We start from the raw sequence: 144,179 nt of genomic DNA on the forward strand, positions 1-144,179 counted from the left end.
CCGTAAAATCGCAAGTTGCAGAGAGTGTCAGAGGGGGAAACCCTCCTGAATGCCCCAAAATGGCTGATCTGCCCCCGCAAGGCGCGTCTCTTCAAACCCCATTTGGGCCCCTGTGTAGACTGTTTTGGGCCCTTTTTCATTCACCCTGGCCGAAAACAGAGGGAACCCATGGGGAAATTTCTTTAAATGCTTAACCACTCGTTGCTTACATTTGGATTTGCTTGGGAAACTGGATTCGATCCTTTCCTAGCACTCCGTGTTTTTATCTCCCCTCGTGGCAAGCCCTTTGAGTCTGGGGGACAGGGGGAAAAAAACTTCCCTGCGGGGGACAGGGGGTTTTAATCAATGTTTCCAGGCCCTGGGAACCCCCGTTCAGGGAAACTTGGCCAATCAGCGATTTTCCTTTAATTCAAAACCCCCATGTTTTCCCCACTTTGGAGGGGTTGGGGAGCGCGAAATCAATCGTCAAAAAACGCCCACGAGTGACCTCGGGGGAAACAGCCATTTGAAGGTCCCTTCACACTTCCTGGTTGGGTAGAAGGGGATTATGAATTTTAAAGCCTTTAGGGTATCTTTTCTTCTCCAGTGATCCTGATGGGATCCCAACTTTCGTGATGGGGCGGCGGGAGCCCCCCTGCCCCCAAGCCATCTTTGCCAACAGCAAGTCCTTGGGAAGGAAGTGGCGCATACCAGATGTTGGCGGACCATTTTGGACCGTTATTCGTGATACTTGCCCAACCTACAACCCCGAGGAAGTGGCTAGGGGGTCCAGAACGGAATGGGGGATGTTTACCCGACCCCCAACTGCCGCGGGCCTTTGGCCCAAAGGGCGAGTAACAGCTGTCATGGCCTGAGACGGACGGGTTTGGGCCCTTGACTCCAGGGGCCGTCAAACCTCACCAGACCCGTGTGTCGTCTATGGTGCTTCCCAAATTTGGAAGAAGAGTGGTCTTTCTTTCAGGAGGATTGATCCCAAATTTGGGGGGGGCTTTAAAAAAACTCCCGGATTTTGTCCTTTTTTTTCAGTTATCTTTTAAAAGGTGAATCGCCAAATGAATCCCCCTCCCCTGCCAGCTAAGGGGGGGGACTATAAATAGCCCGTCACCCCTTTTTTCATCCCTTTTCAACCCCCGCCAGCCACCAATTTAACCCTGTGTCCTAGTTTTCCCCCCCAAAATCCTTAAGTGTGCGCTTCAAGTTAAGGGTGGTCAATTCTTGTTTATTGTTTCTTTGTATGCCTTTGTGGTGTTTTTGCTGATCCCTTGTTTTCAGAAGCTAGGGCCATGTGGGAATTTTTGTTTTTTTTGTTACTTTTTGTTTAGTTGTGGTTGCGTATTAACTAAAAGTTGCTTGTTTGTTGCCCTTTTTGTTTAGTTTTGAAATTTTTTTGCACATGATTTTTGGGGTTTTTCTGTTTATTGCCACTTCGTTTTTTAATTTTTGGTAGTTGTATTTTTTCTTTGTTTTTCATGCAACAACAAATAATCAAGACCAAAGGGGGAAAAAAATCGGTTCTTGTTAAACCCCGCCTTTTCTTGCCTCATTGCATCCTTGCCCTTTGGGTCTTCTGCCCCGGACCCCTCTGCTCGCCACACCATCTCCCCAACCAAATCACCCCTACATTTCCTTTAAGAGTCAGACTTTAATGAGATAAGGCCATGAATCTCAACTTTTCTCATTGTGCACCTGCAACATGGAATAACAAGCAATACAATGTAAAGCTTTTATCCTGACGACCACTTACATCTTTAATTTATTTTGTAGTTATATTGATATTTGAAATTGGCTTTTGTATTGTATATACTACCTCAGTGTATTTCTGAACCAAAATAAAGGTTGATGAATGATCACTTCTCAGCACATGAATATTAAACCAGTTAATCTCCAGAGGACACCATTCCTTATTATCAGTAAGATAATCATTTACAAAACCTCATTCCACTACTTGGACTACGTCCAGCAATACTTGCTCAATGCACCAGCTCCATAACTGCAGTCTATGCGATATTGTCCTGCCTTAAAGAAACAAACACACTGAAGCCCATTATTAACTCTTATTTTACCCCTGCATGGATCCCTGCTTGGTGTTCTCCAGGACTAAATTGTTCATCCAGCAATGGAGTTCACTCATTTTAGTATTATCTTCACCTCCCCACTTCAAAACTTGTTGAAGTGGCCACTCCCCGAGTGAAGGAAAAGCATGAATAATACATGTTTTACCCAAAGGGGAAAAGGGGAAAAGAAGTCAGAGGGGGATGGGCTGAAGGAGGAGAAGTATGAAGGACCTGACATATTTAATCCCAATACTTGCAGTTTAAAACCTTAACATTACCACAAACTACCACCGTGTGTGTGATGTTATACAATGGATCAAATGGGTTACACTCAAATTAAGGATGTTCATCAGAGGGTTGGATGTAATTCAGATATAATAGAGTCATCCTGGAGCCCACCTTTAAAATGCTTGGATTGGATATTCAATAGTCTATTCATCACATTTTATGTAGGCACTTAAGCACTTATACATAATATATTTATTATTCATATTCAGCTGGTCGTAGTAGAATGTGTGAAGCTGTTAAGTGCTGCAAGATGCCATCTCTCTCCTCTCAAATTTTTCACACCATTTATTTCAAGTTTGTTAAAAAAGAAACTTGGGCATTTGCCTTTGAATTCTGGCACTAAAACATTATACTGATGGACTGTCATACAAGAAAAAACATATTATCTCACTTTCTAAGTTTCTTACAATGCGATGTACTTAGCTTAGACTTTAAAAAAGTTGTATCTGACAAAAGAAGTGGGGCTCTGTGAGGCTCCACTCAACACATTGCTAACCTTATTACCACTATCACTGTCAGGTATAACAATTTTAGTTCGGCATGTTAGATTGATAACATCTATTAACCACATAGTACGGCTTAGTCTGTAGGAAATGTCCTAGTTTTGTAAAGATATTGGACAAACCAAAATGTTGACCTTATGTGTGGTGGCACTAAGTTAGTTGATTGACACATTTGTTTCAATCCTACATCCTAATGGGAACATCTTTGTCTGCACCACATTTAATAGAAATTAATCCAATGGTTGTTGATGTGCATTAACAACAGACGGACAATGCCGTCAATAGAGTCATGCTATGGCCAAAATAATCAGTCATTTGCAAACTGTATGCATCATTGTTCCTTAATAAAAAATCTGCAGGCATATTTGCAGTTAGCAGTACCCAGTAATCATTGTGCTGAGCAGACAGGATGATACCTGACTTGTTCCAAGAGTTTCACAAGGCCTACTGAAGGTGACACCGAGGCCAATGCAGCGCATAATCTGAAGTCAGCAATAAGGCAGGTGGCAGAAGGGAAGTGTCTTCTGTTTATCCTCCCTGTCCAATTCTTCTCTCCCTGCCTCCCTGTTCCTTCTGTGCTTTCACAACTTGCTTTTCTCCAGGTCTCCTTGTCGCTTGATGACTTTTTCTCCCTTCCTCTGCATGAGTCTCTCTCTCTCTCTCTCTCTCTCTCTCTCTCTCTGTCTCTCTCTCTCTCTCTTTCTCTCTCTCTCAGAGTTCTTTGAAGTTGCCAACCCTAGCACAGAGGTAGACAGTGATGCTGTATAGCTTTTCTCTGCCTATTAATGTCTTAACTCTTGCTCTGCCTTCTGCAGGAGGTCTACTGAGACATCATTTCCCACACCGCATGCTCTAATGACAGGCCTGGACATCCTAATCAAGTCTACAGTGTATGTATGTGTTCATGTGTGTATGTGTCCTTGTGTGGTACGGTACAGGTACATTCAAATGAGGTGAGGAGCAGGTTTCAAATTCATATAAGCTGAAATGTGGTGACAGGCAGCAGCACTCTCATGTCCTTCTGAAAGAGAAACACTCTTGCCTGATGCAATCTGATGCAAATATATTTTTGGGGGCATAAGATAGATAAATATTACATAAAATATATTGATTTTGAAAAGACAAACATTGGCATTGGACATCTAACAACATTGCACAGTAAAAATGAATAGGTTTAACATTTTACATGAAGGTATCACAAAATATCAGTCGAACGTCTGCCTTAATATTTCACGTCAAACTTAATATCATCAAGGCATCTTTCTGTCCTGAACTCTGAAACAATACTGCTCCAGGAAGAAGGGGAGAACCTAATTTCTCTGTGGCAATAGGTAAACTGGTAAATTAAGATAAATATCCATCGTGATGGGTGCCAAAATTGCTTTTCCAGTGTCATACAAAAATAATGATATCAAGAGAGCACAATCTTCACAGTTAGAGAGTTGAGGATTTACTGAAACAGCTTTCAAAATGATGCTTTGCCACACTGCCACATTTACCTGTGCGGTGACTTCTCAAATAGGACTCATTATTCAGCTCTTGTTTGAGTTAAGCAAAGAAGCAATGAACCAGAAGAGAGAACATTGGATACAGATCATATAGTAGTCATGGGCAGAGACAGAATGTATTCATGATCATTTTCCTAAATGCACAGTAACTGAAACCTCCAACCATCTAACATTAAGCATAATGTACAACATCTGAAAACATCTCAACGATTTATGTACACAAACCATTTTTAATCAACAAACCCCAACCTCACTACTAGCATTTTTGTTATTTTACCAAGAACACAATCTTACATAAGGTTGAGTAAGTGACGTTTGCCTGACCTCAGCTTTATTCCACAATAATACAAAGAACAAATTGTTAATTTTGATCGTTATGTTTGTTTAAACCCTTTGATACACAACATGGGTCAAAAGTGACCAGAGCGAGTTTTAATTGTAATATCTTTGCATTGAATTACTTGAATAATTCAGAATTCCAGGTGTTCTTCAATTAACTTGTTTGATCATCACAAAGCCTTATTTTCATTTTTCCTTTCTCACTTTTTAAAAAAAAGTCACTTTTGTATCACTACCCAACTAAGCGACTACAATGGGTCAAAAATGACCCATGTGTGCCAAGTGCGATACAAATGAAAAAATATACATACTATAATAATAATTGTGTTAAAAATAATTGATTGAGCAGTGATTTTGACAAAGAACCTTGATTTGCAAATGTTTGCAGTTATGGACCTTTTTACTGTGGACTACTTTTCACATGCCACACTTCATATCACAACTCAACAGGCTGCTTTTGCACATCTGATTCACACAAGTCTCATTTTATACTTATTTTACCTAAGAAACTATGTAATATCTTGTGAAATTTAACTGTACATAATATTTGAAGATTACTTGATCTTTCTTGACCCTCCAAATTGAGGGAGAAATATAGCTCAGAATGTGGGTTCAGTGGCACCATGACCTACTGTATGTGTCGAAGAAGGGGAAGGCTGTTGTCCTCCTGAGCACCATGCATGATGACAGAGCAGTGGATGAAAACAGTGTGAAGACGAAACCAGAAGTGATACAGTACTTAAACAATTCATCGATGAAGAAAATCAGGTGTAGACACAATGGATCAGATGGTTCGCACCTACACATGTAAACCGAGAGCATGGAGGTGGCCCAATGTGCTACCACACTCAATGCTTCATGGGTGCAATGCATGGCGGGTATTCATCAAGGAGCTGGGCTAAGAGCTTGTCAGGCCACATATGAAGACGCACATGGAGGGCAAGCCCCACCTCTAAAAGCACATAACAAGGGCAATGGAAAGATGTGGGCAAAAAAAACAAATGCAGCCATCACCCAGCTGCAGAAGGACAACAGACAGGAGGGCCAAGTGAATAGGGAGGGGTGCCAGACCTGCATCAGCTCTGTGTGCAAGGATCACATTCAAGTGATTGTCATTCATGAGGCATGTGTGCACTGAGATGGTCATTTTGTGATAGTACTGTATCACTTCTGGTTTGTTCTTCACACTGTTGTCATCCACTGCTCTGTCATCATGCATGGTGCTCAGGAGGACAACAGCCTTCCTCTTCCCACACAGCTCACCATTGTCATGTTGAATCCCCATTCTGAGTTATACTTGTGAAAAGTAGTCAACAGTAAACATTTACAAATCAAAGGTTCTTGGTCCAAATCACTGCTCAATCAATTATTTTTAACAAAATGATTATTATAGTATGTATTTTCTTCATTTTTATCGCACTTGGTACACATGGCTCATTTTTGACCCATGTGTGTAAACCTGATGTGGTGATATAAAAACTGTTATAGTTCATAAATTAAAAAAGGGACAATGAAAATAATGATTTATGTTAATCAGAAATAAGATATTTAATGAATGATTGGAATATGAAATGATTAAATACATTGATTTTCAAAAATATAGCAACGAAACCCTCAGCCATGCATGAAATAACATTGTAGGTCAATACGGGTCATTTTTGACCCCTTAGAAGGGGTATGCATAGCTTTTGTATCAAAGGGTTAAAAGGTTTTTGTCTCATACAAATAGTTACTGTATACTGTCTCATGTCCCTCATTCTTCTCTCCATTTCTCTGTTGACGAATGTGTTAAAAGACCAACTTTTAATTTCTCATTACTCGCCTTTTCTGTCTGTCAGACTTCACTATGCTCATTAGTAAAATGTGACACCTGTAATTTAAGAGGTTTCTGGCTTTGGAACGATTCAGTGAACTTAGTACTTAACAACAGAGGAGGGAAAAACTACTGAATAAATGTATGAGGGAATCAATAACTCATAAACTTTGCTTCATATAAAAAGTTGATATCTGCAATGCAATATCATGCAATCTAGGTTTTGTATTAAAATGTATTTTCAGCTGGTTTGAGCAGTACTAAATAATGGAAAGTTAATTAAGCCCAACTTTTCTATGCATATTTTCCAGCTGCATGTTCTTCCTCTGCTCCACTCTCTATTTCTGAAGTCCTTCTTTTGCTTCCCCTTAATCCTCTCTTCCCCTAAGTGCTAGCTCCCAGCCTGGAGCCTCGGGGATCCACACAACTTGATTGTGTTTTGATGTTCTTGTGAAACCTACAAGTGCACTCAGCACTCAAGACCCATAACATACATCTTCAAGACCGTTCACCCAGAGGAAAAGAGACAGCGGGGAAGGGAAGAGTATTTACCATTATCCCTGTCAGTGCAGTGTACACACTCCCAGCTTCATATACTGTATATATATATATATATTATATATATACTCAATATCCTGTATTGCCACACATGTTAGGGAAACACAAAACATGTTGTTAGATGTTGTATGAACCTGTAATTCCTCAAACCTTCACTTCATATTATGACCACTGACCTGGAATGACTAAACTATATGCCCATTGTTAGTCCTGTAATCCACATTATTTCAGTGTGTTGTCTGTCTTGAATTGAACCGTCAAAAACTTGTCAAGTGTTTTAAATTACTGAGGCTGATTATCCTTTTAGTCAGATTAATGTTGGGAGATGTCACCAAACTGAATGTGATTGTAAGAATTACACAGGTTGTGTAGGTGCGAAACAAGGGGAGGGAGGTGTCAATCAAGCACAGTTGGCACAAGCCCACAATCCTGAGAGGAGCTCCAATCAGGCAACTTAAGTGTAAACACCTGTGTGGGTGGGTGAGTCTATTTAGTGCCTTTTACATAATTATTACCTATGAAAAACAGCCAAACCAAATGTTAACTATATGCAAAAACCCAATTTAGCGATTAGCAAATATGAACAATTAATCATTATTAAATGTCAATGATGAGCAAATGTAATGTTGATTCAAATATTAACACTGTAAAGATTATATTCTACTGTTGTTTTTGTCAATTTATAAAATGTTTAATATTTATTTGAATTTATGTTTGCCAAATAAAAACTTTAACAATGGCTCCCAGTAAGCGATGTCAGTGTGACAGTGAGCTAGTGAAGTAATAACATATAAATACATTTAAAAACCAACACGCATTAAAGAATAGATTGACTTCTTTTTTTAGGCCCATCTCAGGTTTAATTACTCTCATGCCGGGACATATGTGCAGTATGCTGAACGTTTATTTGTCGCTGTGATTGCTCCTTGTCCATGGTCATTGTTCTGTGTAAAAATATACTAAACTATACTAAAGCTGGATATAATATGAGGCTTCAGCAGAAGGAATTAAATTAATATAGTATCTTCCATAGCCATCCACTATAGTGCAAAGAGTCTATGCTGAGAAGACAGAAAGGAGGTGTTTGTGTTTTCAGAATTCTCTTTCCTGGAGGTGGATCACATCGATGTGACAGGCGGCCAGAATATCAAAGCTGGACTGAATGAGGTATTTTTTCCCTGAAATCAATGAGTACTATATTTGAGGTATAAGGCTTCAGAAATTCAATATCCTGCAGTGATATCTAATAAATCTTGTAATGGAGTAACTTTTAAGGATTTTTGGGGAATTAAATATTGCTATTTAAATGATGTATTTTGCTATGTAAATCAAACTGTAGATAATGAGGGATTGAAAACACAATATGGCGGATAGAGGCATGTTAGGTTTACTTGTTTCCTTGTTAACAAGCAGCAGGAGACTCTAACGACCGTGGACCAGAAATGAATGTTACATTTTCTCAGAGGGTCTTTTTCTGTTGTGTGGTGTGCAGCACGAAAGTAGACATATCACGCACACGTATGCACCTTTGCTTATCTTTCTAAACTGAAAAAACTGAAACGTTGACTTTAATTATATGTTTCATGTCAACAGATTTCACATGACTGTATAAAGTTAGTTGAAAGGCATTATATTGAGTTTAAATCAAAAATATTAGGTTCAACTTAATATTATTGCTTTGAACCAACCTGATACTGTTATGTGAAATGTGATGACTGCATTCATTAAATTCAATGTTTCAGTTTGTTTAGTGTATAGTAATTTAGTGACATTCCTTTTAAATAACTTCCCATGAAAAAATAATATTATCAGTTAAATTATTCCGACTGCAAATAAACATGAATGTCAAAGCCTTGGAGGCAACAACATAGGTCAAAGTGTGAAAACATAAACAGTCTTTTGTGTTATTGCTGCTTTGCCACATTCATTATGCACAGCTGGTTTAAATGAATAATGCAGGTGACTAAATGGTTCTACAGAAGTAGTTCAATTATCATCATGAATTATAAATGTATTATTAAAAGTTGCTCAGAGATTTTAGTCACACAGTGAGGCGGTGCATAATCACTTTGCCAGATTTGAGTGTCAAATAAACTCCTCTTCAACACGACCTCATCGGAAACAACGACACAATATCTGTTCTCAGGCAGAGAGAACCACTTCACAATACAGATATCAAGTGTTTCATTCAAACTGAAAATAAAATCACACTTGCTCTGAAGAGCCTCAGCATGACAAACAAAACTCACATCTTTGTGAAGCTTTATTTTCTTTCCCCTACTTCACTGCTTGTCCCTGTCCACGTTTCATCAACTTGGCTAACCGTCATTCATCAGCTATACCAAGGAAGTTACAGGGGAATTAAATTAATAATGTGCTTTAAGATCCAAATGAAGCCTTAAAAGATGCATTTCCAATTTCCATCCATCCACCCGTCTTACATATTGTATCTGCTTAGTACATTCAGTGTCAGGGCTGCAATTGTGCCTTTCTCTCCGCATTTGGTTAAAGAAAAGTGAAAATAAAAAACGTTTCTTGCCATATTCAAGTAAAATTTCCCAACATATTTTTATGTTTCAGATGAATCAACATCACTACAGCTACAAGCTGGACTTCTTTAAGATGGTAACAGAGTCTATAGGGTTGGGTATTACGAATAAACCAGAAAGATGTATAGTAAATGCAACAGTAAAACGTTTTAAAATAAAAGGAAAAACTAAAATAGAAGATCAATAAATGTTTTGTTTTTTTAATGTAAGTTCCACTGTGTAACATACTAAATAAACAATTTAATACAATTGGCTGTTTTTGCAAAAAATGCTTGTTTTGGTTGAGATTCTTAGATAGACACGGCACTATAGATAAGTAGAACAGTTCTTGAAGAAATGTGTAAGACAAGTGAGGTTAAGCATACTAACTGAAAGGTAATGAGGTGAAGATCCAGTGGATATTAAATAACTGGCAGGAAGTACAAAGACACAGCAGGTAAAATGAGGCTCTAACTCTTAATAGGATCAATGAGTCATAAGTGGAAAGTGATAAAAAGGCATACATTGGAATTAAGTTGGATCACACATTGACAGAAATGAAGAAAGCATGATGAAAATGGAGAAAAAAGGTTTGAACATGATACAAGGTTAAGAAGCTTCAGAAGCTTCAGGAAAACTACACACAATGGCAAATGCTAACAGGCCAATTTCACCAGGTTTATAAGGCTCATCCTCCTAAATGTAGCTATCAACAAACTACAAAAAAATAAGAGGAAGACAGAAAGACAATAATGCAAAAATGATTGTGATAGAAAATGCACTGTGAGTCCAAAATGTAATATCAAATATTAACACAAGTTTATGCAAACTTAATTTCATACGGTCTCAGGCTTTTTGCTTTGTTCTAATTATTTAAAGATAATAAAAACAAGGCTCTTTAACTGCCACATACACACATTTTACCAACCTGGCATTATAAGACATTCATTACACGCCCTGAGAAAAGTGTTCTTGGATGTATCAAGCTGTAAGGTAGCTTGCTTGAGCTAAGGGTGAGAGGATCTAGTTTGCTGAGGGTTTGCTGTGCTGGCTGTCTTTGTGGTCAGCCAGAGGGCAGCAGCCCAGTGTCGTCTCTTTTAAAATCTCCCCTGGAGGAGTGATACAGGCTCTCATTGATTCATCGTATCAAACCGGGCCTGAGCTTAATTCTTACCAGGACACTCCTCTTCAGAGAGAGGTGGTGAAAAGAGATTTTTTTAAAAAGCTACAGGACCTTTTCATATTGCTCAAGTTTGATGCTGATTATACTATTGAAGTTTTAGGCTTGAATAAAAAGACTTACATTGTTATACAAGATAATGCAGGTTGCTGATGCTATACTATACTACTAATACAATACTAATACTGCCTTAATACAAAAGTTTACTACACACATCTATTTGAAATGCAATTTTCTCATTACAGTATTATGTCATGGATTAATTTATTATTGTGGATCTTTCTTTCAAATAATAGATTTTCGAAAAAAAAACACTTTTGAAGGGCATAAAGCCTTTGACATCCCTTAATCACAGAGAGGATTCAACTCCCACTGGGCCTCTTTGACAAAGCTCCAATCCAAATCCTGAACCATACATCTGGGCTTCCCCTCCTGCCACTAGGATCGATCCTTTAACAACAGGCATTCACAAGTGTTCAAATGTGCTCACGCAACGACTGAATGTCTTTCTCAGCTTTAGAACAAAGGAAATCAGATCAGTGGGCAGGGGGGGGGGGGGGGGTGTCGCAGTTTATGTGATGCCCTCTAGATGTTTGATATGTCACCTTCCCTTTGTACTGTAGATGTAAAGTTGAATACCTAAAACGTCCTCTGACTTGAATCATCACAAGGTGGATTTACTGTTAATAGATAGTTGTTAGTCTTTACAATGACCATTAACTGTCCCTGATTAACAATTTGATATCCTCTTTCAGGGTAGCAAGGCCGATGTGCCATACAAATGGGGGGTAAACCAGCTCTATTTTAACATGTACATGCAGTGTCAAGGTTTTTTGAATGTCAACATAACATGGCCATCTGATTAAAGGAGTTCTTAACTCTTTGCTAGAACGGTGCCTTGGCCGCCTTCCGCCCTCTTCTTCTTGTTCCTCTTCCTCTTCTTCTTCTTCTTCTTCTTCTTCTTCTTCTTCTTCTTCTTCCTTTTATGTTCCATACTAAAGAGCACTTTCAATTAAACTTGTTTAATTTTGCATGCAAACCTTTTCTTTTCAAACAATTTTATGCGATTTGGTCACACTCAGGGCAGATTTGTTAACACACTTCTGCTCTAACTTTGAGATATTTCTTTAATGTGATAATGATGGTGACTCATGAAGGGTGCCCTGTTGTTAATGTCTTAGAGATTTTTATGTATCTTATTTTTATCTAGTGTTTATGTTTACTAAACATTAACAAAATGTTAATTGTGACCTTTTTGCTTTTGACTCAAATGAAACTTCTCCCTGAGGGTAAATACAGTTTATCAATCAAACACTACACGCTTGCAAAAGGGCAGAACAAGCTTGCCATGGTTATTAAACTTAACATACACATAATTTAATATTCATATGGACCATTTTCCTGTTCAATGCACACTGTTCCTTTAATGGCAATGAACTTGTGGTTAATAGTCACAGTAGATGTGGGCTTAGTCCACTGGACTGTAATGTTAATGTCAGGAACTTTTACTGCTGACTTCACAACTTTAAAGCTGTTGTGTCTTAAGGTAAGTTACGTCTACGTCCACTTTATACAGTTCAGATACTTGAAAATCCAAATCCTTATTTATCATGCATGTCAATAATAATGCTTCTTTGAAGGAGTAGATGCTAATTGTGAATTTTAACACTGAAATGCAACCTCAAGATGAAAAGACATGGGAGGCTTTGCATAAAAATTAAAGCCAGCTTGAGTTGTTCAACTAAGACTGAGAGCCCTTATTGGGGACGTTGGTAGGCATGATTTTTCTGCTTTGAAGGTTGGCCAAGATAGTTTTTTAACGATGCTAACTGTGTACTGTATATGCTAAGCTAATCTACAACTTATTGCATCCTAGCTTCTGCTTTAAATTCTGAGCTAAATACTCACCATGTTCTACATTTTAGTTACTTGCATGGATAGCATGTTTACATTTGCTAATAAGCACTAAATATAAAGTACAGCTGGCCATGTCATATGACCAAAGCGAATGGACACAGGGACTTTAATCTGGTTTGTAAAGAAACCACCTAATTTATTTAGTTGCACCTCCCTACAATTTGTCATGAATTGATGGTAGTGTCTGCAAACTTCTAACAAGTCCATGCATAGTACATTTCAGAATCACTTAGTTAAATGTAACTAGCCAATCTAAATGCATTATGATTCTTATAAGAAAGTGTTATTAGAGCCAGTCAGTAACAAGTTAACCTATTCCCTCCCATTCACACACACCCTTTCTAAATGAACGTACTGTCTATTTCCTCCTCTATCAATACTCTACCCACTTTTCCGCTCATCATAGCCAATAAAACACAATTAGGTGTCTCTGTTTTTCTCTGTCAGCTTCCCCAATATCTCACTTTTGTGTCCTTCTCTCTGTACAGAGCTGTCCTCCTTCCCCTAGCCGCACTTCCTCTTTCTCCCCTGTCCTCGCTCTTCTGCATGACCAGTTCCATGTCAGCCCTTAATTGTGTTTTGATGTTCCTCCAGACCTGCAATTGAGCTCCATTCTCGCCAGCCAAAATAGAACACACATTTGTCAATGCACAGGCAGCGTGAGATTCCCCACTCTCCACACATTTTCTGCTGTTGCCCTCCATTTTATCTCCTTATCCTTCATTTCTTCTGTCATACTTTTATCCATTCTCCCCTTGTTTATCCTGCCTGTCTGTATGTCTGTCTCTCTTTCTGTCTGTCTGTCTGTCCTGGATGACTTCAGAGAGTGTGCAATGGAGCAGTTACATCAATGTAGGAAGAGACCAAAGACCTCCATTCCCCTCTGGGGCCCATGCCACATGTAATCACTGTGACTTCTCTCTCTCTCTCTCACACACACACACACACACACACACACACACACACACACACACACACACACACACACACACACACACACACACACACACACACACACACACACACACACACACACACACACACACACACACACACACACACACACACACACACACACACACACACACACACACACACACACACACACACAGTCTGTCCTAACACTGAACTAAGCTGAGCTCAGAGTAAATATTTGTGAAATATTTGCACTGTGCAAGCTCTACACAGGCAGGAAGGCTCTTCACCTCAGCACTGTGCCATCAAATCATGAAATATTAACAGAGAGAGTGGAGGGGAGAGAGAAGAAGTGAGTAAGAGGTCCAGAGAGAGAAAGAGCGAGAGAGGAGGGGAGAGAGAAGAAGTGAGTGAGAGAGAGAAAGAGAGAGATCACACAGCAGCACAAGATGGACGGAGGGAAAAAAGAGCGTGGGTAGGTGGCTTGATGCTAGAATCAGAAGGAGAGGAATGGGTTGTTTGGGGAGAGGTAGAGGAGGAAAAGCAGAGGAGGTGTTGAGGGAAGGTTAAAGGCTAAGGAGAGAAAGAGGATAACCCAAGAGAGAGTGTGACAGGACAGAGAGGAGCAGAGAGGGAGAGGAAGGATGGCTGCTGTAAATGTAGAGGGCAAATAAAGATGTGGACTGACAGCTAAACCAAATCAGGAATTATCAGGCGGCACAAAAAAAATGATGCTCTAAAGCTCTGTGTGGTCTCAGTCAGTCAGCAGGTGAGGAGTGATTATCCCTATCCGGCACTTAATGAGGAGTTCTCTTTTCACAGGTCATTCTGTCCCGTCATTATCAAAGACTTCTCGCTGGTGAAGCTGCTTCTTTCACTTCTACTACTACCTCAGCTTTAAAGAATCATTACTCGTTTGTAATTCTTTTTAATGTCATTTACAGTTTCATCTATCTTCGGTTTTATCTCTACTCGTATTCACTGTCAGTGTTGAAGCCATGCTAAAATGTATAAGGATGTTGGTCCAGAGTGAAATATGCTTAAAACTTTTGGACGAAAAGCCATACAAATTTCACATTCACTTAATATATACATTTTTGTTGATATTTTGATATACTGATTTTTCAGTTTGTGTCTTCCTCAAACAATTTCTGATACTGCCAGAATGAATTGTGCAGCAAAAGTAAATGCGCACTGTTGTGTATATTTGAATTATTATTGTGTCTTGCACCCCTCTATGACCTCTATTCACCCCCAGTTTGAGTGAAGCCATTTGGAAAAGCCATAAACACTTTTGCCATCAGACAGGGTTGGATGTCACGCTGTTTAATGTTTGTTTGTTTTAAGCATATCTCTTTCCTTTGGTTTTTTCTTTTTCTGATGGTCTGTGCCACACATCACACACAAATGCTCCATAACACTCATAGAAAATGTTGTATATATATTTCCATGTAAAGTGAAGTGTAAGAGCTAGATGGTTTTTGGGGACCCAAGGTAAGGGTTCTATATTTCAGTGTCTGGAGCAACAAGGTACAGTGTGTCATTTTCCAATTCGAACATGCACAAGAATAAAAGTTATTCTTGGGGGTGGATTTGAAGTAATTGTTGACACGAAAGAGGAAAAATTGATCTGGCTGAGATATTGCTGGTTGTGAACAGAGCGTTTGCACAATTTATTTTTGTGTCTTTGTGAGTTTTCTGTGACAGAGCCACTCACATGTAAGAATCAAATTGTGTTTTTGCTTTCATGTTAATGCAAATAATAAAGTCCTGTGCATGCAGCTATCCTTAAGGTTTTCTGTTGATTTGCTGCAAAGTCTGAAGGTTTTTGTATGTGACAAAATTTTACTTGTAATATATTTATATAACTATAAAACAGGAATATCCGAACACTCTTTAATCCACAAAATCATTGTCATGCTCCTTGTTCACATTCATGCTATTTTTTTATACCACTCTTTGACACAGCAAATATAATTATAGATGTTGATTGAAAGACAGTGGGGGCTGAAGCCCTTCACTCAGCATCATTCATTAGAATAATTGATTGTTAGTCCACGCATGATACAGCTGCTGTGCATCATCCGTGTTAGCCTTGTCTTTTCATGGCCCCTCAGCAGGAATCCTTTTACATTATAGATATCATATATACATTGGAGAATAGAAACATCTCTACCAAGATGATTTGCACTTCCAACAACTTATTATCCAGTACTAGCCATTACTGTGCGCGTTCAAAAGTACAGCTATGAGCTACAGGTCACGTTTTACACTTGTAGTCTTTAGTGTTCAAAATGGTAATGATTAATTCTCTGTGGATGGCAAAGGCACTCAGTATAGTTTGTGGAAATATGTAGATGTGATTGTGATATCTCTAAAGGTTGTGTCTTATTTATACAATGAAACCAGAGATATCACTGTTTTTTATTCAAGATATTTTTTCAAAACCTTCCCATTACCCACATTATAATATCTGACCACCAACAGATGAATCAGAGTTGCTGCTTTTTCTAGTGACGTCACTTGAGGTTATATCTCAATAAAATACTATAAACAACTTTAACAAAAATAAAATGGGTGTAATCACCAAAACATATAACAACCAGCAGTAAGCGAATAAATTCAGAGTTGTCTCTTAAGTTCCAGTGAAAAGTTTGGCCGGAAAGTGGAGCTATGCCATTGGTCAGATAGTCCTCTAAAAAACAGAGTCATGATCTTCTGTTGAAAATGAATATCCACAACACTGTTTGTTGAAATTCAGCCACTTTTGAAACTGCACACATTGCAAATTAATAGCACTTCCAGGCAATGCTATTAATATACACACCAAAGTCTTTGGAATATGCCAACTTTTTTAAGATATCATGCTTTGAACAAATGTGTTGCTTGGATAGATGGACAAACTATTGAAATAGACAGCCTGTGGATTGTAGGGCAACAGTCAAATCACCAAACTATGGAAAGCTCCTTTTACTTTGCAGAGAAGTAAATGGTTTAAAAGGTTACCTTATAATCAATAGCCACAAAGGGTCTCTCAAACAGCAAGCATAATTTTAGGATACAGCAGAGAGGAAGACAAGACTAACAACAAACGTTCATAAACAAAAAGGGCTTGTGGTCAGCTTTCATTCCAAATGTTGACAGACACAAGTAATTGGAAGAATATGTTTATTATAAGTTATCGTACGGTACAAGTATTGTACGTAACAACATAGTTATTTCAAAAGTCCTATAGATTTTAGCAGAGCGCGAAAACACTGATGGGGGGGGGGGAACAGAAATTTCATAACACTTTGATTTATTTAGCGTACTAAATATTTGGAAATATGGAAAAATGTTTAAAATAAAACTTCGCAGCTGGCACACAAACACTTGCCAGAACCCACTATGACTTTATTTCAAAAACACAAGGCAAAAAAATAAATAAATCCAAAAGGCCAACTCTTCTGCAATCTGGTGTCACTGTCCATGGTGCTGGAATGCAGGATTACCCTAGGTTCACACTGAGGTGCATGAACAGAAGAGATGAGCCCTTTTTCCTTCATTGGAAGGAACCTACTTTATTGCGCCAAAGTGGAATTGAACAATGAGAATTTTCCAATAAATTAAGTGGCATTTAGGATATATTCTATGCTTCCAAAGAAGCCCCTGGCTAAGGGAAGCATCAACAAGCAGTTTAAATAATGACTGTATTTTCAAAAAACATGGGTTAAAGGTGAACTCAGAAACACAACTCCAAACCCAATGAAAGAAACAACAATGCTCCAGTCTGTTGCCTATGCTTGCTTATGCCACAGGCTGACCCATAATAGCAACCCTGAACATGTTGGTTGGGCGTCTATACAATGATTCCTAATGAGCATAGCTTGAAAACTGTGCATCAGCAACACCATTTATTTTCTGTTCAAGCCCAAAAACAGTATGAGAGATGGTTTTTGTTGTCAGCATCAACCGAGAATCACCAGCTAACATTGATGAACTGCCTGCCCTAATTGCTGCAATCCCATTGTCAATGCAGCGAGTGATTACTTGAGCTATCACTCAAACAGACAATGAGTGACTAATGTAACCCATCACTCAAAGCAACACCTTTACCCTGTGACTCGGGAGACAAAGGGGTCATCATACTTTCTCCCTGGGGATTATTAACAGTCATCTGCACTCACAGGCCATTAGTCAGGACAGTTAGAAATGTTTGAAGGAAGTTTTAGATGTGTCTTGAGTGAGAAGGAAGCACTGCTGAAACTCATCAGCCATTCTCTTGCATACATATTGAATAAGTAAAGAATTTTCCGTAGATTCCCATTTTTGGGTGCTGAGAAAGACTGTAGCTAATGATTAACTGTTGTGTTGCATCATGTTATGATGGCAAGAGGAACCGTTAATTAAAGTACTTGAATAGGCTGCAGAGTATAGCTTTTAAATGTTCACTCACAGCAATGAAGTGATTCACAGGATCATGCAAACTAGTGTGTGTGTGTGTGTGTGTGTGTGTGTGTGTGTGTGTGTGTGTGTGTGTGTGTGTGTGTGTGTGTGTGTGTGTGTGTGTGTGTGTGTGTGTGTGTCGCTTCAACCCACCATGCCCCATATCAACTTATACTATTAGTCTACTCGCCTTCCTCTCCTGCCACCATAAATAGAAACTGGCCCAGACACATTACTATTCCAACAACATAATCCAATGCAGGTATAACCTACATCATGGCACAGATGGGATACACTAACTTTAATAATGGCTTCATATTTCCTTCCATTTCCCCGGTGTCTCCCCCTGAATCAATAACTGAGAAGCCCACGCATTCCTCTGATGGGAAGGACTGACCCGCACGTTTACATGATGCAAAGTGAGAGATTTCACACAGACCAAGTTAGATGTGCGCGCAGCGATTTGTGATTTAAAAATCGGCTCCTCAGATTGCGCCAGAGAGATGGAGAGAGAGGGAGGCAGAGAGGGGAGCTAGAGAGACAGACACGCACGGATGCAGAGACACTGTGAGGGATGCATTGGCTTAAAGTGAAGCGGGAAGTCAGGGATTTTCCCTTTTCGCTCTCGATAAAAGGGGTACAAACATTAAATGTCAAACTAAATGATTTGAACACTACTACTTTTGGACACTTTGGGATAATCTGCACCTTGCGACCTGTCCGTGTTTGAGGTGTTAGACTCTGACACTACTCCACTAATTTTTTTAGTTGTTAAACTCGCTACAGCTCAAGAGGTCGGGCTCTTTCTACGCAATGGCTGGCCGTTTATATCGTCTGGGATGGCTGAGAAATAAATAAAGATCCTATGGATCTGAGAGTGACCTTCTGAGTCTGGATACTGGGACGATTTCACTAGCCTCTTACATGAACCCCATATTTTCCTTTCGGGGATCTATTTAGGAGTCTGTGCAGCGTTTTAGTTCCGAGCGCACTTGCGATTGACTCAACGATGTTCTCCGGGGGGAAATACTGTGTGCTTTTGTTTCTGCTGAGAAGTGTCCTGTCGGACCCGGGAACCACAAACCAGGGTGAGTACAAAGAGCATATAAACCACGAACTTGAGAACAAGGGTGGGTGCAACACATTTGACGATGTTGAGTTTTTCACAGAAACACGGATCCTCTGCTCTTCCCATTACGCATACGCACGCTAACACGCAAACAAGATAACTAAACCTTGTGCTGTTCAATTTCGTTTACGTTCTGCAATCAAACAATATTGTTTAATGTCCTTCAAAAATATAAACTGTAAACAAAATAAGAATATTTTATCAATGTCATGCCGTCATCGTATTTACATGTGTAATTAATGTTTTCACAGGTGATACTAGGCTAAAGTATCAAGTATAAAGTATTGTATCCATACTAATAGAATGACTGGGGGACTTCTGTTTTACCTCAGGGGTTTAACCATTCCCTTCTAAATGTCCATGTATTAGTTGTTCAACAACCAATACTTTGACATTGGACCTCGAGTCTCTTAGTTTTTTAGTTGAGTGGAGGTTTGGTCTGAAATGTGCAAAAAACAAATCAAAGGAATAAAACAAACACACATATGGACCCTAAAAAAAATCAAGTGAATTATTTAAATATGTTGTGTGAACCAAGAGATATCGGTCTTTGTTGCAGTGTCTTACCTAACAAAAATGTGAAGCTTACACAACACCTTAACATGGCAGTATAATAATGTGTTGGCTCTGATCTGGCTCTGAATTTATATAGAATTTATATAGGTGACGCATGTATGCATGTGTCACCTAAAAACGCATGTGATATAGTCGATGTGAATCAAGAGTTCATTGATCTTAGCAGAGGCTCCCAGTACTCACAGTATTCCTCCCTAGCTATACTTTACGAAACACATCTTTGGCAGTAATACTCACGTGTTGGTTACTTTCAGTATCAATCTAACAGAATTTGTCAAAAATGTCTTGGTTCTTCTTGTAGATCTAATCTCATCCAATCATTGATACCATTTATCTTGCAAAACACATCTCTGAAACACTGGTTGTTGCAATATCTTAGTCACTTTTTCAAGGCACCTCAATCTGTTATTAACTTTGCAGAACTTTCCAAAAGAATAACACAGTGACAGCATGAAAAATAAATGCAGAAAGATCATGTGTAGGCTGTTTCCTGATAAAGTTCACCAATCCTAATAACTGATGCTGTACAATGAAGAGCACCCATCTTTAAAAGACTAAACATGTCAAAGGAAGTCATAATTAAGTACGTTTTTAACCCCTTAATCTCAAAATATTTTATTTCTGTTCTGAAAGTAACAGTATGCTACTGAAATACATTTACAGAACCAAAATGCACATATTTATACCTGGGTTCTGTGTGCTGTACAGATTGCGATTGATCATCCAAATTATGGAAGAGGCTCTGATACTTCACCATCCAAATCTGAGTGTATAGAAACTTTGGCAAAGCCAGAGATCACAGAGTGTTACAGTAAATGTCAGCCTCTGGCCTACGCTGTCAGCTGTAGTCATACTTTAGAGTTGCCTGTTTCTGTCCTCCATGCTGAGTTAGTATATTCATAGCTGATAATATTTTTTAATAATGGCAATACAGATTAATTTTACTTGTGCTATAATTATTTCAAAACAGTATATATGTATTGTGTTGGACCAGTGGTTTACACAGCATAATTTCCTGCTCTTCAAAATGACTTTTCTAGTCATAAATGTATGTTGCATATTTATGACAAACAAGGGACATAATAATTGAATATCCACTCAGTCCATAAGTCACATGGGAAATGGTTTTCATGATGTTATCTATTCTTGAGATCTTCCAATAAATTTGCAGGGGTCAGTTTAATATTCCTTCCTGAATGTTTATGTTTACGATACACATTGTCAAAGAATACAGGAGCCAAACGTCAAAGTCTTCTTCAATTCATTTTATTTCTGTGTGTGTGTGTGTGTGTGTGTGTGTGTGTGTGTGTGTGTGTGTGTGTGTGTGTGTGTGTGTGTGTGTGTGTGTATGATCGGTTTTCCCTTTAGGAAGCCATTCTGCCAGTGGTGAAGGGGTTGAAGGGGAGGGGATGCACAGGGGAAACTTTACAAAAAGGCAACGTGAGGAGTTTAGAATTGAGTGAGAGCAGGCTTTTCTATATGTTCACCAATGCAATTTATCTGAGGGAGTTTGCTAGTGAATGTGAATTGCATATGAATGTACTCAGACTGAGGGAGTGAGAGAGATGAAGTTGATGTAGTTTGAATATAAAAGGATATGTATTTGTCTTTTAGCTGTTGTGAATGCAGTCAATATAAAGAGCAGTTGGTATACATTGTGTCAAGTGAGGCCAGTTCTAGTTTTGAAAGTACATAAAAGGATTATGTACCATCAAATGTCTTAACATAAACTGTGCAAATTAGCTGTAAATAAATGAATAACTTTATTGACTAAATACTTAAACCTTTCTTTGTTATCTAGTGTGTTTTTAAAAGTAGTGGACGGAGAATTCAATAACAGATGACAAAACCATAGCCTTGAGGCAGATGATGCATTGTTTTTTCTATTTTAATACATCAACTCTGTCATGATCAGGTGGATTAGATGTCAAATATAATCATCATCTCATAAAGAAAATAATTACTTTTCCTCTCCCAATGTGTTCTGTAACCACATCGTAGTAACTGAAGAAAAAAACGAGGCCCCTTATATAATTTGTTGTCTCTCTGGCAGATCTCAGGCAAAGGCTTATCTTCTTGGATAGCCTCAGACAAATACTAACTTGGTTTAGTTGTGTGTGTTCATGAGGTTCATGTAGTCACCCACAGCTAGATAGAAGGATGTGTAATGTTGGCAAATATAATGTCAAAGAAATATATCACAATATGATCCAATAACATATAATTAGAAGAAGGTGGAAAAAAGCTAACCTTGTTCTCTCAAAAAAAAACCTGTTACTGTTGCACTCAATTCAGCTTCAGGATTCAAGATTTGTTCGCTGACAAAATGAACATGAGCACCCGCCAATGTCAATGCAAGTCTATCAGTAAGATACGCATCTTGAGAAAATGGGGCAATTTATTGCTATAGAGATTATTTGTGCCCACCTTCTGTTCTGAAATATGATATTTGGTCCTATAGAAAAGAGATTCGCAGTTTACTGTGCTTCCAGACACAATACCCAGACAGGAGTAATGTGATTTGTTGTCCTCCTGAGTGATAAAAATCTGTGTATCAAATTCAGCACCGTGGTCTTGGGTCATCTATTATTTCCTGGCTGCAGAGACAGTTGCAGGAATGTAATTATTTTATAACTACAATACTGTGTATGTATGTTAGTGCGAATGTAAGCGTGTGTGTGAGAGATGGACAGATACACAGTGAAGGGAGTTGTGGGAAAATTGTGCTGCTGTCAAACATGATATGAAACGGATCAGCCTTAATAATGAAAGCCTTAAATGTTGACTTTCTAATTAAGTCAACAATCTAAATCTCACAGTCTTTCTGTCTCTCTCCTTCTCTTTCTGTCCAACTTTTTAACAGAACCAAGTCCATCTTATTATAATTCAGCCCTTAATTACCAGCAGGGGATCAAGGCAAAATGAAGTGTCTACTGAAGCGGTTCATTTAGTCTCACCGAAGTGTATCTGCTCTGGTTATCTGACCTGCTCTCAAAACAGAAGTAACCCCATTAAATTAGTCCAGATTTTGCAAAAGTCTTCCGTAAACTGGAGTGACAGGTCATCTGAATATGTGACTCCTTTGTCTAGAGTGTCGACTGCATAAGTGGGACACACTTTATTGATAGAGATTGTAATTAACTGGCTGTGTAGAGACAAAGGAAATTGCACATTCATCCTATCAAATTGGCTGAGGGGGCTTAGATAATGCCTCTTCATGCCTGAGCCGTGACCAGAGAGCAGACAGCTTGAGAATGTTACACCTCTATGTACACACTGTGGTCACAGAGTAACAAGGTTGTTAATATGCTCATGCAAAAACACCAAACACCAATGGCAAGATTTTATTACACCATATTTACTTATTTTGAAATGCTCACTGTGTCAAATTACATATAATCCTTCTTGGCATGACAAGGCCAAGAGATGCTAAATGTTAGACCTGGACGAATTAGAGTTGTGCTGTTTCACAACTTGCATTGATTGCAAATCCACTCCAAAAGGGAAAAGGAATACGAATCGGTAGTCTTGTTGTTGAGGTTGCAATATGTCTCAAATGCTGAGTAGTTTTTTTCTCCACTTTAGTAACACTGAATTGGACATAAGGTAGACCTCATCATTAAAACATATAATAATCTGTTCATCTGTCTTTCATCTGTCTGTCCATCCACCGGTTTTTGTCACACTGGATCGTGTTCAGATGCGTTTCCTTGTTTGCTTAAGAGGATAATCACTCCAGTGCAAATTTACATTTTTAGAACAATGAGGCCAAGATCATCTTGTTCACTCGTCTGTTCACTAATCCATTTATTGTTGTACATAACAACAGTTTCCCAATTTGAAAAACATGTTCACACATCTCATTGACCAAACCACAGGAATGTAAATATTGGATGAATCTGTAAAACCCTAGATTACTTTTACTGAAAACCTTTATTTGTTTTAATTGTTCATGTCTCTCAATAACATCTATGTATATCAACTACAGAATGAGGATTTAATTATCACAAAACAATATGGTATGTTTAGAGTCAGGCAACTAATACACATGTCTAGGGAATGACTGGTTAATAAAAAGGCAAAACATCAGATCTGTGGCTTAACGCAAACTCCCCCTGCATGAAGGATGCACGTACACTTAACCAGCATTCAAAGCTCATTGGGACTGATAGTTGCAACTGGATCTAAATACTGAGAAATGTGTAGGCAAGGCTTTGCTATCAAGATACAAATTAGATCAATGGGGAACCTTTAATGAACTTCCAATAATGTATTGTTCCTACTGAAACGGTTGCCACCATTCATAAAAGATGAACTTATTTGTCCTCAAATGGCTGTTGTTATTCGTTCATTAGGTCATATTTTGTTTTGTTAAGTATAAAATAATAATGTACTTAAATAGTACATACGTATGTCTTTCTCCATTTTTGACTTAGCTTGATGTCATGCAACACAGAAAACTCCTGACCTCTGAGAAGGAGAGTACTAATCTTCCAGACTTCCAGGTGGTAGGCGGAACTGCGTTAGTGTTGGTGTTGTCCTGGACTTTCCTAAAAGCTGTTATTTCATAGCCGGTTGAAGCTGATAAGGGCTTCACAGCTCTGTCTGCTCCTCATTGACAGCTTGATAACTATTGTCTGCTCCCTTCTTATTTTGTCACCTCCATTTCTCTTTTTAAATTCACTGCCCAACATTTCTCACACTCCCTCGCCTCCCCTCTCTGCTTTCTCATGTCACACTTTGTGTCATATTGTCCTTTTTCCAACTTTCCTTCTCCATCTTACATGACTTTCTTTTCTCCAACCCATTCTCTCTCTAGTGGTTTTGTTGGACACCACGACAGTGCTAGGCGAACTGGACTGGAAGACCTATCCTGTCAATGGGGTAAGTAACATTAGGAAATAAGAATATTTACTTTTAAACAGTTTGTTGTGTCTGCTTTTCTGAGACTTGCCAATATTTGCCAGTCAAACAAAGGAGCAAAATTAATATTATACAACAAACTTGAATTATTACTTTTTGATTAACCAATATCCCTCTTATAGAAATGAATAGCTAATACCTGAACATCCAAACAGTGATTAACCTGACCTACAACCCCTTCCAAACCTGAGCTAAAGTAAAAGTTGTCAAGTTGACTGTTAAAGTCAGGGACAGACCGGAGACAGGACCCTTGGTCTCAGTTTAAACATACAGGTAGCAGGCTTCACATTTTACATGCCAACATTTTTGACAGTATTCAGACCTGTGTCATCCAGTGTCCACAAATCTGAAAATAAAATCTGCAAATACACAGTGTAACCTCTATATGCCAAGGTTAAAACCAGGATAAAAATAGTTGACAAGTGAAGTTTTTAATTTGTCCAGGTTACATTACATTATTTCAATGGTATTTTAATGCTTAACATGTGCTTCACATTGACTATACTTAAGTTAGCCAAGTCAGTCAGTATTATGTGAATTATAATATCTACATTATTAATGTCAATTGACCTCCAACACAAGGAAGCATCAAGCAAGGCAGAGCTGGGAGTGAAGAGTGATAATACCAACTAGGTGGATGCTGGGGTAGAGGTAGGGCTTTTGAAATGCTGAACAGTTTCAGCAGGAGCAGCAAGTGACAGCTTAGCTTTAGGGGGAGCAGCGTGGCAGCTGCCATGCAAAATGTGCAGAGCTTTGACGGCTTTAGGACACTACCAGGATTAGTGTGTGTTGGAAATACAGTATGTTGCAGTGAATGAAAAGATGTCCACACCATGGCTATATGCTACTTTTAGTTCACTTTTCAACTACATTTTGTCCAGTTTCAACATGTGATGTTTTTTGACCCGCAAACAATATAATAACTAACAATATCATGGTCTACAGGCCAAAGTGGAAATGCCTGGATAGACTGAAAAGACACAGATTATCATGTGTCACCATCATCCTTTATTCTTGAAATAAGGATCAAAATCCAGTAGACCGAGGTTGTTAAGATATTGGAATCAAGGTACTTGATTAATCCCAGGAGGAAATTAGGTGACAACAGTGGTTTTCAACCAATTGGTCACCATATTGCCAGCTGTAAATGTCATGGTTTCTTAAAAGAACTGTTTGAGGACCAAAAGAGGTATAATTAATAAATATTCCACAAAAAATATATACATTTGTGTTGTTGGAACTACCTTAATCATCATGAAATCTACAATTAAACTGCTCTGACTATATCTACTGCTTAGTAGCTACAAAAGTGAAATGCTACTTACACATGATTGCATTTTTTATAATGGACTTTTACTTAAGGATTTTGACTGCCTGACTTTCAGTTTTAAGGGAGTATGTTTGCATTGTTGCTTTAGTACTTTTAGTTAAGTAAAATATGTAAGATTAAGTTACAGCACACAGGGGAAAAGAACATATTTAATGTTCAGGGATTTTGATAACTGGGTTATATTATGTCTTATTTAAGCATCATACCCTGAATCTGATGAAGGACTGGATGAACTCATTACAATTGTCTACACAAAGTCCTGAAATGCCACATGTCCACTAGCTTTTTGTGATGTTTTTAGTGATAAGACCATCATGTGGACAAGAACACTTCTAAGAGCAGGTATCAGGCCCCTTAAAATTTCATGCAATAAAAAACTGTTTTGCATAATTTTTACAAAGCTTAGCATTGTGGAAAGTGGAAATGCCATACATTTCATTCTTACAAATATTTCAGCTGGGACTGAGCAACCAACGTAAACATGAATAATGTTTTGATAATGTGTAATTCAGAACAATATATGGTAGCGGGACTGTTTGTGCTTTCAGGCCATTATTGTGATAGTGATAAATCCTTTTGAGCAAAAACAATAAATAGAAACAAAATACTGAAATATTTGAAGGGCGAAATACCAATATTGCAACAGCTTCTCCCCCTCTCGTCATTAATTGGTTTAACAAAAACACGACACCACCATCAAGATTCACAGCAAATCAATAATTCATTACAACTACAGAGATTGTAATGATATTTTCATAGCGCCTCTCACGCTCTTCCCCTTAGTCTGACAATGACAAATTGTCCTGTTTTAATCAAAACCTCACAACTCTTTGTTATTAGAATAATATCTGTCTGTAAACCGTAGGTAAGTGCGTAAGAATGTGTGCAATGTATTTAAAAAAAACTAGCGACATGAAAGGTTGATAATCAAAATGTCACCTTGAAGGAACTCTACGATTTTTAGTTTTCCTCCTTATTCACAAGGAAACTTGTTGGCATGTTGTGCAAATACAGGTGACCACTGGCTTACCCACAGATAATAAAGTGTCAGTTGTCAGGGTAGCCAATACCAAAATACATTTTAAAGTGCGTAGAACTGCAGGTGGCCTTCAGTGACTCACTGATCTATCCTTCCCTATGCTAAAGAAACTCTAGCTTTGTCGTACTCTTTTTACCTGACATCTCCTGATCTTTGAACTCTGTGTATTCTGGGCCCATAAGGCTAATTTGGGCCTCAGGTCCAGGAGGCTTAAGCTCACATTAAGGTTTAAACAGGGGACACATGAATTTTAAACTTTAAATGTGCTAAGTGTATTTAGGGATGCCTTTCTGTGCTTGATTAAAGTACCTTATGTGATTTTTATAAATAGTTAACCTTATTACTTCCTGCAGTTAAATTAAAATATCATTTAGGAGCGAGATACATAAAAAGACACCAATGACAATGAAGCAAACACACATTAGAATAATGGTTAAATATTAAGTCAATCAATATGAACAATATTACAGTGTGCTCTTCCAAATGATAAAGTGTTCTGATATGAACACTTAAATAACATGATCTTAAGCTTGTTTGTGAAAAAGGTGGGAAGTTGTATCCATGATTGCTAGTAGCTTTGCCAGCATTTTGTCCTCTGCCAAACTCTTCAGTGAGACTAGCTTGGACACATTGACAGATGCAGCCATCTTTAGAAGTGCATCCGGTCTGTTGGCCTTCTTTTGGTACTACCAACATCACAGTGTGACAGGACTCTTTACATGATTCATCCCTATCAGATATTGAAGGACCTGAGGGAGTAGTCAGCTCAGATCTTTCTTATACAGGTTCTCTAGTTGTTGTTTAGTTGGATGCCTAGCACTGGTGATGTGATGCTCAATATGTCTGACCAGTCAGCCCAATAAAGTAACTGTTTGTTCTTTCTTATATGTGTTGACAATGGTTGACCAGATTTAAGTAAATTGCTTAGTTTACCTTTTTTGGCTGAAGCTGATAAGTACATGTGTTATTTTGTTTACTTGTATTTATGGATGTGCATGAATAAAGGAACCAAGACATTGCAATTTCAAGATTTCAGTTGGATACCACAGCGAAGAATAGTAGTAGTTTTATTTGTGCAGCTCTATTTAGTTCTAAAAGTCAGGGCAAGTAGAAATGTCCCTCGTGCAGACAGTAGGTGATAAACCTGTCCTTGTATTGGCTACAATTTAACACTTGTGTCTCACATATTCTGTTATATGAAAACAAGTAATTGTTAAGTGTCAGTATATCAGTAAGGTTTAATAAAATTATCACATACTGTAGTTTATACGTTGAAGCCAAATTCAAAAGCTCTCTTGAAGGGTGTAAGTATTGCTTGGCACTAACAGCAGTGAATTTGCATTAAATGATCGCATTAAAGAGCACCTCTTTGCTCCCTTTCTATTTCTCTCCCTTTTCACATAGTTTTTCTGCTGCCACATCCACTGTAGTTAGTTTAATAACATACATAAGCCATAAGTGGGCGAGGAAAAGGGAACTGGCTGAGAAGAGCAGTCATAACCCAAAAGTAGAACGCACTAGAGATGATGTGTTGAATCTAAAGTAGTAGTCAACTTTCACACCTAGCTCTATTTGAAGCAAAATTGTCAGAGAAAAAAATAGTCAAGATTGTGATGGTGGCGCTTAATTAAACACCTAACAATGTTATTGAATGTTTGCTTTAAAAACTGAAACACTAAAAAGAACTTGTCTGTTTGAAGCCATCTCACCTCCCCACTAGTGAAAGTGGAGGCTTCTGCTCAGGAGACTAAGCCTGGGCTCTATGAAGCCATCGCAGATTTGGACAATGATCTATTTTTCTAAGAAATCTTTCATAATAACTTTCCACTGACTAACTTTACTGGCTGTCTAAGATTTGTGTCATGAGCCGAGTGCAGACTCTAAAATGCAGGGAACAACAGTGCAAGAAAAACAAAAAACATCCCAACAATAACAGCTAGAAATGTTAGAAAACTGTAGAAGGTTTTCACTGTCTGGCTGTCTCTGCACGAATATAAGGCTTTGCAACAGCTTCTTTATGTCATGGGGAAGGCTAGTGTGTGTCTCTGTAAATTTAGAAAAGGGCTCAGTTGGCATCATCAGTTTTCAAATAAGGATGCAGAACAATACTTCACCTAAGAGGTAGGAGTCCTCCCTGAAGCCCAGTGCAGACAGGATGTGTAATAAACATATTGGGATTTACATGCACAGGTGGCAGCTGTTCCATCCAGCAGTGAGTAAGTAAACATGGGAGGAAACAGGCTGTACTGTGCGACAACAGCATCCAAGTCAAGCAAAGTGCATGGTTATTTTTGACTGGTTCTCATAATTTGTGTTTTCTGGTAACAGAAACACGGATACAATTTGGAAAATTCAATTACTACAATGAATGATTACGAGTAAAATTGGTTTGACAACGTAAGTGTAAAGTATGTTGTGTAAAGCCTCACAGAGCAGTCGAAGCACACACCTTTCAAATAAAAAAAAACGTTTTAAAACAAGCTGATGGTTCACATAGCTCCCCGTCACATGGCTAGTTCAAAACAGAAATAACCATGTGTTTTCATTAATAAAATAATACATCAAGTCAACTTTCAGCTACTAAGCAATAATGTTGAAGTTCTCCATGTCTCTTCACCTCGCCTTCTAATCACCTTTTTTATGCAGACACCGTAGTCCTTAATTGCCATATTTGTTGCAGACTTGAAATTCCTTTGGACAGGTAAAAGTCTGTCCGTTCAAGATAAAGTCATTAAGACGCTTAATATGGGCAGGTCTAACCGTGTCATTGTATTGATATGACATAACAAACTAAAGGGTCAGGAAACCAAACCAGTTAAGCCCCAAATTGTTTTTGCATAGTTTTCTTACATCGTTAGCACTTCGTCACAATCATACTCCTAACAAAGTCAACAAAAACCAGTTTTAAACCAGCCAGATTTTAAAAACCTTGTACTGCACTCTCAAATCACAATATTGTTGTAAGTGCAATACAATAATTAATTAACCTTGTTCTCAAAACCTGTTTTCTGCCTGCCATAGTGTGCTAGGCTTAGGGATAATAGGCAAAGCGATTAGTAGGTGCATATCTGATTACCTCGGAGCGCGTGGGCTGCAGCTCATCTTTCAAAATCGAGGTCTGCATTTGTTTTGTCTGGTCTGAACCATGCCACATCCCAAGGGGGCATTTTAGAACACAGAGGCACACAAAGTGACAAATTACCATTTTTGGTTGTTTGTATGCATAATGGAACTTCAATTACTTAATGCTGATCTTATGCAAACCAGACAGCCTGGTTTATTTAAAGATACAGAGTTTCTGTTTCTGGTCTCTAAGGAGGGTACTGAGATGACCGAATAGAGCGTATATGTTAAACAAACTCTTCTCAAGTGTTTGGGTCTTGCTTGAACTATCAATTCCTTTCTATAACTTCGACAGCGTTTCAACTTTGATACACTTGTAGAGAGTTCAGAAGTGACAGGCTGACTGGCATGATTATTGAATTTGAGATATTCAGTCATGCTAGTGTTACTGCGCTTAGGATGGCAATGTCTTTCTGTCAGTCGATACCACACCTTGGTCAAGACAGAAATAACTCAACTAAATCATGTATTGCCAAGGAAATTGCTACAGATATCCAAGTTCGAAAAGAAGCACCTCAATTTGCTGCATGTCATGCACTCTTTCTACCCCCTTTCCTATATACCTTAGTTATACTAACTGATAAAAGGAATTATTATAATGAATATGGTTTTTCCTTGACCTCAAGGGCCTGCAAAACTAATGGCATTCTCATCAGCCTCGGCTGTATGCTGTGTGTGATGCTATACAGCACTTGTTAGCATGCTTACATGCTAAACTAACAAAGTAAACACTAAACATCAACATGATCCTAATAGTAAGTATAGTAAAAGTAAGTAAATAGTAATAACAATAAGCATGCTAGCATGAGCATTTAGCCAATAGCTTAAAAAATGTAAGTCTGTATACAATTAAGAGACAAATGCCCACCTGAGCACAAATCAGTTCCTGTATCCTGTAACCAGTTCTCCTTCTCTTACTGGCCATAAAGACATCTCTCGAAAGATGTTTCTAATGTCAGTACTGGGGGACCAAATCCACAGGTCTCTTTCAGTGCAAAATGCATCCTACAAATCATCAAATCAACGGGGTCTTCGGTATCTACAGAAGTTACAGCCTTTCTAATACAAAATTCTATTTGTGTTTCCCCAGGTAGTGTTAGTCTGCTGCACTGCAGTGGAGAGATGGTAATGCAAAGGGAACATTTAGTACTTAAAGTAACTTTGGAAGACACCTGTTTGATTTGTCTCAAACTGCAAACTTGTGCTGCAACTTTAGCTAAAACCCAAAACTAAACCAAGATACAAGATGAGTGAAATGCTAAGAATACAACAAATAAAGTTAAAACATTTTGTTATTGGTTACATATACGAACATACACCTTACAATATTTTAATATGAACATAGAACTGAATTATGTAAAAAGGTGTTTCCTCCAGGTTTAGATTTAGCTCATTTGTTGCCATAGCAATGATATTTGATCATATTTTAGAGACTTCTGAACATCATAAAGCCACGACACAGCTTTATTGTCTGGCTGGAGTCTCAAATGAAAGAGGATGTGATTATGATTGATTCATTATTTAGCCTGTGGGCATCTCATAGAGCTAATTTAGATAGCTTGATTAATATTAGATTAATTACTCACACGCTCCAGTCAAGGTTAAAGTGTTTTTTTAATAATTAATATTAGAGAACACTCTACCTCAGTTTTAATTTCTCTACAACTTAGTTCTGTCATCTACCTTTATCATTAAGGACTTAGCAGCAACACTGTGTGTGTATTTTAAAAGGAAAATGTATGCAAGGCACATTCAACCCAGTGACTTTGCAAATGTTCTTCTATTGAACAGCCCATTTTGCAGATATCACTGGTACAAAATTACATAATGTACCAACAAGGTGGAGAGTGAAATCAATAAGCAGCTGCAGAGTGCTTTCCATTTAGCTATTTATGCTTTCTCACGTCCTCCTTCTAGCCCACTCCTGGAAATGATCATGGAATAGGCTTCAGTCTCTTGCCTCTTGTAAGACTGGAAGACATATTGGATATTTAGTATTTCTGTCCACATTTAGGGGATTGATCCTGGCGAAGACATAATTATTTCCAGACCAAAACTATTGCAATAGGCTGAAATTACTCTTCTATTTTGAAGGTTTGCCAAAAGTTTGTTATCGCCTACAAGCACAACCGCAGCTCCCCATAATCAATTGTGCAAGTTTGAATGATCCTTGTCATCAGGTAATGTAAAAGGAAGGTTACATTGCATTTGCCTGGAATTTGCTCTTTTTGTTTATTCCATGGAAACGAAAACATCAGGTGAAATAGACACCCCAATGGAGGAATAAATTATTCCGATGGTTCTTTTTGAGCCTGGATATATTGTTAATAACAATGTTGTCGAGTGCATATTCTCTTTGTAACTTTAATGATAAATACTGTATGGCCACGAAAGATGTGGAGTTGTTTATAAGTGGACAATTTTTGGTCTGCGGAACTCTGTCTCATCTGGGGTGGGCGGACTAACCTCCGTGGGCTATCAAAATATACACTTGCTGCTGACCTGTTCAGAGTGTTGAGCTGGTGTGAAAAAAGTATTTATTTTATAACAAATACAAGCTTTCCTAGCCATAGCCAAATGCCCACAGCTGCAGCATTTCCAAAAGAGTAACCAAAAGAAAAACTAATTTACTGGAAGGTTGTTTTGTCATTTTTTCCCAGTGATGCCAAAATATACCACCAATCCCAGCTTAAATTTCAATTAAATACGATTTAATCACAACCAAAATATGCATGGCATTGGTTAAACCTTTGCTTTGATCATATGATTAAGTCTAGTATTGTCCAAAAAATTCATTATCTGTTCGATAAAAAAAAAACAGATGTGAATGAAGCCAGATTAAACACTTAGAAACCATCCACAAGTACTCCACGTTCTCATGTTATTGCGATATCAATGTTTCTAGCTGCGTAACTTACACCTTCCCAGCCATCCATTTGTTGTGACAGTAGTTGTGAGAAAGAGGTTCAGTAAATATACATTTGAGCTTTGAAGCTGTGATCACCCAACCGTTAAAGTGAAGCAGACAAATGAAAGAGCTGGGTTGATGCAACACAAGGAAAACATTGGTGAGACTAACGTGGTGTCTGTCAAACATCACGTTTCTATAGAAATTAGGTCTCACTACATGAAATACAAATTACTGGCGTCTTAAAGGGTCAGTCCACCCGTATCATAAAAATGATAATGGCATTAAATAATACTGATAGGACATTCCTATTATTGTATACATGCCCGTCAGGAACTATTTAGCAAATATTCTAGTGAAACTAAACTATAGATTATGGTTTGTTGCATGGTTTGTGTTCTATATTTAGAAATCTGATTGTATGTCTATTTTTGGAAGCCATGTTGTGAGTGGTGGAGCCAAAAGATAGATTTATTAAGATTGCTTTATGGCTAATATACCCATACAGTCATTTCTTCCCTTATTTCTTCAGTGGGACGCTATCACAGAGATGGATGAGCAAAACAGACCTATTCACACCTTCCAGGTTTGCCACGTAATGGAGCCAAACCAGAACAACTGGTTACGGTCGGGATGGATCCAGAGGCAGGCTGCACAGAGGGTCAGAACAACATCACAGCTTTTTTTCAGAAATGTTAATTAAATGAAGTAATCTTGAAGCAGGGCTTGGTGGGACATTATCTTAAGGTCGGGAAAGTGTCAAGTGAACTGGTGCAAATCTTATATGTGAAATAAGACAAATCTTATATGTGAAATAAGATAAATAAATGTCAGGCACACGGACTGTAGAGTTAGAACAAATATGACTTTAAGGTGAAAAAGGGGTTTCCTCTAAATCATTGCAAAACTGTTCATAACTAATCAAAGATCAAGAGCAAGATTTCTTCCTACTCATTAGGTGGAGTACTGCTCATTAAGTCTGAAACAGAGCTGTATCAAAAGCCCCATAAGTATCCATAGTCTGATCCCACCAAGTCAGTTTTTCAAATGACTGTTCACAAATGTGATCTGATGAATAGTTTCATAAGCTGTCTTTTTTTTTAGTATTGCTTATTGGTATTATTTTGCTTAATTCATATTATTGAATTAATTGATGTTTGTATAATATGTAAACAAAAAGGCCGACCATTGGTCTGGCTATATGTGCAGCTGACTACAAAATGTTTGATACTGTAGCCCTGTATTTTTTACTTGTAGGGAGCTTGTGATTCATTTTTTTACATATTTTAACTCAGGTGTATGTGGAGCTACGATTCACCCTGAGAGACTGCAACTCCATCCCTTGGGTGTCTGGCACCTGTAAGGAAACATTCAACCTGTTCTACCTGCAGACAGAAGAACAGCTCTCTGCAGGGGCTCGCTTTAGGCCTACTGACTATGCCAAGGTTGGTTATGGAAGTCATATTGTGAAAAATAGTGTTCCGTTATGCTAATGGTATTAATCAGTACATACAATGTAATGTCCTTGTTTGTTGTTGGCTTTGAAAAGGTGGACACTATAGCAGCAGATGAGAGTTTTACACAGACAGATCTTGGCGATCGTGTTCTTCGCCTCAACACTGAGGTCAGGGAGGTGGGGCCGGTGACACAGAGGGGCTTCTACTTAGCCTTCCAGGATGTGGGAGCTTGTATTGCTCTTGTGTCTGTTAAGGTCAGTGAACTGATGTGGTGCAACTGATATTTGCATGAACTTCAAAATCTATATATTTTTATCAAGACAGGCTGTTCACTTTGACTTCCTTTTATCCCTTTGACATAAGGTGTTCTACAAACGCTGCCCATCGACTTTAAGGAACCTGGCAGCTTTTCCTGACACAGTGCCACATATGGACTCCTCCTCTCTAGTGGAGGTTAGGGGTGCATGTGTGGAGAATGCAGAGGAGCGAGACACACCCAAATTGTACTGCGGTGCTGATGGAGACTGGCTGGTACCCCTGGGCCGCTGTGTGTGTAGCATCGGCCACGAAGAGATAGATGGCTACTGCCACGGTAAGAAATGTGTTGTGTTAATTTTAGAACAGAACACCAACTGTGTCCTTAAACTACAGATACAGAGAAGGAATCAGATAGAGATAGAGAAAAGTGGAGAAGATAAGAGAGGAAAAGGCCCTGCATTACATTAGCGGATCTCTAGGGCCTCTCCAGTCAACTGCAGGCGTTTGAGTTTACAGAACTGCAACTCCCTCCTCTCTTTCTAAGATACTGCATCCTTGTCTGATCCTCTTCATCCACATCTCTTCACACAGCTCCACCTCCCCCCCATCATCTTCTCTCCTCTCTTGTCCACTTTGTTTACGCTTCACTTACACCCCGCCCTTCTTTCTCCTCCATGTCCCTTTATATGCTCTATTTTCCTATACTTCCCTTCTAAGTCCCACTTTTGCTGTCTCTCAACACCAACCTTTTCTGCTATGAGATCACAAACAATATGAAGAGATTATTGGAGTCACCAAGGATTTATTGACATTTTAAAATAATTACTTCTGGATAACAAACTTTCTGGACTCTATCAATGATGTGGCTCAAATGGGGGATCATTTCCAGTAATATGGAGCTGTTTTTGGTTTGCTGCTGTTTATATCTGTTGTTACCTTGATAAATGATATGATTTTGTAGACAAATGTAAACATCGACTTGCATAACATTAACATGAACTTTGGGTGGCTTGTTTTCTAATTACTCATAGCATTTCTTAAAAGTGTGCCTGATTGTTAGCGAAACCGATTAAGAAAAGTTTTGCCAGAAATAGTCTTTGGCCTGGTTTCTCAATTAGACTGTGCAGACAGACTGCAGGCTAGCTGGCTAATTGCCTTCATTTGTTAGTTTCACAGTTAATTTAGCTCACACCTAGTATTTAAAGCCCCCCCCCCCCCAACCCTGGCTTTCATTAATGAAGCTCAAACTGACCGTTTTAATTAAGGTAGGTGCTAATGGAGCCACACTGCATGATTACAATTGCAGGGCACCTTTAGTTCCTTGCAACATTTTGAAGATTTACAGAAGTCTCATCTGGCTAGGGTGGAATCCATGTAGTACCCCTGTGGTGATGTGGTTACTCAGGTTATTACAGCGAGATCTCCAACAGTCATTAGTACACCTGATATGTAGGCCAAGCTGTAATATCGCCAACATTTGCTCCGTGGGGGTCATTTTTCTTTGTATCTTCTCTTTGCATGTTTCTTATTTATCCATTCTCTCCCTCCTTCATCTCAGATATGTATTTAAACAACACAGAAGCCTGTCACCAAAGATTACTGACAGCAGCAGCACTCTCACTGTGTGCCATGTAAATGTCCTACATCTTTATTCTACCCGTTCCTCCCCTTTGGCTAACTGTAGCTTGTCTCGATTGTACTGTAGTTGCAACAGTGTCTAGGGGATCTTGACAGTCGCTAAAATGAATGGGTCAGTAACTCATGTGGTAGTAACCCACTTGGCACTAAGAAAGCAATGTGTGTTTAAGACGTGTCCTCCATGTTCATCCTAAATTACAAACCCAAGTTGTCAAAAGCTTCTAATTGAAATTTGACATTACAATATTGATATACATTGTGATATAATCATAAACACTCTATGGATATAATATGTCCTTAATTAAAACTAATAAATGTATTAAACCACATTAAAGATAAAATACAGAGTTCACATCATATCTTATGAACGGGCAGCTGCCAAACTGTGCTATGTTCAGATTCATTCATGAGAATGCTGAAGAGTGTTTTGAGTTGTACACAGTGACCTATTTGATTATTGCAGCCAGTTATTCAAAAGAATACAGTCTATGTAATTGTAACAAATGACTTACACACATTACTACATTTCCAATGTCAACAAAATGCATGTATAATAAATAAATAGTATAATAAAAATTAAGAAACCTATAAGTCCTACACTACATAATCACTTTTGACAGAGATAAGACAGGTTGTTCCCGTTGTGTTCTAAATATGTCTAAGCGTTATCTCTGCATTGGACATAGGACATATGATATTACTGTATCTAAAAGAAAATCAAATATATTTCCCAACATTTTTTTCTGGGGTCCCCCTCAATTACAGTTGTTGCATCCGGGGTCAATAAAACCAGGGTACTGCAATATGGTTATCTATACAGGAGTTTTAGTCAGGTTCAGAAATATCAGGTAACATTTACAGTATCGACTTTTATCTGCTTTGCAATTCTCAAATGGAATCTTTTAACGCATTAACATTAGAGTGTATCAACAACACGCTATGGTCTTCTAATGAATGATTGATGGCTTTAATAAATAACGGACAATTATTATTTTGATTAATAACTTCCATAAGTCTTGCAGGGTTTGTGCTCTGATGAAGATGTGCACTTTGCAAGTAGTTGCAGGAAGTTTAGGCATGAACTTTAGGTGACTTCTGCTTTCTCCTCGTTTTCATTTTGGAACACTGCTTCAAAGGGTGCTGTGATCAAAGCTGTCTGAGAGGCAGCATGGGGAAAGAGCAAAAGAGGGAGAGAGAGCGAGAGAGAGAGAGGGAGAAAGAGAGAATAGGGAAAACCCCAGCGCTACCAAGTATAAGCAGAGCTCTGCGCCAACACGTCGTTCTTTCCCTCCCAGCTGCCTAAACAAAGGCATCAGCGCTTATCAAACCCTGTTTTCCACCCCGATAGCATTCTGCCAGACTGTTTTGACATCTCAATCGAGTGCTTTATTATTCCATTCCTTTCATTCAGTGTCAGCCACAAGAGGATTACTCAGAGATAGGTTGGTTATATCATGACCTAGATAAGGCAGCATCATACAGCTAATGCTATTTGTTCCACATCCTTTCGTCACACCATATTTAAAAAGGAGGCAGTGAATTATTGCAGAAGCTAATAGAGACGTCCTTTTGAATTCCATTTGAATCAAAATACATTTGCAGACAAGAACAAAAACCCATCAGCTGTGTGAGTGGTTATTCAATAAACACAGCATATTTTTTAAAGGTTTTAGCAACACCTTTTGTCTCGTTTTTTTTGTTGCAGTGAACACCTCCTGTGTTTTTAAATTAGGTTGATACCAACACAACCAATGTTCTCTTATTACAGTAAAGACGAATGGTGAGGAAGCTGATTAACAGAGATCTTTTAGAATCACACAATAATGTCCATTACTATTTTCACTTTGCTCCTTTCCTTTCCCCATGATCTATCCATGCTAGTTTTCCAGAAGTCAACAAAACTTAGCCTGCTCACTGATGACCTCTGCTGTCTCAAGACACAGAACTGATCGGGCAGGAAAAGTAAAAATTGTGAATCTTGACTTGGGGTAAAGTTGAATAGGAAATAATGACATCATTGAATACATTCTCTTAGTTCAGTTGTATTGGGGAGACTCACCCTCTTCTGTCCATTTACAGACTGTGTTTACTGTGGCCTGTAACGCAGATCTGCCAGACTAGAGCATCACTCATTCTCTGTGAACTTCCAATCTGCATATCAAAGCTCAGAGTCCAGGGTAAACATAGTCTCTGGATCCATCTGTTTCTGACAATGTAAAGCCAAAGAAAAAAAAAAAGTCCAACTCTACACACCCAAACAACTCTAAATCTCTTAGTAGGCACGACATTACTTTACTGCAAATGTGAAGGTGATCAGCTTCCTTTGACTGAGCCCCTGAAGGTTATCTTTTGAAACTCAAATCTCAAGTAAGCTGCTGCACAACTTAGAGACTGTTTAATCACTGCAAGGTTTTTTTTTAATACTCTCAAAGATTAATGTTTCCATGGATCTTATTATGATGTTATTAGAAAGAGACCACTTGAAATGATGTATACCCAAAGAGAATTAGCACCTTACTCTGCAGCTTCCATTATCAGTTGTTTTTTCCTACTTAACGAGAAGCTATAGTGCCATACCATATAGAATTTAGACAATGTGCCAGAAATGTTGCAAGTCTCATCAATTAAAGACTGTGATGCTATTTAAGGCTGCAACAATTAGTCAATAACTTGATATGTTGAAAACTAATAGGCTAAATGTTAACTTATTCCTTACATGAATCACAATATTTTCCTGACAAAAAGCCAAAGAACTGACACTGATAGAGTACAAATAAGATATCAATTCCTGCCAGTGTGTGTGCATAGGGGTCATTTTCAAACATTTTGAAAGAAATTGTGGTATGAGAATTGTAATTGCTTTTTGGTGGTGATCTTGCCAGCGAATACCAGAGAGGGGGGAGCAGCTGGAAATTCAAATGAAAATGTGTGTTTGTTGCCTGTGGCAGGAGCTCAGCATTGGAAGAAAGTAATATCCAAGTGATTGAGGTGCCTAAAAAATTGGAAACTGGGAGAAAAATATACTCTTCCCATTACAAGCTAATCAGCAATGTGATTTTGGCAAGTATTTCTGTCTGCCTGTCAATCCCTCATCTCATCCATTATATAAATATCTGTATACTCAATTATGTGCACCTGTTGCAGACTGTTATTTTTTCAGATATTTGACAGTCATAAAATTGTACTATCATTTTAGATTGCTGGGAACAAGAGATGAGTTTCTTTCCACTCGCTAATATAAGATGTATTATTTCTAAAAGGACGTGGAGGTCGGAGCTCAGGTAGGTCAAATCTCAGTGGAAATGGATAAAGAAGAGACATTCAAAACAGTCCAATCCAGTCCAGGATGGTGTGACATAGTTCACTATATGTCTCAACATAGCATATTGTATTATCAGTTGAATCAAAACTGTAAATGTTGATGGTACACGACTGAAAGTAGCACTGTTACAAGTTTGTAGCCTCAGGTAGTCTCATGTAACAACAATCTAGCCTCATGTAGGAAATCTTATCCTCATTCAAACAGTCCACATGTAAATCATAGAGACCATGAATCAGTTGGTCTGCATTCAAATCAGGGGGGATTTAGTCGTGCAACAACTACTGAGTTTATTGAATCTGACCTGCGTGCAGTACACGAGCCATTCATAACAACAATTTGAAACTCTTCAGTGTTTGATAAAAAGGGCTAATTTCAACAAAAGAAAAATATTGAACAAAAAAAACGGGCCTGAAAAAAAAAAGGTAAAGGTCAAACAAGAGTGATATTTAGAAGTAATGAGATAGAAGAGTGAACTGGGTTAAGGACAGAAAACTGGAGAATACTCAACAAAGCAGAATGGACCCTTACAGTGGATGGAGGTTTTGGTTTGGAAGCAGGCTCTGCATTGCTATTTTGTAACCTTCCCTACAAACAATATACACTTCCCTCTGTCTGTTTTCAAGGATATCTGGGAGTGGGGACGTTCTTTAAACCTGCTCAGCAAGTTACCATAGACCTGCAAATGTTATTTTCTTAAAGACGTTGGCATTTTTGTTTTCATAATAAGACAATTATGAAGGCTCTTGTTCCAGCATTTCATTGGAGCAGTTTAAGTGATACTTAAATCTTGTAGGCCTACTTAAGTAAAAGTAGAAATACCAGAGAGTAAGAATACTATGTTACACAAGTAAAAGTCCTGCATTCAAAATCTAGCAAACAAGCTAACTTCAAAAACGCCAAGAGGTGATCTATAAAGGTTACTATCCAGCACTTGCTAATAGTGTAAAGTTAAAGCAAACAGTCCATTGGTTAACAAAGTATAACGTTCATCTGTAGTTTCACAACACAGTTATCGCAGTGTTAACATGTTCGAGGGAGTCATGTTTAGCTCTCACCGGGAATTGAGTTGGCCCATCGGAAGACTGGTCCAGAACCAGGAGGGCTCAGCATGCATCGAGGGCTCCAAAACCAGAGAAGAAAGAATATCACTGACGATTTATTTACTAATCAACACATATTGCAACTCTTTTGCCTTTATCGTTTATTCGTTTTGGATCCAGGTAGTTCGAACTCCTCAATATATTTCCAAATTAAACTCACCAAAGCATGCAGTTTTGTTGTGGTTAAGCTGCTTTCAAATGATACGCAATTTGCTCTATCAAAATAGCTAGTTACTTGCAACGCTACACACTGCTTTAATTTGATTGGTTAGAAATGAAAGGTCAGCAGTAAAAAAGGTCAAAGTTGAAACAATTTGAACTTTGAGTGTAGCGCTCGGCGACCGAGCAATGTGTAACCTGCGCGCACGCCCACGGTAGCGCTTCCGCCCAGTGGCCGGGTGGCACCGCACTCTCAATGGAAACACCACGCCGTCGCAGAGCCGTTTAACCGCTATCAAGTAAATGCAGCTTTATTGTGCCAGCGGTGCATCCAGTAAACACTTGGTTTACCCTGTTCATTTCGCTATGCCCAGGTGATAGCTCAGTTGGTAGAGTGGAGTACTGTAGGTTCAGTTGAAGGAGGACTGTAGGTTAAAGCAGGGGTTTTCAACTGGTTTTGTCCCAGGGACCACCATTCGGACTAGAAAGCAATCCGCGGCCCACTGATGTGCCTGCGCGTGCGCGTGTGTATTTGGTGTTACATGCATAGCTCAATGCATGAAACATGAAAGAGAGGCCACGCAGATTTTATAATAATAAAAGTAGATTTATTAAATTAAATTAAATTAAAGATTATTTTAAAGAAAGAATAAAGAATAATAAAGTGTTGTGCAATTCAGTATTGGGAAAAGTAACTAAAAATGTCATGCAAAGTCAGTCTAGGTGTGTGACAAAACAACAACGGAGAACAAAAATCCAACAACACCGGAGAACCAAAATCCAACAAATGAAGACCAAGGCAGCCTCAACTGCTGGCTGGTCAGGGCTTTTATAACCCAGCCAGGACAGACCTGTCACCAATCACCTGCTGTAGAGACAGAGAGATTGAGAAAAGCAGAGAGAGATTGAGAAAAGCAGGGAGAGAGAACAGGCTTACCATTAACACAGGGCGGGGCCTAAACCCGCCAGGGTCGTAACAGTGAAAACATGGGAGAATTAGGCCTACCTGTCAGTGTGATATCTGGGCGTGGTGAAGTCCACACAGCCTGTCTATTCGTGGCGAAATGGTAGACAGAGACAGTCTCATGTCATTCTCTGGATCAAGCCTAGCCCTGTACTTATTCTTTAAGTACGCCAGTGTAGAAAAACCACTCTCACACAGGTATGTGGTTGGAAAGGGCAAAAGACACCTCATTGCTTTTGCAGCAAGCTGTGGAAATTCTGTCTGGCAACTTATCCAGAATTTAACAAGGGGCTGTGTGTCGTACATATGCCTCCTGACAGAGTCTGTGGACATCTCAATCAGCTTATCCTCTTCCACAGCCGTCAGACTTGACCCTACTGATGCATCGTCACTGAATGGGAGCAGGATCCACTTGCTGTCACGGCGCCACTCTTCCGAATCAGTGAAGTACTTTGCGAATTGACGCACAAGCTTCCTCAAATGCTCACATATAGTGTCGTTGATGTCAGTGCTGTCAGGGTATTCCTCAACTGAAGGAAACATCGCCAAGTTATTGCTCTCCACTCGTTCGATCCACTTTGACATTTTTTTCACAAATGCGTCGAGCTTCTCGTAGAGCTGCATGACGTTTGCATCTCTCCCTTGCATGGAGCTGTTCAACTTGTTCAGCTCTGCAAAAACATCTGTGAGGTACGCCAGCTTAGTTAACCAGTAACTATCGTTGAAATTGGAAGCCAGATCAGAATGCTTCTCGCACAAGAACTCGTAGATAGCTCCGCGTAGTTCAAACACACGGGCGAGCACAGCGCCGCGAGACAGCCAACGCACCTCTGAATGATAAAGGAGAGAGCTGTGTTCACTTCCCAAGTCATGGCATAGGGATGAAAACAGGCGTGTATTCAATGCGTTTCGTTTTATGAAGTTGACCGTCTTGACAACGACATCAAACACACCACTGAGCTCAACACTGAGATCTTTGGAGGCGAGAGCCTCTCTATGAATCAGGCAGTGTGTCCAAATTACCCCCGGAGCCACCCTCCTTACATGCGCAAACAGTCCAGTCTTGCTGCCACTCATGGCTCGGGCCCCATCGCTGCATAATGCAACGCACCTCTGCCACGAGATATTGTGCTCCGTGAAAAAATCGTCCAGTGCTTTAAATATTTCTACACCGGTAGTTCGCCCGGGCAGTGGTTTGCAAAAAAGAAATTCCTCGCACATAGTGCCACTGTCCTCGTATCGCACAAATGTTAACAGTTGCGCATCATTAGTAACATCTGTCGTCTCGTCGATTTGAAGGGAAAACAGAACTGTCTGAAGTTTTGCCATCAGCTGGTCTTTGACATCATTTGCCATTTCCCCAATTCGTCTTCCGATTGTGTTGTCTGACAACGGAATAGTTTTTAATTTGTTGGCACATTCTTCGCTTACCATAGCTCTGCACATATCTATGGCTGCTGGCAATATAAGCTGCTCTGCAATGGTATGGGGCTTCTTACTTTTTGCAACCCTGAGAGCGACCAGATACGATGCTTTCAGTGCGTTTTCATTTATTTTTGCACTCTTCCTCATGGTAGCCTGCTGTCCTTTGAAATCACGCAACATCTGTTGCATGTACTCAACGGGTTTGGCCTTCAAGTGGACGTGATGCGTCTCCATATGCCGCGTAAGTTTCGACGGCTTCATAGCTTCATTACAGAGAATTGTTGAACATACGAAACACAGTGGTACCTCCTCTCCTGCTCTGTCTGTCGTCACTGTGAATCCATATTTAACATATTCCTCATTGTATTTTCTTTTTTGTCTTTTTTGCGAAGTTGACGCTTCGGAAGCCTGTCCTTGCCCTATCGTGGCGGCCTGTCCCTCTGTCGTGGCAGCCTGACCCTCTGTCATGGCAGCCTGTCCCTCTGGCACTTTCCTCACTACAAAACGATCCATTGGTGCTAGATATATAGCTAGACTAGTACATATGTAACAAATGTTTGCTGTACTACAACCTATCTTAAAATACTCTCGTCGGCTATGCTTATAAATGTGTGTCAACTTTGCTCGCAAGACTGTACGTAATGAATAATAAGTGAGGTTAGCGACGCAACTCATTACCATTAGCGAATCACAGGCTACCATAGACTGGATAGGCGCAAGGCTACATTCTGTCAGCTTGAATTTCCTTTATATTATTTTAAACATATTTTTCACGATATGTAACGGTATTCTGGAAATGTGTTGAAATATCAAAGCGAATTTATATTAAAAAAAAACAATGGTGAACTGATCAACATAGGCTCTTGTCACGGACCACATGCAATGCCGCCGCGGACCACCAGGGGTCCGCGGACCACCGGTTGAAAACCCCTGGGTTAAAGGACAGTTATCCTTATCTTGTCGGTTCAACACCGGCTCGACGGATGTGTGAGGACGGGACTTAATGAGATGTATGATAGCAATTGATTGTCAGTGACCATTGCCTTTCAGGTGGACTTCAAATCCTCTAGGGGGGGGGGGGGGGTCCGGGTAGATTTATTGTTTGCATTTTAAAGTGAATTGCATGCATCTGGTGCACTTTGAGAGCAAAATTAAGATGCTAGATCTAATAGGTACTTTGTGGTCTTGGTAAGGGGAGAGTGCACAACTCTCAACACTAATATCAAAAATATATCAATCTATTAAAGTATTAAAAAATAACATAACCAATGACAATTAAATGAAATGTTTTCTTTTTGAAAACTTTATTCTTCAAAAAGGAGCATGAGACGTGAATGCCCTATTTTTATTTTAAAATTTAAAATGCCTAGCTACGCCACTGATCCATTGTATCTCAAGAAATCAGACCACGGGTTAGGAAAGAACAGAAGCGGCTAGAATATTATTAAATGTATGTGTGATGATGAAAAAGCAATCTCATGAGAAACATTAACCTTGTGTAACTGATCTCTTCCTCCCCCTCTTTTTTTTTACCAGCCTGTAAGCCTGGCTTCTTCAAGGCATATGCTGGGAACACCAAATGCACCAATTGTCCACAACAAAGCTCCAGCCATGACCAGGCCGCCACCATCTGTCACTGCGACAAAGGCTTTTACAGAGCTATCAAAGACTCCTCCGCCATGCCTTGTACAAGTAAGTTAAGTAGTTTAAAACAACTCTTTAGTTTACATGTCTGCCATTTATGTAACTTATTGGGTCGACTCTTTCCCATCCATCTGCTTTTTTCCTTTCAGCAAAATGATAGACCTAAATTCAAATATATTCAGATATGTATCCGTCTCAACTTAGAAAGAAAACATGTATTATGATGTGTATTATATATATATATATATAATGGCAATAATACATAATGTATGACAAAAGCATCCATAAATTACATGGTGAAACATGGTGGACTGAAACACTTCACGCTCTGAAAGCTTGCCACCCTCACGCCTACACACAGATATTCAAAGACACACTTCAGTACCGATGATCACTTTGCCAAAATAGACATTGTGGCGTTTTGAAAATTGGAAAAAAATAAAACGCGTGTATACCGTCCATGAAACTGACACATAGGCTATTGGAATAAAACTACTCCATAATAACTTGAAAGCCAACCTCCTACATACATAAACACACTCACTTTAATTGTGCACCTTTGCTGTTAAAGGTCCTTTAAATGACATATTATGGTAATCATGTTCTCACTCTAGTTTTATCCCTGAGATCAAATGAACGGTATATATTTATACTTAGTAATATACATATCATAGAATTTATTTCTTCTCATTTTATCATTTTAGGATAAACGGTAGGTTCCTAGTGGCTGCAGATTCTGAAATATCACAAAGTCATCATTGTAATTTTGATAACTAAAAGCCTCTTTATGTGTTATGCTTTCCGAGAACCAGCACCTTATCGTGGTGGAGAGGTTTGTGTGCCCCGATGAACCTGGGGGCTGTGTTGTCTGGAACCTTGTGTTCCTGGTAGGGTCTCCCATGGCAAATTGGTTTCAGGTAAGGGGCCAGACTAAGATTGGTTCAAAAAGACTCCATGAATAACACAATTGGAAGCGAGGATACCCGGCCCGGAGGAAGTCCGGGGTCCCCTTCTGGAGCCAGGCCCAGAAGGAGGACTCGTCAGCGAGCGTCTGGTGGCCGGGCTTGCCACGGAGCCCGGCCGGGCACAGCCCGAAAAAGCAACGTGGGCAACACCTCCGCTTCACCGTCCCGCGGGCCCACCACCTACGGGAAACAACGATGGGGTCGGGTGCGCTGCCAGAAGGGTGGCAGTGAAAGCAGAGGGTCTCGACGGACCAGACTCAGGCGACAGAAGCTGGCTTTGGAGACGTGGAATGTCACCTCTCTGGCGGGGAAGGAGCCGGAGCTTGTGCGGGAGGTGGAGAGTTACCAGTTGGATCTGGTGGGGCTCACCTCTACGCACAGCATCGGCTCTGGAACCTTACTTCTGGATAAGGGTTGGACTCTATTCTTTTCCGGAGTTGCCCAAGGTGTGAGGCGCCGAGCGGGTGTGGGGATACTCACAAGCCCCCGGTTGAGTGCCGCTTTGTTGGAGTTTACCCCAGTGAACGAGAGGGTCGCCTCCCTACGCCTGCGGGTCATGGGGGGGAAAACTCTGACTGTTGTGTGTGCTTATGCACCAAACAGCAGTTCAGAGTATTCGGCCTTCTTGGAGACCCTGAAAGAAGTCCTCTATGGGGCTCCTGAAGGGGACTCCTTAGTCTTGCTGGGAGACTTCAACGCACACGTGGGCAATGATGGAGACACTTGGAGGGGCGTGATTGGGAGGAACGGCCCCCCTGATCTGAACCGGAGTGGTGGTTTGCTACTGGACTTCTGTGCTAGTCATGGATTGGCCATAACAAACACCACGTTCGAACATAAGGATGCTCATAAGTGTACGTGGTACCAGAGTACCCTAGGCAGAAGGTCCATGATCGATTTTGTTATCGTATCATCAGACCTGAGGCCGCATGTTTTGGACACTCGGGTGAAGAGAGGGGCGGAGTTGTCAACTGATCACCATCTGGTGGTGAGTTGGGTCGAGTGGCGGGGGAAGCCTCTGGACAGACCTGGTAAGCCCAAACGTGTAGTGCGGGGGAACTGGGAACGTCTGGAGGAGTCCCATGTCCAGGAGGCCTTCAACTCACACCTCCGGCGGAGCTTTTAAGGCATCCCTGTGGAGGCTGGGGACATTGAACCAGAGTGGGCGGTGTTCAAAGCCTCTATTGCCGAAGCTGCGGCAGGGAGCTGTGGTCTCAAGGTCTTAGGTGCCTCAAGGGGCGGTAACCCTCGAACCTCGTGGTGGACACCGGTGGTCAGGGAAGCCGTCCGACTGAAGCAGGAGGCCTTCCGGGATATGTTATCCCTGGGTACTCCTGACGCAGTTGCAAGGTATCGACAGGCCCGAAGGGCAGCAGCCTCAGCCGTGGCCGAGGCAAAGCAGCGGGTGTGGGAGAAGTTCGGAGAAGCCATGGAGAAGGACTTTTGGTCGGCACCAAAGTTGTTCTGGAAAACCGTCCGACACCTCAGGAGGGGGAAGCAGGGTACCATCCAAGCTGTGTACAGTAAGGATGGGGCGCTGTTGACCTCAACTGATAGGGTGTTAGGGTGGTGGAAGGAACACTTTGAGGAACTCCTGAATCCGACAACTCCGCACTCTATGTTAGAGGCGGAGCTGGAGTATGAAGGGGGATCAATTCCAATCTCACGGGGGGAAGTCACTGAGGTAGTTAAACAGCTCCACAGTGGCAAAGCCCCGGGGTGGATGAGATCCGCCCAGAAATGCTGAAGGCTCTGGGTGTTGAGGGACTGTCATGGTTGTCTCATCAACATTGCGTGGAAGTCGGAAACAGTACCGAAGGAGTGGCAGACCGGGGTGGTGGTTCCTCTCTTTAAAAAGGGGGATCAGAGGGTGTGTGCCAATTACAGAGGCATCACATTACTCAGCCTCCCCGGGAAAGTTTACTCTAAGGTGCTGGAAAGGAGGGTCCGGCCGATTGTTGAACCTCAGATTGAAGAGGAACAATGCGGTTTTCGTCCTGGTCGTGGAACGACGGACCAGCTTTTCACTCTCGCAAGGATCCTGGAGGGGGCCTGGGAGTACGCTCATCCGGTCTACATGTGCTTTGTGGATTTGGAGAAGGCGTATGACCGGGTTCCCAGGGAGATACTGTGGGAGGTGCTGCGGGAGTATGGGGTGAGGGGGTCTCTGCTCAGGGCCATCCAATCTCTGTACTCTCAAAGCAAGAGCTGTGTCCGGGTCCTCGGCAGCACGTCGGACCGATTTCCGGTGAGGGCTGGCCTCCGCCAGGGCTGCGCTTTGTCACCAATCCTGTTTGTGATATTCATGGACAGGATTTCGAGGCGTAGTCATGGGGGAGGGGGTTTGCAGTTTGGTGGGCTAAGGATTGCACCACTGCTTTTTGCAGATGATGTGGTCATAATAGCTTCATCGGTCTGTGACCTTCAGCACTCACTGGATCGGTTCGCAGCCGAGTGTAAAGCGGCTGGGATGAGGATCAGCACCTCCAAATCTGAGGCCATGGTTCTCAGCAGGAAACCGATGGACTGTCCACTCCAGGTAGGGAATGAAGCCTTACCCCAAGTGAAGGAGTTCAAGTATCTCGGGGTTTTGTTCTCGAGTGAGGGAACAATGGAGCGTGAGACGGGCCGGAGAATCGGAGCAGCGGAGCGGTACTGCAGTCGCTTTACCGCACCGTTGTGACGAAAAGAGAGCTGAGCCAGAAGGCAAAGCTCTCTGTCTACCGGGCCATCTTCGTTCCTACCCTCACCTATGGGCATGAAGGATGGGTCATGACCGAAAGAACGAGATTGCGGATACAAGTGGCCGAAATGCGATTTCTCCGCAGGGTGGCTGGCATCTCCCTTAGGGATAAGGTGAGAAGTTCAGTCATCCGGGAGGGACTCGGAGTAGAACCGCTGCTCCTTCGCGTTGAAAGAAGCCAGTTGAGGTGGTTCGGGCACCCAGTGAGGATGCCACCTGGGCGCCTCCCTAGGGAGGTGTTCCAGGCACGTCCAGCTGGGAAGAGACCGAGGGGTAGACCTAGGACCAGGTGGAGGGATTATATCTCTTCGCTGGCCTGGGAGCGCCTTGGAATCCCCCAGTCAGAGCTGGTCGATGTGGCCAGGGAAAGAAAAGTTTGGGGCTCTCTGCTGGAGCTGTTACCTCCGCGACCCTGACGGAAAAGCAGGAGAAGATGGATGGATGGATGGATGTGTTATGCTGTTTTGGCTGACAGGCATTTCTGAGAAAAAAAAAAAAAAGTGATCTCTAAACACCTTTTTACGCTCTCCAGGGCCTCCGTCGGCTCCCAGGAATCTGGTCTCGTTGATCAATGACACGGCTCTCTTCTTGCATTGGATGCCTCCTAGCGATACAGGAGGCAGGAAGGACATCACTTACAACATCCTGTGCCAGCGCTGTGAGGAAAGATATGGCGACAGTGGCATGGCCCAGTGTGAACCATGTGAGCCAGACTTGCGGTTCATCCCGCGGCCACTTGGTCTGACTGGAACCTCTGTGGCAATTTTAGATTTTGCAACACACGCCAACTACACCTTCCATGTGGAGGCAGCAAATGGCGTCTCCGGGCTTGGGGTGTCTGCACGCTCGCTGGCGAATGTTACCGTCAACACAAACCAAGCTGGTGAGTGACTGAGCTCGTCTTCACTTTAGTGCATCTTTCCAGTTCTGTTTAAATTACTGTCTTCCTGCTGTGGTCATTGTGACAAGCAGATTAATTTATATTGATATTCATAAGTTTTATTAGAACTTTGAGTTTGAGACTAAATTTGAAAATATATTCAGAGTTTTCCACTTGTATTTTTCCGTCTCATTTGAACACTATTTTCTGATTAACCTTTTTAAAATGTTTTTAAGGATGAATAATTGGAACAGATTTTAGTTGCTGCAATTAATCTAAGTTATGTCAGGAATCGATTTTAAAACATTTTGCAGGCCTGAAATAGTATATTCTTCCAAGGTCACCTATTCAAAACTACCTAACTTTGATGAGCAAGATATTCAACAGAACTACTGAATTTTAACCACCTTTCTTGTAGTGCTTTGCCCCTCCATCTGCAATATACCGTTTGGGGCATTATTTTGAATATATGTGGACTGGATTTAAGGGAAAATATAAGGCTAAATGCTTCTGGTCACTGATATTGTTATCAATATGAAATAACATAACTTTGGTGAATAGTGGCTGTAGGCTGGCTGTATTCCCAATAATTACATATGTACATGCTTATGCTTGATATATACATATTTAGTATAGTAGTTACATAATACCTGACTCATAGCCTATAAATACTAGAGCAGATGGACATATTTATGCTACAATAAGAAAAACATTAATATATTCTGCTGATAGATTTGCCTTTTCTCTGAGCAACCTGTTTCTTATTCCACAGTCTCTGTCTAACCATCCAGCTGTCAATAGATGAAACACATGCTTGATCCTTCAATAACTGACGGAGCCATTAAGACCTTAACCTAGTTGTAGTTTGCATTATCTGGCTGACCTGATGGCAACTACGGATAGGTGTCCTCAAGGCAGCACTGTTTGAGGCTTGAATTGCAAAATTAAGACATCCAAGTTCTAGAGACTACTGCAACCTGATCCTGATCGTTTAAAGAGAAGAGTATTGATGGAATAATAGATGTAGAAGGTTGAAATGCAGGAAGGAAAGGGAGTGAATAAATAATAAATTATACTCGGATGTATGTGCACATTTTCTCAGTAAGCCCAGCAAGACGGTATTAAGATGAAATTCTGATAAGAAAGAAAACAGACACTCATCAATTGCTCAGATATATATTAAAAGGATGCCCTAATCGTAGCTCCAAATATCGTCACGTTTTTTATTCCATTCTTGTTTTTGGCCCTTGTAAAAACATAACAAACGCTTATAAAGTAAATCTTATTTTTATAATTGTTTTGCTGATAGGCTGTCATCATACCACGGACACCAGGTGTCAGGTGTGTGTGAGTTTCTCTCTGGAAAACACTGCTACTGACAGGAGGAAGTTGGAATGCAAAATAATCTGTACAGAGGAGGAAAGCAGCCTGTGGGGATTTTTCCATTAGGATGTTTTAGAATGGATTAACTTGTCAAACCACCTTTCCTCAGTAGACACAATGTATTCACACACAGATAGGCACACATGCAAACAAGCAGGCAATCAAATCCATCCACATATGACATTTGCTATCCATGTACCATCTGAAGCATTGCATACTGTCAGCCAGTGCTTCCCTGTGCTCGCTCCTTTTTTTTTCTCTCTCCCACTCACATGTGCCATATACAGTATGCCATGTATGCTGTAGGCTTGTGTGTGTGCATACAGTGTATATATACCTGTATATATCAGTGTCATGCATGTGCCATATTCTCAACACCTTCTAAAATATAAATGAATAAGTAATGTGCATATGGAATCCGCTGTACATGGAGGAAAACATTGTCAAAGCTTCTTGATGGTGCCGTTTAATAACAGACCAATGTTAGAAAATCTATTTCAATTCTCCAGAGCACCATATGTCTGTTAAGTGCACAATACTTGTTTACATTCAAATGAGGCGCAACAGTCATAGAGTTGCGAGAGAAAGGCTTGTTGTAAATCTGCGCTTGTCTTAACTTGTGTTTGGATGGACTCGGATTGGATTGGCTTATTTCCAATTAAGGCAGATGCTGCAAGCAGATTCATGTAATTGAATGTGATATTATGTCAACGATAGAATAATAGCCAATCAAAAGCAGAATAAGCAATTAACTGGATTTTTCGTTGGAAGAAGGGGGAGACTTTGTTTACTGTTGGCATGCTATCTGTTTGTAGATTGCATATTAATGCCTCATTATGCATTTAATTATGCTAAATGTATTAATCAGGCTTACTAATAATGTTCTCTTCCCTTCTGCCTGCGTGTTTGTCTAACCTTGATAGGTTATGATGGCCAGTTAATCAAGATGCATGATCACTCTGTGAAGTGTAAAGTGTTTTACTGCCTTCTTCTACGATACGATGTACTGGAGTTATCCTTCTGCTTTTTTAGCCAGTCAGAGATTCTCAGAGGACACATTTGATCATCTTGAATGGCTCTTTGTGCACACTCTCCTCTCACATTGCAAAGGAGCATGGTGGCGTCTGCATGTTGAGGCTGATGAAGGTCAGCTGTCCTCACGCCTTTCAAGACAGCAATGCGGAGTGGAGTGAGCAGGATGATCTGTGTGTCTATGAACAGCCAACTGCACTCCACTCAAAATACACTGTATTTATTGCTCAGCGGAGCAGTTCTCATCACAGTTCCTCCCACAAAGTTCACTGCAGTATTCTGTAAGGACAGAACATTTGTGTACGGTGTTTGTTGCACCAAGGAAAACTGTGCTCCTTCAACAGGAGCGGAGAGACAACCACAAATATAAATAAAAGTCATTCTTATGTAATTTAAAATTGTGTCTATTGAGAAAATGAACGTTTGGACTGTAATGTATGTTACATGTTTGTTGTACAGTTTAGGTTTTATATTTGTGAAACCCTGAAAAATCTAATTCCATAAATTGCATTACATATCTAATTGACTCAAATCAATTAAAAAATGTGAGATGTAATGATGTATTGATCATATGCTGAAATAATTGAATTCAAACAGTTGCTTATTTAAATGGTTAAATCTCTGCAGAGTTGTCTTTCAGTTTAATCCAGAATCCACTGCCGTGTACTACGCTGCTACAGAGATCACATTACATTCCTAAGTGTGCTTATAGTGCCTATGGTACCTGATTTGAGTAGTTGCTCTCGCAAAAAAGTTCATCATGAATTTTAGAGATTACCCTCAAATACCCTCCTGTCAATCATTTGGTATTGTTTTACCACATGTATGTAATATTTTCTTATTATACACGCAAGACACTACTAGCTAATGATACCAATGCAAGGCTGACAACTACAGTTTCAGGTGCAGCTTTTGACGAGACATATTCCACGGTTGTGTTTGTGTTAGCACATACACTGCCAGGCCCAAAAAAAAGGTCACACACTCTAATATTCGTTGGACCGTCTTTAGCTTTTATTACGGCACGCATTCGCTGTGGCATCGTTTCCACAAGCTTCTGCAATGTCACAACATTTATTTCTGTCCAGAGTTGCATTATTTATTTTTTGATCTTGTATTGATGACGGGAGATTCGAACCACTGCGCAAAGTCCTCTCCAGCACATCCCAAAGATTCTCAATCGGGTTCAGGTCCGGACCCTGTAGGGGCCAATCCATGTGTGAAAATGATGTCTCATGCTCCCTGAACCACTCTTTCACAATTTGACCCCGATGGATCCTGGCATTGTCATCGTGGAACATGCCTGTGCAATCAGGGAAGAAAAAATCCATTGATGGAATAACCTGGTCCTTCAGTATTCAGGTAGTCAGCTGACCTCATTCTTTGGGCACATAGCGTTGCTGAACCTAGACCAGACCAACTGCAGCAACCCCAGATCATAGCACTGCCCCCACAGGCTTGTGACCTTTTTTTTGGCCGGGCAGTGTATATAACAGGTTTAAAGTTGCATCAAAATGTTGGTCTATTTCATAGTGTTTGTCTCTTTGCAATGATTTGAAAGTAAGCAACCTGACAGATAATATAGAATTTGTTTGGTAAACCTTCAGTTTGGCTTGGTGCTTTGGGTCATTGGACATTTTAATAGGTGCATTTTTCAACAAAAGTTCACATATTTTTATAATCCCTCACTAGCATATAAATCAGATTTGAAGAACAACGTTAAAACAAATGAATACAAATTGTATTCAATGTATATATTATATGTACATATGAGCTGCTGCTGAGGAGATGTTTATTACATTTTAATAATAATAACAATAATAATTTGTGGTATTTATTTTAGCCCTTTTCCAAGTGCTCAAAGTGCTTTACATTCAACAACATATTATAGACACGGAATACACTCGCCAACTGGGGTGAAGTGCCTTGCCCTAGGACACATGGCATGTTGACTAGAGTGGTCGGTCAAGGTGTGCCTGGTCTGATGAGCATGACACTAAACCGCTGCACCATAGCCACTACTAAACATGGATATGGACCTTGAGTGCATCTCATACTGTTTTGTATTAATCAATTTCACTTCAAATTTCAATACAACCACAATTGTTCTTGACTCTGATTGTGGTCAACATTATTATTTATTTTACAAAAAAATTACTACAATAGTCAGGCAAATTTCTCACATATCTAATCCACGTGTGAATATTTCCCACTGTTTGGTGGTGTCCTGATTCAGGAGATTTTCTCTGTTATATTTGCTCTTTTCCCCTTTCCCCCAGTGGATTCTCTTGTTTTCATCTCCTTTGCTCTGGGAATAAGGCTGACGTCTATTTATATGCTCAGATGCTGGAGAGATGCAAGCCCGTGGGAATTCTTTACAGCTCTCCCTGTTCACTCTTTCTCTCTCACTCCCTCTTTTGTTCCTTTCCTCATCTTTTTTTTAGCATCTGTAGTTCAGGGTTAACTTATTTGTTCATGCTGCCAATAAATCAACTACAGAGCTAATAGGTTCTCAATTATCTTTTGATGTGCAGATGGTGATTGGACTGTAATGACCCTAATTGTGTTCTTTGAGCTACAAAGCAGCAGATTTCTAACCAGTGGATTGATTTATTGATTTATGAACCCGAAGTTGCTTCTTGCATACAAGTTCAGAGGGTTTTTAGCGAGTTTTCTCACATTAAAAAAATATTCACGCACAGAAAACTCTACTCCTCAAGCACAGCGACACACACACACACACACACACACACACACACACACACACACACACACACACACACACACACACACACACACACACACACACACACACTGATAGATACATAATATTATACTGCTGAAGACAGAAATTCCCTCTGGTAATGTAATTCTCATGGAAATGTTTATCTGAAAACATTTTTGCTTAAAAATATAAGAACCGATTCTTTCAAGCACATAAACAAATATAAATATTCACTTTAAATGTTCAATTCAAGGTCTGTTTTTTCATGATTTTGATGATTTCATGCTATGGATTCTCTTGGCTTTAAACATGCAAAAGTGTAATGACCAACCACATGCATAACTGTTTTATTTTGTACAATATTCTTAACATAAGAAAACATGAATTTCACCCTGATTTAAACCGTAGAACTCTCTTCTGGTCTACTGTATATTTTCTAAAAAAGTAATCGTCTACTGTATATTTATCACTTAACTAAAAACGTATAGCTGAAAGTAATCAGCAAATAAGCGAGTGACTTGCTTTTGATCAGTGCAGCTTTTCAATAAAACAATGTTTGGTTTTGGATTACAGTGTTCCCATTGTATTAATATTGTATATGATCCTACATGAATCAGACAGAAAGGATAAAACATATCCACTGCAAAATCTGAATTGCTTTTAGCAAGCTGTCAGATATTTCAGTTTATAATAAATAAATTGCTGTTAGATTTGGTTATAGGAACTGTCGTTTAACTTTGTGAACCTTGGGATAATGCCTGAGTAGATACTGCGCTCATGATTACTTTGAATCCTTCAGGGAGGGCACAGATGACATTCATAAAGCAACTACCTTGAATTTGTCCTTACCTCGCCTGTGCACTTTTGCACTGCAGTGCTCTTTCAATGCATGGTGTGTAGTGTTGTCGGTGTGTCAACTGTTTGCCATTAATAACTGCAGCAGGTAGACAGACACAGGGGCTAGAGATTTTCCTCAACATCTCCGGCACTGTGTTCAGCTCAGGCACCACCTGCCAGCAGGAAAGAGAGGGCACATGTTACCAGGAATAACATGGCTGACAGGGCAAACTGTTCAATAGGCAGGGCAGTCCAATGATAATCCTGTAAGAAGTGTAAGATATTAATCAATATAAAAAAACTTCATTCATTTATCAACAAGTCATAAAACGTTTTTGTGGTGTTGTGTCACAAACATTAAGGTTCATAAAGAAACGTTTAAACAGACTCAAATCAGGAGTCTGCATGTGACGGTGTATTTTTGCTATGGTCAGCATCAAACTCTTTCTTACTGTGTGCACCATTTTTCTCTCCCTGACCTTATTTTGTTTTAATACAAGTCGATGCAGTTGACTTGTTGGATTATGTAGGGGGCATTTGATTGTGTAGGGGCGTGCTGTGAGGAAATCTTGGCCTTTTGACAAAATGTTAAAGTCACAACTGAAGCACAAAACGTCCACGCTGATAGAGCGAAACGTCACCTTATGTGTATAGTACTGGTTCTGTGTCCATATGGATATAGTTAAAGACATAAACCTGGGCTTTAATTTGTATTCCAACAATGATCTCCATAGCAGCACGCCAACAACAAAGGGACTGGATGTAGTAGTTTGCCAAATCATATTCTGTTCAAGTGACGGCTGTATGAATAATTGATGGAAATATTTGAATCTCTGCTTTGTAATTTGTGTCTCCTCAGCAGCCTGTCCGACATATTCCCTTAAATTCGGCAAGATGACAAACATGACAAACTGTAGCTGCAGGTCTAGTGGATTGGTTAGCAAAATATGTCTCTCAAGCCGTACATCAGACTAGATCTGGACAGCGTTGTGGTAGTTTGTTGGCCCTCCTTAAACACACTGAAACTATTTATATTCCAACCTACATCAAGGTTCTTACATTTCTTAAAGTTGTTTTCATTGAGATTGACTTAGTTAGCTAGGGAATTTACGAGCTATGTATAGCTCAGGTGTCTATTTCACTTTTTTTTTTTTGCCAGTTTGGCATTTTAAAACGTTTTGTTCAATTTTTGTTTGTGATGGCTCAATATTCTTTTGAAAATGTGCTGTTGCTGTTGTCTACCTGATATCAGTATATTCACTTTAGAGTTTACTGATGTGGCTTGAGCAATACATGGCTCATTACCTCCCTTGGACTTCTATGGCAGGTGACTCTGGGGGGCTCAGTCCTGCTGCAGACCTGTCATGTTTTTTATACATTTTAGTATCACTCTATGGCATACCACTCTTAGTACATAACTCAGTCACTAATCAAATTAAGTTGTTATGTTGTTATCACAGTTGAAATCCCTGTTCTCTTTGACTGCAACCTCAGGTCCTGCTCTGGTGGGTGTAGTCAGGAAAGACTGGGCCTCTGAAAACAGCATCGCCCTCTCTTGGTCAGAAGTGGAACAGCTTCCCTCAGACAAAGTGGACTATGAAGTCAAATATTTTGAAAAGGTTAAGTGTTTTATCATATTTTATACGACAGTTTGACAGTTGCTTTGATGTGTTTATGTTTTAACATGTCTTATTCCTTGATGTTAACTGGTTTGAATGAGTTATTTAAACACTGTAATGCACCATAAGTGATTACATACAAAGAGCCTCCATTATGTATTGCTTTCTGGAATTTGTTCACCATCTGCTCTGATAGTTAAAAGGTTGAACATATTGTGTTTTGTTCAAATGTTGCTGTGATAATGGGTTTATGGAAATACTGTTTGTCCCTCCTGCCAAAACCTGCTGCTTTTTTATCTTTTTAGGAGCAAGAGCAGCTGAGCTACTCATCGACACGGACCAGAAACCCCAGCGTGGTGGTGACGGGCCTCAGACCCTCCACTGTCTATGTCTTCCACGTTCGCGTTCGCACTGCTGCTGGCTACACAGCGTACAGCCCCAACTTTGAGTTTGCTACTGCAGCTGAGGGTATGAATGCGGGGGAGTGAGAATGAGGCAATTGTGTCTTTGTTTGTGTTACACCGGCTGCGAGGACCAGCGCTGACGTTCAGCCATCCAGTCAGTAGGATATATTGTTTTGTTTTTTTCAAACAATGCACAGGAGAGCGTTAAAGCCAAGGATGTGAAGTCATCAGCGATGATCAACAACCTTATAAAATCCCAGGCGACATTTTATGGTCATTTTTTGTTATGGATCAGTGAAACTCATCAGTGCTTCTTCAGGCATGAACCATTTATTTAAATGTTTATAGGCTCTGTAAGTTTTTGATGCACATATTACGCTCGGCTGATTCTAATCCTGAAATATGCAGAAACGCACATCCTCCTAGAAGATACACACTTTAGGTTATGAATATGTAAATGTCCACCTACACTTACTCATACCACCATATGCCAGTGCATCTGATGTAATTCAATATATATTCTTTGATCTTGCTTCCACAAATGTGCAATCTACTCTCTCACCTTATTCTACCCATTCAAGGGCACTCACATAGTGCCACTGATTTAGACCTTTTTCCAGTAGCTGCATTTTATACAAGCAGTTGGGAGTGTTTCTATAACTAAATACAATTGTTGACTCAAGCAGATTTCACTGAGATGTCAGGGATTTATCAAGAAATATTGCTGGCTTTTATTTCCTGCTACCCCCTGCTTTTTAGTTCAAAATAAATAAACAGCAGAAGACTATATCGCTTTAACACAATAATGTGCGAAAATCTAGTGCAATATCAGAAGATAAAATGATTGTAAACTTCGCCAATTCAGTTTAAAAGTCTTATAATGATCATGATTACACTGTTCAACCTCCCACATACATCAGAAGAATTGGGACACAATCATTATGGTCCATCTTCAGGTGTACCGTCAATAAAGAAAATATAATAATAATAACAACATTTCACCATGTTGGTTCATAATGACCTTTTGTCAGTACCTTTATTTTGAAGATACTTATCTTTGTTATGAAAATCTTTTTCATTGATATATTTTTGCTGTTTGCTTACAGCCAAATGTGCAGAAAAGTTTAAAGCTGTGTTAAGTTAAGTGTAAGAGTTACAGACTATCCAACATACTGGTTTATGGATTATGACTGTATAGGCCCTGAATTCATCAGAAGAAGAGTTACAATTATATTATAATTTAATTACATAGTTTGAAGAAGGGTAACCTGAGGGATCAAAAGCATACTACTGCGTTATACTATTGCTTTTTTTAAATATTGAAAACTAAAGAGAAAGTTCAAATATAACAACACAAACCTAGGTATTGTGTTTAATCCACCCGTTTAGTACATTTCAGCAAATTTTTATCACAAAGTAGTGTCAGTTTTCTGGTTTAAACTCAGGCAGAGAGCTTGTTTAATTAACACATTCTGAATTTGTTGGCTATGTTTTGTTGTTACTGTCCTCAGATCCTGATATCGCTGATCAGGGTCAAGTTCTGGTGGTGGTCACTGCCTCTGTAGGAGGCTTCTCCCTGTTGGTCATCCTAACACTCTTCCTCCTCATCACTGGACGGTAAGAAACCCACCTTGCTCTTTGGTGCTGGCTCATTGGCAACACACACACACACACCTCTGCTTCACATAATCTCCAGAGCGATGCTACAACCAGAAGCCTGTTAATGGACTCTCTTTTTGCAACCGACCAGACACTCTTATTTTCCAAATGGCTGAACCAATTTTCTGCCTAATTACTCAGCGTGTAATGCATGTAGCAGCAGTTTGTTGCATTCCATTAACTTCCTCAGGTTATCTCGAGACCATTGTTCTCTTTCGGCCTCTGGTTCACAGGGTTTTACCACTGGAGATACTTGTTCATAAACAATGAAAAATGGCCCAAAATCTGTATGTAATTTGACTGAATTTATACCTTTATTATGGTACAAGATTGTGATATTCTAAAACACTCTGTGCAAACGTAATTTGCTAAAAAGTCATAATCTGATCTGTCTCATAAAGACAAATAGATTCAGGTGTTTCTATGTCTTTGAACAGATTCTGCATAGGAATGCTAAAACTAGGCAAAGGTACAAGAAATTGGTGATCAAAAGCGCTTTGGCTTCCGTTTGTAGTCTGAGTAGCATTGAACAATCACGTCAGTGTTGAGAGCAAAAGAGGCCAAAATGCAATGTCACAATCTTCCATCCAGAAGATGTGTGTGTGTTCCTTATTTAAACATATGCAATGGATATACTTTTGTAATGCGATGAATTTATTGGAAGTTAGATTATTTCGCAATTTCTGGAGTTTGTCCTTACCATACATTAAAATGTGAACATTGCTGATTGCTGTACAGATTGAGATTGAGTGCTCCGCTGAGTAGACCACAGAAATGTAAATATTTGTTTTTATATTTTTTAGCCTCATCACCTGCCGAGCATTGGCCACACAAAACCGTACAGAGCCAGACTGCATGATGTAAATGAAAAGTAATAATGCCTGCTTCATCCCTCATTTCTCTTTGACATATGTTCAGCTACGTGTAAATAGAAAATAGTAAAGGTGTGTATAATTTAAACAAGCATATAAAATATGTTTATGTAAACTTTCCTAAGGCACAATTTTTTAAATATCAGCACATTTTGATCCTATGATGAAATGGTATGTTTTTTCCATGGTGGATGCAAATGTTTTTTTGGATAACTACTTTTGTTCCAATTCTTCCTCTCTATGTAGACTAATCCTTGAAAGCCTTGAATTTGAAGCAGGGAAATGGAAGTAAATAAGAAGAACTATAGTATACATAAGTGCAAGAACAAAAATTACTCTTAAAGAATGGTTTATAGAAAAGAGGAAAATCTCTGCCTTTTTTCCCCCGCCAGCAATGTCTTTGCAAACCAAATTATTGGTGCTTTGGCAGCAAATTCTGCTGGCAGAAAAAAGTGTTCACTTATCCACCTAGTACACCTGTTAGTTAAGTGACTTCTGCTGATAATGTCAAATCCTTTATAGGGTGAGACCTCTGAGAGGGAGAAAAAGGTGAAGACAAAGGCTTGGATGAATGTTAGACTAGAGGAGTATTTACATCGGGGTAACATTGATTATTACTCGGTGGCGCACACTCTGTGGTTCTTCTTTACAGGTGTCAAGGGTACATTAAAGCCAGGATGAAGTCAGAGGAGAAGAGGAGGACTCGCTTCCACAGTGGACATGGTACTGTACATATACGTATATAAATATTGTTTATATTGTGTATGTCTGCTTGTGTATGTGGGTTTGACAATAGCTTGTATGGGTTTTCACTACTGGTGGACCAACATGGGTTTTTCAATGGGCTATATATAATGTTTGTATATTGTTGTTGTTTTTGCATCCAATAATATTCAACAATTAAATAATGATGCCAAAATGAGTTACAACATTGCTGAACCTTAACTTGTATTTATTACTGTTAATTGTCTCTGTTTGCTTAAGTGGAATAGCACAAATGCTGTGCATTTTTGTGTCAAAAACACTAAATATATGAATGAAAAATAAATAGATTTATATTGCACCTACTATATGGACCACTCTTCTTAATCATTGAATTGAGCCCTGACCTCAACCACATTGAACAACTTGGGGATGAACTAGAACGGAGATTGCAAGCCAGGCCCTCTAGTCCAACATCAGTGTCTGACCTCTTCAGTTTGAATGGGCAACATCTTGTAGTAACCCTTCTCTGAAGAGTGGAAGCTGTTATAGCTGCAAAGGGGGGACCAACTTCATATTGATGCCTATGAATTTGGAATGGGATGTTCCCATTTATACAACACAAATTTATGAACCTGAAGAAAACAATAAACAATGTTAGTGTTGTGGCCTCCCCTGGTATTGGTTCCATGAAATGCTCGAATAAATAAATGATGTTGTTGGGGAACAGGTGGTTTTCACTTTGGGGACCATACATCTTCCACAAACTGCATGCTCACACTCCCTCCCTTTAGTTGTGACACACACGTTATACAAAGAGCGGTTACAATTTGCCTAGGTTGATTTTACCACCAATAACTGTATCTCATACAACACCGTTATTTTATTTTAACAAAACGTAGGTAACTACTTTAATGTTTTAACAATCACAGGATTGATCGAAGTGTGGTCCTACATTTACTAATAAAACAGGGTTAACGATTGGCCCCACAGGGGAGGCGTTTTAATCTTGAACGGTGACACAACAGTGTTCTGTTATTAACTGAGAGAGTTCAGTGACACATTGTAGGATTCGATCTGAGGCCTGCAGGAACACAAGTGATGCTCTTGAGACAAATCGAACCACTCTGTCATCTGTGGGCCGTCAGGTCTTAATTATTTTTCCTTTTCCAACAATGTACCTAAAAAATTTGCTTAAGATCTATCTTATTGTTTGGTGTTTTAATGTTGCAATGTCTAATTTTACTTGCAGAACATGACAAACAATGATAATAATCAAATATTCTCAACATATTGTAAGTAGAATCCTTGGCCCCTGCAGTCTTTCCCTGCTGTCTGTCTTCTTTGCTTTTGTGTGCTGCGGAGGTATCACCTAGGCAGGCTCAACCTACTGTAAGAAAAGGCATTTTCTAATATAGAGCTGAGCTCGACACCCAGGAGACAGAGGTAGATTGTAGACCCCAAACTTGAAGGTTTCTCAGACAAAGCCTTCATCCCTCTACTGGAGCTGACACAACTATAAAGTACATTTAGTCCCCAGCTCATCTGCTGGAGGTGTACCAGGGGCTGTAATCATTTGTGCTAGTCCTGATGCACGGTGCTCACTGTAGCGGGCGTCCCCAGCCTCAGCCAGGAGGAGGATTCTGAAGTCTGGCTGCCTGTAATGTCTTCATACACTGCACATTGCATTTTTCAACCCATTTCTCTTTCTTTCTTTTTATTTGCTGTTTCTCTTTGTGCCTTGACAAAATGACAGAAAAACTTTACAGTATAATACAAGCATACAGTATATAACATTAATTATCAACTCGTATAGCTGATTCAACTTCTCTCGCACAGTAAAATGTCTTTCTTCCTACTAACGTTTTAAAGCAGGCAAACAATTGGGCAAGAGTATAAAAGATGTTGTTGAGCAAAATAAAAATCTTAGTTTTTTTACTTTAGTTGTGTCACGTAAGAAAAGTATACTATGCTGTCAACAATTTTGTGGGGTTTTACTAAGATGTACTGTATAAATACAGTATATGGTGCGTTCAAGGTATATAACTTGCTTGCATTATTTCGCACAGGTGCTCTTGTATTATGTTGATTTCTTGTGTGTACAAAGGGATTCACATGTTTCCTTTTTCATAATACTGCAAGAGGAGCTGATGATGCCACGTGTAAACCTGAGGGGTCACATTGACATTTCGGCAGATTATCCATGTGTTTGAGATGTGAATGTGATGTCAAAGTTGCCTGTGTCTATGAGATTAACATTGCTTCTCTTTCAGTCCCATTCTCAGGGATAAAGACTTATGTGGATCCAGATACATATGAAGACCCCACTCAGGCTGTGGAGGACTTTGCCAAAGAGATAGAACCCTCATACATATGCATAGAGAGGGTGATTGGTGCAGGTAAAATGGATACATACATGTAAAAACTATACATACACACATGTACACAATCATCAACTCATACTGCAATGTACATGCATTGCCTGCTTTCCTGTTTGGAATAGCACAGCGTGCAAGATAAATACAGAACAGATAGAAGAGATTATTTAATTCAAATATGTTAATCTAAATATGGCCTAAATTATCATTTAGGGTTACACAGGCATTTTGTAAAAATGGTTGTGAAGCACCTGTGGTAGAGTAATTTTCACATTTTACATTGAGTAACGTCTTTATTTTATGAGAAATCTCATACTGTTTGAATTAAACATTTTACTGTCACTCTTAGAAATCTGATTCTAAAGAAATTTATAGTATTTTAAAGGCAGTGCTGCTGACTATGGATAATAATGTTCGCTGGATCATTAAATCGAACAGATTGTGTCTGCTATTTAGCCCATGAGTGATTATGAAGGTGCCTCCCATTAATCTAGTTTCTGTAACATTGGCTCCATCTAGTGGAGGCAGTATGCCTGGTACAGATTTTCCAATGGCAAGTCAACTGCAGGATTCCGTACTGAATTGTGTTTACACAATCATCTTTTAAAAAGTTTTAATCTAACAAACTGTGAATCACAATGTTTATAAAATCTGTGTTTATACTTTACAAAGATCGGGAAATACTGGTAACTTATATGTGCAGTATTTACGGAATACATATATTGTTTTCATTATTTAATAACGTTGCTGTAAATACTATATTGAATAGCCTAAGTCTTATTATATATGACAGATGGTGAACCAATGAATGCGTTGTCTGTTTTTTTTTTTGACAGGTGAATTTGGAGAAGTCTGTAGTGGACGGTTGCGCATACCTGGAAGGGTGGACATTTCTGTGGCAATAAAGACACTTAAAGGTGGATACATAGAACAGCAGAGGCGAGACTTTCTGCGAGAGGCTTCAATAATGGGACAGTTTGACAACCCCAACATCATCCGTCTGGAGGGTGTGGTCACTAGGAGTAAGCTGTGTGACTGTTTTGCATAGCACCAGTTCATTCTTTACTTTGTACGTTATTTAACCTGTCTTTTGCCTTTCCCTTAGGCAGACCAGTAATGATCGTCGTTGAGTACATGGAAAATGGAGCACTTGATTCCTTCCTCCGGGTGAGAGGATTACATTTGTTTACAGATGTTTTTTTTGTATTTAACCAGTAGTAAAATACTTACTTAGATTTAAAAGTCTCACCTGTACACCTGATTACTAAGATAATATTTTCCAACATACATCATATTGATCCTCTCTATCCCTCCCACATCCACTCCAGACACGTGATGGACAGTTTACAGTGCTCCAGCTGGTGGGCATGCTGCGCAGCATCGCAGTTGGCATGACCTTTCTTTCAGAAATGGGTTACATTCACAGGGACCTCGCAGCTCGCAACATCTTGGTAGATGAAAACCTTGTGTGTAAGGTGTCTGATTTTGGCATGTCAAGAGTCCTAGAAGATGACACTGAAGCAGCCTACACTGCTACAGTGAGTGTGGACCTAACAGTAACAGTTAGTTACTGCAGGGTACTAAAACATCATTACAGTTAGAAATACTGAATACCTTCTTAATACGTGTTTTCTGTGTTATTGCTTTTGTGTCAGGGAGGAAAGATACCAATACGCTGGACAGCACCAGAGGCTATTGCTTATGGAAAGTTTTCCACAGCTAGTGATCTATGGAGCTACGGCATTGTCATGTGGGAAGTTATGTCTTATGGTGAGAGGCCCTACTGGGAGATGTCCAATCAAGATGTAAGCGGCTGACTACATTAAAACTCCAAAACCATTTAAAATAATTTTCATTGGTCATTTGTATTCAATTCATTGATGTTTCTCTCAGGTCATTTTATCAATTGAAGAGGGCTATCGTCTGCCAGCCCCAATGGGCTGCCCTGTGACTCTGCACCAGTTGATGTTGCACTGCTGGCAAAAGGAGTCTAACCTGAGACCACGCTTCAACAATGTGCTTTCTTTCCTGGACAAACTCATAATTAATCCCAGTAGTCTGCTGGCTCTGGTGAATGATGGGCAGAGGTAAGAATCAATATATACAAACACTTTAGCAGAGGACCATACTGTTGATTTTGCATAAGCAATAAGAGCTAAATAGATGAGAATAATATAGTTTTACATGGGAATAAAAGCAAAAGCTGTAATATTAACTGTGATTAAATGTCATGCTCATTTCAGCAAGTTTATTTTCATTCCACGTCTCATACAATAACCTCAACCATTTTTTAAGGCAGTTTAAGAAATTAGTCTGAAAATGATTTGTACTGATGTTGTTCCAAACCCTTGACATGGCAATTTGAAGAAATATTTAGATCAACAATATCTTAACCTGTATTTCCAACTTTCTATTTGTCTTCATAGTTACCCTGACTCCCCAGAAGACATGCCAGACTACCCTCTTTTCATCTCTATTGGCGACTGGCTTGACTCCATCAAAATGAGCCAGTATAAGAACAACTTCCTCGCAGCAGGATACACAACACTGGATTCCATTTCAACCATGAGTATAGAGTGAGTGAAGCCGACTTTTACAGAGTGCAGCTACAGTATCAAAAAGCCCACTAAAAGGAAACATCACAGGAACAGAAAAAGGGTGAAATTGTAATAGGATTGATATCCGTACAGTATGTATATCTATGTTACTATATTACTGCTGGAGTGACAATAGTATGTCCTTCCATTCTTCATGTATTTTTTGTTCATATTATAATTTCTGACCAATGTGCTTGTTGGATGTTTAATACAAAACTTCCTCTCCTTTACAGTGACATTAGACGTATCGGGATCTGCTTAATTGGACACCAGAGGAGAATCATAAGCAGCATACAGTCTCTTCGCCTGCAGCTTCACCACATCCAACAGAGTGGCTTTCAAGTGTGAGCCCCTCGCACAAACACAGACTGTGTGTCTGACACACCAAGCCGGAAACAAGCCCGACTTCCTTGGCATCGTCATGTAACTAATTGCACAAACACCAGACTGTAAGGTGTAGCAGGTACCACACGCTGCTCCTGTGGGAGTGCTCCACTGCTAGACACACATGTGGTCTAGTTAATTCACTCATCATCGTTTGGACAACCATCAATAGAGCCTCCACAACAATCAACCTCTGTCAGCATCGGCCAAATGTGGTCTCTCAATTAGCTCAGCAACCACTAGCATTCACTTGAATGTAGGACTTATTTTGTCTATTGTCCGTTCAAGTGTTCACCAATACCTCTTCTCTTTCCAAGTGACAATCCAATGGTTTCTATTGACTTTGATTGGTCTCAAGTCAGTTACCTCATGACCAGAGAAGATGTGGATAGGATAGAAGGTACGGTAATAATGGTACAGTATAAGACTTTAGTTACAACCATTCAAGCTAGTTAAGGAAACAGTTCAACCAAGAATAGAGATCGACAGAATAGTAAAGTACAATCATGTTTTTTGAACTAAAGACCGCTGAATGTCAAAAGATTTTATAGAGATGTATACGTTCTATCCTCATGATAATGCAGTATGTCTTGTACAAAAAGTCTTGTGAAAGTTGTATCTTTTATTCAGTATGGCTGTTCCTTAATAAACAATCCTATTTTAAGACTTTGTTTTCCCTCAGACTCTAACACCACTCCAGGTTCACATCTCCCTCTTTTCAAAGCAGGCTCTTACACACACGCACACGCATGCGCGCACAAGTTTGTATCCATGGACGCATGCTCTCTCTCAAACACACATGCAATATAACTGTCCCCTTAATTGTCCCTCAAGAGACTGACACATGTTCTGGACATGAAGAATTGTCAGGTGAGTTGGTCGAACAGATGCTTAGAGTATAGTAGGTTATAAAGGAAATGCATAAAGTCATTAGAGAGACAATAACAGGCAAAATGTCCTTTAAGGATTTTATGTCCAAAACTTATTTTTGTTTTGTTTTTTTACAAACGTTTTTCAACTTGTCCATATTGTACTGTGTACCTTTGGAGTTCACATAAATTACAATGCACGGCAAAAAGAAATACTCACAAAATTGGTGAAACAAAAACAAAAAATGAAAATGAAACAAAAAAATGTGAATAAATAGAAGTTCACTGGATTTGATATGGCAAGCTTGCAATATAGCTTTTACTCGACATACGCTTTTTTAAATATTATATTTGCAAATTGTGTTTTTTTTTGTTTTTATTTTTGTTTTCTTCATAGCTTCCGTCTTTCATTTTCGTTCAAGTTGTTTCCTTTACTCTGTTTAGTCCACAGCAGCAGGTGGGAGACAGCCTTGTTTGGCCTGAAGGGGGCAGGCTTAAATCAGCAGGTCAGCTGGTCTCCCAGCAACACAGTGTAAATAACTTGTTGATTCAATGTGGGCTGCTGGAGAGCATGAAAGAGCAGAGGAGAAATGAATGAAACACTGATTTGACCCTGGTTATTTAATGAGCTAGCTTAAGGGACGGTAAGGTGCATCCTGGAAGCAAGACCCCGAGGCAAAAGTACAGGTAAGTAATCAAGCTTTACAATACCCCTTTGGAAAGGATAATAGAAGCTAACGTTAGCTATCACATTAGCGTTTACTGTAGCGCTATAGCGTACGATCGTTTATCTATTCAACTTAGTACACACTGTCATATTTGTGACTGTCTTTCAGAATTGGCGATATAAATTGTTCTACAGGACTTACCTGAGGTTTTAGTTGATAATAACCCTGTAAACCTAGCAAGCTAACGTATTAACCTAGCGGCTAAACGTTAGCGGGGGCTCGCTAGCAACAGTAATAACGAGATTAACTAAACAGCTGTTAGCGAACGTTAATTACGTTAGAACCTGGTAAGAGCCCTCTAAGCACGTTAGGCCAAGCTAACTGTGAGCTTATGAAGTAAACGAGATGTTTCTTTCTGAAATGGCCTGTTGTTTTGTAGCTTATAAAAAACGAACGTTGAATGTTCTCAAGTAAAACATCACTCGGTCCGCTTTAAACAGTTTAACTATGCAATTTGAAGGGAAATGCAGTTCAAACCTGACCAAAACTACATTCAAAGCAGCAAAACCAAATTGGAGGATAACATTACGTAAATAAATAAAAATGTCAACTAAGTAAAATCAAACATTACCTTTTTATTTTTATTATGAGGACGCATGCAACTATTCCTCAGAAAGGTCCACTGAGGAGATCCCTCTCCCAGGATGGACAGACGAGCAGTACATGTCTAGTATGCAGAGTAGACCAACATAATAACAGTACATGTTAGACAATCCATATGAAAAAATGTGAATTAACACATATATGAAAAGGTTGGATGCAGAAGGATGTCAAGCAGCTTCTAGATGTTGCCAGCAGCTATTTTCTGGGCCACAAAACCTCCTCCAAAATGGAAGCTGGAAATAAGAAATGCTACAAAAACACACAGAAAGCAAACAAACAAACAGGAAGATATCAAAAACAGGTCACAAATACGAAGTCAGCGCAGAATAAATAGCAGTGTAAACATGCAAAATTGTGACTTTGTAGTAGCTGCTGTAATAGAGATGGTTATGTAATTCCTCTAAAACAACTGAATTGCAATATGTGTAAGAGCCGGTGTTGCCATTTCTGTTAATATTGTGTATGGCCTGTTTGTTGTAGGTCAAACAGGCAGCTGATGGTTGCTTGCTAGCAAATGGGGCTGTTTGACAAGTTGGCATCATGGCTGGGGTTGAAGAAGGAGGTGAATGTTCTTTGTCTCGGTTTGGACAACAGTGGAAAAACCACCATCATCAACCAACTGAAGCCCTCCAATGTAAGTCTGACCAACACATTCTACACATTGCATCGTTAGGGTAACATTGGTGTAAAACCTTTTTTGATACAAATCCTCGATTTACATTTCATTCTGTTTTAATTGAGCCTGGTCCAACATAAGAGAGTCTGGTTTATTTTGGGGATTGGACACACCAGTTCTGAAAACTGCAAACGGGAAAAAGTCAGTTTTTCCCAGATTTGTACTTACTTTCTCGGTAATTAAACAGGCCTCCTTTCATTTGTATCTTCCTCCTTTATCCTGCCCATCTCTGTCTGCTACTCACCCTTCCTAACCTATCTGGTAAATCAAAATCGAAAACGTGATGTGACATTTTGTCACCATTGGTTTGAAATTGTAATTCAGATGTAAGGCTGTATTTTTTCACGTTTCACGGCTTCAAACATGGCTCAGCCGATCATAAATCAACTTTTGTAACTATCCATTTTATAGTCATCTCTAAATGTATCAACAGAAAATATGAGATTTCTTTTCAGTTTAATGGCTACCGGAGAAAACATGTTGCTAATGTATACTCATTATCAAGGTTTCTATTTACAATATGCTGAAATTATTTTTCCAGGCCCAGGCACAAGACATCGTCCCAACTATTGGCTTCAGCATTGAGAAGTTTAAGACATCCAGGTATTCGTCGTCCAAAAAATGATAAATCATCTTCTAATACTTTTATATTTCTGACTTTGTATGGCCTTATCATGTGTTTTATTCAAAGTATACAATGGCAATGCGGGTGTAAAAGCTTTCGCTGTTCTCTTCTTGTAGTCTTTCCTTCACAGTGTTTGACATGTCTGGTCAAGGCAGGTACAGAAACCTCTGGGAACACTACTACAAGTGAGTGGTCTTGCATTTAGCAATTTAACGATTCTAGTTGCCGTTAAATGTTTATATTAATTATTGTGTTTTCTTTCTTTTCTCTTCTTTCTCAGAGAAGGCCAGGCTATCATATTTGTCATTGATAGTGTAGACAAACTGAGGATGGTAGTAGCCAAAGAAGAACTGGACACATTACTAAACCACCCTGGTAAGCTCATATGGTACAGTTTGTAAAAACGTTTTTATTTAGCCAACAACAGATATTTTTTAGTCAAGTTGTCTAGGCTTCATATTGTTCCTTATAAGTACAACATAATGTAATTGCTGATTTATACCACTTACTTCCTCTCACTACAGATATTAAACACAGGAGGATTCCTATCCTGTTCTTTGCGAACAAGATGGATGTCAGGGACGCTCTGTCTTCTGTCAAGGTCTCACAGCTGCTCTGTTTGGCAAATATCAAGGACAAACCCTGGCACATCTGGTATGAACATACATGCACAAGTGTTTCCATACTAGTATCTAAGGATGTGAGAAAGCCCTGAAAGGATTTTAGCTTTGGTTAATGGGCTGTGTGGATTTTTTTCAGTGCCACCGATGCTCTGAAAGGAGAAGGTTTACAGGAGGGAGTCGACTGGCTACAAGGTATGATGAGAGTGTGTGTGGTTGATTTGTGATCTGCTCTATGCCGAGCTGATAGTGGAGTTTATTAGACATTTGAGGATAACACAAATGAATGCACATTTCCATTGAGGTCCTTTGGGTGTAGTTGTAACGTGTTCCATTTCATCAACATATGTTTTTTTTTCGTTCTATAACGTTTATCGCTCACAATCAAATCTTTCCATAGATCAAATCATACAGTGAGTACTGCGTGTGTTGTAATTGTGGTGGTATTTAGTGTGATAATGTATAGCTATAAAAGTGTACTATATGTAAACCCTCTTACCTTTTCATTACCATGTTTACTGTGTTTCTATGACGTTAATCTTAAAGTAGCTGAGAGAGCAAAAGTTTAATCTGAACTAACAGAGTCATCACCTGCTGTGTTTTGGCTTCTTATTGCATCAAGGCTGGTGCTGATGTCAAACTTCCCAAAGCAGTACTCCACCTGAAGTCTATTCCTTGAGTATAAGTGTCGGGGCTCAAAATATCTCTGATTTATAGTCAATTTGGATTCACGGCATGTACAAGAAGTCAAATCACCCGTATGTATTCTCTGGAATTATCCATTCCTCTGTTGGTGATCCACATGTTTTGTGTTGGTTCCCTCCTTTATGAGAAACAATGTTACATAATTAATGACACTGTTTGTTTTACATAGCTTGCTATATATTTTGCTGATCAAGTGTTTTTCTCGTATTTTTTCCAGATCAAATCAAAACAATGAGAACGTGAGGGAATGAACATGGATGTGCTGGAGGAGGCAGCATTCCTTCATGTCTTATGTGAAAGATTTATTGAACCTGTTTTCCATGGGAGGTACCATGGGAAAGTGATGTTTTTCATTTGGTATTTAGACGGTAAACAAAATCATCAAATGATAACATGATGCTTCTGGTACTAGTAGTACAAGTACAAATGATTCCACTGACAATGGAATCAATATTTCAATGAGAAATATACAAACTGGAGACTAACTAACACATTATTTTTGGGCTTAATCTTATTTTCCATGCAAACGTTTTGAGTTTAATCTAACAATGTATTTATTAGCTTAAACTCTCTGTCTGAAGGGGAAGTTACATTATCCCTCCCATTTCTTAATATATTTGTGTACTAGGCCAACAGAGAACAGGATGAGCAACAACACGCGTTTTTTTTTATTGGTGCTGTCTTCATTTTAGGGAGCATGGATACCTGGAATGTTTTGGACAAAAGACACAGTTCGGTGTGTCATTTTGTATGTTTTAGCCCCTTAACTCTCCCAGGTATTCGACAAATGAAATGTACCAGTTTCCCTAAAGAGAAAGCTCATGTTTTATAACTGGTTGATTCAGATTCACACCACATTATACCAGTGAGAGTATTTGCGTGTTTGCCTGCTCACAAATGGTTAGGGTTAGATATTTGAGACCTGGTGTGCTACAATCGTATTTATTTCCACACAGAAAGGAATGAATGCTCAGATTGAATGTCCGCTATCGGATGACAGTCTCTGTCTGTCTCAAGCCTCCATGCATCAGATATCATTCTAAAAAACGGTTAACAGTGATGTAAAGTACGTGCGATCTGTATATATGGGCTATTACATACAAAATGACCTGTAGGAAGGTCCTTTAGTGATTGTTTCCAGAACTGAAATATGCCAAATGCTCCAATTTTTTTTTTTATGTCTCTCAAGGCCTCTGTAGCTACATTATTATGTGTGTTTAAAGCATGACAGCAGGTCAGTTAACAATCATTTACTTCAACAGAAGCACATTTTTGTATTTCTTTTACAAATGCAAAAAACTTGGATATTGGGTCACATATCAAATAGAAGTTACTATATCTTTCCTGCAGCTAATGCTTCTTGCAGCTCTGCTGATGTTTGAATTATATTGCTCTCTTTTGAGTGGCTTTTAAAATATAGGTTTGCGTATTAAAGATTAAAGGTTTCCCAGTAGATTTGTTGTAATTAGTGTGACTTGTGGCTATGTGTCCATGTATAGTAAACTTAGCTGTAACAAGTGATACAATTATTGTGAATGTAAAGTGAATTAGTGTGCTTAAAAATCAAATCTTATCTTTACAAATTCATTTTTTCAACCAGTGTTGTTATTCTTACTCTGCCTTACTCTATTGCCCAGGGAAAACAAACTAATAATATAATTTACTCATTCTACCCCAGTGATTCAAAGGCAGACAGCAAAAAAAGAAACATCATTTGCTCGGTCTGCACACAGTTTTAATGCAATCCTTTGATCAGCTTCTTTAGCCTCTGACTGAAAGCTTGCATTAAAAAAAAACAATTGCTGTACAGATCAGAGTGTGTGGTTGCTTTTAGTTTTGGTGCATCACCTCATCTGACTGCACAGAAAGAAAGAGGTGTTACTGTTTTTGAGTAATGTAAAGTAAGATTACCTATAAGGGTTGACACTGAAATGTAAGACAAGAATGTATGAGGTGGATGGGACGAATAAAACAACTCAACAAGAATAAGATCTTTAAGTAGTGAATGACTGAACAGGAAAATCATGCTTAGTTGGGGCCACCGACAGATCTACCAATCGTTCATATAATCAAATACTTTATTTTAGTTTAAAGACAAACACAAGCTGGAAAGGGTAGTTTTGTTGCTTTTTGAAATACATAGTTGTACTTTTATTTTGGGTTGTTTTGCAAGTAGGCATAACCAATGGAAATTGATCTTTGTGTTACTTTAAGCCCTCTCATATCAGTGTTCTCGTTTAGAACACCACTGGGGGACGCCGAAGACCAAAATATTGAAATGTTACTTGTAGGTGCTTTAAGGTCACCTCATTGATTTTTTAATATATTGTCTATTTCTAACTAACATCGCAGAGTGATGATTTACTTGTCCAGGTTCATATCCTTAAGACACCATATTTTATCCATAACAAGGAGGGGTGTCCTGTGAGACCATGTTTAATACTTTCTAGACATCTTATTCAAAACAAGGACCCTGTGAGCACTAGTTCACTTTAGCATCAGATACGTTATAGATTGTTATTACATTAGCTTTGTTGTTGATTACATTGTGTATATTTATTTTTAAGAATAAATGCTTTGGAAAATGAATACTGGTTCATGATTTGGAAACATGACTCATGCTATTTTCTCATTCTTTCTGTCTCTCTTTCTCTCATTCTCTGTGTATGTGTCTGTCTCTGTCTCTCTCTCTCTCTCTCTCTCACGAACATCTTGAGTGTGCCAGCAACAGCTGCTCATTAAATCTTGAGTCCTCAGCCCTGTAGAATGTATTTGGTTAAGCATAAGCATTTGTTAGTTATACAAGTGGATTTTATTTGTTATCTTTTTTATTTAATAGTTGTACATTTTGTTAATCTGTTAAATTAAATAAGGAACTATGTGTAGTTGGCATCATCAAGCCTCAAACAAGTACATACTCAGCTTCAGTGTTTGGATTGAGAAAGTGTCAAGCTCACGTGGCAGCCATCTGTCAAACATGCAGTTAGAAAGCTTTCCAGCTGTCTCGGATGTTTTAGATTTTGGCATCAATATCACACAGAATCAGATGTCAAACTTAATCACATTGAAGTTAACATTATTGCAATTAATTAACTTTATTCTTGGCAAATTCAAATATTATCAACGTGTTAAATAGAACTCATAAGGCCTTTGGTGTTTTTTTATAGACAAAACTATAACTTAACAGTAATAAACATTTTATTAGAATATGAAAAATCCACGAATCAACAATATTAATATATTTTAAAAATAATTAGCATACATGTCATATCTCATATGAGGACTTCATGGTGCAGTCCCACCAATTGGTACAATTAAGCACAATTGAAACGTTGTCCAACAATGTAAACCTTCAAATACAGAATACTATATTTGCCTCTGTCCTTGGTGCTCAAACGGTTGTATTACCACAAGGGGGCGCTGTCTGCGGTTAGAGGTCAAAATAGTCTCCACCGTTTTTATGAGCAGACACCTCAGACCTCTTTAGCAAAGAACTACCCCTTTACTCCTCATATTCTCTCTCTCTGTGTGTGTGTGTGTGTGTGTGTGTGTGTGTGTGTGTGTGTGTGTGTGTGTGTGTGTGTGTGTGTGTGTGTGTGTGTGTGTGTGTGTGTGTGTGTGTGTGTGTGTGTGTGTGTGTGTTAGCTTTTTCTTTTAAAGTCAGACTGTATCATTAAATCTCTCCTGCAGCTCTTCAGAATCCATCCTAATTGGATGTCTGTCAGTTTTGACAAGAGTAGCCGAGATTAAACGACTTCAGGCAGAGGCGGCCATTAAGTAGAAGCAGTTGCTTCATATATCCTGAAGAGAAAGTGGCAAGCATAGCACACCCAAATGGGTTCTAATTGCTCAAAGATGGGGAGCATTTTAATCTAATAATAATTCCACTTTGGGCCCAAAAAATGAGACTGTTTTGCAAGTTTCGAGGTTAACAAGCCTTGGTGAGATCGAATTCTTGATGAACGTTAATTAAAGCACTTTTTTGCGTTCGTCATTCGCACTAAGAATCTACCCATGTTGAGCAAACTTAATTGCGGGTATAAGGTAAAATGCCAGCTGTATATCGTGACAGTGGATGAAAGGCCACATGAATATGGCGGCACAATTAGGGCCGTTACGCGTCCGGTATGAAGGAACGGGAGCCACTGGAAGCATAGGCTACAGTCTACTTCTTGCACAAACTAGTAGAAAGGGAGAAAAACCAAAACGTTGATATTAACATTTATATTAAGCCATTTAGAGGTCAACAAAAAACAAACAACAATCCACATTATTGAGTGAAGGATCTCTCCCACGTCCTCAGCCAGTACACTGTGACGTGTTTCAATGCAAGGTGCTTAATACGAACGACGTTTGGTTCCTCTGACGTGTCTATCAGCCCGCTGACGGCACATGCCCCCTTATAAGCCTCAGTAAGTCACCCGGAGACCTCCACCAACGTTTCATTTGAATGTTCCTCACGGTGCAAAGGGGGCAACAAGGCTCTTAAAAAAACAACCTGCTTTCCTGCTCTCTGTTTCCAGACTCAGGTGTCCCAGTACATGACTTTAGGAATACTTAAGGTAAGTTCTGCATGTGTTTTTTCTAGCTTTTGGAAAGTGTTGGGCTCCGTTTATCACATTTTAAGTATGGTATATTTTTAATTTGAGCAGGACAAAAGTCCTGATCTTTCTGTTAAGGTCATTATCCACAATATCATTTGGGTAAGGCTGTTTTGAAGCTAGGGTGGTATTATTTGTTGTCGTGAATGCTTTGCGTAATTGGAATTTTACGCGCATGTGTCGGGATAGAAGGAGACACGAGAAAAAGGGTTTGATCAAAAAGCACAGCTATAAGATAAAATACAAACTGTGATTATTTTCAAATGAAAAAATGTTCACATATTTGTTTTAATATTTTTCTTTTAAATGTATAATAGGAAATAACATTTAGGCATATTCGTGTGAATTAAAGGAAATGTATTTGGAACTTGTTTTTGTCTTTGTTTGAAGGAATAGAAATAGATTAATAGAGCTTTCAGGTTTCTATTTTATATATTTTCATTTTACTTTTTCTCAAGATGAAGAGTGAGAATCTCCGCAAATAACCTGTTCTGAAAGACAGAACATATGGCATTCAGGACCAACGACCGCATTGAATCCATTCAATCAGCTAATCAAATGTCTTTTGGACTCTTCTTATTACAGCTTTCTCTTTCAACAAGTCAACTCAGTTTTAAACCTCTGATCCAACTACACCCAGCTGAACATCTAAAATGTGTCTGTAGCTTTTTCAAACCAACCGAAAACTCAAAAATGATGCAGAAGCTTAATCCCAATGTATAGTTTTTGTTTTTGTTTTTATCATTATTTTACTTACATCTGATCATCTTTTATCCGTGTGTCAAGCAGGTCTCCATGCCCTCCCGTTCCTAGCGACATACCGGTTCAACAATGACCATCCATGTAGAGGGGCTTGTGGCTATTGCGATCTTCTATCTACTGATCCTGGTCGTGGGCATCTGGGCGGCATGGAAGAACAAGCACTCCGGGGAGGCGGAGGGGACCGACCGCAGCGAGACCATCATGGTGGGAGGGAGAGACATCGGATTATTTGTCGGTGGATTTACCATGACAGGTGAAGTTTTATAACTCAATAAAACTGGGAATTAGGTAGCGATGATTCTTCAGGCGTTAAAGTTGAAATTAATTGAAACTCTTTTTTTCTTTTCTTATTTTGTACATGATCCAGATGTTTTATCTAACAGACTGGTTTGAGTGTTTTTTTTATTTAAATGAATTACCATATATTGTAAGAACTTCTTTAATTTCTCTAGTCATTAAAATGCCAAATTAATTGTTATTTATAAATCTGTGTTTTTTCCACTGACAAGTTTTCTTTGTGTGATGTTTTAGCAACCTGGGTTGGAGGAGGATATATAAATGGCACAGCTGAGTATGTGTATCTACCTGATTATGGCTTGGCTTGGGCACAAGCTCCCTTTGGATATGCCCTCAGCCTTGTTGTGGGTGAGTGGTTTAAAACACTATGAAATACAGGTTTAATATTACTTGTGATCAAGAGTATAACAATGGATTTAGGTTGTTGTTTCTATGTTTTTACATTTAAACTAGTGACCACATACCTGATTTAAATGTTTATAAAACCGTCACTGGTGCCTCATCCTTATAAGAGGGGTAACTGTAACTCCCCTTGTCAAATCCTAAACCTGGTTATCACTGTAGATTATCTTCCTCTTTTTTGTTTTATTATTAGTTTTGTCAATAATAAACTTAATTAAGGAAACTGTGCGAAAAGCCACATGAATATACATGAGAGCAAACCTGAGTACTAGAGGCAGTTTAAACTTGACTTAATAATGGCCTTTTCATGGCTGGTACCTTTAATGTGTCACCTCTTGTCCCAGGTGGCCTTTTTTTTCGCTAAGCCCATGCGCTCAAGAGGTTACGTCACCATGTTGGACCCCTTCCAGCAGATATATGGAAAACGTATGGGTGGACTCCTCTTCATACCTGCACTCATGGGAGAGATCTTCTGGTCTGCTGCCATCTTATCCGCCCTTGGTGAGTTTGAGTCAACAATAATAATACATTCTTGTGGGCAACATGATCAAAATGAATGTTGGCTATATAATATTGCAGTGACCATAATATCTGTGTGCTCATTACCATAGGTGCTACTCTGAGTGTCATTGTGGATATCAACATCAAGATGTCAGTGGTTATCTCAGCTCTAATTGCAATCTTTTACACCCTGGTTGGAGGACTTTACTCTGTGGCCTATACTGACGTCGTGCAGCTCTTCTGTATTTTTATTGGCCTGGTGGGTTTATGATGAGCAGAAGTAAGAGTATATGAAAGCCAATAGAGTCATAAGATTTGGTTTTGAGTAGATTTTTTTTTTTTTTTTGCACAATATGTACTTTGACCTTGACCTTGAATTCTAAAACACTCTAACTCATTTTCGCATAGAAAATGCGCAGAGTCTGACAAAAATGAACTTGTGACAAACTGCCTAGATTTTCTAGAAAATAAGCATTGGTGGAATAAATAAAGAGCTTTTATTTTGCCTTCATGCTTTTCAGTATTTGTTGGTAACTGTTTATTGCTGTGCTTCTTTCTGGAATTCTGCAGTGGATCAGTGTCCCCTTTGCTTTGACCAACCCTGCGGTTTCAGACATCACCGTTACTGCAGTGAAGAAGGTGTACCAGTCTCCTTGGAGAGGCAGCATCAGCAAGAACGACACCTGGGTCTGGATCGACAACTTCTGCCTCCTGGTGAAGTTACCACCAGTTATTCACCCCTCAATTTTATAATCAATAATTGGTCTTAAAACTGATTGAAATAACAAACTAAATACCATCATGTTGACAAGACAGTCAGACAACGATTCAGTCATTTATGAATAGGATACACACCAGCTCTTTTTACTGATTACTCAGTGGATGCTTTCCTTTCAAGATTAAGATTCTAAGGCTAAGTCCCAGTGAGGTGAATTTCGGCTATAAAGCATAAAGAGAACTAACTTTACGCGAGTGTTCTTCACTGGTCTCTAAATGTGCTGCAGATGCTTGGAGGGATACCTTGGCAGGTGTATTTCCAGAGAGTCCTGTCTGCCTCTTCGGCCACCTATGCCCAGGTCCTCTCCTTCCTGGCTGCTTTCGGATGCCTGGTCATGGCTGTACCCTCCGTTCTCATTGGTGCCATCGGGGCCTCCACAGGTAAGAGAGCTCACAGTCTGTGTTTGTGTTTTTTTTGGGGGGGGGGATTTGGATGGATACATGTTGCCCTTAGATCTAAAAAGAGCCTGGTAAATAGCAGCTGGTGCACCTCATCCATAATGAAGCAAGAATCCATTTAATACCCACACTGGCTGTGTAAATATTACATTACAGGGAGGCAAGGGACCAAATTAGAGGTTTGATCTCCAGATTTCCAGGAGTAGGATTCTTCGATGAACATCGAATACACAACTTTATTTTGTCTTGTTTTATCATGAAATTAATAATCTCAAGCAAACATAATTTTTTGATAGCCCTTAATATTTTATTTGTTAGTCTTGGTCATGTTCAACCTGGCTTACTGTACATCTATATCCCGGAAATCATTTTTTACTTGAGTTTGTGACTATTGTAAAAATGATTTAATGAGCATAAACATTGAACAAAACAAAAAAGTGAACAAGAAATAATGCAATGCTAATGTTTTGTTGCATTTGTTGCACAGTCTTATACCGTATAATGAATTACCTGAGGCTTACATTTTATTTTACATAATAGACAATAGAAACATAAATTCCGGAAAAAAATTTAAAGTTGGTTTCTTTGGAGGCCACATTAATATACAGTATATATATATTCCTTTTTTCAATTTAGGTCAAATTACATGTATATTTCTCTGTTGCTCAGACTGGAACCAGACGAGTTATGGGGCAATAGCTCCTAAAGATAGGGAACAAGCCGACATGATTCTACCCATCGTGCTCCAACATCTTTGCCCTCCATTCGTCTCTTTCTTCGGACTTGGTGCAGTGTCTGCAGCTGTCATGTCCTCTGCAGACTCATCCATCCTTTCAGCAAGCTCCATGTTTGCCAGGAACATCTACCAACTGGCTTTCAGACAGTCAGTAAGTACCTGTGTGTACCCTGAAGTCATCTGATGTTTTCTGTTTGTGTGTGTCTATGTTTTTCTTTGTCTGTTCTGCACATGTCAACATTTTTTCTTCACTCTTTTTTATCTCCTTAGGCGTCTGACCGGGAGATCGTATGGGTGATGCGCATTACTATCTTTGTATTTGGTGGCCTTGCTACAGTGATGGCGCTTGTGACCGGGACAGTTTACGGGCTGTGGTACCTGAGCTCAGATCTGGTTTACGTCATCATCTTTCCCCAGCTGCTTAGCGTGCTCTTTGTCAAAGGCACCAACACGTACGGCTCTGTGGCTGCCTACCTGTTTGGCATGCTGCTGCGTATAGGTGGAGGTGAGCCCTACCTGCGGATGCCTCCTTTCATTTATTACCCCGGCTGGACCATCGAGGAGAGGATACACCACATGACTGGAGAAAAGGAAGAAGTGGTTGTCCAGAAGTTCCCCTTTAAGACCGTTTCAATGTTGGCCTCCTTTCTGGGTAACGTTGCTGTCTCTTACCTGGCAAAGTACCTGTTTGAGAGCGGCAAGATTTCACACAAATACGACTTCCTGGATGCAGTGGTGTCCAAGGACAGTGGAGAGATTATGGATAAGACGACGCTTGTGACCCGTGGAAACAACATTGGGCTGTCGGAGATGGCTCCCGTCAAACCACGGCTGAGCGTGACCTTGGCGGCAGCATTCACACGGCGAGACACACTGCCGGCTGAAACAGTGGAGGAGGAGGAAGAGGAGTCCAGCCCTGATTCCTCCCACCATGATGAATAATGACAATCTCAGGATGTTATTTAAAAAAAGAGAAAAACTTGTGAGTGAACTGTCAGAGAACTGGTTACTCTGTCTGACCCTCCAAAAACAAAAAGGACGAGCAAACATCCTCCTTTGGGACTACAGAAGTATCACATTTAGCATGTGGTGATTGGATAACAGCCACATGTCGGATGTAGAGAGTAGCAGCCTGCTAATTGTTCTCTTTCTGTGAAAAACATCAAGCATTCACTCATATAGTATTTAGATAGTAGGATGTACAGCATCCTTTTTGAACTGCTTTGGAGGTCTACTTAAAGAAACCTGTCTTAATTTGAATAATTTTCCTCCTTATTTATCACTAAGAAAAATGCAGATCAAACTGGAGGAGACATGAGTGCAGATAGATATGCTGCATACAGTTTCTACAGAGGAAAAGTAGTGCAATATTTGATGACGTATGAAATGGCAAGTATTTAACAAGGAGCAAGTGATGGCACAACCATAGCATGGAATGTGGAGGGTTTACTGTATGTACCACATAATAAAGCAATAACACATGCATAGTTTGAACAACTGTGCAAAGTAGGATTGTGAGAGTGGAAGAAAAAAAGGAAAAGGGAAATAAAAGGAAATGATGTTAAAACTGGATTTTATAGCTTTAATGTCATATCAAGACACTGAATGATGTAATGTGCAGCAAACATTTGTAGCATTGGTTGTGTTTTGATTTGGGAATCAATTCACACATACATATTAACCAACACCCTCAACTTATTGAGTTTGATACAGTTTTGGCAGGCTTCTTCACAAAACCTGGTAAACACACAATGACTGTGAATCATTAAATACACAATCATTGTATTAAGCCAAGTATAAAATATACAAGTAGTAAGAGTAGCTTACTTGAAGCATTAGCTGATATTCTCTTTAATGTCAGATGTAGAAGCAGTTTTATTCATAAATATCGGTGTAAATAAGTGTTTAAAATGATCTTATATTCAGCTGCCTTAATGAAGCTCATAAAAACAGAAGGTTTTATTCCCACAGCTCTGACTGGACTCTGGCTCTGAAAACATCCTTGAATATGAATGTAACCTCTAGAAAAAGATTTCAATATATCGAGTAGTGAACTTCTACTGCTGTTTGTGTATGTTTTGTTTGTGATTTTGCAAAGTCAAACAGTAGCTATTGTAAACAATGTGGCGGCAGGTTCTGCTTCACGTATATGCTCAGCAGTGTACCGAAAATGTTCACTGTGAAGTGTATCTTTGTATAAATATGGAGAAAAATACATACATAGATAACAAATTATGCTGTTTAAAAATGTTCATATATCATAGAAAGGATGCTGTCTAAATGTTTATTTATTTTTGATGTCATAAAAGATGAAATAATAAAAAAAAAGAACAAAATATTTCAGGAAAATATATAAATTCTACCTTTGGAGCAAAAAAGGAATAGTATTACACATTTTCATTTTGCTGGCAAACACGGAATACGGCAATTAGGTCATTTTTTAAAGATTATTTAAACATTTGATAAATGTATGTTTTTTATTGGTGGTGATGCTGAAACATGAAAAGCATCGTGGACGAGAATGTGAGGCATGGGTTGACTTTGAACAAAGCTATGGTCACTTGGGTTTAACCAATACGTTTACTTTTGGATTGTTGTATGTTTTTAACCTAATATTTTCTTGAGAGAAAGAGCAAATATCAGATCAAATAAGCCAGGGAGGTAAAATGTTTTGTTTTGCAGATATATGTTTTTTCTGCTGCCCTAGTCTGTAGTTATTTTGTGACCCCTCAGATTTATCTTATGGCCCTGTTAGAGGATCCCTGTTTAAAAGGAATGTTTTGTTCCATATTTTATTTAAGCTTAGATGTATCTCAGACTTCAGACTTTCAAAATGTATGTATGTGCATTTTTTAGGTGAACATAATTCTTTAGAAAAAGGTTCACATTGAATTTGCAGACGGCCCGAGCTCCTTCTTCTCTGTCGGGCCCTTCAGCTAGGTGGATAATAGACGGAGAATGAGAACATGTTCGAAAACGTGACTGAAATTACAATCGCTTGGCTTGCAGCTTTGTTCCTCTCCACATCCACAGTGAAAGATGGCATCTTAAAATAGCTCTGCTCTCTGGTTATTTACATTACTTTAAGTGCTGTACTCTCTTGTCTGGGACTCGGGGAGGAGCCATGCGGCGGTGGGTGGGGCAGATGGTGGTCAGGCAGGAAAGATGGACTTGGGCGGGGGTTAGACGGGTTGTAGCTTACTGGCACCCAATACCATAAAATCCACCAACAGGGATGCGCAGGAATGACGCAGGTGCCCCACCCATCCGACGCACCTCCTCCCTCCATCACTGGTGTCCTTTGTGACGTCCTTGAGAACTAAGAGCAATCCCGTAAAAAGAGCAGAGGGTGGAGGAAGGGAGAGTGTCCCATCTCCATTCATAGAAAGTACCTCGGAGAGCACTCATGATAATTAACAATTATGAAGGAAAACGGTCGTCTGTCCAAAAGTCAATCCATTTATTCAAGGCTTTGCGGGTGAGGGGGAGAATGTTGGGGGATGGTTTTACTTTCTTCTAGAGAGCATTTTGATGTGAACCAAAACAGATGTATTCATGTATAACCAATGGATATATTTAGAACGTCCTATGATGTCTTTCCAGGAGCGATTGATAATGTGCCGGTGAACTGCATTTGTAATCATTTCTAATGTTCAAATTTTTCGGGACTTTTTTATTTGTCTTTTCTTCTACCAAAGCTAATATTTACTTTATTTATTGATATTCTTGGTCAGGAGAACCAGCAGACTTTAACTCTGGCTGATGTAATCAGAAAATGTACCTTTTTTCTGTCACTAACTTTTTATCTGCTACAGCTCTCTTATATTCCCAGACCATCCTCAGAAGATAAGAGGGAATTCTTGGAATCAAGATCCCACTAGAGCACTTTTCCTCAAGGAGGAAATGACAAGATGAGATTGAAGAGCAGACACAGATAGACATCTATCCTGGAGTCAAGCTAACTATAGAGACAAGACATGAAGCAAGGAGACTGTCCAGGCTTTACACTGTTGGCTGCTGCTTTGTAATCTCAAACATTTTTGTGCATCTCAGACCTATATTTTTTCCCAAATACGCTACCACAGTCCATAAATGAGGTCAACATAATAGCATCATGTAATTTAAAAATATTTTTCATTGTAACAATGCCTGACACATTACCATGAAGTCAACAACATTTTAATGTAAGTACTATACAGTAGAACAATAAATATTTTGTAAAATATCATAGTAGAAAAAGTAGAAAAATGGGAACCCGTGTTGCATGTTTAGTTTAAAGGGGCACTCAACCAATTGAAGACGTGATGCTCAGCTTACTCATCATAAGGACTTGTTCTATGAGAATATAATGCCTAACACAAACTGGGCGTATGCAGTATAAAAATTAAAATGTACCTGGCAGCGACTGTTAATGAAAGACACTATTTAATTACATTAAGACAGTTTAAGTATCCTACAGTTTTGGAGAACTGACTCATTCTAGCACACAAACAACACCAAGATCCTTCCACCTCAGCTGCTCCCATTTTTTCTTTTTATAAGTGAACTTAAGCTACCACATCACAATAGTTGCATGCTGGGATGTGATTGGATTCCACACTATCTGGGTGTCAAAAACTCCTGCTTATATATCCAGAGAAAAATGTGCATGTCAGCAGATCCAAACATCCATCATTCTGCACAGTGATGGTCAAACATAAAAATAAATTAACAATATGTTTACCTTGTGTTTTAAGTGGAGGGGGTTCTTTAAATGTTTTATTATAAGTACAGAAACAGTTAAAAATGTCTGATTTGAACAGGATGTAGAGCATCGAACGTGGTTTCTTGATCAGATTGTCTCTTCTCCAGAAATCGTGACACCCGGCAGCTCATATCTCATCTGGCTGTGGCACCATCACATTGGCGGGGCCACTATTTATGTCCCTCTTAAGTAATGTCCCGTGTAATGTAATTGCAAGGCATCTAATTGAAACATCGGTGGAGAGGGAGGGATGCAGAAGAAAACAAATTGATGTAGGTTTCAAAAGGATATATGACAAAGTATGTGTGTGGTAAATGTAGAAGAAAAAGATTTGGCACAGACATCATGTCATGTCTAATTGTTTCCCACATATCTCTCCATCTCCTCCATTAGTCCGTCCAAGCAACTGAGCAGCATCTTTAGCAAAATGAATGTAGAGACTGCTCTAATTCAATAAGCCTGAGAACCTAATTATTGAACCAGCCTTGTTTTGTTCGGGCCGGCTGCAGGTAGAACTGTCTTGGGCTCACCACGAGGAAGAGGCGACGGCTCCACCATCCGAAAACCTCTCTGAGTCTAAATGAGTCCGAGGCATGAATCAGCTTCTCTCATTGGAAATTAGAGCTGTGACTAAAACAGTTACTAAGATCCTCCGAGACTAGATTTTACAAGTGGTGGTGAGCCATTACATTCATGGATCAATAAGAATCTAATTGTTATATTGGATGTGCACGTACGGAGAGTCAGTGGTGGAGGGATTGAGAATGAGAAACAGAAATTCAATTCCATAAGGGACTACAGATACAGTATGTATTTGCTTAAAGATATTTTGGTAAGAGTTTCACCTTGTTTCACATTACCCTCTTGAGTAGCCTTGCTAAATGACTGATGTTGCTATTTCAGATGCCGACAGTGGAAGAATTTAAAAGAAAAACTATTTGTTTCCTTTTGATTCCTGACAAAATGTTGCAATTTCTTGTGAGCCTGTTACTCTTATGTAAATAAGGGTTTGATGAAAATTGCTAAAATTACACTTTTACACTTTTACTGTACTGTTGATCACTTACAAGTGATGTCAATTGTCGAAGTGTATTATTTGGAAAATGTTTGTAGTGAAAATTGAGCCAAAGTAAATCTAACAGATGCATATGAAAATGTGTGTATACAGACTTGTCATATGAAGGCTGACCTGCCACACAGCATGTCTCGCTTCACTTTTGTATAGACAGAGCGAAAGGGGCGGCTGGATGGACAGTCATATTCCATCCCATACAAAGTCACTGGGGAGAATAATGTAACACACACACACACACACACACACACACACACACACACACACACACACACACACACACACACACACACACACACACACACACACACACACACACACACACACACACACACACACACACACGCACGCACACACACACACACACAGACCACATTAGCCCCACGGGACTTGTTCACTCACAGAATGAAGACGTTGAGGGAGGGAGGGTGGATGGGACCCATGTGAACTATTCACATGGACACAAGGGCCCTCGTGGTGGTGACGGGTGGGGGGTAGATGACACAAAGACACAGAGGGAAGATATGAAAATACTGTTTGTATGTCCGAACATAGCCTTAAGGTTTGGACGTGAGAGAAATCAAGATATGTTTTTATTTTTAGGTCCATCACATTTAAGATGTTTAAGATTTTGGTTTCGACAGCGTTACATTGACTTATTGTAGGTTTAATGTAGGTCAGCGTTAAGGGACAGTAATGGAGAAGCACAACAGAAGAAACAAAGGACAAAGACAGGAAGAAAATGTTAGGAGGGTCGTCGTACCTCTTAGCTCATCACGACGCACATCCAGCCTCCAGCCCCGCCCTGTGTGTGTGTGTGTGTGTGTGTGTGTATGTGTGTGTGGGCACGCGTGTGCGTGTGTTTGCACGTCTTTAGTATCACGATCATTGCCCTGGCTAAGTCTGAGCCAGAGGATCCATTAGAGCTGATTGAGGAGCATAAGGGTGCAGACGTAACCCTGAGAGAAGGTGACAAGTACACACACACACACACACACACACACACACACACACACACACACACACAGTCCAGTTGAGTCACATAACGCACTACAGCAACAAGCACCACATCTATGTAACAGCCGTGTACAGACACATACATGACCATAGGGATGACCATAATAACGACAGTATGTACCACACAAACACATTCAAATATGCACAAAGACACACGAAGTCAAGACAGTGCCCACACACACAAATACACACAAATATACATGCACGGAAAGTGTTCTCCTCATGACTTGATGATAGAGGGATGAATTTGCAGTTGAGCTACAAAAAGAAACTAAAACGTCCGGAGTCTTTAGGGTTCTGGTTTATCAGGAAAAACACCACATGTATAAAAGGGGATACCAAATACTCATGAAGTAAATGATTCCATTTTGGAGTTATAACTTGGTTTGACGTTTGGTTTAGGTTTGTAATGTCCTCTCAAATGGCCGACGTACAACTACAATTAAATAATCTGCTAGTGCATATCTGTAATACTGACCATAAAAAAAAGCTGTAAATGTATTTAAACTGAGCAGCTCTTCAAAACTTGTCAAGTTGTGTGCGTGCGTGCATGCGTGCGTGTGTGTGTGTGTGTGTGTGTGTGTGTGTGTGTGTGTGTGTGTGTGTGTGTGTGTGTGTGTGTGTGTGTGTGTGTGTGTGTGTGCGCATGTGTGTTAAATAGGAGGTTACAAACTAAATGGACACCTGTATTAGGAAAAATGCACAGGTGTTACTAATAACAGTAATAATGTTAAGTAATGGCTCTGCATAGACCCTGAAACTGCCATCCGCCATCATTGATTTCAATCTTTATACCTGTGCTCCATGCGTTATATTCTGTTAAATTAGTTTTGCTGTATGGTCTTTGAGCATTTTTTGGAAATGTATTTTATTTTGCGATCAGGGTGATTCATTCCTTTAAAAAAGCACAGTCTTCAAGGAGAAGTGTTTAGGATTTGGTAGCATCTAGTGTTGAGTTTCAGATTGCAACCAACTAAAAACCCCTCAAACTCCCAGGAACAAGCCAGCTAGGCCAGTTTGACAGAGGAGAGGGTTTAGTTAGGTAAAGTAAGAAAAATATTGATACATTTGAACATGACCTATCAATAAATCAAAAACAAAACATTCTTGCAACACAAAAAAACTTCTCTTTACAACCGCAATGAGGTAGACCACAAGCTACACCGTAATTGTGATAAAACAAGCCAACCATTCAGGGAACCCCATCCAGGGACTAAGTGCAACCATGAAAAGACACACTGCAAACATTTTCAATAACAACCCTGTCATGGGCTACAGTAAAGTGCTACCAACATCATTTCACACGTTAATGGTCTCCTTTTAGTCAAACTGCACCAATAGCTTAAGGAAAATATGCATTTGCTTTATGTTGCTGATCATTTTTATGGAAAATATTTGACTGTTTGTCAGTGAAATGCTAGCAAAATCACTTCAAAAATAAATGTCCTTCTACTGGCTATATTACAACCCTACATTTGAACAAATACACTTTTAAAACGTGTAAACAACTGTTTGTTTTTGGCAATATTAAAGCTCTGTTAGACATCTAAGTGCTGCCAAAATCACGTTAATGATTCAAATAAGCACATTAATGGTCTCCTGTGTTATACCACACCACTAAGTTTGGAGAAATAATGCTTTCCCTTTTTTTTTGGTGATTGGAAGTGGAAAATATTCAATAACTTCTTAACTAGAGGGTTTTCTGTCTCTGTCTTTTATTATGTCAGAGAGGAGCTGGAGAGGAAGTGAGAGGGTGTAAGAGAGGGAAGACAAACCATGGATGATGGGCCGGGTGCTTTAGAGAGCACAGAGACAATGTTGAGGAGGTCAGGCTCCAGCACGCTGCCGACTGACAGTGTTTGGCAGGGTGTCACATCAAGAGTCAGTGTTATGTCACAGGCAGAAGGTCACATGATTGCTCACAGTGGTAGTACAGCATTCCAAAGACAGATACATACACACATACACAAACACACACACACAGCGTGCAAGTGCTGAAAATCATATTCACTATCTAACTGAACTTCCAAATGTGTACGCCCCTTCAAATGTGTTATGCCTTAGTCTACATCAACATACAAACCATTCTATCAGGATACATTTCATAATGTATATACCTAAATAACCCCAAAAAAAAGATAAATGTCGACGACTTTCAGACAGATAATTAAAACGAGCTGCAATATCTTAACCTTCATATTCTAGAAATTGCTGAAAAGCTACACTTTACAACTTCATCTGTCCAATTATCTGCAGCCAGAGTCAGAGAAATGTTAACCTTTGAAATCATAGCACAGATATGAGGCCGAGTCTGGATAGAGGACAACTGTTAGATGTATGTGCAGAGAGAGAGATATGATTATTCATTTTATAAAAACACATTGTTTGTTATACATCTGTTTTTAAGTGATGAACATGGAATACATTTCACACATACTCATAAAAATGGTGCCTTTATTTTATACAGTGGGCAGTTTCACATGTGTTGGGGCATTTATGAATATATATATTTTGTAATCAATTTTCTTTAGTCGCTCGGATTGCCAATCATCTTGAAGTTGGGCTGGAGGTTATACACAAGTAATATATCATTTCTGAAACAGTTACACAAAAACAACCTGCTCTTTCATTAATTGTCCACTAGAGGTCCCTCTAATCTTAAAATTGAAATATCTCGAGAAGAAACGCCAATAATCATTTTAATGTCTCTGATGGAGCTTGTAATATGCTTTTAAAAAAGAAAGACTTAATTTATTTCATGACATGATGGAACATCAATTGTTTTTCTGCTTAGCTTGAGCTTCTTTGTATTCACAGAGTGTATTTAAATAAACATTATTCCTTGATTTGGACTGAGTACACAGATGTTTTAACTCTGTCTTGCTTCATCAGAAAGATTTACCTTCATTTCCATGTTTTATGTCTTATCCTTAAAATAACACTCTCTTCTTTGGGATTTTCAAAAACCCTGCAAGATCTATTCTTTAATCATATTTATTGTAAAACTGCATCAACAGGATTTTGACTGTAACATTGTTATGATTGTTTTCATGATCTGTATTATTTCTGAAGACTGCAGCTGTATCTCTAAATGTTTTTTGTGTTGTTTCCAAAAATGAAGATAGTTATTTAGTCACATTTTTACTCAAAAGTAGCTGATCCTCCATCTGATAAAGCACGGCAATTACTCAGATGTGTAGCGATAGTATCAAGGGTTCTCCCCAGCAAAAATACTGATGTGCTCTCTGAAATATGATACAGCCAACACTGCACTTCAACTGAAAATCAGAGAGCTCTTTGGTGTTAAGCTAAAATCAATTTTGGGTTAAGACTTATGTGGATTTGAGGAAGCGCCTTTTAAGGGGATTGTGTAGAGAGCACAGGTCCGTCAAACCAGCTTTATTTTACCCTTTAGGTTTTTTGGACATTGTGTGCACTGACGTTTGCCTTTTATTATATTGTCAGTGCAGGGGTGTACACACAAAAAACAGACACACATCTCCCCTCTCAATTGTACAGGAGAGTTGGGTTCTTGTAATGTATCTTAAAAAGAAAGTACTTCTTGCTCCAGGTACGTTTTCAACATTGGTTACAAGACAAAATAACTTGAGCATTCCTTTGCTAAGAACGCAGTGTTCAAATCCTCAATAAATGTGGAAGGCGAACAATGAGTTTGACTCTCTGGGGGCCCAGTAGAAATCCATGCCATGCTCTGGCATAATTGACAACATGAAATGCCCAGTATGAAACACATTTATCATGCATGAGAACAATCTCTTTGTCCTCTGAGCACAGTTATTAAGCCAACATTGACCAGAAAATAACTCTAACCCTGAAGACTACTTGACTTCTGCTACTCAGCATCATGTGATGTGATTGAAAGCAGAACACCTAAAGTACTAAATGCATTATGTGGTGAAACAGTTTATTCCCAGGTCAAGAATGAACTTTAAACCTCATGTATACCTAATAAACCAGAAGAATCACAAGGGGTTCATGATGACTACAGTCATTAAATGTGTCAGGTTTATGAATAAAGTACAGTGCTCTTGATGTCTTCTTCATCATAACAGTTTCTCTGCTTCTATGAATTAACCAATTGTCTCTAACAGTTCCCATTTCCTCTTTCTGCAGCCTGAAGGTATACTTTGCAAGCTGCTGCAGAAAGATACAAACATCCTGTTACAGAGATCAACACAACCTTACTCGTCCTATCATAAAGGCCCTAAGCAGGCAATACAAATGATCACCATCAAAAAGCTACTTAACTTCATTATAAAAGTGTTATACCTCGCACATTATCAGGAACATTTAAGTCATAATGAACTATGTTTGGTTCATAGCATACCTGAATTTCGTGGTATTCTGTTAGAAAAACCACAATATAGAAACTCTGGTTTATTAACTTTTGGTAGTTGGTACTGTACTGTGCATGTAATGTTTTAAGATGTGCAAATGTTTTGCATGTACACATCTTGATACTCTATAATAGGCCTGCTTTCAGAACATTTAGTTAATACAAATATATATATATATATATATATATATATATATATATATATCCTAGTGCATGGTATCAGTTTTCTTATCCAACTCTTGGAAAGAAAAATGTTGTTGTCTAAGAAAACCGATACATAGTTCTCACTTTAATGCATGAATTATGTCAAGGTTTACATGTATGACGTTGAGTCTTACAAGGGGCCCTTGAAGGCACCATTATGTTTTCTCAGAGCTTCCCAGTGAACAGTTAATGTCTCTGGCGGCCGTCCTTTTCCTTCTCCTCCCACACGGCCACACCAGTAAACACATTTCTGTACAGTGAGTGACACTCAGGCTGACCGTCCGTGTTAGGGCTCTTACAGGGACACAACGAAAGAGATATGGCTCAAACCGACAGCCAAAGTTCAACTTTCCCTGCGATAGTGGAGCTAAACGTGGGTGGCCAGGTGTATGTGACCCGGCTAGAAACTCTCACTGCGGTCCCCAACTCTCTGCTGTGGAGCAAGTTCAGCCAGAGCTCCCCGGGAGACCTTCCGAAAGACGGCAAGGGCCGCTTCTTCTTCGACCGGGACGGCTTTCTCTTCCGCTACATTTTGGACTACATGCGGGACTCTGAGCTTTTCTTGCCTGAATTTTTCAAAGAGAGGCGGAGGCTGCAGAAAGAAGCGGACTTCTTCCAGCTACCGGAGCTGTCGAAGCGACTGTCAGCGGGCAGCAAAGACAGCTTGTTCACGGACGACAGCGGGGAGCAGGAGGAGGCTGAGCTCAGCAGCCCGGTCACCTCCTCCTCCTCCTCTTCGGGCACTACCTTGCGTTCTCCTGGGGCCAGCGCAGGCTACATCACCATTGGGTACAGAGGCAGCTACACTATCGGGAGGGACATCCAGGCAGATGCTAAGTTTCGCAGAGTTGCCAGAATTACCGTGTGCAGCAAGATATCTCTGGCTAAAGAAGTTTTTGGAGAAACCCTGAATGAGAGCCGCGACCCGGACCGCCCTCCTGACAAATACACCGCCAGGTATTACCTCAAGTATAACTTTTTGGAGCAGGCATTTGACCGGCTGGCAGAGGTTGGTTTCCACATGGTGGCCTGCAACTCCACCGGGACCTGCTCATACGGAAGCAATGACCCGGGGGAAGACAAACTGTGGACCAGTTACACCGAGTATGTTTTCTCCCGATGAACTGACTGAAGACTGATGTCTGGTACATTCCTGCCCACGACATATCTCAGATAACAATAGGAGCAATATTAGTTACAATAGTTATTTCTTTAAAGGTTCATTAACATCCTAAACTGGCACTTTGCCTACTTTCAGTGTCTTCTTGTGTTGTTGTAACTATCTGCTCTGTAGATCAGCCCGAGTTTTTTTTAGCTTTTTTCTCCTTTGTTCTGCAAGAGGAGGACACTCCACCATGAAACCTACATGTCATTGCTAAGGAGGTAAAAGGCACACATGCCTTTAGTGAGTGAGTTGGCCTATTAACCTTTTTGGCTTTCACAGAGACTGCTTTGTTCTTACCTAAATGGAAAACGTGTTTACTCAAGGTGGCAGAAATGTAAAAAGCTGGTGTCTTTTGATGTTCTGTAAATAGCCTAATGTTTAACTAAATGCAGGAGTTTTTAATGTTGGGGTTGATTGGTGAATAAGAAAAAAGTTGCTTCTTTGATATTCTACCTAACATGTATTAATATACCCTTTTTTTCTTTGATTATATCAACCACTCATGGTGTATCACTGCTTTCAATATTACACATTCTTCACAATGCTTCAGTGTTATGTTCCATGTATACGCTGTTGTTGTTGTGTTTCTTTTTTAGGAATAAAGCTATAGCAAATACAGTTTGAAATCGTAACAGTGTCCATCACGTTGGCCCCTTGAATTCACTTTGTATTTGATATGTCTGAATAACAAATGTTTTTCTTCTCATCAGGTCACCAATTGTGTTGGTGTTTTCTCTATAAAAAGCGTTTAAGAAGTTAATGAGATTAGAAAATTGTAATTGGACATTGTGATCATGGGATTTCCCTCCAACATTCAGTCAGACTGACTTCACTGATCCTATACACACATGGACATAGAGTTCAAATCCACCCCCACCTCAGTAAACTATATATATATATATTATTTTATTTAGACGTTTATTGATCAGGGACAAATGCATTAAACATTATTTCATATGAAATACAAAACAGATGCATGCATACATGTTTCTAGCCGAAGCTAATTTGCAACCCCTGTCCCTGGTTAGGCTTTTGCTATTATATTGGCACCACATAGTAATTTGATGATAAATTGAATCTGAATCAAACCAGATTGTATTGTTTTTAACAATAAATTACATTCAACACATCATGACCAACTCAGTTAGCCGTCAAGTCATGTGTTTCCTAGTAAAGACAGAAGTGATGGTACAAATGGCAGACATTTCTCTTTGTTCACTGCTTTTTAAAATGATGCAAACTAAATTTAGGAAGTGAACTTTTATTTACCCTCAATAAATCTACAATTTTTCCACATATCCGTCAATTCAGTTTCAGCTAAATTGCTTCTGCTTTTGCTTTAGCATGATTTATGTCCAGTCCAACTAAAATCAAGATAAAAGCCAACAAATTGTAGCCAAAATAAAAACTTGGTAGCCGATCTGGCAGAGCATAGCAGAGTGTCTCTTTGTGACACAGAAGAGCTCTGTTATCTCCCGGGAGCAGGATGGGAAGGAGGAGGAGGAAGAGAGGGGATTTGTCTTTGGCTGACAAGTAGAGTAATCAAATGTCTGTTCTCTCATGGGTTCCTGGGGCACAAATCCAAATTATCCCAGGATCAAGTCTAATGAAAAAAAGGACTTTGTGTGTACCGTGTAAGGCAGTACTTAAGTAAAAATAAGCCTGGTCCAGAAAGATGAAAAATATAGTTTTTTATGATTGATTTATTATTTACGAAACTCTATATGCAAACAGAATCTTATAAAACATATACACACACACAGACACAACCACAAAAACACACACATTGGCACAGACTAGCACATACTCCCACACACACTTCTGCCACCAATGAGCTTTTGTAAGAGCTTCAAAGATAGACATGTCAACACATGAGACCTCATATCTGCTGTCAGCTGTAGCTGCCATCTGGACAGGAAAAAGGAAGAATCGACCGCAACTCTTCCTTTATGCGATCTCCAGAAACAGGTCATACTGCTGCTCCCTGTCCTCAACAAAAACACAACTCGGGTTCATAAAGTCAGACACATTGATCTGCACTGTGTGTCTTTCTCTGAATTAAATATGAGAAAACAATAATGGATGAATTAGTTAAATTACTGAGTGGCAATGACACCCTTATCTGGGATGTGTATTGTGTATGTGTGTGTCCTTGACAAAAACACTCCCAAAATACGTTTCCCTATGTATGCTATTTTTCTTCTGACACACACACACACACACACACACACACACACACACACACACACACACACACACACACACACACACACACACACACACACACACACACACACACACACACACACACACACACACACACACACACACACACACACACACACACACACACACACACACACACACACACAAAGAGAGCCAAATTAGCCAATTTGCAGAGTTGGAGATAACACAGCTTTCTTCATAACAGCTTCTATGTGTTAAATCTTCCACATTTTCTCTCGCAGTATCTGCCTCCAGCTCAACCTACATGTCCTGTCTTTTTGTATTCATATATTAATAAATTACACTGTTTACAAAGAGAACAACACATGAATAATAAATGAATTCGATGTGTTTCTCTTTGTTTAGGTGTGAGAGCTGAAAATAAAATTGTTTGGCCTTTAGCTAAATAAAAGAACATTCTGCCTTATTTTCAATTTTATCTGAAATGTCCTATTTACAGTGGCAATGACAGCAGTGGATGTTCAATTATCAATATTTAACTGCAGCATTTTGTCAAACACACACTTGGTTGTGAACAAAAAGAGAAGGATAAAGAGGGAACCTTGCATTTCTAGAAAAAAAGTCTGGATGAATTATTTTCTAATTATTTTTTCAGAAGAACGAAGAGAACTTTTTGGCTTTGCCCTCTTAACCATTAGTGCCATAGCCACCACAAACGTAATTACTGTAATAGAAAACCAGCAATTCAAAACAACACATTTTACAATCCTTTAATCACTTTAAATCTACTTAAAGTGGCATACGTCTTTATCAACTAAATAAGGATTTCACTTAACAAGAAACAATCTTACATCAGCCTACCAGAACACCAACATATCCCTAATGAATAGGCGCTAAAATGTTGGTCAATTAGCTAAGGCTGTAGCTTTAGCTTTATGTACAGGCATGAGAGTGGTATAAAACAAGAAAATGTTGTCTCTTTACATTCTGTAAAGTAAGTTTCTAATGAAATGCAGTAAAGTAGAACCAATCTTGGCTGTAGATCATAGCCTCACATTTCGTTTTTATCATTTGTTCCTGAAAGTGTGTTTCTGTTAGAAGTTTTTTTATAATTTTTTCAGGACATTGGAACTGTTGAGACTTTCCATTATACTGAGGACCTTTAGGTCTTAAAATTTGAACTTGACATTTTAATAATGTTCTTGGAAACAGCAACATAATATCTCATCTCAAGGTCCATTTAGTCACTGGTTCTCAAGCTTGTTTTTACAGCTATTTAATCTCTTCAGTAATATGAGCAAACACTTCCCTGTTTGATAAAACCCTACTAGGATTTGCATCCATTGCCTGTTAATGTAAAGTAAACATATTGTAACAGAACATATCAAAGGCTTACATCACTGCAGACTAATTCTGTTAGTGTTTGCTAGCCACCTGAACACATCACTATCCCAGTAAAGTGTTGTGTTGCCAGGCAGTGAAACCATTAAGGCTCCATATATTACTTCAATCATTAGCAGTGAATCTGAATTGTGTTCAACTAAAAACACATGTTTTGTATGCATGTATGAGTGAATCATTATAGTGACTTTGATGTTTTGCTTTGTTATTTTATGCTATTTTTGTCAAATCTTTGCTTTGGAGTGTGGAAACAAGCCAGAATATGTAATGTTACAGCCTGTCTGTTTCTTAAATAATGACCCTCCTTCTCCATAGAAATGCAATGCAGATATCGTTTATCTCAACAACTCAGTTTGATAAGCTGTGGTAAACATTATAAGAGATTGCGTCTCGATATTACCTAATTTCCTCTTCAGTTACAGGAAGTGAAACATTGGCAGTGCAGTTTATTATGGGATGCATGTTTTTATTTTATTTTGAGTGAGCAGTTTCAAGTGAGAGAATTGCATGGAGATGTTCCTTTCAGAAGAAAGGTCATAACTTTGCCCCTCCATAGCTGATTCTGTTAAGGGCAGTCTGACATAACCCTGCTTCATCTTGTGAAATCTGGGCAATAAATTAAGACACACCTGGCTGCACATATCAAGCTCTTGTTTCTTCTGCTATCTTGCAGCTAAAAGCACAGCAATGCCACTCCCAGCTATAAAAAAATTCTATCATATCCTGTTTTTTTAAAACAGCAGTAAGACCTTCATAAAGTGCAGCCGGGTTTTATTACTTGCAGCAGCATTGAAGCCTGTAATTCTGCTTTAAACATGGGCTTACATATTTTTTATTTTATTCTATTCTAACAAATGTTATAATGAAGGAAGCAAATCGCGTCATGAAAATAGAAAATGTTCTTTTCAAGAAAAGAACATTTTCTATTTTCATGATGCGATTTGTTAAATATGCACTTAACTTAATAAACTGGAATCTATTCACAGTAAGGATGCATGAAATTCCATTAAACCATTTGGTACTCAAACAATTTGTAGAATTCTCTTTATGTCAATTTGTTACAGCTGTTTTGAAAACTTTAAAGCTGCATGTCATGCTATCAGCCGGGGGAGGGGGAACCATAAAACCCAGGTATAATTGAAGACAGACGGATTAAAACTTGTGATCCTCCAGTGTCCATGTTATCGGTCTCCTGCAAAGATTCAACCTCAGTAATCTAAGTATAAAGCTGTATCTTCCTATCTGCTCTCTGTGGTTCTGCTGGGTAGAGGGAGGGTGTAAATGTCGCCAGCCTCCGCTGAGCTGCTTTCAGCGCCCAGCAGCAGACCGGAGATTGGTACAGCTCCCAGTGACAAAGCTGAGCCTTGCACTGTGCCGGTAAACTAAAAGGTAAAAGGCTGCCCACATCAATCAGCTGCAGGGAACAGAAAGTCAGAGAGGAAGCATCCTCCTCCCCTGCTGTGGCTGCAGCCAGCTTCCTCTCACAAGAAGTGCAGCCCTACATCTCCTTCCCTCTTGGGCTGTCTGAAAGGGCAAGTTGTGGAGGAAAGTGAGTCTGTGAGATTACTACTAAGGTCATTTTAATTTGAGCTTTAAGGCCATCTCATGAATAGGAAGATACTACGTTATTGTTGGTTTTGTTCACTGTTTCAACAAAGCAGCACCTGCAATTTGGATCCAAAGAAATTGGCCTTTTAAAAACAGAGGATGGAAAAGGATGGCAACGTCCGTCAGTATGTCCATCATTTTGGTCTGTACTTCAACATCCAAACATCTACTGGATGGATTCACACAGAATTGGGTTAACAACATCCATGTCCCCCTCTACATTTCCTTTCATAATGTTGATGATCCCCTGACCTTTATATAGGACCATCCTCAGGTCAACATTTGTATATATCCAATTCTTGACATTTGTTTCAGACCCGAACTGATGCAACCCCATCAGTCTTTTTGTTCAGTGCAAATTAGACAGTGTTTGCAAGCTGACACAAAGAGGGTGAACACAGTAAACTTTATCCCTGTTAATCAGCAAGTTAAGGTCATTGTGAGCGTCGAAGCATGCTGAGTTAGCATTTATGTCAAAGGCTGTATCATAATTGGCTATAATCAGTTGTTCTACACTGTAAAATATGTTAATTTGCCAGGGCACTTGCATGTGGATATGTTTGTAAGAGCAATTAACTAGTATTAAATAAAAGCTATAGTTCTATTTCTACTTACTTATAGTTCTAAGAAGTGTCAACCTTTGCTTTGCCTTTATGCATGACAAAGATGAAATGAAGCAATAAAGGTTTAAGTGAGGACTGTAAAAAACAGACTTGAGGTGTCCTGCATGTATGTCTGTTGAGCTGGTAGGGCTCTGGACAATGTTAGAGCAGAGGACACTGTCCAGATATCTGCGAGGCCCAGACACGCACCATTCCTCTTTACTGTTTCCTGTGTCAGTTGGTTGGCTGCGTTTTAATGTCAAGTTTCGTTACACACAACTCACCCGTTTCCTGTGTTGTTAAGATACATATGTCTCAATAGTAATTGAATAAAAAAACCAAACATTTTTTTCTCAATAGTGGATCTGAGAGCTTATTGTGTGTACAGTAGGTGTGGGTTTACTGTGGGCAGTGTGGGCACCCACACTAGTCACTTGTGGGCTAGTTGTGTTGGCCATGGCACATTTAATCAACATTTCTAAATTCCAGTTGCTCAAAGATAATCTTATTCACTCAGCAAACAACATAGAATACATTTTTTGAGTATTGGATTAAACCTAAGAAATGTGAGCAAAGATAATTATTAAAAGATGTCTTCAACAGAGAATTGACTAGGACAGAGTCAGTAGTCAGGCAACGTTTCGCTAATGAGAAAGCATGTGGCCAACGGAACAGAAAACCTCCCACAAAACCTTTTAGGGGAGAGTTTTACATGAGAAACAGTTTCATACAGCCACACAGGCAGAATAGGGAAGATACTTTGCCAGAGATTAGGGTCATGCTTTTCCACTTGGCTTCTCTGCAGCATTTACCAGAAAAACAGCAACAGTAGCTCTTTAAAAAGTTTAATCAGTTAAACATTTAACATCTTACTGGATTTGATTTTTGCATAAAGGAAGCTCTAAATCAATCCCGTAAGTCTTTTAGCCCTCAAACTAAATTTGAAGGAACTAATGTTTCCTGCCTGTTACACTCTGCTTTTTTCCCATCACTGTCCTCTGATATTTAAATTGGTCAGGCTGGAGTCACAAGAGTCATCTATAACAGATGGAGCATGTCAGAGCTAAAAAAAAAAAAACTTCTCCGCTTGTGCCTTTAGGGAACTGATCTCTACTCTTCCAAAAGACCAGGTCACAGTTCACCATGAAAAACATTTCCTTCCACCAGGCCAAAAATGGTTGTTGACATCTCAGTTTGAGTGTCTCTGGTGCAAAGAGAACTCAAAGAACCATGTAGTTGATGCCACGACAATAAAGATAAAAATACATGATATTCCTGCTGCTGCCTTTTCTCAACCCACACGCATCTCATATCTGAATTTAAAGGTGAAATAAAGACAACTGTGACAGGAGAGTGTCAGTGAGGCATGTGTGAGCTGTTGCAAATGTGTAATTTGCAATGCCCAACAACTTCCTCTTGAGGAAGAAATACTGCTTTGTGCTGCTGATCACTGATAAATATGTAACATTACTGCAGTGCGGCTTGGTGATCTCAAACTCAAAAACAAACTTCTCTAATGATCACATCTCACTATAACTTTTAGTTTACCACAGGGAGCACAACACCAGACGTATCCTAAATGAAATGCTTTAGGCCACTTCCCCATTAAAAGCTCTGAAGTCAGACATTGCTTAACCAATTTACTGTAAAAAGGGTCAGTTCACCCACATTACACAAAACATTTTCCTGCTTGCAATACAACAGCAGAAAAAAACCACAAAGGAACTGATTTAATTCATGGACAAATACTCACTGCAGTGCGAAAGTGTTTTAAAACTTTTTACAGATATTCCGAAAAGCAAAAGAGGTCCTTTATACTTTAAGAAGTGCACTGCTTCAGCTGTTTAGGATTACAGATGCTTGTTTCCATTAGTAAGTATTGCCTCAAATGGAAATCAGTTGGACTGTCTAGAAATACATACAAGAAACAGTCCTTATCTCTGTTTAGGCAAACACCACTAACATCATCTACTAACGTCACTGGAGTCAGATAAAGAAACATCTTTTAAAAGTATATTCAGTATATAATCACAAACAATTATTATCTTTTTGAAACAAAACATTTATTGAGGATTCGGTGGGTGGCACTGATAACAGAATAAATACCACGTTTTTTTTTAAAAACCTGCCTGATAAACACGAGAAACTCATTAAAAAGCGTTAACCCAGCTCCTCACCCACAAACCTTACTGCATGAAAGCAAACAGGCACTTATATAATTGAGTCTAATTTTATTTCTAAATTGTGTTAATACATTACATAATGAAATGCTGCGTTACACAACAGATTAGAAGATGAACAAAAGGACATACACAAAATCAGAGCGAGCAGAACATTGGTGACATTTAACAACTAGAGAGAAGAGAGGCACGGCTGCAGGGTACCTTCAGATATTTAAATAATTGTTTATTCACCTCATAAGATATTCTGCATCTTTGTAGCTGCTGTTAATTCTTGGATTACTAGATGCCATTGTTTTAGATAGAAAATATATTAGTGGTGTTGGAAAGTTCCTGTAGATTACTCTGTACAGTTTCAATGTCTTAAAATGATGCCATCAATTAAACCTCAAAATACAAGTCATATTGTGCATTACAGACCTTAAAACACTTAAACCAAGTGTCACAGTTTAAATATTTTGGGCACATATACATTTCATGGGTAAGGACATTACTAGACTGATCTTTCTTTTTTCCTATGAGACCAATGATGCCACCATCTGGTAGTGAAAGGAATAACAAATAAAATCCCATGTTATATTAAGTGCACTTTATTTACAGGACACATCAGTTAGATTCCCATTTTTACTTGAGAAATACATGCATTATATTGTATAAACCACTTATTTATCCCAAAGTGCACTTGGTGAGTTTACAAGAGAACAGAAAGCGCTTTAGTAAGCTACAAGTTAAAATGTGCCTCAGTACAAAGGTTATATTACCAAGAAAGATCTGGTATCTTTAAAGGCACTATTGGACAAATATCAGAATATAATAAGGGTGTCAAAAAAGCAACACAAACAATAAAATAAAGGCCTAAATCAAACGTATAATTCCCATTATTACTTTATTTCATATATTAAATCTACATTATCTTGGAAACAATTTAGCAAATGAAAACGTCATATGCTCTAAATACATTCTAAGTCTACTTTACATGCAGATCCACAGGCTGTCTTGATTTTGTGTCACATGATAGAGTTAGAGTTGTACCTGTCATCAATGTGAGAGAAACATCATGGCTCAGCTGTGTGGAAGATGATTCCTCTGTGTTTTATAGTTTTATTTAACAGAAGTTCCCAGTGATTTTGCCGCTTAATCTGTGATCTGGAGCACAACGTCTTGGTCACATGGAAGGGGGACCAGCAGCTAAAATTGAATATGCATTATTAATAAGAGTTAATGAAATGCATGTTTCCTGGAGAGTTATTAGGCACAGTCCAAGAACATTTGGTCTAAAGTGTGTGATTACTGCTAGGAAATTGGATAGCAAAGAACCTTTTTATGGACGAAGGAAGAACAAAGCCATTGTGGGAAAGCTAATGACATGAGGTACAGAAACTGTGAGGTGCGATACGTTTCAGAAAGAATCAGACTTTTGTTTTAGAGATGACCAATACTCACACTTGAGTTGGTAAAAGCACAGCTCACAGTGGGGTTTCCTGTTTCGGATTCGAACCTGGACTCCAGTCTCACTTCCTCCGAGATGTCTGTGGCAGCCCACACACTGAAAAGGACAAAGTGGTGAGAAGACAAACCAAGACTACCTAAAATGAATCAGTCGGACCTGTGACGTGGGCTTTCTGTGTCCAAATCATTTCACCAGATTGTCTGCCACCAAAGCACAGAAATGTTTGTTCAGTATTAAACACACGCAGACATATAGAGATAATCTATATATATTCTAAGTGCTGTGTGTGTCTGTAAATTATATGGAGCAGAGTTTTAGAAAAGGAATCAACTTTAACGTCTACATGCTAATGGATATACAGTAGGTGGTCTACATATGCGAGTTCCTGCAGATGAGATTTTCACAATAAGCATCTAAAAAGCAAAGCTAAACCAATCACACGCAGAAAACTAGAGACCGAAAGAGAAATAGCACACAGGACTACAACACCAGACAAGAGCCCCAACGGCAGATACCCTATGAGGATGAAGACAAATAACTCTGTAGCAAAGAGAGAAGCTTTGAAATGCTTATGCTAGCAGGCGCCTAAGGGTTATTTTGTTGTAACTACAGTTATGAGATACTCTTGTTGACCTTGCTAAAAGGTGCGGTCACATTAGTCTTCAGTCCCATTAAATTCTTCTGCAATTAGCACAGAAAAAGGGTGTCATCTCACATATCTGAAGAGAGTAAAACATAGTGTAGAATCATTTTTTGGAATTATGTAGGTCCTAGTCTAGTTTCCATCCAAATGTAGCGTACGATAGAATTAGAAATGTTAGGTAGCTCGTCAATTCTATTACGTAATTGCAGAAAAAGATAGATGCAGTAACCAAGATCCCCATGTGGAAAATGGGACGCAATATCCCTAATTTGTTTAATTTATTATCCTTAATGTCAATGTCATTTTTCCATTTATTTTAGTTTTTAAATCGTAGTAACTGTAGTTTACTTTTCTTTGTTAAGCATTTTGCTATACAGGTGCCATTTTAAAACATGCTCTATAAATTCATTTGACTTGTCTATTTTCTTTATGTTCACACTTCAACTGCTGGTACTTAATATAATTCTTGCTTTTCCACTCCAATTTTCATTTTGTGCATAAAAACACCAAACAGGTGGAAGGAGATCATAAGACTTGAAGTCTGGCAGTATAATAATTGTGAATTGTGCAGGGATTGGAGCTACTGTGACCGCACCATGACACGGTCATGACCCCTCACCTTGAAACAGGCGAGGTGGAAGCAGAGACTAAGGGCCTCAATGACAATGGCTGCCCCACTACCCAGGACATGCTCACACACACAGCAAGTCCTCCTGCCACTGACCATCCTGGGGCAGCACATGTTACAGTGTGAGGCCAAAACAAATAATAACCGACAAAGAGACAACATACTCTTTATGTTTATGAACTAAATACCTGGGGTGATGGGAGGAATCCAATGTACTTTTCTGGGATATCATTGATCCAGTGCTGTAGCGAGAGGAGGAGTTCCTGCTCGGGGCACAGTAGCCTGCAGTTGCTGAGTGTGGACGAGGGTAAATGAACGTAGCGACCGGGGGGGGGGACTCACGGAGAGTATCCAGGTCGTCCAGAGACTCATACCTGCAGAGAAGATTTTAAAAGTTCAGAAAATGAAATGACAGGGAAGAAAGGTCATAACAGTTTTGTGAAACAAAAAAGGGAGCATCCCATTAGGTCCAACTATACTCACCTCTTCATGGGAACCCCAACATAGATAGGCTCTTTGTAAAAGCTGCTGCTGCGCTGACGTATCCAACTGTTGTCAGTCAGGAGATTAGTCCTTTTCTTCATCTCCTGCAAAATCAGCTGCCTCTCTTTCTCAGCGTTAGACACAGACTGCCCTTTTCTTTTCCTCTCATCACCTGGACCTATCAGAGTTTGAGTGTTTAGCCCAGTACAACAGCAGAACAGAGGGGAATATTACAACAGAAGGTTTACTTACCTCTTGTCTGTTTGTAGGGGCTAGCTAATGCCGGGGTAGAGAAGGATTTTGCCCTAAGGGAAGACATTTTTTTTTTATTTTTTAAATCACACAAATATTACTACTTTTTACCATTTTTTCCCCTCAATGGGCGTGCACCAATCTGGTTACATGCAGATGTTTAAAAAAGGTGGGTTACCTTTTTACAAGAGGTTAAGGTAGTAAAGTTTATAACGCCCTACTAAAGTATAATACTCAAAGTAGCCAATCGTCTTGGGTTTTATTAACTATTTTATTACAAAACAATGCCATGCTATGCTAGCAGACAATACAGTAGGAACTTTTGCAAAACCTATATATTGAGAATAACTATACAGTAACAAGTCGAAAGTCTTTTTGAGCCAGTCTTGTTCTGACCTGTGTGCAGGAGAGAGCTTAAAGCCACAGGAGTCCTCAGGCCTAAGGTGAAGCATGACAAGCATTAAGACCCAGCAGAAGCAGGAGGAAGCACAGCAGGTCAGCAAAGTAGAAATGATCATCACAGACAAGACAGAAAAAAGCTTGTGTCATGTATGCAAGCATTAATCAAATCCCTCAAACATTTCATGCAATAGTAAGTATTGTGATTGCACACGTATATATTGCTGTTACATTCAGCAAGGATGGATAGGAGCTAAGAATGTGGTTGAAGAGGGGAGAAGAAGCTTATTTACCAGGCTGGTTCAGAAATCTTGTCATGATGCTCTCCTTGTCCATTACTTTGAGATGTGGTCCCTTCATCTTTCAGCTCATCTCGGTCAGGTCCCTGCACTGCTTTTATGTTTTTGTTTGTCAATCCATTCACATGGAGTTGGGTACTGGCAGAGCTCCCACCACCATTGGTCATCTCAAATGGTTTCTGCTGTGAATGCATGAATAAAAGAGGCAAAAAAATAAGAATTGACAGGGGCTGTACTTCTTCCTGTCAGCACGATAACTACAGATGTGTCACAACTGCAGGCTCAAAATTCCAATGCAAATTCCAGGGTAACATTTTTCTTAGTTTTGCCTCACTTTTGATAAAATATGTTTTTCGATCACTGAGACATAACTATATATATGTTGTGCTTTTTGATCAAAAGAGGACCACTCAAACTTACCCCTGACTTCCAGCATACCTCCCCCTTTGCATCTTGCTGTGCCCTCCGCCACTCTGACTCAAGCCTCTCCTGATCCCGCCTGTATTGCTCCTAAAAAAAAAAATAATAATAATAATACAAATTTAAAAAAGCACCCAGATTTGTATGTTGCTTCAAACTTTACATAAAGACTAACAAGGAGTGTATATTTTTCTGTTGGGAGAATACTGTTCACCTGTAGGAGGCGCTCCTGCTCTTCCTGCCACTTCTCCTGACGCCTCCGATCCCCATCATGGTCCCACGACCAGCTGGATGAGGAGGGGCTGAGGGATGGCACCTGGAGCTGGTGATGCACAAACAGACTGCGGGCTCAAAAATGATCATAGTGCAGTCCACAAACTCTTTCAACACAAATGCATAACTTCTGTTTGAACACGCATACAAGGATCCTTTGATCAAGTGCTGTGGTAACTTACATCAGATATTGCAGATTCTGAACCTCCTGCGAGACAAAAAATAACTTGTCAGCAAAAAGAACAAGTCAGGTGTAATGTCATTTAGGACACACACATCACACAATGGCAGGGGAAATATTAGAAGACTTGGAATCAATGCAAGCACGATGGTATTATGCATCATGCGTTTTACCTCTTTAGCCTTTTTGCACTAGATACATTACAGACTAAATGCTACATACTTTACTTTTGATATCCCGCTGACCCCGACACATGTTTTATAGCATCTTTGTATGTGGAACAGAAGCTTTGGGTACATAGAGTCAGAAACAAAAATAACATGGACTTTAAAGTTTCTTGAAGTTATCTGGCCACGCTTAAGTCCTGACTGCCTAAAAAAAAAAAAAAAACATATTGGACAAAAGTTTCCCTGACTTTATTACTGGTCATAACTATGAAATGTCAGATGGTTCACCTATACTGTAGCAATAGATACGAGTAGTTTACATTCATTCTGTAGACCTAAAGATGCCACTAGTCCTGACCAAGGATTAGCAAGTTGGCATGTAAATCAGGCCACAATTCTGCCAACATATCCCCAGCCTAAAGAAAATGCACGGAAATACTGAAACAAAAGCAGTACAGGAACTATTCAGCAAGGAGCTAGGCATGCCACAGTAAATCAAGGTATTCACAGGACAACACACATGTTTTGTTCAGCTCTTGCTGATGCGCCACATCAACTAGCATGATGCTTGGAGTAGAGTGAAGACAAACACTGCACACAATGCAAACATTTACCACACAAGTAAACCCATGAGCTGAATCCTGCAGAGCCTGAAGAGAGAAGCGATTGGAGTAGGGACATCAGAGTCATTAACAACCACAAAGGACAGCAGTATAAATGTCCTTATTATACAAACAAATGAGCAGTCAAAGCAGCATCTGTTGTAATCACATGAGGAGTGTTATATAGACAGTGCGGTCAACTCTGAGGTGGCCATGTAAAGCCAATAGGAGCACCATTTGATCCCCCAGGTCAATTGCATTTATTTCATAATTATTGATAATAATTGTTGTTTAACTTAAGCAATTGATTTATAATTTGCATTCATCACATACCCAACAATTAACCAAGCCAAGCACCAGCTGCCAAAGCTGTGACACAAGAAGCCAAACAGGAATTTTACCTTTCTGTTTGAAAAACTCTTCTCTTCTTTTCTGATTTGTCCTACTTATAATATTATAATCTACATAAAGGGGAAGGACAGACATACTGAACAATTTAGAACATACAGAATTTAAGGAGTTCTCAAATAAAAAATAAAAAAGACACGTTTGTAGTGTTTTTACCTTTACTTCCTGCTGTCCCATGGCTGTCAGCAGGTTCTCCATGAATGACTTTACTTTGTAAAACCTGGCACGGTGAAAGAAACACCAAGATTGACCCGATGAGCACCTCTTATTAGGCGACACTATCAAAAGCTTTGTGCATCCATTTTTGAGTTGAAGTGATTTACTGGCTTAAACATTGCTCACATCGTCTGCCTGCCCATTGAATTTCCTGACTGGGGTTTCTGAAGAGGCACCACTGTTTGCATGGCAATCAGGGTAACCTATCAGAGAGGGCCCTGCAGAAGTCAGATTGAGGGTCTTCCTGCTGCGGCCTGGCTGCTTGTGATGATCCCCCTCACTGGTGCTCCAATCTAATGAAAACAACCAGCCATCAAACCTAACACCACACTGCGTTTGTGCCCACTGGTTGGAGTTAGAGGTTAAATGACCACAAATAATTAAAGGTGGTTACGGTATAACCATTTTTTTTTGTGGTTCGTCATCTTACCCTTGTTGCCGTAGCGCCTTATGTCCATGGTCAGACTGCCGTTTTGCAGGGACGATGTCATTTTATCCTTCCACTGGTTGTAGTTCAAGTTTGCCACCGCAACTCCATTAACAGCCACAATTTCATCATCCACACACAGCTGGCACTGCTCCGCTGGACTGCCTGAAGAGGGACGGACAGGCGTCAGGGAAATGAAGAAAGATGGGGATCGCAAAACATTGAAAACAATTTTTTTTTTTATGTACCACCTTCAGAAATGATTTGTTCCGCACAGACGGAGCTGCGGTATTGAGGACAAGGATGCTGTTTCAATTTGAAAAGTAGGCCAGTAAGCCAAAACTACATAGAGCAAGTTGACACCATACTAACTTCCAATTAAATATTTAGTGTTAAAAACATAAATCACACTTTGTAGTTTTCTCTGGTTGTATGCATGTTAAGTAGATGAACACAAAATAAACATTAACACCCAATTTCACTGTTCATGTTTGCCATAATAAGAAAGAGACTTTTCTTTTCCAGCCACAGAACTTACTTTGTTCAATTTCAAAACAAATTGTCTCAGTCAAATCCTTTTTGTGTTTTAGATAGCGACAGTTTTTCATTAATCTGTCTGTTCTGAGACCTGTCAGTGTCTTAAATTACTGTCCTATTTGTAAGTGCATGATGTTAGAATAAAAAAACCCTAACATTAAGAGCACAATGTAGCACTGCCAGCCCATCACTGAAATGTCTTGTTTCATTATAGCCTACCATTCAAAGCAAAGACTCAACACGATCAACCTAACCATAGTGAGACAATATTTCGGCTATTTTCACATAATTATAGCACCAATCTTACCAGGCTGAATTAATTTGACTCTCGCCCCTCTGGAGTCCCAATGTGTCTGGAAACCGAAGTCTGGTCTACTGTTAGGTTTGAGAGTCAGGCTGACTCTCATGTCACTGTGATCCACCTGAAACACAGCCACATGTAAAGGTGACACCCTGTGATCCAATGTCCTCTGCTTCCTGGCGGAAACTAGATCCTTCAGAATCCGCTACATAGATATATCAAGAGATTCACACCAGATTATTATGTATGATATAGTGAAATACTGAATCAAATAGATTAACTGGCTAAAAGTCTTTAAGATCATAATAAACAATTACAATGTGTCAAATATTAAAATCACAATAAATATAAGTTCCTGATCATTTCTCCAAGTAAAGTAAGCTTTAAAAATACATAATCTATCCAGTTACCTGAGTTAATTGTCTTTATCTATTCATTGCCAGGCACCATCACTAAATACAATTGAATTGATAATCTCGATTTAAAAAAAAAAAATCCTAGAACAAAACATTTAAAGTTCAACCAAGTTGCATCAATTTACATAAACACAACAAACCTTTGGGAGGTCAATGTTTGCACTAGATGGGAGAGAGGAGCCTGTGTTGCGTTGGGTCTGCAGGTTAGAATGAGGCTGCGGTACTAGCTTGGTTTGTGTGTACGGCTGATGGTGGTATCCAACGGTCTGGAAGGTCTGACTGGAGAGAGTGGCACCTTTCACCTCCTCCTCCATCTGCTCTGTACCACTCTGCTGCGCCTGGTTAGGTTTCTTTTGTCCGATTGAAACATGCTGAACCTTCAAATGTGTGGTGGCAGTCTGCCTCTTAAGAGAAGATTTGGTGGTGGGAGAAATAGATTCCGCTTTCTCACTGTCAATCAGCAGTCCCTGGTTGTATTCTACCTGGAGATTTAACAAAGAAGGGATGTGATCAGGAAGACAGTACGAATACATTTCATTGCAGCATTGATATGTGACGGTGCTGATGTAAGACAGTCTGTGCTGAATGCTAACAGAAATTAGACTTGGTAAAAAAATAGAGGTGTAATCCTGTAGTGATTTAACACCGTTGACAATGGTGCAGCAGTATTTCTATTATTAATGAACAGGCCGATCCAAAGAATACAAAAAGGTAACAAGCTCACTCACTTATAGTACACACACACATGCCCCCAAAAGCACACACAAACACAGAGGAACTGCTCTCATTACATTAACTAGCGTGAGCCTTTTTTGCCATAAACATGTTCCTTTGCAGCTTCCTGAGCAGCAACCTCCCATTAGGACAGAAATATAACGGTCTAAACTTTAACATTTTAATGAGCAGGTGGCAGGTTGTTATCTTTGAAAAAGCGTTGACAAAAAATTCAATATTTCAAAAAGAGAGATGTACCGTTTACCTCAGTCCCTAGACAGTCTTACAGGTTTATCTGAAGGCAAAAGTGTGGAAGAGTGGTAGTTATAAAAATCAATATGTATGCCAAGAAATGACCACTAATCTATTTATTTTTCAGGGAAAAAGCAGCAATGTAGTGGTGATATTTAACACAATGGTTTATTATCCACAAATCCAATGAGACTTCCAACATATATTGTTGTCTAAAAACACACAAACCACACCATGTTAAGTGTGTCTTTGTTATTATGACAGAGGGAGCTGTAGTTTACCTTACTCTTACGTAGATACTTGTTAGTGCGCAAATGCACAATTATAAACTGCCTAAAATTGTCCAACAAACTCCCCCCTTTAAAACAAAAAAAGAAAAAGTGCAAAGCAATTTTAGGGAAATTATTTAACTTTCATACAAATTACAATTAGGTATTTTGGAAAGAAAGTTGTGTTTTTTCCTGGAATTGTAAAGACTAAACACTTCAGCCGATCATGACAAGATTTACAAGATAAGAAAAGACACTCAAGGGTGACTTATTGTGTGGAAACCATTGGCTTAAACTGCAATATATAAAACAAAAACAATCGTTCTACAGCATTGATAGAAATGAACTCACGTTAAATAGCCTCGGCATTGAGGACACCCTGGACTTGGTCCCAAAGGGCCTGGCTGTGATTGCTGAAGAGAGACGAGATGAGCCCTCGGACCGCCGGTAACCACGAGGGAGGCTAGCAGAGCCGGACCAGCACCCAGTTCTGGACATATACTTGTAGCCAGCTGCAGCATGTTCCACAGCTGGTTCCCAGGATATCTTCTGGCTCTCTTCCTGGGACAGACCATCAACTCCTGCCAGATCAGTGTAAAACGCAGGAACTTTTGGATCACGACAGACTATATGCTCCTTGCGACTCAACATGGATTCTTTAGGTTCCGTGGTGGTGGCTGACTTTGTGGTCACCTTTGGCTGTATAGTTGTGACCAGAGTGGAGATTTGGTTTGTGAAAACATTTTCTGACTGAGTCTCTTCAGAAGTGGGCTTGACAGGAGATGGTCTTTCCTGCACTTTGACTTGGGCCTGGAAGCTGAAAGGGCCATCCAGAGAAGGAGTGGTAACTTCTGCTCCATGTGAAGCCAAGGAGGCAATGTATGTCTCCTCTCCCAAGATGTTGGCATCAGAGGCAGGCATGGCTGCAACTGAGGTTTCCTGAGCATAACATTTTTTTTAAAACACCACACGATATTTGCCATGTCACGTTCAAGAAAACATTTAATATCAGGGAGACAAAGCATGATATATCGGTAAACGTACCTTAGTGTGGGCTGAGTTCTGGGAGCTAAGTGGAGCCTGGGGGCTGAAAGGTGTCTCTGTGGTGTAGCTGCGGGCCAGCAGAGCCCGAGTATGTGGCCGGAGATCAGAGCTCAAGGATTTTGAATGGGGAGAGGAGCAGTAAGGACGAGGAGCAGGGAAATGCCTGCGAGGGGACTGCTGGTCTCTGGGGAATTGACATGTAAGGAAAGAGGAGCCGATGTAATAAAGAAAGAAGAAAAGAAGGGGGGTGGGTGTCATATTACACAAGTTCACTGTGGCGTACTGAACAGTGATCGAGGCCGTCAGCAACTTTGAATACACTTTTAATACACAGACATCTAACACAAGGGTTTTCAAGTGTAAACTTAATACTTGTACTTTTTAGAAGGACCCACCTCTTCAGCAGTCCACCTGGTGTTTCATTCTTCTCAAATGTATTCCCAGCCCCATTGGCCATTTGTGTAATGACATGCTCTCTGTCTAAAGACTTCCTGCGGTCAGACTTTGAGCTCCTGCGACGATTCTTCCACTTTGACAAGTCCTGAAAAAAAAAACGCACAACCTCATTACCCTGTTGCATATAACCACAGTGCAATGTTATACATATTTTTCTTTCAACAGCTCTTGAGCTTGAGAACATCCTTTTGTCAAGATCTAATGTTTATTGTTGAACTTGGGAAAGGTCGATGACAAAATCTAAAGTTTAAAATGATACATGTTTTGGCATTAACATATTAAAGATACCGTATTGTAATATTCTCATCAAAAGAACTATTCAGTAGCTCTTCTGGATCTGAAAATTAGAATCACCTCATCTTCCTCCGCAATTGTTTTTGCAATAGTTATTTTAAATGTTCAAATCTTTATGACAACTAACAGGACTTTTCTTGTGTGTTGTTTTAAATGTTGTTTAATAAACAGCAGTCCTAAAAGAAATGAGAAAACAATAGTTGTGTGATGATGATGTGCTCAAAGGTTCCCATACAGCTTCTTAATGGACCTTGCAGTGAGATTGTTTTGTGAACATCTTTTCTAGTCTTACATCTTGCCACATTGCTTCACTGTCCTTGGCAGCAACACTACACCGTCGTTTGTTTTCTTGATTCCACTCGTTGGCCATAATGGCGTCCTGGTCTTCATCATAGATGGTGGGCTCATCAGGAACCTTACGCACAGGGTAAACCATCGGGATGTCGCGGAGTGATTTGCTCCTGGTTATGAAAGACAAAAGGAACACCATTGAAATACATTTTAAAAAAGATATCCAGAGCAAACAAAGATGGCATTAATTAAACACTGCAGCAATGCCATGGAGCATAACAAGCATAAAGAATAGCAGTAATGCAATGCAGTACAAACAAACAAGCCATTCTTCAACTAGTCAATGTGTTTAATGTAGGCACACAAACACACAGAATATACAACATGCCACAGTATTAACAGCTGCAACACGACACATTCTGCATCGACACAACAGAATCCTTAGCAAAGTGCCAGCGAAAAGTTGCATGCAAGTCAAGCAATGCAGCAGGTGTTGCTGTCTGTGTAACATCAGCCTTGACTTTTAACAAGTAAAACCCCTGCTGTAGGCAAGAGGAAACTTCAGATGTGACATTGAAATAAGTTAAGCAGTATTTAGCAGGTGGTATATAACAACCGTGACATAATTTTCTGAAAGTAACCTAGACTGGGATTACACAGTCCTCTAGTTTGTCATACGTTCTACTGTCAATTCTGGGCCCAGATAATTAATGATGAGGAGGTATACATTGTGCTTCATCTTCATGAAAAGACGTAATGTTTTGCATCGTAATATTATTTTGAAGAGAAACTAAAAACACTTCCAGATCAAGCAGCAGCAAAGCAGATATGTTGGGAGCAATCTCAGACACCTTTGCCCAAAGCTTTAGGACTCACCAAATCCAGCCAGGGTTGACCTGAACTTGTCTCTCAGGTCTGACCTGGATTTTATATGCTCTACAGAACCAAAGAAACACACATGAAGACCGATGAAAGGCATTATCAGCTAATGCACCTGATGTGACCAACAGCATAGTACGAGGAAGGCCATGCAGGTCAAAATAAACCTAATATATATAGTACAGAGAACGCGTGTATATTTACTTAAGAAAATGTTTGAGGACAGATATAAACAGATATGACTTTAATGCTGGAGATGTAATACAAACCTTCTAAACTCAGAAGATCTTGGCAGAAAGACTGAGTTTAATGCAAAATATTTTAGTCAGTTTATAAACCTACTTTTTTTTAAATCTGCGCCACAGCTATATTCACACTGAAAGTAAACTGGAAAACATTAGTGCTGGCACAAAAGCTGTTTTGAATGACATGATTCTGTTATGGCTATCAAAGTATGACAACGCATGAGTCCTGTTTCAGAATTATGCACTAATGAGTCACTCAGCATGATGTTGTTAAAATGTCCTCACATTGTCAGCACCAGAGTAAATACCATTTTATACACAGTGCTGCAGTTAGGAAAACATTAATAAGTTGAAATTCAAAGCACACATTTAATTTTCCTGATAAAATCTTTGATAAACAGGGCAACATTTGCATATGAAAATTAAGTAGTGTACCGATGGATTAGAGATTTGCAAATGTAAGAATAACACTTTGGTACATGCTGAGAGAACAAGTACAATAGTGTGTTAGAGCTCAAAGTCAATAGGTTGTACACAATGTGTGTGTGCATTAGCTGTGGATCTTCAGGATGAATGTTCAGGCCTGGCAGAGTTTTGCAGAGGTTTTGAGGCTTGAGAGTTGGCAGAGATGTTTTGAACAGTGGCAGATGCCACAAGCCAGGAAATGTAGTCACTTCTTCAAAGAACCCAAAGCTTTATGGCTAGTCAGAAAAAAGGGAATAGAAGATGCATGAAATGAATACCATATCTTATATAAACACATTAACAGCAAACTTAAGAAAGAAAGTTTTCTGAGAGGAAGAAAGTGGATATAAATTTGCAAGGTGTTTGATTCTGCAGCTTTGGCTTATGTCATTTTTTCCCCGCATAGTAGTGCTAGCTATTCCCACAGCAAACTAAAACCTAGTTTGCTGGTAAAGTTAAGCTGGATAAAGTAACTGCTATTAAACCCTAAAGCTGAATACAACAATCAACATTGCAGCACATGCAATCAAGTCACAGCAGGTTATTCTGGCACTTTAGAAAAAAGGTTTTAAGTGAGATTTCCCTAAAAGAGGTCATATTCTCGCCATGGTATTTTTTTTCTCTATCATTTAAAATATATATATATATACAATCTTCTTAAGAAAAGCATCAAACTTCAGAGATGTAAAAGCCTACAGCAACAGTGTAAAAATGCAGCGTCAGCTTGTGTTATTAAATGAAGTATTTGAACCTTTGAAAGCTTGCAGCCTCAGAAAAGCCCTGCATCACAGAGCAGTAAAACCAGTCAACAGACCTTAAGCCTAGCATTTTACGGTACCAAGGTCTTCTCTGGGAGCCAAGGAAGATTGTGCGCACACGAGTTTCCTCTTCTGGTGTCCAATATTTGGGTAAGTAGCGGTCATAGTTGGGGTTGTTAGATGTCTGATGAAGGGTCTGCTGCACTCGCCGGAAATACAAATCGTCCAGGACAGGGTCTGCATCAGTATAATCTTCCTCAGAGTCCTCCTCACACAGAATTCTCAAGAAAAGCTCTTCATCACTCTTGGGAGGACATGCAGTAAGGTGCGGTTCAGGAGAGAGAGGAGTGTCTTCAATGCTGCAGCAAAGAGCATGACACCCACGTCTATGTTTATGATTACACTGAAATCACTTTGGATAAAATAGTAACACCAAGTATCAGAACATTTTCAAGCTGCGAAAAAGTAGGAACGGGAGAAGCTTTGTTGAAGATTATTGTATTGAGGCAAATCTTATCTTTTTTTCCAGATAAGGTTAGGGTTACACAATACTTTTCACTTTCCAAGCAGTGGAGGGTAGGTAGTGGGAAAAATCAATAACTGAGTCAAGCAGAGCACCAGGAACACGTTGGCCTGCTTCCTCACATATTGTTGTCTACTGTACTTCTGAGGATTGTCGGTTTACAAAAAAATGACGGCAGACAAGTTCAAAGATATAAGATATTCCCAAGATTCAAAATAAAAATGTCACAATAACCTCCTAGACCATTATTTCAGAAAAAAAGGAAATATAAAAAAGTAAACAAGGAGCTGGGAAGTTGCAGAAAAAATAAATCAGTTTGACAGAATAGTTGTGATGTAATTTGATCAGGAAACAAGTAATAATGCAATCTTTAAATGCCATAAAAATAATGATCACCTTGTCCATGTTTTGTTAAATGTGAATTTTTCTACTTTTGATAGAGATGTTCATGAATACGTGTTAGTCTTCACGGCTTAGTGCGGGAAAAAAACTCACAATAACATCAAACAGTGTTAGCGCAGATTAGTCCCTAACTGATTTGACAACCAAGAACAATCCATGTCATTATGCAATGATAGTGTTGAAGAAAGTTCTCTTTCACAGGAGAGATTAGAAAGACAGCAGTTTCCTCAATAATATGTTACTGTTGAATAGGAAATGAAACCATATGTTCAAGTTGAAATTATAAATTAAAGGAGGGAGATATAGTATACATGTGTTAAAACAAATAAAACATTTAAAGAGCTGAATGTTGAAAAACTATAATTAACTGCAGCCACTCTGTTAGCAGCTGGATTAGTGAGTTAGTGGCAGTAAGTGAGTCTCTGTATAGAAAGAAGCAAACACATTTGCAGTACCTGGCAATTTGACTTCCACTCTCCTCCTGTCCTTGTTTTCTCCGTAGGATTGGCAGTGGGATATAACCTTTGTTTCGATGGGTGGAGGGCTGTGTGGTCTCCATCTTAAACACCTGCTCAGCTTCTGCGTCACTTCCCCAACCTTGGAAAAACGTGGAAAATTAGCAACAGAAAAGATAAAAGTCTGGAGAACCAAGAACAAAAGCTCAAATCATCTAAGAAGAAAATTCACTGAGACTAAACTGTTTCAAACTGTGAGTTTGGATATCAGAACAAAACAGAAGAACCTTTAGTGGGTGACTGAGTCTTGGCACAGCATAAATATTTTGCCCGCTCCCATCACAAACACTTCTATCACCACAGTGTGGAACTTGCAACAATCTATCACTGACGTGCACACAGAGCGCAGACGAATGAGATGTTGAGTAAGAAGATCAGAATGTTGTTGATCCAAGTACATTTGGGAATATTTGTATTTCTTGAAATATTTCTGTTCGGCCGTGTTCTTTTGTAGACTGACAGTAGCAGGTAATTCCTTTCAGTGAATGAAAAGAAGTTTGTTTATACAATGTCTTTCCCTCTAGCCAAAGTTGCAGCATTCGTTTGTTTAGCAGGGTAAGTTTACACAAGAAAAGAGCCCCAAGAACAAAAAACTTGTACTCATTCAAAATAAAGTTTGAAGTAAAAAGACTGCAGTGTTTGATTGTCAAGTGAGTGCCGGAAATTGCAGTAGATACACCGCACAGTAATTCTCTTTTACTGCCAGCAGGGCAAACGATTAGCACCATATAACAGCCAAATGGTGGTGATATTAAAATGGCTGTTTGATTTGAATCATTCATCCGTCAAACAAAATAAATGGTCATCAGGTAGACAGTTGGCCAGTGGACCAAAAAGTAAAACTTTGCACACTGCAGCCAAACCAAAAGGCCTCAAACAGTTAGTGTGGCTTACACAAGTCACAGGTTGTAGGTGGGGGGGGTTTGAAGGAGAACATATTGGTAAACATACCTTCACTGTTTTGGTGGAGGACTCGAGAATCCAGAGAGTCGAGGCTGTCCAAAGAAAACTGATTCTTATAGTTCGGTCTCATGCGCTGACTCTCCTCCCTCTCCAGGTACCAGCTCTCCTTCACAAACAAATGACTTCCCTCGTCTAGAGCCTGGATTTAGAGAGCAGGGTTAATGCTGATAATAACAAATATAGATAGGGCACTAGAAGGCTGTTTAAAGTTAAGATGAGCAGCTCACCTTGGACAAGGCTAACCCTAGCAGCCCTTCAAAAGCCTTGAAGTTGAGCTGAGGACCGCTGTAGAAGGTGTCCTGGTGAGCCTTGCGACCCAACCAGTAAATTGTGACGAGAACCTAAAAAAAAAAGTAGTTAAAGAAATAAAACAAATAAGCATTTAGGCCAACAAACAAAAACAGTACTAGTGTTTTAAATTGTCTATTCCAAATTTCATGTCAATGCATCTAATAGGGTTTTTGATATTTCTGGACCAACTGACCAACAATGCCATTTCAAGAGACCTGCTACTCCCATTGCAAAAAATGCTGTTAAATTTGACATTTAATCTGCCAAAAGCACAATGATTTAGTGTTTTTGTCCTCCTAAATACATGCACCTAAAAGTGCATTGGCCACAGGACATATTGGTTAGGCATGATGCCTTCAAGACAAAAAAAAACAAAAACCTTACCCTTGAAACAAAATGCTGTTGAAGTCATACCTGACCAAAGAAATGTGCCTTTAGGCTAGAGATATTTAGTTTGACAGCCTTTCTCCCTGGCAGAGCAGCAGCTAGTGCTGCAAAGGGATTATCCACAACTCTATGCGGCAGAATTTCTCTATCTGTATCGTAACAAAGTCATCATATAGCAGTCAGGAGATTGAAGAAATCCGGGGACTAGAGAGATTTGAATAATTGAATAAATATTTCATAGCACAATGCTCATTAGATGGAAAAGATGAGAATTCAGAATGGCATTAGATTTCTCGTTTTGGATACCACATTATGCTTTATTTGTGTCTGCAACAGCACGGAGATACAAACATAATCTTTCAGTTTCAGCCATTGTTGTCAAGTCGCTATAACTTAACCTAATTAAAGGTTAGGTTTTGAGGTTTTTAGCACACATTATGTACAGAGACAAACTGTAATATGCAGTTTATCAAACATTTATTCTGTTGGCCATTTTAAATCATTGAAGCTCAGATTGGTTTCAGTTTATCCTCATTTATACAACCTTAGAGTAAACAAGCATTACAGGTTTACACATGTCTGTAGCACATGGACAGGACCTGATCATTATTATTTAATGGCTTGCCACCTACCTAATGCCAAGGAAATCATTAGAGTGCACACAACAAGTCAACATGTGGTAATCTTTATCTAATGGTGCCACGTATGATTCTATTTGTCGTAAATTATTTATGAACTCTTAAATCTCTCATTCTGTTTCCTATAATGCACATCAATATTGAGCATTATGGCATTTGCAGTCATAGAACATGATAATGAGATTAAGACTAAGAAATCTTCACTGTTATGATAAACATGTTTATAAAATATCCCTACAAATAAAGAGAGCAGTTGTCACTTAATTTGAATGTTTAGAGTGCAGCAGTACATGTCCTCATTATTCCTCATTGCATCACGGCTCCCTGGGAAAACAGTGAGGATCAGCTCTGTTTTGCAACTTTAAAATGTACTGTACTAATAACTCTTCAATTATTTATGTGTATGTGGTTTGAGTTCTGCATACAAACTGCAGACTTGAATGGTTGCAAATTGACCTTAATTTGATAATTCAAAGCAAAATGCTACAACTATTTCAGAGAAAGAGTGCTCTGATAAACAGCCTCATTACCGGATCCAAGTTGTCAGCCATTGTGTGATTTAAATGAGGCTTCCCACATAACCAAACAACCTCATAAGCTTTGAAACATGTCAAATACCAGCAGTGCACACAAGCGTGTACATGTACAGTACTCACATGTTCTTCACACACACAAAACAAACACATTATTGTTGCAGTTCAGAGAGACGTGTACAGATTAAGAACGAGATAAAAATAAAACTACACTCTGGCACAGCCTTTCTGGGGTTGAATGTCAGATTTGTGTGATCAGCCCCAAACTCTATCAGTAAAATAGTTCCCCTGACCATCATCACTCTGAGTCTTCAGGCTGTGGGTGTGTTAGTGTCAGGAGCTGGACCCTGTGTGCTACAGCTACTGCAACTTTGTGGAAAAATGGATGTGAACTGCTGACTATCCCCCACATGTAGTTATATTTAGTAGTAATGTTAGGGGTCAACTAAAATGGAACAAGACAGAGGTGCTTTTAAGGTTTTTAAATTCATTGGCCAAGAGGAAACATGATTATGAATAATGTAAAAAACATTTAAAAACAGACGAATAAAAGTAATCCTTGTCAAACTCACGTTTTTGAGTCTTCTTTTGGTTTCATCTCGCCTAAAATAAAAAAGAAAGTTACATGATGATCGTTGTGCTGCAATTACTGGTATGGCAGCAGATACAGTTGCCTCACTCAAACAAGATACTCTAGAGAGCTGTTTAATGAAAAAATGACAATGACATTGCAAGCCTTCTCATTTGCAATGCGCTACTAATCAGCTACTTATCAGAATTTATACAGGATATCAGCTTGAATAAAGCAGCAGCTTGTCATCAGGCAAAGCGTGTACCTTTAGACATGCAAAGCAGCTGTGAGACAAGCTATGAACCCTTATTTCCGCACAGTTATTGCAGTAATAATACCTCCGTGTTAAATGTGGCCACAGAAAAAATTTGAATCAACACAACACCGTAATATTTACATGAGAGTTGACCTTTAGAAGTAAACAGTGTGCTTCTCTTTGCTGTCATGTGCACCTGCAGCTTAAGAAGTTGTACAAATGACATGGCGCTGCTTCTTAACAGACAAATGTACCTGAGTGTTGCACGAGAGGACAGGTCCTGCAGGTCTCCGGGATGAAATAGCTGAGACACATTCAGTCCAAGTTTCCCACAGGCTTTCAGGAAGACACTGACATTATCCTGGAGATTATTATATCACAGAGACAAATGAGAGCTTGAAGAGAAAAGAGGCAGTTGATGATTTTTGAGTAAGCTTGTTTAAAGCTAGCACTACCAATGTGACAAGATTGGGTTTGACAACTAAAGCACCAATAATAAAGAGTTTAAAACCACACCTTTTCTAAAATGCATGAACAGTAGGGCTTTATTATATTCAAATCAATAATTTATAAAAACACGCAACTACTCATTTGAATTGCAGTTTGTCCACTTGACACTAGAGGCTGCCAATCGGCCCCGTGATCTGACTAAGCCTCCTTATCTTATTAAGAGAGTCTACATTTATTGTAACATTGCCTCATAATCATTTTCAAAACTAATCATAGTGACATACAAAAAGTGGCTGTGGACTCTGACAATGACCAACGCCATTTAGCTTCCTTTTTATTTCCTACTGGACATAAAAAGGAAGCTAAATATTTACTGTAATACATTACCAATCTCGATTAAGGGGGTCAAAGTTCGGTACATATTTAAATGGCTTATTGTTGTAATCAAACATATATTTAAAAGTATAGTTCCTTGACCAAGACATGTGGAATCCCCAGTATGATCCTTTTAATTGTCAAAGTAAAGTAACTGCAGACTCCCTGCTCTCTGTGCATCTCACCTCCACCCCCTTTACCATCACCACTATCAGCCAACCACGGGCTCTGTCTGTTTATTGGCCCCTGATGGAAGGTTGCAATTGATCTTTTCCTGCCCTTGCTTTGGGCAGTTTTGGCAATTATACTTGTATGAAGTCTTCAAAAACAGTCCGAAGCAAAAATAAAATCTGCATTTGTATTTATGCTACAAACATAACAAAAACTTTACATATATGCTGTTTCAGGATCATTGTGGCACCTGTGTCTGTCGCTGCATTAAACAGGAAACCACAACCATCAACTTCCTGGCGACACACACACACACACACACAACTCACACACACAACTCACCAGACCAGCAATGGGAGTAGAAAGCCTGTTTACTCTCTTGATGATGCCGGGTTTTAACTTGTTAATCAAGCTGCAAGGTAAACCAAAAATAAAAACCAACAAAGAGCTAACATACACTTAACTTTAACGGGCAGATACTTGGGAAGAAATTGTCACCTAGGTCCCATTGCACAAAATAAGCTACATAGAGAAGGTTTTTATGAATACAAAACTTGAATTCAATTCTCAAAAATGTAAATATGACATTCTGAAAGGTTTGTGCATCATTACTCACTCGCAAAGCAGGACTCCATTCTCTAAGGCAGCACGGAAGTCATTGCAACCAAACGATTTTCCAGTGACTTTCTAAAAAAAAAAAACACATAAGTAAAATGCTTTAGCATGTACTTACAATATATGAGTATATGGTCAGTTAATGCAAACCAAATGAGAAACAACATTCACATGAACTATATTTTCTACTAAAGCGCATTATACTGAACCATAACAGCTTTTACTATGAGCTAAAATATATTTGAAAACTGTTATGAACGTACCAAGTAAAAAAGAAATGTCCGCAAACCACTGGATATGTTTGCAGATATATATATATCATCACAGAGTGTGTCCATCGGAGATAACTAATGTTTTTTTTGTTTCCAACTGAAAATTGGAATCTCATTATGTATCACTGAAAATAAATATTGAAGACAACACATTTGAGATGATCAAACATGTTTGTCTTATGCCTGTTGTATAGCTCAGTTGGTGGAGGACCTGAGTTTGAATACAACCCGGAACCATATGCTGCGCGTCTTCCCTCTGTTCCCCACTTTTACATCTGTCGCTCAAATAAAAAAAAGGCACTGCTTGCCCAAAAATACTCAAAAATAAAACTTGTGCAACTTCTCATTTTGAATATAAATGTCTGTTTAGCTTCACAAAACTGCATTAATGTTAACACATGTAGTAAGCATAGTATATAGCAGTAACGAAATGGACAAGTACTTAAATTTAGTTTCTATTTTATGAACTTCTGTTGTTCAAGCTGTTAAGTGGCTTGATGTGAAGAAACAAAAAACAACAACTTCGGTTTAAACAAGGAGAACAAGGTCCTTGTTGAAAGTAATTTTCAAGTGCACAGTGCAAGCATTTCTCTGTTTCTGATAAAGGAAAAAAAGTTAAGTGCAATGTATACTGTTAAGATTCAGCTGAATATTCATCCAGCAACTGCACAAAAGCATGGCTTTATAAGTAAACGCAAAATATCTACCAAGCAAAACAGTAAGCTATTAAAATAATATATGTGGACAAGCATTTCTACAGAAAAAAATCATCAAATATGTTTTTTGATCATAACAAATAATACAACACAACCTAAATGAGTTTACATGGCAGAAGCAGGCACAAGGCCTAGGGAGCTTTGTAATGAGCACATAAAAATGGGGCTATTAGGGTTCGGCTACATAACTAACAGAGGGCCCCAAAAGGCTATTCTTCTCACTAATTAGTCCCACTAGGAATCCCCAATAACAATTCATTTCCACTAGAACTGGGCAGCGGGCACGGAGCACAGGCTTCTCAGAGGAAACAGACAATGCAGTCCCAGGTTAACACCATAAAATCCCATAATTTGGTCAGGCTTTGGTCAGTTCTATGGCATAAAACTTTTAATTACTTATTCCATTAAACAACTGTCGCTTTGAAACCACCGATTGAATGGTTTTCAGTTTTTTTGGTGGGAATTGAAGATTCATCTGTTGAAAAGGGAATTCCAAAAGCCAAAAGGGATCAAACAATCTCCTGAGTTTTTAATAAAAGTTTCAGCACTGAAGCAATGTCATCTAGTTCTGACATGAGTGATTCAACAATTAGAGCTGTAATGATGAGTTGATTAATCTGCAACTACTATGCTAATCCACTAATCATTTTTAGTATATTTTAAAGCAAATATGCCAAGAACTGCCATCCCAGTTTTTACAATTTGAGGTAATGAAGTTCAGAAAATATTCAGTAGGAAAGTAAACTGAATATTTGCTTATTGGACTCCAACATTATAACCGAACATTTTCCCTATGATGATACTTTTAAGACAAAGCGATTAATTGAGCGAATAGTATGCTTTAAATATGTTCTATGTTGCGGTCCTTGGTCATTTAAAAGGAACATTTCAGTTAGAGATAAATTCCTCTGGTTAAGGAATTTGACTGCTTTCAGATTGTACTGTGTTGCTTAACCAGAAAGTCATATGTTCTTATTTTTCTTCTGGAGTCCAGTATGGATAGCGAAAAAATGGTGTCAATGCAACATTTTCCATTAACACAACTCCAGTTCCTGGTACAGTGTTTAAAGATAAACAGTACAATTGATGGTCACTTGAATACATGGAATCATATTCTCCTGTATTCTGAATATCAGTGCTAACACCTTAGCAATTTGTCCAATTTGTTTGGTAAAATTGGCATGGGCTTACTTCCAAAATGGCTCTGGACACAATTCTCATAATGATCCACTCAGACACAACTGATCAATGGTCCCATTTAGAGTTGGTCAACATTGAGTGCCCACAGTTGACAAATATAAGAACTTGAACAATGTTTGGAAAATGAGCAGCATATACCAAGCAATAAAAAGGCATAGCTATACAAACCACATCCTTCAAACCATGTACATGAAGAACCCTGCCTACACCACATATCAGTGGACAGACACTGAATAACAAGCCTCACAGTGTATCGCTTTTCTTTAAAAGAAAATCTAATTATTTGCCTTCCTTCCATGTGAATTTCCTGAGGCTCTGAGTCCTGTAGTCAAATTATTTGTTATCTGTGCGAACACACAAGATTGTCTTATAGGGCTTTCTATGTCAGGAGGCAAACTCTTACCTGAGTCTTATCAAAGCATGGCCTATTTTACATTTAAACTCAAAGATAAGTTTGTAAATGTAGGTTTATGAGCATCAAGTCTGAGTCATTCGAAACAGGAGTACAGACGTCAACTGTTTTAGGGAGTTGAAGTCATCATGATAAAAAATAATCTGTTTTGAAACAGTCAATCAATTCGAGACGTCTGCCACTGAAATTAGTTAAATATGTCATGTCTTCGAGTAGGGTTAGACGGCTCACAGGACAGATCTGCATGGTTGTTTGCACAGATAAGTAAATGAGCAAACGTACAAAATGAAAACACAGATGAACGTGAACCACGTACCTCAATCCAGCGTTGAGCCTCGTTGAAGGCGTCTGCACAGCTGACACTGGTCTGCTGGCGCCACTCCATCGTTTATCTTCCCAACAACTCTAATGAAAAAGGCAAAAGAGGTCACATTAAGTTAAACCCATTCATTTAGGAGCGAACACGCCATGATCCACCACCGAGCGTATCCAATAGGTTTAATTACTGTCAACAAACATGAGGAAACTGCATTCAATTGGATTTAGCAAAACATAATACAAACTGCTCATTCAGTCACCTTGTGCTGTGTGTAGCTGCTTACCAGTGAAAGTTCCCCGCTAATTGACAGCCAGTTTATCAGCCAACACTTCTGCGACACACTTTGCATCACCGACAAGTTCCGCTTATTGGTTTAAGTGGAGAGGAAGGTATCCGCCCCTTTCCAAAATACAAGCATAGTTTTGAGCCGAAGTGAAACCGAGAGGAGCATCTGCAGGGAGCCATCGCCCCTCTGCTGGCCTGTGGCTGTCTGACACTGGTGGTTTACAGAGACGGGCTGATGCTGACCGCAGGGCATAGCCGGTTATCTGAGCACATTTTACGCATAGACACTGTATATTGCTTGCCCCAAGGCAAACAAATCAATAGAAATAAAAGGGAAAATGTCTCACATTAAGATACATAAAAGGAAATATAAACAGCAAATCAAATTATGGAGCAGCACTACGTTGCCCAAAATAAGAAAATGAAAAGCTGTGCAATACAAACATTATTTAATGAGAGACCAGCCCATTTAGTTCCAAGAACCCAAATAGATTCAACAAAATATATATTCAATTTCAAATAAATTGTCTCTTAGATAATGATGATGATGATGATGATGATGATGATGATGATGATGATGATGATGATGATGATGATTAGTTCCTCTCTCTTGATTCAGGCGTCAAGTCTCATCCAACAGTCACAATTATTGCATGTGATATGTCAGAAGCGCATGTAACTCACTAACTTCAGCGGATGATGAGCATTTAAACGGCAGATGTGTCAAATAAAATGTTTATGTGGCCTTCGGATACAGAAACAATCCGCTTCCGTCTCTACTTTCTTTCTTTCCTTGACATCCGTCACCGTTGCAGTGGCAGCAGCCTGATAATGAATGCAATATATGACAGTGTTTTTTAAAAGGTTGATTCTCTTCACTCTCTTGGCTTTTTGTACTGTAGTGATGAGGGACAATCTGACGTTCACACATGAACTGCATATGTCTTCATGCAAATTAATTTAAAAATTGTTTTCCTTTGTATTCTCTTTGCACTTTTGAAAGCAAGGCATAATGAGAACCTGTTGTGTAGACCTCATCTTGTATTACAGCATATGCTCATTTCAATCCAATTTCCTGCCAAATGCCCTAAGAGGTGCACTATAAGGGAAACAAGGGTGGTGATAGAATCAGAGAATTTAAAAGTAAAATGAGGTGCAGAGGTGTAGGACACTGTAGAAAATGTAATGAAATGCCTATTAAGAGCACAGAGAACATAATGTGAATCAATAATCTACACAGGCTTTCAATTTATTATCCTAACCAGGAAAATTAAAATATAATTTCCTGTGCCACCTGGTAGTAATATTACTCCAACAGAAGAATGGGGATGCTTTTTTCTTTCTTTTCTTGAATCCGTAATGTTGTGGCTTTCTTTTATGATTAAGAGTATCCTCACTATTCAGACATGTTCTTTAAAAGGTTGAAAAAACATATTTTGAATACAGTATACTCTTTCCATTTAGTTTGAAAATAACAGAGGGTTGCCATACGTTACTCACTTTCATATCCCTTGTTCTGTTTTAGCAGGTTTACTGTGCTTTCAATTACTGTAGCAAAACGGTTCTGTTCACTGTCTTAAAGTGCTATGTGATATTTGCTTAAATAATCTTGGCCTGTAAGATCCCTAGTGTCTTCAAGTCAATGTCTTGATGAGAGATTGTGACCACAGCTCAGTCTTCAGTGTCAGCCACATGCTCATTCCCAGCTGAAGGAAATAATACACCACCATCCCTGCACACGTGATGCTAATTGATCTTGAAACTGAAGAGGAGTGCACTTGTGAAAACAGATTGATGTTCATCATCTTTATTACAGCAATGCGGGTTTGTTGCGCATACTCATCTGCTGCTGATTAGATGAGGTGTAAGATTAGTCAGTGTTAGCTGTAGACTAAACTGATGCAAACAATATCACTGATGCTGTAATTATATATTGTTATATTCAGATAATGTACATAATATGACCTAATGTACAGTATGTATGTATGTATGTATGTATGTATGTATGTATGTATGTATGTATGTATGTATGTATGTATGTATGTATGTATGTATGTATGTATGTATGTATGTATGTATGTATGTATGTATGTATGTATGTATGTATGTATGTATGTATGTATGTATGTACAGTGGGGCAAAAAAGTATTTAGTCAGCCACCAATTGTGCAAGTTCTCCCATTTAAAAAGATGAGAGAGGCCTGTAATTTTCATCATAGGTATACCTCAACTATGGGAGACAGAATGGGGGAAACAATCCAGAAAATCACATTGTCTGATTTTTAATGAATTAATTGATAAATTCCTCGGTAAAATAAGTATTTGGTCACCTACAAACAAGCAAGATTTCTGGCTCTCACAGACCTGTAACTTCTTCTTTAAGAGGCTCCTCTGTCCTCCACTCGTTACCTGTATTAATGGCACCTTTTTGAACTTGTTATCAGTATAAAAGACACCTGTCCACAACCTCAAACAGTCATACTCCAAACTCCACTATGGCCAAGACCAAAGAGCTGTCAAAGGAGACCAGAGACAACATTGTAGACCTGCACCAGGCTGGGAAAACTGAATCTGCAATAGGTAAGCAGCTTGGTGTGAAGAAATCAACTGTGGGAGCAATTATTACAAAATGGAAGACATACAAGACCACTGCTAATCTCCCTCGATCTGGGGCTCCACGCAAGATCTCACCCCGTGGGGTCAAAATGATCACAAGAACGGTGAGCAAAAATCCCAGAACCACACGGGGGGACCTAGTGAATGACCTGCAGAGAGCTGGGAACAAAGTAACAGAGGCTACCATCAGTAACACACTACGCCGCCAGGGACTTAAATCCTGCAGTTCCAGACGTGTCCCCCTGCTTAAGCCAGTACATGTCCAGGCCCGTCTGAAGTTTGCTAGAGGGCATTTGGATGATCCAGAAGAGGATTGGGAGAATGTCATATGGTCAGATGAAACCAAAATAGAACTTTTTGGTAAAAACTCAACTCGTCGTGTTTGGAGGAGAAAGAATGCAGAGTTGCATCCAAAGAACACCATACCTACTGTGAAGCATGGGGACGGAAACATCATGCTTTGGGGCTGTTTTTCTGCAAAGGGACCAGGACGACTGATCCGTGTAAAGGAAAGAATGAATGGGGCCATGTATCGTGAGATTTTGAGTGAAAACCTCCTTCCATCAGCAAGGGCACTGAAGATGAAGCGTGGCTGGGTCATTCAGCATGACAATGATCCCAAACACACCGCCAGGGCAACGAAGGAGTGGCTTCGTAAGAAGCATTTCAGGGTCCTGGAGTGGCCTAGCCAGTCTCCAGATCTCAACCCCATAGAAAATCTTTGGAGGGAGTTGAAAGTCCGTGCTGCCCAGCGACAGCCCCAAAACATCACTGCTTTAGAGGAGATCTGCATGGAGGAATGGGCCAAAATACCAGCAACAGTGTGTGAAAACCTTGTGAAGACTTACAGAAAACGTTGGACCTCTGTCATTGCCAACAAAGGGTATATAACAAAGTATTGAGATGAACTTTTGTTATTGACCAAATACTTATTTTCCACAATAATTTGAAAATAAATTCTTTAAAAATCAGACAGTGTGATTTTCTGGATTTTATTTTCTCATTTTGTCTCTCATAGTTGAGGTATACCTATGATACAAATTACAGGCCTCTCTCATCTTTTTAAATGGGAGAACTTGCACAATTGGTGGCTGAATAAATTATTTTTTGCCCCACTGTATGTATGTATGTATGTATGTATGTATGTATGTATGTATGTATGTATGTATGTATGTATGTATGTATGTATGTATGTATGTATGTATGTATGTATGTATGTATGTATGTATGTATGTATGTATGTATGTATGTATGTATGTATGTATGTATGTATGTATTGTATGGATGGATGGATGTATGGATGTATACATTTAGACTCTAGTCTTCAATCTCTAGTATTTTTTTACTCAATGTAATTTAGGGTTATCCTTATTTGTATTATTGATATTAGAAAGATGTGAAAGTCTGTTATTTGATAAGATGTCATGCTGTCATAAATTAAGCAGCCCATGTAAAATTATTTTGTAAAATAACAAAGTTTGTTTCTTTGATATCATTTTTCTTTTTCATATATATTTACTTAGCATAGAGCCATGTGTGTCATTTGTTCCCTTGCAGCTGTGAAAGTCTGTATTATCTTATTTAAGAGAATTCTAACAATGAGCATGGACAGCAAAAGAAAAAACGAGACTGTAATGGAAAACTCAACAAGACAGAGATGAAATGCATTTCATTTCACTTGTGACAAGTTTTCCTATGAATACATCACCTTATCAGAGCTGAGAAAATTATCTATTTGCATTTATGTATGTCTACCAGTAGGTGTTGCTGTAATGCTGCATGAGCATGCATCATCTGGAGGGGGCATGGGAGGCTGACAGCTTGGTGTTGGGTTAGGAGACTGAGTGAAATGGACAGTGATGACAATCTGATTTGCCTTCACATGAAGCACTTGTTTCCCATATTTCCCATTTGTCTGTTCCCCCGGGTTTTGTCCACTGCGAGGAGAGTGATGTGATGCTGCTTAGAATACCCAGTTTTCAATTACAACCTCTATCATTACTGTTATCACAGCAGCAGCATCAACTGCTAATCTACTTTCCATTATTTCCCAGATATAGTTTGAATAGAAAACCAAAAGCCTTGGACCTAAACTCAATGAAACATACATTTTCATTGCTTTTACACAAAGATGTCTACTTATTTATCTTGAAAATAATGACAGACAACACATTTCTGTGACAAAATTGCTGCAAAATGTCTTTATAAACACATTTATATTCAGAAACATGCAATTTTATAGTGTTCAAGCATTATTGGGAAAACAAGCATTTATGTAAGTTACCTCTCATTAAGTCCAGGTTACTTATATTTAAATATATTAGATACTTTCAAGCCTTTGTGGCGCTTTTTCTCACTTTTATATGCCTTTTAATTGTGTCTTGTAATAATGAACAATGAGCAAATGAATGGTATTGCTCAAAAATGTAACCACACTGCATATTGCAGCGTTAGCTTCAGTCTCTCCAACCCCTTTCGCTGCATCAACCTGATATGTCTGTCTCCATGGCCAAAGTACTCTCTGTACAGTATTATATTAGTTATTTTACACAATGAGTGAGAGTAGTAATATTATACTCGGTGCAGAGACTGCATTAGTGAATCATTAGGGTCACAGTTTTTAAATCTGAGATCATTAGCTGGAGGGCTTGCCTACAGGGTTCCTCTGTCCACTGCTATAAAGCCTATATGCGGATATTAACAAGAACATATATTGACAGTATATTACCCACTTACCTGTTGCCTTTCTTATCGAAATAATGGATTTTGTACTATAGGATGGAGAGAGTGATCAAACAGCTAATGTTGTCATCAAGGAGCATGCTTATGACCGTAACAATGAGTTAGTGCAAGTGTTGGAAATGAAAACATGTAAATTGGAGCCATACACATTTTAGTAGAATGCGATAACAGCATTCCTGCTGTTTTCCTTTGATAGATAATAATACAAAATTCTGAAATCAACACAACAGGTTTAAAGGTGAAATGTTCATCCTTTAGGGAATCGAGAAAGCATGCCTCCAGCTCATTTCTATAATTATTTTATGATATTTATGAGTAAAATGTTGTTATGTGTTACATATGTTACAGACATATCATAATAATAATTTTAGTAATAACCTCAAAGCTCAGACTTATAGTTTAGCTTCTTCACCTCTACTGCCCTCTCCTCTCCTCCCTTGAGCCTGGGCTTGTTGTCCCTGCCAGGCTCTGAAACACTATCACAACAGGATGTGGGCTGGAATAACACTGAGAGTGCTTCCTCTGCAGTGCCAGTCACCTGGGAGATTCTACAATTATTGCAATTTAATGTAACTTCTGAGTCGGAGCAGCCCTACATTTCTGACGAGCCAAAGAGAGGGGAGCTTGGGCATAATGGACTTGTGGGAAAAAGCTGAATTGATCTTGTTTTGCCTTTCTGACTGCCTTTAAAATGGGATTGTTTTATTGTCATGTTAAGAGAAGTACTCTCCACTAATGCATGAATATATTTACACTGCAGCTGAGTCCTATTAACAGGGAAAGGTAGCAAAACTTGTATCACTAGGGGTAGTTAAAGATGCTGGTTAATCACATTGAAATGACAACCCAGTCCTTGTATCACTTTTCATAATTAAGAAAATACAAAACAAACCATTTTGCACCATCAGCACAACACGTTTTTGCCTACTGATTACACCTTGAATATTTTTAACTAAATCTTGCAAAATAATTTGAAACAAATATTAAATAAAAACTGAAAGTAAAAAAAATGTTAGTCTGAAGTTTCGGGCACAACTATAGCGCCCCCTGCTGCCAGCCAAAAGCAGGATCACGGCGTTAGCATGCTGCTACTATCCATATGTTAAAAACACAGAGTCAATCAAACACAACAACCAGTGCTACAGGTGGAAACCCAGGACCAACAGAGTTGAGGATATATCTTGTTATATTTATCAGTAATTATACATCCCAAGGCACTGTCAGACGACTGGAGCAGGTGTACAGTCTACGGTGTAACCTAAGGTGGGTCTTTGACACATGGAGCAGGAACATTATCCTAATGGATCCTCCTGACCAATTGTGCCAAAATCTGTGAGGAAATGACGGCTAACAGTAAGTTATTCCCTTATTAAACGTTATGCATCGTGTTTGTGAGCCGTCAACATCCTTTAGTGAGTTGTGTGTGTGTGTGTGTTGAGACAGTTTAGCCTGCGTTGATCATTGCCTCCGAAGCTGTAGTTGTGGTCAGTTTGTTTTGATTAAGTTGTTGCTTGTTTTTTTGTTTTGTTTTTTGTGTGTGTATGTTTTATCCTTCTTATAGTCCGTTTGCATTGTTGGGAATACATCTGTGTTTCTGGAGAGGTTGCTAAATGTTTGTTGTCTATGAGATAAGGTTTTACTGTAGTGTGGTTAAGTTGTATACCAGCCTTCATGTTGCTTTTAACTGAGTAAGCTCAATGCCTGTGAGTATTTTGGTGATAGATTTGAGCAGATTTGGTTTTTATTAATGCTAATATAAAACATGGACTTTTTAAAATACAAGATGAAAGCTTTCTAGTTATAACAAGCTATTGAAATCATACCTGCACTTGTTAAACCCCTGTCTGAAAAGACACATGAACAACTTTGCTTGTCTTCATGTGTGTTCTTAGTCTGTAGGCTTTTCTTCCCTTATCTGTGTCAGAGGAAATGGGTACATCAGCAGTCCATTATGAAAACACCTTCATAATAACCGTGTAAGGTTCTGTCTACAATTATTAAAGTAATCAAAGAATAAAATGAGAAAAAGCAAAAGAATAAGAAAGTAATTAATGTTATCATTATTAGAGAAAGCAGCCCAAGGTCCTTTAATAGAGTTAATGACAGCTAACTATCTATTGTCCAGGTTCTGTACTGGACTGGAGAAAGGTTTTATACACCACCCTCCAATTTCTTCCTTCTAGTAACTCATCTTCATTTTACATTTAAATCATTTACTATGTTACATAGAAATCCCTCCATTTATTTCAAACCGGACATATGTGTGCACATAATAACTGGACATACAAACTAACATTTTTTTTTTTCATTCCTATGTTTGGAAATGCACCATTAATCAAAATGAAAATGAAAATGCCACTGACACATAATTTAAAATTCATTTTTAATTCGCAATTTCCAATTTGCAGACATGGAAAATATGTCATCATCTGAAAGGTTATGTGATGCATCTGGTTGGTGTGGTTGCAGTGCTGTATAATTTCAGCTTTCAGCCTTTATCACTGGAGAGCAATGCTGGGAAAGAGAGCCAAATGCTCTTTTCCAGTACATAACCTCATGTCCTGTGTATTGCTTTTCCCTGGCGAAACATTGTAAATAGGTGATGTGAAGCACCAGGCGTTAGGCTAAGTGCATGGCCGATAAATGCAGCTCATTATCATTGGCAGCTATCAGATCTCGGGAAAAGCAACCAGGCGGGAGTGATCATTAGTAGCTACAAACAATCCACAATTGGCCTGAAGAATAGGGTTTAGATTTACCCACATCTCTACTCTCCATCACTGCGCATACATAATCATACCATTTAGTTTGTTTATTGATGGTTCAGTCCTTTTTACACAATATGCAATGTTAACATTTGACAATTTTGAAAATGAACTTGGTTATTAGTGAAAATAAAACGCATTTAAGGTGACATTTAAAGAAATTATAATTCAATAGAAATGCAAATACAAGTTACAGTTTTTATTTATTAATAGTAGGCCTATTCAAAACTACGTATCAATAGAGCCAATAAAACCTATAGAGACTGCAGATTCTGATTACATGCAGTTGTCAACCAATGTACTCTTTATGCCAACACCAATGTACTTATGAAAAGCCAATATACACCTGCCAATATATCTGTCTACTTAAGACAGGTGGATATACGGTGTACAAGACGTGCATTAAAAGCAAGCGTTGTTAAACAAAGCTTCAAACAGGGACAAGATTACAGTGTATAGCTAAATCTGGGTAAATCTGTGCCTGAACAGATTAACAAATTTAACCAGCGTTAACGACAGATCAGCTCTTTTTTTTTAGCCTACATTTGTCTAGAGTTTGGCTATTTGGCACCATTAAAGGTATACCAGATTAGCTATTAGCAGTTCCTGAAAAAACCTTAAAACGTGAAAATCCAAGTTTGGAAGTTACAGGAGTAGCTTTTCTTGATTGAATTTTATGGAAATGTATTCTCTGATTGTAATGACATCTTTGTGAGGCAACGCAAAATCAATAATGTGGTTCATGTGCACACACACACACACACACACACACACACACACACACACACACACACACACACACACACACACACACACACACGTGATATTGTATTTCTTGAATGCTGTCTAAACATGTACAATGAAAGTTCACGGGGGATGACTTGACTTCCACCAACAAAGGTAGAGAGTGACTGCACCGCTGAGCTGGTGGGCAGAGATTAATTCAAGGATTTGCTTGTGAGAGAACATGGGTGGAATAGTAAGAAAGGTACTGAACCTGCTCCGGGAGGGGCAGTAAGGAGTTGATGCAAATTCGATATGATAATCACTGACCTGAAAAGAAGAGCAAAGGAGGCATTTAAGATGTGTCAGCACCTTTGTGTCTGTCCTACGGATGGAGTGGGAGGCACGGTTTACTTATGATAAATCTTTAGTTTTTTCTTCCAGCTACATGATGTCATTTTAAGATAGTTCACACACTGTGTTGGTTGTTTCCTGAAAGATAATGCCACAACATGAGTGGCAGTAACTTTAGCAGGGTTACTGTTCACAAGAAATTGTGTCACTGTCATTAAGTAAACTGGAATTAATTGTGGCCACAATAACATAACTTATAATACAAACAAAACCAGGTTGACCCAGTATCCTACATCTCAACCTGTAGAGGTGTAGAACATTTTAGATACTTTGGCACAATCAGACTCTAGCATCTTTTTCCTTTTCGGGGACATAAGAAGTAAAAAGAAAAGAATACCTTTACTGTAGATATAAATACAAAGATAAGTATGCTATCAGATACAATTATATACTTGCTTCAGAGCTCTGCCTTGACTGGACTTACTTACAAGGTTTGATTCTCTATACAGTGGCTTTATATCTTTAACAAAACTTAAAATGTATTTTATAAGTGTCAATGGTCCGTCAAAGCCGTTATCTCCATAAAGCCCCTTTAGGGCTATGGCAGCTTGTTCCATCATTATCAGCTATATAATGTCCTTGAGCCAGTAATTCAAATGAAACAGTGGATTTCCTTCCTTACAGTATTTCCTTCCAACTCATAAGAATGATCCTTTTCAAGTAATGATGCCAGTGTTGTCAGGCATTGTGTTACTGCACAATTCAGTCCATCCACTTTAACTCCCAGCAGTCACACTTCTGGGCATAGTGGTATTTCCACATTTAATTTTAAACAGAACACATTTTGGCGTCCTTTGCTAAATTCACTTTATTCTTGGCTGTTACAAAATGTGTGCATTAATAATCCTCTCTACAGCCATGCCAAAAAAGGTCTTGCATAAAAAAGTACTGTACTTGTATGTTGCATTGTAGTGTCCCATTTTTCCCAGGTGTTCCAGGTGTTTTCCCAGATCACTTTAGATCATCATCACTTGAAGAGAGATAGAAGTCAGATTTCATTGTTTGCAGTAAAGCCAAATCCTTAATCTTGACCCTCATTTTTGATGGGACATCATTTTAAAGGGAACCAATCAGCGATTAGAAATAATAAATAAATAAATAAAATCAGTCGGCTGAGGAGCTTTGCAGTAAGCCAGCACCTATACACAACATCGCAAACAGAATCCTGCTTAATAGCATTTTTTACGGTAGGGCAACATGAGTGCACAGAGCAAAAACAAGCTCTCTCGGTTGTTAGTAATTCAGGGGAGGTGAAGGGGAGTCACAGAAACAACTTTGCAATATATTTGATACGGCTGTAAACCTGCTGATCGTTAAGTTGATGGATAAAAAGATTGCAGAAGGGATAACTTTACAGAGTTGTAAAATCCTGCCTCTTAAACTGGTGTGCAACGTTTAAGTGGCAAAGCCTTCAAACTTTGGATCTTTTACTCAAACGTGATTGCATTTGATCTCCTCAAGGTACCTTTGTTTCTTTGTTTAATGGAGGGCTATTTAAGGTCTGAGTGCCCAGTTAAAGGAATACATGCGACCATAAATCTGTGCACTTTGTTTCTCCAAGCGTCACGATTATGTTTTTGACACATTATTAGACTGAACACAAGTAAATGCATTTATTTGTTTTTGTTTTAGATCAATAGTTTCAGTGTGATTCATTCTTGAAATTAACTATCCTCTGTAGTCAAATCCTCTCAATGGAATGGATTCTACGTATGCTTGTATTTTTTTCTTACGGTAGATATGATTATTTTTCGTCACAGTTTTAAAAATATCCCACATTCATACAATTAACACTATATGGGATTTTTTTTCTGTTATAGCAAAAGTGCGAAAGAGAAGTACTGTACCTTCTTTTCTTTATGCCACAGAGACCTGCAGCTCTCCAGATGTCACAATATATTTTGGAGGATTTAAGCGAGCTGAATTATGTCTAAATACATTTAATGTCATGAGTGTGTGGGAGTGTGTTTTTTGGTCATGGACAGTATGCCATCACAAATATGGTACTGGTTTATTGTTGGTCTGAGGGATTTATTCATATTAAGTATTAATTATTGCTAAGCCTCTGTACCAGCCACCGGCCATGCATTAATTAAAAAAGGTGAGTACTATCCTGTGACCATGATAATTTTCCCTTTTGCAAAGGAATCAAGGACTAAAAATGTAGAACTAAATGAACATGCTGTTTTGTAACCAAAAGGCACCCTCAGAAATGAACATAGAGATTTGCACTTAGAATGAAATAGTTCTGCTTTCAAACTAACAATTAAGTGTTCTACGTGGCCTGTTGCTAGGCTCATGTGCAGAGGAGGGTTTGTTTTTATCTCCAGCATGTGGGCGGCTGCTCTGTGCTCACTGAGAATACCATGATTCAGTTACAAAATATAAAAACAAGCAAACTGAGAGTTAACACTTGAAAGGTTGCAAAAGAGTATACTTACCCTTGTAAACTGTGCATGCATGCTCTGGGGTTGATTCGTGTAAGCAAGCAGCATTTCAGATTTTGAGAGGTAGGTAAACAGCGCATAAATGCATTTTGCCTCCTGTAAAGCCGTAGCTGTAGTGGTTAGTGAGTGAATTATCTTCTGCTGTCACCTCTCCCTCTCCGTACTTTTCTGTCCGACTTTATTATAAGGAAATATGCATTAGTGTGGAATCATTATAAATTGGAAAATGTCTTCCAGTGCACAGGCCCTGTATTTCATTAAAGCCAATGATGCCTAGAGTATGAGCCTGCACAGCAAATCCAAAAATGAGTCAGAAGTAAATCCATGCAGCTCACCAAGTAACAGAAATTGTACAGTGCTACCAGAATATTGAAAGTGTATAGAGAAGTAAAATGTGCATCAATAACTTGCCAATCCCATTATGGAAAGACTCTAGGCCTGTTCCTCACAACCAACACTTCCTTCAGTTAAGAATGGGTTTTTCTTTGCATGTTTCCAGAAATGTGATATTTGTACATGAGGTCCATACAGCACAAAACTGGAGTTGTGGTAATACATGAACGTCTGTGCCAAATATCATGTCAACCTATTTAATAGTTGTCCAGATCTTGGGCTCAAAAGCAAATCTACATCTACAAAGTTTGTAGATAGCCAGTCAAGTTCCTTGAATTGCAGTTTTTTTGTCATTGGTGAATGAGTGTGTGTTTGTGAATGGAGGAATAAGAGGATCAATATAGAAAGCTTTGCTTAACAGTGTCTTCATCACAAAATTGAATCCATTTGTTTCAGTTGCATTTTGAGTCATTTAAGTTGTGCATGTTTTGCATTGTAAGGTGTTTCTTATTTTAATCCACGTTAAAATAAAATTGAATTGCCTGTACCATAACAGGAACTTCTGCAGGACACTACAAGAGAGAGGAAGACATGTTTTGATATCCTCAGCAACATTATTCAAAAATGTCATTTCAAATCAATGAGCTCCGTAGCCCTTTATTATTCAGTTTGGACACATGCCAGTAATATCTGTTTACTTGATAGCGCCTATTGATTGTCTGGAAAATAAATAAAAAAGCCATAGAATAAATTAAGGCCTAAGGAAATGGCTTTGGGATATGAAACACCAAGATCCGACCTCATTACAGTAAAAGGAGAGTTGAAGCTAAAGCAGCTGGATGGGTTTTGGCTTTAGCTGTAGCTATTTTTGAAACTTCGTGATATAAAATTGGTTTTAGTCTTGACCTTAGTGAGACAAGCATGGCCACAGCATGAGGAACATTTGAAACACCAATGGCCATGCTGCCGTGTTTGGATGTCAGTTAAGTCAACAGTCTGTGAAAAGTATTTGTGTTGTACAGTGTTTCCACTTAGAGAGTAAGCACATGAAAACCTCAAAAGCATCAATGTCATAACAGCCCCACTCACGTGATAAAGGCTATATACAGTAGGTGTATGGTTGGACACATTTAATATATATATATCGAAAACTACTACTTTTAATACTTCTACTCATTAATCATAATAAAAGATGAACTATTAACAGCTTTCGAGATGTCAGCAGTGAGTAAACATGAATGGCCTTGGTAGTCCTTGAATATATGAAATATACATTTCAACCCTGAGACCACACCAAACCTTTATACAAAAACATTTGAATGCAGCACCACCCCATCGCTTATTTCTAACTCTTCAGAACATAACAAAAAAAGATCTCTGTGGTTGGGAAGTGTGAAATTCTTGCTGTTCCTGTAGTCATTCCACATTCATGAGTAACTCTGTGTGGATGAAACCCATGAACCTCTTTCTCTAAAGAGGAACAATAAATATTTAAGTGAGTTTAAAAGCTCACAACTCTGTTATTCACCAATGTGCATCACACAAGATGAAAGATACCAAAATAGATGCAGATTTTTGACCCGCTAAAGTAACTGAGCTTCTGTGTTGGAATACAGAAGAGTAAAACATACATGTCTAAGTGATGCTTCTTAAATGGTCTTCAGGCAGGATTAATATTTGAAATACTCATGTACATTTACTCAATTTGATGTGATTATATTACGACCTTCATCATCATAGGGCGTCATGCCTGTTTAAACCCAGATCAAGTCGATTGCCTGTTAACTTGTGAGCATTTAAATTGCACGGAATGCATCATTTTTTAGTACCAAGTGCATCACATATTTCACATGCGACACATAGAAATAATAATGAATAGCTGTAATAGTCACCTGGCTGAGCATTATTTACATCTCATAACGTGATCCAGGGCTTAGTGGGTCACCTGTGTGGGCGGATGACTCAAGGATGGAGGTAAAAGGATGCTACTGCAGTCAGAATAGCACATCAAATGTGTGTGCTAAATGAAATGAGGCAAGGATGAAATGATTAGTAATTGTATTATGTTACTAGTGTAAGCTCATTCTCTGTTCGGTTACTTTTGCAGAATAAAAACTACTATTGACAACTGACTTCTAATACCAATGCAACACATTCAATATATAATAGGACTGTTAGGAACCAGTTTGGCAATGAATATGGTTGCATTTAGATGAAGCATAAGGTGGGATGACAGTGGGAAAGGTTCGGTGTTACTGGAAGACTAATAGAAGTGTTGAGTCTCACGGTTCTGTGCACCGGTAAGCGTCAAAATTCAGAGAAATGGGCAAGCAGATCACAGTGGAGGCAAAGAGCCATTATAAAGCCATTTAGTAGACAACTCCCTGCACAGCAGCAGGGTAATGAACAAAGCTCAGCTGAAGAGCACACTCTCTGAGGAGTGCTACACAACTTCCATTGAGACAGGTGGAAAAACAAAGGATTAGCTAACATTCAGCTTTATTACATTATGCCAGTAGAAAGGCTGCATCTCTTTCCACCACAGCAATAGATTATTGTCAGTGAAGTACAGTATGTCTGTTAAGGCTTTTAAAAGTACCTTATTTGAAAAAAGAAACCAATGTTGACAGGATGTGAATTTCAGTATTTTAGGTCACATCTTTGATACAGTCAGCCTTTTACCCCAATCTCCTTTGTGTAGCTTTTCTCTATGCCTTTGTAAGGTCACACTATTTCTCTCTTTGGAAATAAAAACATGTAACAGAAATGCTTTTAGGGAGGTTAACCAGTTGATCATGGATCAGTGGCCAGGTTACAAACTTTGGGGGGATTATGAAATGAAAGGAGTTTCCAAGCAACAAAACCACAGCTCTCTGCAAATGTTTTCTTCTCATACTAAACACGTATGTTTATAACTATTTCCTTAATTTACTTTTTTACTTTTACTTGACTTACTGTGAACTCAGTTCTTCAGCCATCTAAAAACATGACTACAGTGTGTCCCTTTCCTTCTTATCCTCATAAAAAAAAGTATACCGTGTACTTAGAAATGTGACCATAATCCCAGTGGCAGACATGTACTAGTCTCCCAGCAGGGGCCTTTGTCTTCCCAGGAAACAAAGCCATAAACCAAACACACATATTTTTTTCGGCTGTCCAACTTGTCTTGAACCTCTTCTAATGTTCCCCCAGCACTGTTGGTGTGAACTACATCTGTGTTAGATGTGGTTTTCGTCTCCCCCTCATCCCTTTGCCAGCTGTTTTCAAGCTTACAGCAACCATAAAAGTTAATTTCCCTCATTTACATTTCAATCTTTTAACCAACCTTGGTTTTATTTTTGTCAGACATGGTGGCATGATATTCCCTCCTTGGATTTTCTCTGTCTCGAATCTAGGCAAACGTGTTTTTATCAAAAATACAGTGAATTTGGTGCTTAATTATGAGGTTTTATGATTCTGGAGAAAAACTTTGTTGATAATTTATCTGAAAATCCCCGAAAAATCTGACTTTTTTCTGTGTCCTCCAGAATTTAAGCATGAATCAGATTTACTTTCGCTAATAGCAGATTTGCTTCAATACTTGGCCTTTCCACATCCTGGCTGAAATAATGTATTGGGGGCATGGTCCGAGACACTGTGCTCCATTCCCATATGCAGAGCCAGGGTTTTGTATGAAAGCCTACGCAACACGAGCCTGCGGATATATTTGCTGAACCTGTATGATAAGAAACAGAACTCTTTGGAATTCAAACAATATGTAGGCATAAATATATTAAGGACAAACATTCTGGTATGTTGCTAAAATGTACATTGAAATAGCAAAAGGACAAGACATTTTGTTTTCATTAGTCAGGGCTTTGGATGCTTTATTTTGCCATCAATCTTTAGTAACACTAAAGCTTTAAAGATATACACCTTCATAACTTTGCATCTCCATAGATCCCACAGGAATATGATATTATTCAACCCAAATTGAAATAATCAACTCTTTCATTTGACATAAATGCTACTATAAACCATATCGGTAGGTATAAATGGACTGTTAAACCTAATGCATTTTTATGATGGTAAAAACCCTCCCAGTGCACACTATACTGTTAATGATTGCATGCATTGGGTGATTGTGGGAGGTCCAGTTTCACTTGGACATAATCCATGCAATTAAAAAGAAATGAGAAAAATAAAATCAATGCAGATCGCTTACACTGTGGTGAAAAAAGAGTCAACAGGGGACAACACAGTCCTAAATCTTAATTAGCAAGAATATTGATGCTGCAGCACAAAGGGTAATCCAATGTAGGGGCACAATAGGCTTGAATTAAAGTACCAAACATGTATCAGAGTTCTTCATTCAGAAGTAAACAGGAAGAAACTTTACAGTGTGTGTGTTAAAATCTAATCTGAAGCTGAGTATTAAGTCTGCCTGAACTTATAATTGAAAATGCAATGGTAACTGAAGGTGAAGAGGTACTCCCAAAACTCATTCTTTTCCACATGTCCCCAAAGTGCTTGACTTGTAATAGAAAAACTCAGGGTTGGAATCTGTTTGAGCGATCTGGGCTGGCATGATCCAACACAGCTGGAGGAATTTCCTGGTTAAGTCTTGAATCCTTTGTTGCAGTTTATGTTTAAAGACTTAGTTCAGTATTCTGTTATGGTCTGTCAGGAGGGCCGTTACCAAGACGATAGTGGGACCTACTGGGGAAAATCACTGAAACTGGGCTTCTTCCTTCTTCTATCAACTCAGATGTGTTTACAACGAGAGAGCCTGTAAAATAAAGCTGTGAGCTGAATTATTCATACGTCATATAACACACACACACTGCAATGAAAGGGATTTTAAAGTGTTTTTGCCTTTTACATTTGCATTTACTAATTTGTATTTCTGTTGCGATCTTTAAAAAAACAAACAAAAGCGATGTGTGTCAAAGCTGTGTATGTAAAAAAAAAAGTCTATATGTTATCAGATGTTAAATACTCCCAAATACTATCATCAGTATTGCAAAAAAATCCAACCGGTCAGGCTATACATATAACAGTCGATAATCATCATTAGGGTACCCTTACAATATTTTTTTTAATTAAGATCTTTAACATAAAATATGGGCCTGGGAGATGTTAAAATTGCCAATATATTCCATATACCAAATGACTCTTCTGAATTCATACAACATTCCAACATTTACCATCATGGTTTATCACCGAGTCTGAATTTGCTGGTGCTGGCCTCTTGTGATACTGAATGTCTTAACTGTACACCAAGTACTAACAAAAAAGTCAGACCCATCCCGGCACTTTGTTTTAACACTTAACCAGCCACCCGCTTGGCAATGACCTCACACATCTTTCAGGGGCTGACCAATACATCACCATCACCCAAAAAACTAAGAAACAATGTGCGGTATAGTCCTGTAATCGCCCAAACCCTGATATGGACTCATTACCCAAATTGATTTGCTATACAAGGGAAGCTTTAAATATATATAGTGCTGACAGTCCGGAAATGAATAATGTCCACGGAGTAATAACATGCCTAAATGAGATTTTAGCATGTCTGCTCACACAATACTCATATTCAGCTCCTTTCTGATTCTTATCTATAAGAGAACATCAAAAACAATGTCAAACCACCATCCTGTTGGTTTGGACTGATTGTTTAAAAACATTTTCTCTTTTACTAAATGGATTAATTCTACTGTTTGATGACAACTCTGTGAATAGAGAACTGAACGGCAGTCAGAACAGGTTAAACTAAAGTGGGCTTTAGAGGGTTTAAGAGGGCCTCCTTTCATGTATTTAAAGGTGCACACTGTGGTGCAGGTTACCCTCAGAATTGTTACTGCATGGTTAACATAACAACAGCAGAATCCCCTCAAAGCCTTGTCTGTGAGCATGATATGCCTGTAGCAAATGGATTTACTTTATAGGATTAGACCTCCCAGATTGTCCTGTGTAGTTCTTTTGTTGGCCATAAAGTTGTGTGTGCACCAACAAAAAGTAGTGTTTTAAAAGGAAATACAGCAATATGTGTAAGTTTCTCGCTTGCTAAATATGAATAACAATCTGAAAATACATTTGATGCTAAAATGTGTAAACAGATCCAGCTGCGCTCTAGGCTGCTGCTCGTATTGGGTTAGCGCACAACTAATCCATAGCGTTTTTCCTAACATCAAAGACAATACACAGTAGAATGAGACAGTTGCAAGGTTAAGCCCCATGCGCGAGGAGACTCGGCAAACTGTAGGTTATTCACCCTCGACTTGTGTTTGCCTTAAGAAAAAGTGAAGGTAAACAAAACAAATGTCAAGCGTAAAACTTCAGGAATTGACTTAAAGAACTGATTTTAAAAAGTTAGTTTTTTAAGTAGATTTGGATTAATTATCAGCAGTAATAACAATGTAGCTTTGTTTATTTTAATCTATTGACTACTGTACACTCCATCACATCTTAAAGATGCATGTGGAGTGACCCCACATTTGTTGTAAACGTTACAATAAGTCCCAGACAAATTGGTTTTGTAATGTCGTTTTTAGAGAAATCTATTTAGCAAAAATGGATTATAATAAACATAACTATAGTCACCTAGACCCTAGAATCATTGTATTATGATTACCTTAGACCAATCTCTTCATATCTAAATAGGGAGGGGGCCCTGTTCCATGGAGTCTACAGTGTTGCACCACTTTGTTTCTACAGTAGCCAAGAGTGGACAAACAACACTCTCTAAGACGGGCCTCAGCTTAAGAGCCACCATAGTCATGTTGCCGTATTTTCGTCATCTTTAATGTAGTGTTATTATAAAGTAGCGTCAGAGTGGTCCTGAAAGAAACCAGAGCGTTATGAAGGTTTTGCACTTGGTGGCTTATTGCTGCAGTCTTGTAAAGGGAGGGGTGAGTGGAGTATTCAGTTGGTTACAATAGACATGTTGCTTTAATATCAAAATAAAGTTTAGGACAATTGCTTATCTTAAAATCAAAAAGATATTGCATTCAGAGTGTAGTGAATGCTTTGACACAAACTGAATTAACACATCCTCATATTGCATATAGAAACTCATACGCTGAAATGCAGTATTTTAAATGAGCATATTTTTTTGATGTAACACAATTGGCTTTAATGGACACATAATCACAACTCATAAAGGAGAACACATGGCTCTCAAGCTGTAAAACAACATTGGCACCACAAGGACAAAGAGGCTTATGTTCAAACATTGATGATGGTACAAAACACTGGAGAAAACTAAACAAGCTTTCAGTCAACATATCACCCATAAGTAATCCCTGTGAGACAGCCACTGGTGACAACTTTCTTTCAACAACTTTAAATCCATACCTGTCTAATGAGACAAATTGCTCCAGGTTTTCCCTGAGTAAATAATATATTCACACATCGTCTGACAAATCTCTACTTTTTCTCTCTTGCTGTCATAAACATACATTTGTAGTCTGATGTTTTATATTGATGCAGGTAAAATATTGGATTAATCTTCTGCTTTACTCTCTTTGTTGACTGCTACTATTTTATTCATAATTTGGTTGTATTTGCATCTTTTGAAAAATGTGTCATATATTAAACACATAAAGTCAATGCAAATACACATATATCACATCCGGGGTCCACTTTGTATAGAAAAGATACGTAGGCCATAAATGTGGTTCTCTTTAAGACTGACCATACCTGTAGTTTCACCCACATAGCCCCCCCCCCCCCCCCCCCGCCACAATGACTTTAATATTGAATACTGATATTTCTCATAGACTGCTCATATAGCTTTCACACTCCGTCTCCACATTGTACAAATTGAAGACTAAATATCCCACCCTGGTGTTGGCATCTTGCACCAATGAGGTCATTGCAGCCCGAATCTGAGCAGTTGTGATCAAGTGCTGTAGCAATGGTATCAGGTTTATGATTATCTGCATGTCTACCCCCACTTTCATTACAGATATGAACATACACAATGTTGCACAACATCGCTGGCTAACTGTCTGTGAAAATGTTGCAAAGCTTCCTAGTGAGGCGCTAAGTACATCTTTTATTAAATAGACTGTAAATAGATGTTTTTATACAGCTCCAACCGAATAATAAAGATCTTAATATGGTTTGAAACAGAGAATCACTTGATGGAAAGCTAAATTCACATCCACTCTCAATGCTCCTACTCTAAAATTCCTCGTCTCAACAGCTTAACTCAGAGTCACTGTCAATCTGTCAGTCATGATGTCCCACCACCGTTTGGTTCTCATTTGGCTTCATTTTTGGTGCTGTCATGCTGTCCTTCTTTGTACGAATTCTTAGCTTTTTTTCACAGAAATGTATTATTTCATTACTTGTATTAAGTTCCTCCAAAAAAAAAGCTTCTGCTCCAAGGATTGATTGCAACAATGACGACATGCATTATGGTAAAGGATACTCCTTATTCGCATGTCCTA

The 144,179-nt window shown here is 39.0% G+C and overlaps 6 protein-coding genes across 13 annotated transcripts; 4 read left to right on the forward strand and 2 right to left on the reverse strand.

The window, feature by feature from the left end:
- The first annotated feature begins 18,572 nt into the window (after positions 1-18,572).
- Positions 18,573-66,767, forward strand: LOC134863159 (ephrin type-A receptor 6-like). The gene is made up of 20 exons (XM_063881487.1): positions 18,573-19,116; positions 24,553-24,617; positions 33,589-33,717; positions 34,352-34,501; positions 34,606-34,767; positions 34,877-35,105; positions 44,916-45,071; positions 49,264-49,614; positions 57,083-57,207; positions 57,513-57,675; positions 59,123-59,228; positions 60,795-60,865; positions 63,118-63,243; positions 64,059-64,244; positions 64,328-64,389; positions 64,551-64,760; positions 64,878-65,027; positions 65,116-65,309; positions 65,649-65,798; positions 66,053-66,767. Exons 1-20 carry the CDS (start codon positions 19,038-19,040, stop codon positions 66,165-66,167), a joined length of 2,979 nt encoding a protein of 992 aa, XP_063737557.1. The 5' UTR covers positions 18,573-19,037; the 3' UTR covers positions 66,168-66,767.
- On the reverse strand, positions 41,428-44,316 carry LOC134863160 (protein FAM200A-like). Its single transcript, XM_063881488.1, has 2 exons — positions 41,997-44,316; positions 41,428-41,858 (listed from the first exon to the last, which is right to left on the reverse strand). The coding sequence occupies exon 1, from the start codon at positions 44,079-44,081 to the stop codon at positions 42,000-42,002; it is 2,082 nt and encodes a 693-aa protein (XP_063737558.1). The 5' UTR covers positions 44,082-44,316; the 3' UTR covers positions 41,428-41,858; positions 41,997-41,999.
- A 787-nt stretch (positions 66,768-67,554) lies between the features above and the next one.
- Positions 67,555-73,618, forward strand: arl6 (ADP-ribosylation factor-like 6). The gene is made up of 8 exons (XM_063882484.1): positions 67,555-67,759; positions 68,884-69,037; positions 69,621-69,682; positions 69,821-69,889; positions 69,985-70,079; positions 70,229-70,358; positions 70,464-70,519; positions 71,247-73,618. Exons 2-8 carry the CDS (start codon positions 68,918-68,920, stop codon positions 71,270-71,272), a joined length of 558 nt encoding a protein of 185 aa, XP_063738554.1. The 5' UTR covers positions 67,555-67,759; positions 68,884-68,917; the 3' UTR covers positions 71,273-73,618.
- A 1,817-nt stretch (positions 73,619-75,435) lies between these two features.
- LOC134863415 (high-affinity choline transporter 1-like) lies at positions 75,436-81,780 on the forward strand. The gene is made up of 9 exons (XM_063881924.1): positions 75,436-75,591; positions 76,420-76,645; positions 76,924-77,033; positions 77,436-77,592; positions 77,703-77,851; positions 78,163-78,306; positions 78,597-78,750; positions 79,438-79,655; positions 79,775-81,780. Exons 2-9 carry the CDS (start codon positions 76,462-76,464, stop codon positions 80,444-80,446), a joined length of 1,788 nt encoding a protein of 595 aa, XP_063737994.1. The 5' UTR covers positions 75,436-75,591; positions 76,420-76,461; the 3' UTR covers positions 80,447-81,780.
- A 9,311-nt stretch (positions 81,781-91,091) lies between these two features.
- On the forward strand, positions 91,092-92,681 carry LOC134863788 (BTB/POZ domain-containing protein KCTD12-like). Its single transcript, XM_063882499.1, has one exon. The coding sequence runs from the start codon at positions 91,218-91,220 to the stop codon at positions 92,019-92,021; it is 804 nt and encodes a 267-aa protein (XP_063738569.1). The 5' UTR covers positions 91,092-91,217; the 3' UTR covers positions 92,022-92,681.
- A 7,934-nt stretch (positions 92,682-100,615) lies between these two features.
- lmo7b (LIM domain 7b) lies at positions 100,616-123,766 on the reverse strand. Of its 8 annotated transcripts, none has more exons than XM_063881749.1 (31): positions 123,703-123,766; positions 123,417-123,505; positions 120,502-120,572; positions 120,228-120,297; positions 119,144-119,250; positions 118,635-118,665; positions 116,441-116,554; positions 116,202-116,352; positions 115,191-115,332; positions 112,340-112,399; positions 111,465-111,633; positions 110,818-110,963; positions 110,423-110,606; positions 109,730-110,317; positions 108,284-108,625; positions 107,734-107,848; positions 106,893-107,054; positions 106,589-106,755; positions 106,403-106,466; positions 106,240-106,299; positions 105,071-105,096; positions 104,830-104,937; positions 104,616-104,705; positions 104,190-104,377; positions 103,894-103,935; positions 103,498-103,550; positions 103,246-103,423; positions 102,951-103,136; positions 102,754-102,862; positions 101,485-101,587; positions 100,616-101,229 (listed from the first exon to the last, which is right to left on the reverse strand). In XM_063881749.1, exons 2-31 carry the CDS (start codon positions 123,483-123,485, stop codon positions 101,207-101,209), a joined length of 3,918 nt encoding a protein of 1,305 aa, XP_063737819.1. In that variant the 5' UTR covers positions 123,486-123,505; positions 123,703-123,766; the 3' UTR covers positions 100,616-101,206. The 8 variants fall into 8 exon arrangements, with proteins under 8 accessions (XP_063737819.1, XP_063737821.1, XP_063737818.1 ...); XM_063881751.1 differs by having other exon boundaries at positions 104,190-104,374; positions 123,679-123,751; XM_063881748.1 differs by having other exon boundaries at positions 123,679-123,751.
- Between the last annotated feature and the right edge of the window lie 20,413 nt (positions 123,767-144,179).

Source organism: Eleginops maclovinus, chromosome 4, assembly GCF_036324505.1.
Source record: "Eleginops maclovinus isolate JMC-PN-2008 ecotype Puerto Natales chromosome 4, JC_Emac_rtc_rv5, whole genome shotgun sequence".
NCBI classification, from domain to species: domain Eukaryota; kingdom Metazoa; phylum Chordata; class Actinopteri; order Perciformes; family Eleginopidae; genus Eleginops; species Eleginops maclovinus.

Coding starts and splice junctions, on each gene's coding strand:
- lmo7b (XM_063881749.1), bottom strand. CDS start 123,485: ATGGAGTGGCGCCAGCAGACCAGTGTCAGCTGTGCAGACGCCTTCAAC. Junction 111,634..112,339: donor GTCAACCCTGGCTGGATTTG/GTGAGTCCTAAA, acceptor TTTCATAACCAG/GAGCAAATCACTCCGCGACA. Junction 106,756..106,892: donor AAGGCGCTACGGCAACAAGG/GTAAGATGACGA, acceptor TGTTTTCATTAG/ATTGGAGCACCAGTGAGGGG.
- LOC134863159 (XM_063881487.1), top strand. CDS start 19,038: ATGTTCTCCGGGGGGAAATACTGTGTGCTTTTGTTTCTGCTGAGAAGT. Junction 35,106..44,915: donor GATAGATGGCTACTGCCACG/GTAAGAAATGTG, acceptor TTTTTTTACCAG/CCTGTAAGCCTGGCTTCTTC. Junction 63,244..64,058: donor AGAGAGGGTGATTGGTGCAG/GTAAAATGGATA, acceptor TTTTTTTGACAG/GTGAATTTGGAGAAGTCTGT.
- LOC134863415 (XM_063881924.1), top strand. CDS start 76,462: ATGACCATCCATGTAGAGGGGCTTGTGGCTATTGCGATCTTCTATCTA. Junction 76,646..76,923: donor CGGTGGATTTACCATGACAG/GTGAAGTTTTAT, acceptor GTGATGTTTTAG/CAACCTGGGTTGGAGGAGGA. Junction 77,852..78,162: donor TCTGTATTTTTATTGGCCTG/GTGGGTTTATGA, acceptor GGAATTCTGCAG/TGGATCAGTGTCCCCTTTGC.
- arl6 (XM_063882484.1), top strand. CDS start 68,918: ATGGGGCTGTTTGACAAGTTGGCATCATGGCTGGGGTTGAAGAAGGAG. Junction 69,683..69,820: donor GAGAAGTTTAAGACATCCAG/GTATTCGTCGTC, acceptor CTCTTCTTGTAG/TCTTTCCTTCACAGTGTTTG. Junction 70,520..71,246: donor GGGAGTCGACTGGCTACAAG/GTATGATGAGAG, acceptor TATTTTTTCCAG/ATCAAATCAAAACAATGAGA.
- LOC134863788 (XM_063882499.1), top strand. CDS start 91,218: ATGGCTCAAACCGACAGCCAAAGTTCAACTTTCCCTGCGATAGTGGAG.
- LOC134863160 (XM_063881488.1), bottom strand. CDS start 44,081: ATGGTAGCCTGTGATTCGCTAATGGTAATGAGTTGCGTCGCTAACCTC.